Source organism: Microtus oregoni, unplaced genomic scaffold (assembly GCF_018167655.1).
Source record: "Microtus oregoni isolate MIOR12 unplaced genomic scaffold, Mior012 000002F_ref0000024, whole genome shotgun sequence".
NCBI classification, from domain to species: domain Eukaryota; kingdom Metazoa; phylum Chordata; class Mammalia; order Rodentia; family Cricetidae; genus Microtus; species Microtus oregoni.
In genome coordinates, this window is record NW_024543061.1 from 41,704,428 (window position 1) to 41,848,606 (window position 144,179).

At 42.4% G+C, this 144,179-nt stretch overlaps 1 protein-coding gene across 2 annotated transcripts; it reads right to left on the reverse strand.

The window, feature by feature from the left end:
• Positions 1–11,858: 11,858 nt before the first annotated feature.
• Shq1 (SHQ1, H/ACA ribonucleoprotein assembly factor) lies at positions 11,859–119,633 on the reverse strand. 2 transcript variants are annotated; one of them, XM_041637941.1, is made up of 11 exons: positions 119,421–119,633; positions 118,068–118,132; positions 112,738–112,860; positions 111,859–112,019; positions 102,857–102,969; positions 96,441–96,568; positions 84,960–85,114; positions 82,759–82,812; positions 80,950–81,073; positions 59,427–59,547; positions 11,859–13,262 (listed from the first exon to the last, which is right to left on the reverse strand). In XM_041637941.1, exons 1-11 carry the CDS (start codon positions 119,561–119,563, stop codon positions 12,755–12,757), a joined length of 1,695 nt encoding a protein of 564 aa, XP_041493875.1. In that variant the 5' UTR covers positions 119,564–119,633; the 3' UTR covers positions 11,859–12,754. The 2 variants fall into 2 exon arrangements, with proteins under 2 accessions (XP_041493875.1, XP_041493884.1); XM_041637950.1 differs by lacking the exons at positions 80,950–81,073; positions 82,759–82,812; positions 84,960–85,114.
• Between the last annotated feature and the right edge of the window lie 24,546 nt (positions 119,634–144,179).

Consider the following 144,179-nt stretch of genomic DNA (forward strand, 5'->3'; position numbering starts at 1 on the left):
GCCTCCCGAGTGCTGGGATTAAAGGCGTGCGCCACCACCGCCCGGCGCCAGTTTTTCTTCAAGGGATGCCTTTCATGAAGTCTCCCCGTTTCCCCCACATCATTACTTTTAAAATAGAAGTAACTGGACCATCTGTGAAGGCTCTGTGGGGAAAGGTGCTTGCTGCCTGAGGACCTGGGTTTGATCCCTCGGTTCAACATGCTGGAAAAAGGGAACGGACTCCTGTAAGCTACCCTTTTACTTCCAGATGCGCACATGTGTACACAGATGCATGCTTATGCATGTTAGCACTTGTCACGCTTGTGTGAGTGCGTGCGTGTGTGACACTAAGTAAATGCAATTATTTTAAAAAAATAATTTAAAGTAGGGCTGGAGAGATGGTTCAGCAGTTAAGAGCATCGATTGCCCTTCAGAGAAGATGGGGCTTGTTCCCAGCATCCACATGGCAGCTCACAACCATCTGTAACTCTAGTCCCAGGGGATCCAATGCCCGATTCTGGACTTCATGGGCAATGGATGCACATGATACAGACAGACATGCAGACAAAACACCTACACACATAAGTTTTTTGGGGTTTACATAGAAACAACCTCAACTGCTAATACAAACATCTAATAACAGGGTGAGCTTAGGTAAAGGATTCAGTTTTCTTATCTGTTGAATGGGATCAAGATACTCTGCCTCCTCATTGGTAGCAGGGCCTGGAGGTCTCTGAGCCCTTAGCACTTGCGTTCACAATATGGCTTGTCATCAGTATCAGTGCTTTTAGCATTTGACAGATCAGCTGCATATGAGGGGAAAATGGTCAGTTACATCTGGTAAATTCTGAGGAACAATGGCTCGGAGACACCAAGAATGAGACGGCACAAGAAGGCTCTTTCTAAAGGACATTTTAATTTGTTATTATTTTTGTGTGTGCATGTTCATATCTGCCCATCTTTCTTCACACCAGCATGCACACACACACACACACACACACACACACACACACAAAGACCACCCATTGAAGTTCGTTCTCTACTTCCACCATGTGGGGCCCAGGTCAGGGCTGGGGGCTGGAACTCAGGTCATCAGGCTTAGGGACAAGCTAAAGCACTTTGCTCAGCCCAAGACAGCAAGATTCGAAACTGCTTGCTGGGCCTTAATAATGAAGTATGCCTCAAGCCACAAGACATGCTTACATTACTTTTCCTCTTCTGTAGATCCTGGACTGATGGATCTTCTCTTTCTTTTTCTGTATGTAGTAACTGTTGTCTGGGTCCCCAAACAAATGTGATCTTCTGTGGGTTGTCCCAACCACCCACCTCTGCTTGCACCGCATTGTCCCACCTACTTTGAGTCATCTGGTTCCCTCATCTATCAGATTCATCACCTGAGGAAAACTAGCCCACAGCAGTCAGCTCGCTCCACGCTTTCAAAGCCTTTCCACTTCTGTTCACCTTCCTTCAGGAGAGCATCCACAGCTCCCACCATGAGACCTACCCCCACTCGGCGCTGCTCAAACAGACTCTGGTCCTCTGTAGCTCCCATTGTACATGTGCCCACCCGTGCAGGGCCAAACTCGAGCACCAGACCTAGAGGCCAGAGCATTTGCCCAGCATTGAAGAGACCCTGAGCGCCATGCCCAGTGTACCGGGAAGAAAAGATTACCTGCTAACAAACACTTAGCAAATTGTAAAGGGTCAGTGTGTAGGTGCTGTTACTGACATTTGACTCCAAGGACAGCCTATTTTTGATAGTCCAGCGTAGTGACAGAGCCATGGAAACAATATTTCAGAATAGAAGGTAATGTCTGCAGAGCCTCTACGTAGCCCAAAGGACGCTTTAATCCGCCTAGGGATGAGGCGTGGCCGGATGATTAGGGAACGACCTCTTTCCCAGCAGTCGCTCCCCAGGCCAGCGCTACCTTCTCCAGCTCTGCTCTGAGCTTCAGCCGGAGCTCCACCCGTCACTCAGGAGTGAAACAGCCCCTGCGGTCGACTGTAATTAAGCATCCGCTCAGCCGGGGAGATCTTGGCACCTGCACCTGCCACCGGGATTCTGGCTCCCGAGGCACCTGCGCTCCCCGTGACCACCCCGCCCGCCCGGCCTGTGCACACGCGCACTTCCCCTCCCCCCTCCAGGTGCCGCGGGAACAGATGGAGCAATCATTCTCGTCTTTCCGCCAGAAGGCCCCCGCTGCTCCGGGGACCGCGCGGTGGTTGTAAGACACATAATTAGACACGTCAGCGGACAATGCGGCGGATTAGCGGGGGAGGGCTGGCGACCCGAGCCTTCCCTCCACCGCGCGCGAGGCAGTCGCCAGCAAGGATCACCCTCCCTTCCCCCGCCCTTCCTGAAGCAAGGATGATTGACAAACTGAGTCCTTAGCGGCGATAGGTATCCTGAGAAGGGTCTGTGCTCAGTCCCGGACCGTTGACGAGGATCCGCAGCGACCATTGGACCCACGTGGGACTGGTCCAGGACACCCACGGGAAAGGAGTCTATCCTGTTCTCTGCAATCAGGTCAAACCCCCCTCCCTCCCCCCGGTTCTGCAAGAACCCGAAGGACCATCGCCTAGTGCTTCTGATAGAGCACGCAGCGAGGAGCTCCACATCCGGACTGGGAATGCAGGACGATCTCGAGCCAGGCATTAGACTTGCAAGCCGGCCCCTTTTCTGTGACAAGCAGGGTGTGCGAGGCCAGTGCTGGCACCTGGGAAGTTGCAATCTTACCACTTAGGGTATCTGATAACCCGGGGCTTTTAGTTTGGCCCTGTGGGTAGCAAAGCCCAAGGCCGATTAGAGGTAAGAGAGGAAGCTAGAGCGCCAGTGTGCGGGGAGAAAGGCCGGAGGGAGAAAAGTAGGGAATGCAAATCCGGTCAGGAACTGCCCAGCACTGCAGTACCGCCTGGAAAGAGCTTGGGGTGGGGGGTTGGCTGATGGGGCATTCAGAGTCCGCCTGCCTGGTAAAGAAGGCCCTCACTTAGGACACCCGACTCTAGCACCGCCCAGTGGCCAACTCAGAACACTCAGGAGGACAGGGAAGCCAAGGGGCGACAGTTGGAGACTGTTCATTCACAATTACACGGTCCTCTCTTTGCTCCCATGATGCCCCCTTTTCTGGAGTGGAAACCCTGGGATTCACAAATGACAGAAACGGGCTCTACCACCAGGCCCCACAGGGCTCTCTACCAGGTGGAACTGAGTGGCTCATTCCACGGCGATGGGGACCAGAAAGGGGTGGCTATCAGTCACTCTCCCACTACTACCCTGGTCCTCCACCTACCAAGTCCCTGACGCTGCCCCAAGGTGGCCATTGATATGACCGAGACAAAGCACACCATCTCAATGAACAACCATAAACGAATCAGTGTTTACTTGGGTTGATCTAGTCAGGGTTATCTGAGGAGTTTGCTGGAAACTGGGACAAATAACCTCTTCTGATCAGAAAAGAGGAAGCTTCCGGCTGCTGGTAGCCATCTTGACTGAGAGAGGCATTCAACTGGAATTAATGTCAACACTGAGGATGTTGGAGCAGAGACCACACAAACCAGCTCTGTCCCATGAGAGTAGCTTGTGCAAGTTGCTCCTGAGACCCATTCTCCAGCTGAACTTCTCGGACTGTACCCCAGTCATCTCTCCTGTTTGAAGTCACTGTGTTAGGGTTCCTGTTAGCGCATTACCCTCTCTGGTGTCCTCCCTAAGACCCACTGGTGCTGATGCCTGAAGCCACAGACAGTACTGATGCAGTACATGTTTCTCCTACCCATACATACCTATGATTAATTTATAAATTCGGTGCAATAAGAGGAACAACAATAAAAGACCGCTGTAACAGTACCTGTTCTGTGTATGGTGTTTTGTGGGGTCCTCTCTTATCCTGGTGGTTCATTGGCCACCAGTCCATGTGGACAAAGGGGCAGAGGTGGTGACAGAGCTTTGGATGTGTGAACACAGCAGAAATAGCCTTCCAGAGACAGCTCAACTTTATTCCAGAGTGAGGGGAGATGTAAAGGATGGGGACATTCCTATCATAAAGTTACTAGTGCAAGTCTTAGTTATCATATGGGAGCACGGTCCTGTCCGAAAGCTCCTAGCACAATGTTTAATTACCACATGGGCAGCGGGAGAAAGCTTTTGCGGGGAACTGTTGTCAAGGGTCACACTAGAAAGTCCCCCCGCCCCTGTGGGGGGAGGGAGTCCTCCATGTTGCCCAGCTCAGAGAGAACTGCCAAGCCATGGTAGACAGCAGGGCCTCCTAGTACTATTTCTCCTATTCAAGGGTCCTGATCCACTATTACAGGTCCTGATCCACTATCACAGGTCCTGATCCACTGTCACAGGTCCTGATCCACTGTCACAGGTCCTGATACACCACCACAGGTCCTGATACACTATTGCAGGTTCTGATACACTATCACAGGTCCTGATCCACTGTCACAGGTCCTGATACACCAACACAGGTCCTGATACACAATCACAGATCCTGATACACTACTGCAGGTCCTGATACACTATCACAGATCCTGATACACTACCACAGGTCCTGATACACTATCACAGGTCCTGATACACTATTACAGGTCCTGATACACTATCACAGGTCCTGATACACTATCACAGGTCCTGATACACTATTACAGGTACTGATACACTAGTCTGTACTAGTGTACAGTAGATATTTTGTAGATATACTACGAAGATATACTACAAAGTCTGAGCAACTTCGCCATAGTTTGTTTTCTTCTGAGTTGTTTTTCACATAAAGGAAGTGTGTTGCAGCTTCTCTGTAGTACATCTGCAATGCCATCATCATGATTCATGTTTTGAGGACATTACTAAGTAAAATAACTAAGCAAGGAAAGACAATGGCTGACGTGCTATAAGGAGCTGTAAAGTGACCAATAGCAGGCACCACACACAGCAGGACAAAGTAGATAGAATCACAGAAGATTCTATCATACAACTCAGAACAGCTTGCAATTTAAAACTCAAGGATTTTCTGTTTAATATCATCAGACCATGGTTGATCACAGGGAAACAAATCCAGGTGGTAACACTGGATAAAGGACTAGAAAAGCTTTTGATTAGATCATGGAGGCAGACATTCTGGGAACCCACAACAGGCTCTGGTCCACACTGATGTAGACAGATGGGTGGAAGAGGGGTGTGGGAGCCCCAGGCAGAAATGTGAGTGTTCTCCTTCGAGCAACACCACTTAAGACTCCCAGAGTCTGCCTCTTTCATGTCATGCCCATTTCCAAGACTCCCTAGTGCCTATGCCCTTTCCTTGGCATTCTGTCTTCAGTAGATAGCTCCTTCTAACTTCTCTCCTTCCTGAGTTGTTGGTAAAACTGACTCCAGATCCCTTTTGTGGCTTTTCTTGATGTCTCTCACCCTCTTCATCCACCAAGGTCCCAAGTCTTTCTATTTCTCAGTTCAAATCTTGAGAGCAGTTTTATCAACTCAGTTCCTGACCACTTCCATGCCCTAGTGAGTATGAGGAGACATACTTGTTTAAAGACACACTGCAAAACATATATTCTGTGATTGCTTCCACTGCAATGAGCGCAGTTATGGAGTTCGATTTTGGAAGGTTCTTCAGTGACAAAAGTAAGTAATCACAACTTAAGAGAAGAAAGAGTGCTGGGTTTGTCAGCAAACCTCTCTATCTCTCTCTCTCTCTCTCTCTCTCTCTCTCTCTCTCTCATACAATATTCTGTCTGCATGTATTCCTGCAGTACAGAAGAGGGCACCAGACCTCATCACAGATGGTTGTGAGCCACCATGTGGTTGCCAGGAATTGAACTCAGGACCTTTGGAAGAGCAGGCAATGCTCTTAACTGCTGAGCCATCTCTCCAGCCCTCAGCACACATCTTTAATCCTAGCACTTGGGAGGCAGAGGCAGGAGGATCTCACTGAATTTGAGGCTCTACCTACATATCAAGCTCCAAGATAGCACTACAAAGAAAGACCTTGCCTCAACAAAGCAAAACAAAATAAGAGAAAAATGAGAAAGAAAAAGAAATTTAATTTATATAGTACAGGAATCCAATGCTATTTCAACAGTGGGTGAAAGTGTGTAGACTTTTTTGCTTTTTATTAAGAATTTTTTAATACAATCTTTTCTCATTTTACATAGCTATCTATCCCCGTTTCTACTCCCTCCTCTCCTCCCACCCCCCATCTCCTCAGAAAGGGTAAGACTTCCCATGGGGAGTCAACAAAGTCTTACAGGTTACTTAGAGGCAAGACCAAGGCCCTCCCCACCCCATATCTAGGCCGAACAAGGTATCCCACAGTTCTGTTCTCTTTTCCTTTTTTTTTTTTTTTTTTTTTTTTTTTTTTTTTTTTTTTTTTTGAGACAGGGTTTTTTTGTAGCTTTGGTGCCTGTCCCGGAACCAGCTCTTGTAGACCAGGCTGGCCTCGAACTCACAGAGATCTGCCTGTCTCTGTCTCCCGAGTGCTGGGATTAAAGGCGTGCTTAATTGTGCACAAGTCTGAATCTGTAGCTCACTGTTCCAGTGGACAGCTTGGTAGGAACCTATTTTCTGTTTCCATCTCTCCAGCTTTCCCTGGACCCACAGCCCTGGTCCTGATGGAGCCCATCCACTCTGCTTAGAGAGGAGACTTCACAGGTTCCCTGCTAGCTGACCACCCACCTAGGGAATCATGGGTAGAGAATGCTGTGAAGTCAGGGTTCGGGAGACCATGGCAGAAAGAGGCAGAACATAGGTGCTGATTGGGCCAGAACACGAGGGCTCCTGACCCAGCTGGTCGGGGAAGACACATACTTGATCTTCCTGATTAGAGCGTTGGCAGCAACATACACTGAACACAGAACCAAGGCTTATGGAACAGAGATGAACAGATGGTTGTGATTCGAGGTAGGGACACCTGCAGAATTAGCAGTCGGCCAGGGTGTGAGGCCAGCGCTCACAGAAGCCACCCAGTCTTTCAACAGGTGTCACATGAAAGAATCGTATGGACAGGCACTGTGTAATTGCTGGGAAGGACCCAAAGTAGAGGTGCCTTCGGTTTCTGCGGCACTGAAGGAGCTGTACACAGCTCTATGCTGTGAGTCCCAGCTGAAAGTGGCAAGTACTGAGACAGAAACTGTTCTTCAGGGTCAAGGAGAGGAATTACTTCCAGCCTAGAGGAATGAGTAGCTAACATCCTGTGGGCAGTGGCATTTGAAGGAGTCTTGAAGCTGGGGTGAGCTGGAAACTTACAAACTTCCAGAAGCAAGAGGGGAAAGCACCTGGGAAGACAACGGAAGTGAGACACACAGCAGACATGCAAACACAGCAACCATAGGAGCATGATCCGGGCAGCAGGGAATGAGTTTCTGGAGGCCTTCTAGGCTAGGAGGTTCAGTACTTCAGATGCCTGCCCTGGTTGAAGGACCATAAAGATCACTCAGTGGTTCCTGCTGATACTGCCCCTGAATGAGCACACCAAGAGCAGCGGAGACCTGGCTTCAAAGACAACAGTGTGCCCGAGATCCCTTTAAAGCGTGTCTGGAGACAGCAAACCCAGTGCCTTTCACCCAGCACCAAGCTCCTAAAGAGGTGAATCCTTTCCTCTTTCCTCTTGGCATTTGCAAAGCTCCCAGGCATCAGATTCCACAGCCCCCTTCCTCCGGCTTTGTCTTTTATGACTGGAGAGCAGTTTTCCTTATCTCAGAAACAAATGGTTTCCCCAGGAGCTGAGAGCAACAATCATTTATGTCTGACTCCTGCCTCCCTGTTTGTTTTCCAGCCTTGAGACAGGAGTTGTGTCAATGGGAGACGGCTGTGCCCCAGTCACTTGAGGGACATGAATCAATTTCCTAGCTGCATTTATCACTCGCGGCTTTAAATCAAGTCTAATCAATGCTTCCTTCGCTTGCTAGGGGCTGAAAAACGATAGACCACACTCAGAAGCCAGGCTCAACGGTTCCGATCCCGAGTTTCCACCTGGGAGTTAGGCGTTAAACCTCAACCAAACGCTCAGAGCTGTGCTTGTGAAACTTAACTTGAATCTACCTGATATGCAGTGACATATTTTTCAATAAACTTTTCTGAAAATACTATGTATTTTTAAATTTTATCCCTATTCTTTTAGCAATATCTGTTCTTATTATCATACAGATTTCCAGTTACTTCTTGTAAAATACAAAGGAGTCTGTTTTAAAATAATTTAATAAACTTTTTTAAGCCCCTTCAGTATGCAGTAACAGAATCTGTTTCCCACAAAGAAAGTGTATTTTCCACTGGCAGGTGTGAAAACCGCCCAGCAGCTGCTACCCAACTCAGCATGTGGTAGGGAGCAGGCCTGTCTCATTGGTAAATTAATCTTGTGCTGGTGAAAGATGATACCATCCTGGTTACAGCACCAGAGCACCATGCCCACAGCAAGGCTTTGCATTACTCCTCAAGGATAATGGGACAGACAGAACACAGGGAAGCCAGGGATGATGCAAAGTCAGAGGACAAGGTATCACTGTGACTCACTGATGTAATTAATGTTTCCATCAAACCTGATGAACTGTGCAGACTTTGATCACTAGCCTGTTTCCTGAATGACGATCAGGGCTGGGTCATTTCCCACTGCTGACTCCCCTAACAACCTGTTGTTACATGGAGCCTTGTTTAGCTCAGGGAAGTCAAGCAAGAAGGATGAGCCCTCATGTTGGTTTAATACTTCAAGTTCATCAAGCGTTTTGAAGATAAAGTCTCACAGTCCTATAAGATAAGCAAAGAAAACACAGACAAGTTCTGCATGTTTTTGTCAAAGACACATTACTACATGAGGGTGATCGCTTAAGATTCCATCACCTAGCGGGGAGGCGGTGGCATAGGCCTGTAATTCCTGCACTTGGGAGGCTGTGGCAGGAAGACACTAAGTTCCAGGCCAGTCTAGGCTATATGGTTAAGACATTTCTGCAAAACCCAAAAAACAAATCCAAGAGATTCTCTTGCTTGATGACACCAGAGCCACCAGTTTCCTGTAAGAAGATTCTATCATGTTCACACACTGAAAGACCAAATAACTCAATGCTGTACTTCTGAAAACACATTATTAGGTGACCCGGGACTATAATTTCAGCCCTATTTTCAAGATGAAAGGAAAGTCTTGGTGCTTTGACATAACCCTCCAGGGCAAGGTTCTGGAACTCAATTCCAAGTCTCACCAAGTTCAGTGAGTCAAAGCTCACTGTGCTGTGATTAGGGAGTACTGTGGTGTCTTCTGGTTCTTTCCTCAGCCTGCCTTCCCTCTCAGCATCCATCATTCTGAGGAAACCCCTACGGTTACAGGAGGTCCCTAAAGTTGCCTGGCAAGTTGTTTAGCATAAAACCCCCAAACGCAACCCCTTTGAGGGGTGTTCTTGGCTGCAGGTGTGGGGCAAGAGTGTTCTTAATCGCCTTAAACAAAGGCCAGGTGGCATGCTCCGTGAGTTTTAAGCCCGGTGGACAAAGGAAATTCAGGAGCCTGAAGCCGTGGCGCTCACACATGACATCGCTAATACTCAGGAGAGTTCACAGCGCCCCTTGGCTTTAAGAAGGTCAGGAGGATCATGTTCGCATATCTTTAAGGAAAGCAGTTTTTCCAAGATATTCTCACGAAAGTCAATCCTATCCAGACTCTAAGGGACAGAAACTGATGAAGGGAACAAAATGTCTACGGCTTTAAACATTTAGACAAGAGAGGATTTGTTCAACTTGTAGTAAATAGATCCAAAGCCCTTTTGAAGCGGCCTCAGGTAACATGCTGCTGAGGAGAACTGCATTTGCCATGGTCACAGAAATTCTGAAGCTCTCCAGGGAGCCTGAGAAAAGGCTCCAACACACCCAGGCCAGGCCGTTACAGTGTTGAGGAGTTAACACGCATGTCAAACAGCACAGTCACCCCAACTAACATGTTAATACAACCGGAATTTAGATGAGAGATACAAATCCTTTCCCTCGTTCTAATTCAGTCTTGGAATAAAAAGTGCTGAGACGAATGAACGAACGCGGATCGGGTTTCATTTCATTTTCACCCAAAGCCAATCAGTTTCCTTCACTTGTTCACTCGCTCACCGTGTGTCTCCGGAGCACTGAGAAGACAGTAGTGGTGTCGAGGAGTGACAAGACCTGACCCAGCCCCACTTCCCCAGCAAATGGCCTGCAAGCTGGGAAACGCATACAACTGCGACCGTTTCCACTCCAGATGGAGTAACAGGGAATAGCATAAGAGAAAAATGGGAGGATGCATGAAGCCATGATTTCCCACCATCAGGAGATGAAAGACAGGAAACAGACCAGGTGAGCTCTAAAACCGCCTCACTGTGCAGAAGGGACAATCCAGGCAGAGCACAGAGAAGTGTGGAGCACAGGAGACAGACAGCTTTCCAACCAAGGCAGCTGCTGTCGCCTATGGGGGGGGGGGAGGTCAAAGAGCAGGACAGCATGGCGATTCCAGTCTGAAAGGTCTCCAGTCTTATGTTTTGAATAATTCCTTCCCGTTACCCCCCAAAGTGGCAGTACCTTGACATCTGTGGAGCTACTGCAGTGGGTCTGGCTGAGGAAGCAGGTCGCCAGAGCTAGGTCTTTGCTTTTGGTGTTGGTCTGTTTCTTCTGCTTGCCACCACGTGCACAAGCCACCCTCAAAATTTCCCACCTTCACAGACGGAACCATTCCCACCCCATGTCTCTCCCGTCAAAAAGGATGGAAATCTTTTTGAAATTATGAGCTGAAATGAATCTTTCTTTCCTAAGTTGGTTCAGCCAGGTATCTGGTCATAGCTATGCAAAAAGTAAGGGGGCAGGGTGGAGAGATAGGCAAACAGACACACAGACACTGAAAGGCTACTCTCAGGAATATAAACACTGGGCTCTGCCCTAGAAGGAACAAATACAGAAGCCAGATCCAAACCAGTACAAGTCACTTAGCTAAATCCCTAAAGAAAGATAAAAAATATTTGTAGGAATGCAAACCCATTCAGCCGGCAAGATAAAATCCAGAGTTTGCCAGTTGATCAAAGACAGTAAGGCATGTGAAAAAGCAGGAACACATGATTCATGAGAACTTGTATGCAAACCTTTATAAAGAACTCTCAAACTAAAAAGTAAGAAAGTACCCTTCAAATTTGGCAAAAGATTTGGACACTTATGGAGGATATGTAACACATAAGTTTGTGAAAAGAGGCTCAACTCAATAAACCTTTTATTTTTGTTTTTGTTTCTTCGAGACAAGAGTTCTCTGTGTATACCTGGCTGTCCTGGAACTCACTCTGTAGACCGGGCTGGCCTCAAAGTAAGAGATCTGCCTGCCTCTGCCTCCCGAGTGCTAGGATTAAAGATGCGCGGCACCACCACAAGGCTCAACACAGTAAATCTTGAATCAGTAAACAGCGATCACAATCGGGCTTTGACTCCACACCTGTTGGAATGGTAAACACTAAGAGGGCTGGCAAGATGGCTCAGGGTAAGGGTGCTTGGCACCAAGTCTGATGATCCAGGTTCCATCTTTGGAATCCATAAGGTGGAAGGCAAAAACTGACTCCTGAAAGTTGTCCTCTGAGCTCCAATTTCAAACACACACATGCACATATGCATAGTAACTAAACACACACACATACACACACACAGTAACTAAACACATGCACACATACATGCACAGTAACTAAATAAGCAAAAGTAAAAATAATGAAAATTCCCAGTAGCATTGAGCATGGAGAAAATAAGAACACTTACCTACTACTGGTGTAAACTGGTCCTTCCAAGCTATGAGAGAAAACAATTCCACAATCTGGTAAAATATTAAACATGTCCTTACCACACACTCAGCGATGCCATACCGATATTTACCTAGGATAAAGGAAACATGTATGCACACAGAGACTTGTACCCAAATGCTCACATGGCTTTATTCAGAGTCCAAACACTGGCAGCAACTCACAAGTTGAACAGCGGGTGAATGGACAAATCCATCCCAAGAAACGGTCTCCGCACTGAGAAGACGACACATGAGACTCGGCATACAACGGCACACACATCGATCTCAGCAATTATGTGAGAGGAGCCCGAGCAAGGAGCACACTGCATGCTCTGCTTTCTGTGCGGTGCAGGCAGTGCAAGCTACCGGGCTATGACACAGCAGATCAGTGGGCGCTCCGGGATGTCGCTCAGGGGACACAGGTGGGTGGCATCTGGCTGGGAGAAAGGATGTCAAATGGTCCAAAGACAGCTGGAGCTGAGGGGGAAATTCACCACCCTGGTCGCAGTGAGCATTTCACCGGTGTGCTCACGTTAGTATCTCGCCCAGTGCACAGCTGAAATGTGAGTGCTGCCTGTCAGCTGTGCCGCTACGGCTAGAGCAGCACTTCTCAACCTATGGGTCTCGACCCCTTTGGGGCTGAAGAGCAGGTAGAATGCATATCAGGTATTTATTCTGCGATTCAGAACAGTAGCAAAATTACAGTAATGAAGTAGCAACAGAAAAGTTTCATGGCTGGGGTCACCACAACGCACAGGACTACATGAGGGTCGCAGCAGTAGGGAGGTTGGGAATCACTGTCTAGACCTTTTCCTAGTAGAACTTTGGTCTTCATTTTAAAATATTACTTGCACCTTGGAAAGAATCCTTTAGGTTTTATTTTTTAAGTTGTAAGGTATAAAAATTAAAGGTATAACTGTTAGCTCACTAAAAAGCACTATCCTCTATAGACAAGGGAAAAAGTACACAGTGGAAATGAGAAAGTCCATGCCTACATGAGAGCAGCCACTAACGAGCCAACCATTGAGTCAATCACGAGGCTCTTGTCCCCTCCCCTCTCCATCCTGCATACAGCTGTGGCTCCCAGCATCATCACCAGGTGTGGAAACCTGAAGCACGGTCCTCAGATCTTCTCCAACTTCCTCTATCAGAGGAGCCCGGGCAGAGACCAGTGTCTGCCCTTGACTGATGTCACACCCCTGGCTGGCCCCGTGTCTGCAAAGCTCTCTATCCTGAATGAGCAGGGTGCTGTCTGCTTCCAGAGAAGTGAGCAGTGAGGCCTGAGGTCCAACAAGCTCCTCTTGCTCTGAAGCTGAGTCTTCCGTGTCAGACGATGTGGTGCTATCCGAGTCACTGGGCTCAGGACTGGAGCCTGCAGCCGGCTGCCCGGGGCCGCACGGAGCTGCCTTTCCAGCAGCTTCTTCCTCCTGCACAAGAAGTGCGGCAGCTTCCAGTTCTTGCAGCTCCAGTCCCAGCTGGGCCTTGCTGAGGGAGACTGCTTTCAAGGCGTCCGCAAGGGCAGTCAACTTTTTGGACCTTGAAAATTAGAGTAAGAAGAAAAATTAGGTGTGCTTATGAATCAGACTAATGACAACAGGAAATAAAACATCACGAAGCTGGTGCCCTCACACGGCACTAGGGCAAACCCCAAACATAAGTCCCAGGTATGTGTGAGAGGAAGAGAAGGCGGACAAGCAGTGGAGGCAGGCAGATTTTCTATGACTTCAGAATGCAGATAGCCTTCTCCCACCCAAGGACAGAAGCTATGGGAACTAAGGGAAACCCCCAAATCCAACAAAACTAGGTCAAAGGGCTAGTGCTAAGGTGGGAAAATATGTCCAACTTGCATCACAGACGAGGGCCTAATCCAGAGGAAGTTTTGGAAAGCATACATAATTCTAAGACATAACAATCCAACAGAAAACGGGACAAATGACACAAGCATGATGAAGCCTTAGTGTTGCTTCGTGTTAAATCAACGAGGAAAGCAATACCCGCTAATTAAAAATGTTCAAACTTCGGGGCTGGTGAGATGGTTCAGTGAGTAAAGACACCCATCGGCAAGCCAGATGACCTGAGTACCATCCTCCAGATACACAGGGTGTAAGAAGTGACTCCTGCAAGATGTCCTGTGCTACACAGGCTCAAACAACAAACAAACAAACAAATGTAGCCTCGTTTCAGAAGAGCTGAAGTGAACAGAGAGCACTCCCGTGGAGGAGCTGCATGTTTCCCAGCCCCTCCCTCAGAACTGTCAGCGTGCCCATGAGCTTCCACACTGACAGACACGGTGGAGCAGATCCCGAGGATGGGCAGAGTGAGGGCGGCAGCATCACTGACAGAGGAAAGTCCAGCGCTTCAGTGGGCATCTCCAGAGAGCTAGGCAAGGGGAAAGGCCTGCCAAGGTAGAGAGGAGTCAAGACAAGCCAGTGGAGTAAGCTAATGACTCGGCAAAGGGCCAGCCTGCAGCTGGACTTTCACCACTACACAGTACACACAAAGCACAGCTGGGAACGCGTCAAGTAATCCAAATGACACCTGTCCCTATGATCACCTATGGAAACCTTTATTTTTCCAGAAAAAGTATCTTACTTTAAAATCATGTGTCCATTTGACCCATCACTAAGATGGCTTTTCTTTTTTCTTTCTTTCTTTTTTTTTTTTAAGGGGGAAGAATTTCCTGGGGATTAAACCCACAGCCTTATACATGCTAGATAAACTCTAACAATGAGCTACAACTGTGATCCTTGTTTCTTGATAAATGGTCCTGTTATACAACTCAAGGTGGTTTCACACTTATTTAGCCTCAAGTTCACTACCCTCCTGTCTCTAGCTCCTGAGTGGTGGGTTAGAAGTGTACCCTACCATGCTCAGCTTTTAGCTCCTATAGTCCCACATTCACTAGCTCAGGCTGGCTAGTATCCTGTTAGCACTGGGTTCTAACAGACACTCTGCAGTCTATACAAGTGTCATTCTGGATTCCACCCCTCCTTCCCCGGTGCAGAGATAAAAAGTAATTATAACTTCAAAATAGCATGGGCTACTTTGATATAAGAGTTGGAGGAATAAAAATGGGGATCACTACAGATAAAAGAAAAAATGGGGACATTATTTGTGGAGAAAAAACAAGTCATGTCAGGGCAGCCATTTTGTTCTTTCAAGCACAGGCAAAATTAATATTGGTTTTACTTTGCCATTCCTTGTAAATTCTAGAATCTATCTCTGTAATGGTACCACCATTTCAAAAATTAGGCTGTCTAAGGGAGCTGGTGACTCTTTTTGTCGCATTCAAAGCAGAACTGGCTAGTCCACGTCAAAAAAGCTTTGTCAATGACATTAAATAGCCAGCTTCTTACAAGTGCCAGCCATTCTGATATTCTTAGTGAACACACACTAGGTCCTGGTGCAGTTACATGTCTTTTTTTTTAAAAATATTTATTTATTTATTATGTATACAATATTCTGTGTGTGTCGGCAGGCCAGAAGAGGGCACTAAATCTCATTACAGATGGTTGTGAGCCACCATGTGGTTGCTGGGAATTGAACTCATGACCTTTGGAAGAGCAGGCAATGCTCTTAACCACTGAGCCATCTCTCCAGCCCCAGTTACATGTCTTTTATGTGTAAATGAGGAGCATGTCACATGCTAAGAATGCGTTTGTTAGTGAAGAGAATCAGTACTTAAGAGACTTGCCAAGGCGATCATAAAATCACACTCCAAACTAGATTTCTTAAACGTTGCTACAATTGTAATCTATCACAAAACTGTTAAAATAGTTTATTCTTTGTACAGTGACATAGTATCCCATTTGGAGGATCTTTTAAAATTATAGGTTGTTGACAAGTTCTGGCAAATTAACTAGAGGGAAAGTGTAAAAGGAGCCGCTATAAGCACACTCCTAGGACACAGCTAAACTGGCATCAGTCCTCTAATGACTTTGTATTCGGTGACTGCGTTCTTTGGGGTGGCGGTGTTAAAAAGAACCCACAGCCCATTAAATAGCCAAAGTTCAAAAAGAGCCCACAATACAACAGGGGGGCGAGATCACATAAATGAAACCGTACATCCTGTTTCTCGTTGTAGAGCTGTGTCTTGAGTGATCAATCAACTTTTCACCACTTCCTGCGATGGCAGGTCTATTGTAAATCTCATAGCAAACAACTAGGTTTCATTTCCTCTGCCCAAACCTAGGTCTGCCGGGCAGGATGCTCTGAGACTGGACTTCAGTGAGCCAATTTGAGATCGTTCATACTGGATGACAGTCTACTGGCTAATTCTGTTAGCACATCTCACCTTTTATAGGATTCTGTCCCTCGGTCCCCTACAACGTCTCAGGTTCAATCTGGAGCTAAGCAACACTTTTTCAAGGGCACTAATTCTGCCATGTCAGATTCCAGCCCACTGTAAATTTAGAAACATTTCTAAACTTCAGGGCCCTTTGCTTCAAACACACATTCACACACTCACACACACACACACACTTTAATTTTAAAAATTGCATTTATTTACTTAGTGCTTGGTTTGTTCAGAGTAACTTCCTGTTCAGTTTCCCACTGGATTTTAAGGCACTCTGGGGCATGATAATGAGAAACATCTAGTCCGTGGGTTAGTAGTTCCCTGAACTCCCCACTCTGGAGCTGCCCAGAACCCATAGGCTAGTGGTTCTTTCTTAGTTCTGCAGGCTGTGGGTGCGGAGTGAAGGTGGCCCCACTGATATCCTTAGCTTCTGGCGTGGCTGGAAGTGCTGGGACTCTGTGGCTTGTAGATGTACCATTCCAAGCTCAGCCCCCTCCATCCCTGCTGCTCTTTGTTAACTGCTCACATACAGAAACCTGAAGGCTGAGCAGCTGCAAGGAGGGACTTCCTGTTAACAGACACACTCACTGAGAGTTCAGTCCTATAGAATGGTCCTCACTCATCCTACACTTATAGTTGAAGCCAGGGCTCCTTTGCTGCATGCTTGAATGCCCCCGTGACTTCCATGGCACGACCCTACAGTTGCCAGGGAACTGTAACAGGGAACAGGCTCTTCCCTGTTACTTGCTCTCTTACAAATGCTTACCAGCTAGTTGTTGTGGCAGTAATCCAAATTATTTAATGTGAGAAAGAAAGTAAAAAAATGTAATGTGTGGCTGAGGAGACGGCTCAGTGGGTAAAGCACTCGCTGCATAAACACAAGCCCCTGAATCTGGCTTCCTAGCACCCATGTAAAAGCTGGGTGTGTCAGTAAGCACCTTTGATCCCACAGAAGGAGGCAGAAACAGTCAAAGCCTGGGGCTCTGCTGGTCAGCACATTTATCTAGAGAAAACAGAGAGCTCCAGGTTCAGTGAAAGACGCTTCCTCAAGAAGGAAAGTGGAGAACAAGTGAGGAGGGCTCCTGAGCTCTGCCTCTGGCCCACATACCCATGCCAGGTGAGCACATACGTGTACACACATTTCGGTGTCTTAGGGACATGTTAACTTGGCTGACGTCATGAGTTAGGAAAACAATCATGAGAACTGAGTGAGCCGTAAGCCGGGATCAAACCTTTCTCTATAGATTCGGCAGGGGCCGCTTCTCCAAGGTCCCGGCAGAAAAGAGTTTTCATCTTGGAATGTCACAAAGTATAGGGAAATCTTAAAAATCAGCAACAGACAGATCTACACACTGCACACAGAGTTATAAGTATATAGCCATGTAACAATGGTAAAAATGCATTAAGTACTTTAGCAAGTGTTCTCAGGACAATCTTACACTCACTGTCTTTTTATTCCTTTAAGGCTCTAGTATTTAAGAACGATGATGAATGCACAAACGTTCATCGTCTATGTATTTTTGGTCAGTGGATTCAAATGGGGAAGAGAATAAATCATCTAAGCGACATGGCCAGATCACGAGGGCAAGCAGCTCTAACAAGGAGGGACCACACCAAGGCGCTGTGGGAAGGGACAAGGCTCCTTTCTGCATAGGTTACAGAAGGGCTGTCACTTCCTGGGTCCCGTCCTGGGGGCAGGCTCTGCTCAGAGGGATTATATCTCACCAGCCCATTCAGTCCCTACAGCTGCCCCAGGGAGTAAAGCTTCTCCAGGCTGCCAGTGAGGAATTTGAGCCCCATCCAGTGCGGACGGAAGGAGAGAGGAAAGGGCACTGGGGGTGGAGGGGTGGAGGGGCACAGAGGAAAGCAGACCGATTTCTGGTACCAAGTGGGAAACCCGCTGACGATTTGTGAGTGGAACCAAACAGCTGTGCAAGTTCAACAAATGAAACCCACCTATCTTTGTAAGCTACAGAGGGTCTCATGTCTAAGAGGAGACAGGGCTCTCCAGCCCCCTTCCTCTCCGCAACTACCCCATGGCCCCATGAAGCACAGCATGTGGATATGCCAGCCTTGAAGAACTCTGAAAACACCTCAAATTTCACCTAACAGAAGGGGCTTAAAGTCATTAGTGATGGCTGTCTGAATCAGTTCCTCTATCAGTGGCCACTGACAAGACGGAGTCTGACAGTACTGCATGCTGAACCCTCACCTGGAAGTGGAATAGGATCTTATGTAGACACAGGTTTGGCAGATGTCATCAAGCGACAAGGAGCCGAGGTCACACTGCATTATGACGAAGGCTCTAATTCACTGACTTCACACTGAAGGGTTCAGTGAATGGTTCCGTTCACGGCATTTTATAACCAACTGGCAAGGTAGAGGAAAGTGTGCCCACCTCTCCCCAGGATCCTCCACTCACAAGCCTAGTGCCAAGTACGCTCCTAGCCATGTTCCCATGGAGGGGTTAGTGCGGCCACGCCGTTTTGTAAGCTGGTTTTTAAGATGCCCCCAAAAGATCTGTAGGGCCTGACGATCAGTCAGAATGCTCTCCTCATCATGTTGACTAAAGGAAGTCACAAAACAGTAGTTTCATTATTTCAGTCACAGAAAGTTCAAAACCAGGCAAACCAGGCTAGTGAGAAGCAGCAATGCAGACACAGGGCGGGTGGTGCTAGGACAGCGCAGGGCAGCCTGCTGAGTGTTTCTGAGTCACGTCTTAGGGCCAGGATAGTGGCTATATAATGCTTTATCCTATTAAAACACTCATTATGTATACTGAGAGTCTGCACAGACCTCAATAAAAATTAACTTAAGATACTCCTTCCCCCAATCCACTCCTTTAGTGGTATATTATTTGTGTTTTAAGAAATAAATCTTGTCTGAAGACCAGAGGCAAAGCTAAAGCCACTAGAGGTCAGGTAATGGTGACACACACCTTTAATCCCAGGATTTGGGAGATAGAGGCAGGTAGATCTCTGAGTTCAAGGCCAGCCTGGACTACACAAGATCAATGCATTAACAAATCCAGGTGGTGGTGGCTCCTTTAATCCCAACACTAGAGGGAATATAAAATGGGAGGAGAGAGGCTCTGGCTGCTCAGTTTACTTGCGGTCGCCCAGCCTTGGTAGAGGGAAGACTTCTCTAGTACCTTGGCTGTTTTGCTTTTTCGGATTGAATCCCAATTTCTGTCTCTGGGTCTTTATTACTGTACTACAGAAAAAAAAGCTTACTTTCTTAAAACTGATAGTGTATGCAATATAGTAGCTTGTGTATGTGTATGCACATGTGTGCCCATATGTATGTGCAGATATCAGAAAACACTGGTTGTCATTCCTCAGCTCCCATGCATCTTGTTATACTTAAAAGTTGCTTTTTTTTTTTTAAGATCTATGAGTGTTTTGCCTGTCTATATGTCTATGTACCACATGAATATCTGGTATTCACAGAGGCCAGAAAAGGATGTCAGAAAAGGGAGTTTGAATTGTTGTGAGGCACCATGTGGGTGCTGGGAACTGAATCCAGGTTTTCTGCAAGAGCAACTGTCTCTTAGCTGCTGAGCCATTTTTCTGGGCCCTTGTGTTTTCTTTTTTGACACATAGCATCTCATTGGCCTGGAGCTTATCAAGCAGTATAGGCTAGTTAGCTAACAAGTCCTGGAAACTGCTCCCTCCCACCTCTGCTTCCTCAGTACTGAAATTATGAGCACATGCCACTGACTCAGTTTTGTTTAAAAGGGTCCTGGGGACCTAACTCAGGTCCTCATGCTCATGAGACAAGCATTTTACAGGGCTATCTCCCCAGCCCAGACAGCCCCCAAGGGTATAAGAGATAAACTATTTCACAAAGCACCTCCCAATCAAAGGCCACTCTATCAAATGCCCAGGTCTTTGTGTCACTGCTATAAGAAGCAGGAGAAGATGAAAGCTGTCTAGTAGACTCAGCTGCCAGACTGCTCACTTCCATCCAGCACAGCTATGTGTTTTCCATGCAAGAGCCTGGTCTATATCACACTTGTCTCTGTGAAACAGTACTTGCTCTAGCCATTCAAGTTAGAGGTTTTTTCCAAATAAATTCTGAAATTCAAGGGATTACTTTGTCTAACAATATCTACCAGTATCAATATCTATATACCTAGGTAGACATATAGACTCAAACATGTATTTTTATGTATTTCTAATGAAGCACTTATTCAGACTGTTCTTAAGTATTTTTTTTTTAATTTTTATTTTATGTGTATGAGTCTCTTGCCACTTGTGAGCCTGATGTCCACAGAGGCCAGAGGCTCTTAGCTACGGAGTCACCTCTCCGGCCCGGTTTTGGAAGCTCCCTTTCCCAGTTTCCTTGTACCCTGTGCGATGGCCCTCAGGAGTCACATCCTCAGAGCATGGCACTGATTTTGCTCACACCAGCCATGCACTATAATCGCTGATGCCTGTATCTCTTCTGAACTACTACTTCCTCATGGAAAAGCTTCTACAGTAAGTCCCTACGTTAGGCTAAAGGTTATCTATAACTTAGGTGAAAACAGACCTAGTTGATTTTCTGGATAGAAACTGAGCACAAAAGAGAATGAGGGAAACCATTATCTCAGCCACCAAGAGACCTGGAGTAAAGAGTTCCGCACGTACACGTGCAAAGTATTGGTAGCGGTCTGTGAGGAGCATCAAAGCTGACTCTTTGAGAATCGATGCTATTGTTAAATGTGCACAGTCCTAGACCCTGTCAACAGAACATGTAAATTGTCTACAACAGTTCTGAGGCTGGGAGCTGTCCCGTACTTTATTACAGTGATCATGAGACCGTCGAAGATTAAGACCCCACTAGTTGGCTGGACACTTCATCAAAACTCCAAGTTCACTTACTCTTCAAGACTCAAAGGACTCTTTTTTCTTTCTGGTTTTTGGAGACAGGGTTTCTCTGTGTTGCTTTGGAGCCCATTCTGGAACTCGCTCTGTAGACCAGAGATCCGCCTGCCTCTGTCCCTTGAGTGCTGGGATTAAAGACATGTACCACCACTGCCCAGTGAGAAAGGACTCTCCTGTTATTAAAACTGGAGAGTTGCCAACACACTGCTGTCAGACCCAAACTGGTATCTACGCAATCACTGACTGCTAAAAATAAGAACGAGAGAATGGCTGATATATCACCTCACTAAGCCAGGGGTGCAAAGTACAACTTAAAACCTCACAGTCGAGACGCTTACGGAAGGCAGTGCATGCTCCTTAGGACCTGGACGCTAAAGCTCATCACGGTTTGACTCAAATGATGGTGCTGAGATGCCTGCACAAGTGCTATTCCCTTCTTATGCCTTGTCTGAGAGGCCAGGTGGGTCTTCCCTTGGCGCCATCTCATGTTACAGAGAAAGCCAGGCCCACATGGAGCAGTTTGCAAAAAAGTAGGGAATGCGATCGGTTGGCAGGGAGCACAGAGCTTGGCTTTGATCACAGCTGCAGGCCCCACCTGCTTCAAAAGGCAGCAACCACACAGCTCTCCCACTCCCTTGCTCAAAACCACAAGAAATCAGCTGCGATAAGCTGACAGGGAAAACATTACACAGACTGCTGACCCTGCTGCAGGCAGGGAAGAGCTGCCTCTGCTTGGCTTTGATTTTCCTAAGCCTGAGCCTGAGGGAGAGACAATAGGACTTTCTTCTTGTCTAGTGCTCCCGATGGCAAGGTACATTCAGATGGAGCCTGGAGGAATACCAAGTGCAGAAGAAGGGGAAATAAATAAAACAAAACAAGAACACAGGCTAAATGCAGAGGCAAGCTGTCGTTAGCAGCCAGGAAGAAAGATCATAGCACTACTCAAAGGCAACTAGGTTTTACAGGCTTTTGCTAAAATACACAGGGCTGGAAGCCCTGGCAGTGATCTTTGTCATGTTGCTGTCCTGCTGTGTGAGGCAACTACGTATTATAAGTCTCGTTTGTGCATTTTTTTGTTCCTATTGTTTAATGTTCATTCAAAGAATCAAACAGAGCAACAGAGCCTCTCCATGTCTGGCCAGGGAGCTGGACACTGAGCAATCACAAGCAGCAGTTTTTCCTTTGGCACACAGACATTCAGGTTGCACCGTGTGTGCACTGCCTCTTTGAGGCTAATGGCCAGCCACACTATGTCTTTACAACACAGCTCAAAATGAACCACCAGGCTGGCTGGTGCAACCTTGGTCTGGTTCCTCTAAACCCTTTAGAGTCCTGCTGTGGCTTCCAAAGCCCATTCCACTCTAATGTGGTCACTGCTGTCAACCAGGTGCCACAGGATCAACCAAGTGCCCTGGATTTGCTAGGCCCTGGCAATGCACAAGTGCCAGTAGCTTGCCCAGTCTCAGGAAACTGTATCCAGTATCAGAGCTCCCACCCTCCAGGCCAAGGCTACAGACTGTGGCCCACAGAAACCAGACAGATGGAGTCTCATGGGCAGGTGGGGTCTGGACAGAATGGAAAGCACTTGTACCTCATAATAGAGACAGCTGGCCCCAGCTCCAGCCAACTGTTACCACATGAGCATGGGCCAGCAACTGCCAGAACTCCATGATTCAAGAGCAGCTATAAACCCAGACTTTTACATAAACTCTTCCAATTTTTAAGTGTTAAAATCAATTTAAAGTTTCTAGAAACATAGGGAGAGAAACCAAATGTGACCCAAGGCAACTAGCCTGCAACCTTTACAATTACTTAGCTTCATCTTCTCAATTCCCTGCCATTTTCTGGGTGCCACAGCATGATTGCCCTAACTTTCATGACACGCTATACGTGCTGTCCCTGCCTAGCTCATCTCCCCTTTCCTTGCTGTGCAAGGTCACACCCAACTATCTTCAGTTCTCTCTTCAAGACCCCTCTCCACTAAACCCAGTGTGCTAGGCTGAGTGCCTGTCCCTGTTGTAGGCAGTGAGCTGGGGTCACCCACAAGTTCTCTAGCTCTGCTTTCTGTATATCTTGTCTCCCCAACTAGAACACATGTTCTGTAACAAACACTGCTTCAGATACTCTACCAACAGAATGCAGAGATTGTCTGGGGTTCTGTGCTCTGGAACACTACAGAGGGACTGGCTGACTACAGCTAGACAGTAAAGACCTCAGGCCTTGACATCAAACAGGCCTGGTTTGCTTGATCTCTCTGAGCCTCAATTTCTATACTTTTAACCTAGGGCTATAATAAAATGGGACATAGCCCAAATGCTTATGCAGCCCATGAGAGGAAGAAAGGATGTATACAAAGCCCAGAGCCCAATGCCTGGCATGCAGCAAGCACTTGATAAATGCTAGTTGTTACCATTACGGACTGCTCCCACTGCTAAGCCAGCATGGCAGCAGTACAGCTTGGTTGTTAGCATGCATTTATTGACCACTTATACGGTATGCCTCACTCCCTATTTTAGAGATGGCTGAAGAGCGGAGGTCAAGTGGCTGGTCTATGGAGACGGCAGAGGTCTGAGGACTGACAAGCTGGCTCAGAGCTCACACTGTCCATGATGTTCATGGCCTTGCTACCATATTCACAGTGGCAGGGGTAACTTTGTGACCTCTGTCTTCCCAGACTAAGAGCTGGACCGGCTTAGCTGTTCATGGATTATACATCAAGAGCCTAAGGGCTACTCTAGACCTGACTAGCTTAGAAGTCTCAGGACAGAGGAGTCTGCTTCTCTGTCAGCCTGACTTGGGCTCTTGGTTTCTTGGATAAACTAAGAATGATAAGAAAAGGGAAACATACTTAGAAACTACCGCAATGTTACAGCTATCATGTGGACCCCAAACTGTACTCACTTAAAAGTGGCTTCTAGACATAAAGTAAGAAAAACCAACCTACAGTTCACAACCCCAGACAATCTAGAAAACAAAGAAGACCCTGAGAGACATACATGGATCTACACAGGAAGGAGGAAAAGACAAGATCTCCTGAGTAAATTGGGAGCGTGGAAGTCACGGAAGAGGGTAGAAGTGGGGGGAGGAAGGAATGGGAGAGAAGAAAAATGTAGAGCTCAACTTAAAAAAAAAACCTGTGACAGACATTAACTGACAAAGATGTCTCTCTGGTCACACAAAACAACTGGAAAGGAACCACAGTGCTGGGTCTCCCCATTATCCGAGAAGATAGCAAAAAGGTGTGTCTTGTCTGGCTTTCAGAGAGGCAAAGAAAAGATGAGACCATAGTCCAGAAGTGGTGATCCCCAGGAGTTGCTGGAAGTCACAAAGGTGAGGCCACCTATTGGGCTAGCCTAAACCCAGGAACGCTGCATATGACAATCATCTATGGTCTCTTGATGGGGAAGACTGGAGCATGGACTCTGACCATAAAGCTGACTAGGCTCACGTGTGACTTGACAGAGACTGAACTTAGCTTAGCAGAAGGCAGTCTATTCCAATTTCAGTTTTCCTTTTTCTATATTCCACTGGCATCTTGGGTAAAACACAATGTTAATTCTAACTCCATCATATAAAAAACTCTCTCAATTCTTCAGTCTTCCAATGCCTGTATTTATGCCTAGCATACAGTAGTGCTCTACAAAAGATTACTAGTAGATCTGCAAAGTCACATTTATAATGGGACCTACCTGGACAATAGAGTCTACTTCCAAAAAGACTATATGGAATGGCATGCTAACCCAGATCCAACAAGGGAAACTTAACAGGGACAGAATGCTGGCGTACAAAAGAGTTCCACAATAGCCCGAAATGGAGTATAACAAAGGTTTATTTATATGGGGATAAACTTACAGAAAAAGTAGTGATCCACAGTCCTCTGTGTGCGCTGGGTACTAGAACCAAATCCAGCAGCCAAGAGGCCTGCACACACTTTTTGTCTGCATTTATAGTACATGAGGACACTCCCAAAGTGGGCTGGTATAAAGGCTATTGCTAAAGGAGTTACTACAGCAAACAGAGGCAAAGCCCCCAACAGCTGGACCAGCAGATGAATTGTGTTTAAGAGCAGCATCTTACCCAGACAGGAGGATTTTAGGAGTTTGGCTAAACTGCAAAGTAAAAACAAACAGAATGTTAAGGTTCCCAACATAAACAGATGAACTCCTGGTGTCTGCTGAGAAAGTGATGCTCACCACAAAATGAGAGCAACTGCCCCTCTAGAGAGAGGCCAAGCCTGGAATGTCACACTCACTCTGGAGAATACTTTTAAGAAGCCTGACTGAAAAGGGCCATGGGGTTCTGACAAAGTAGAGCTTGCTAGAGTAAGGTCAGGTTGGGCAAAAGGTTGGAAATGTGGGACCTGGAAGAGTGATCTAACGGCCGAGGAAAACGGTTTCAATACGGTGTGAGACTGGCTGCATCACAAAGGACCATCACTAGGGAAAGTAGTGCCAGCATTAGCTTCAAGTCTTACAGCAGGGAGATGATTTTGCTGGGGTGTCAGAGAAAGTTAAGACAAAATGCGGCCTTTCTGGTAGAGAGAATAGAAGATGCAAGGGTGATGGATAGCAAAAGCTGTGGCCAATTTGTGAGATGCTGACTATATCTCCACAGTAGGAAAAAGGGTGTCTACCAGAACCAAGGAACAAAGCTTAGAGTCTAAGCTTTGATATTACAACATGATGTCATCATCTACAAAGTTCATGAAATCAAGATACATAAACGCAATTTTTAAAAGTAGCTTCTGAATTTTGTGTTGAGACATGTTTATAGAGACCCTTGACCACACGCTACTGTAGGCAGTGGGATAGACACATCTGGCTTAGATAATGAGGCAGTGGACATGGAAGAACAACTCACTTAAGCTTTTACACTATGGAGAAGAGGAATTACAGATACCCCCCCCCCCAACCAAGACAATTATGGTAAAAATGTCATTTCAAATGGCCAGGTTGGCATTATTATGGAAAAGACATACGGGACAAACCATTGCAGGAAGGAAAACAGAGAGGGCACTTCAGCAGGAAGCAAGACATACAGACCTGTGTTAAGGGAGAGGTATGGGGACCTAAAGAAGGGATTTACATGAAAGAGAGGAGAGGAAGAATTCAAAGGACTTAGTGATTGATTCAATATGGAGCTGGGAATCAAAGACAGGAACACAAGACTGAGAGGAGCCAAACACCATAACCTATGTAATGAGGACCAAAGCCCAGAACATCTAGAGTCCCAGGTTATAAATGGACTTGTTTGAAGTATAATTTTCACATACACAAAAAGTAAGATTTTGAAACGATATTTGAATTTACTAAAAATCAGTTGTCTAAAGTTTACTGAAACAATGTTTACAAAAAATAAAATCATTAAGAACAAAAAGAAAACAAATCAGGTAAACAGTAATTAAAAGAAATGGAATGGGACATGATGCACATGTTTGTAATCCCAGCAGCAGGGAGGCTAAGGCAGGAGGAGCATCACAAGTTCAAAGCCAGCTTGGGCTAGATAGCATGTCTCAGCCTCACATAAAAGAAGAAAAAGAAAGTTGAGTCAGCCATACTACTAGCAGATGAAACAAACATTAAGACAAAAGCTATTAGTGACAGATCAGCACATAATGAACATTTAGCTCAGAGAGATGTAACAATTATAAACTATTATCACCAATAACATGTCTCTCTCCATAAGGTAAGAGCTGACAAGACTACCAGCACAGCAGCAGACTCCACACACCTCCTCCAACCCGACAGGTCAAACAGCCAAATCAGTAAAGATAAAAGAAATCAAATCATCCACTGACAAGCTGCTCATTTGTGTGTTAGACATACAGAACACAGCAGCTAGCAAACAGAAAATAGACACTGTTTTGAATAAAGCTGAAAATTCACAAAAACTGACTATATGCTAGATATAAAATTAACCTCAACCAATTTCCAAAAAATAACGCAATTCTTTGACAGGAACAGAACTGTTCAAAGTCAACAGCAAACATGGCATTCTAAAAATCAGTATTTCTGGAAAGGGAAACCCACACAAAGTAAAACCAGAAAATATTTAGAATTGAATAATGATGAGAATTCAGTGACTTCAAAACCTATGCAGTAACTATAAAGCAGACAGCTGGAAGGAAACATACAGTCTTAAATAAAACAGGGCCCCCTAGTAATGGCTTAGTAAGTGTTGGTATTAGAAGCCAAGGAGGAACACAAAGCAGAATAAACCCCCAGGAAGACACAGATAAAAGCCAAAAACAATTACATAGAAGAGAAACAAAAACAGACAGGATTAGCAGAAAAAGCACTGATAAACAACACAATACACCCTCCTTCTAAAAGCTTATCTTATAAACAAGAACAAAATGAGAGCAAGTACAGGTATTTCAGACATGCGGAGAAGACATATATAGAGGGGAAAACAACTTTATGCCAGAAAAGTTGAAAATCAGACAAATTTCTAGAGAAAGAGAATCTATCAAAGCTGAATTCAAGATGATAATGTGACTTCCGAGTAAGACAGAAGAGGAGAAACTGCCTCTCTGAGAGCAAGAAGTCACAAATGAGAGGAAACTAATTATCATGAAGACAGAAACAGAAGAAAGGCTCAGGATGCCAAGAAGGAAGTGAAAGGATGCTGGGAAAGGCAGAGAGGCGAGCCCAATGGAACCCTGGGAGTAGCCAGAGCCTGAAAACTCAGATGCTGCTTCCAGAGGTAAGACATGAAAGCTGGACAATTCTGGCCTCAAGATGAAGCCACAGCTCCCCCAAGTCTCAAGTCTAGTTGTAGGATGTCCTAGTTAGGGTTTCTATTGCTGTGATGAAACACCACAAAGTCAAGTTGGGAGGAAAGAGTTTATTTGGCTTTCATTTCCACATGGCAGTCCATCACGGAAGAAAAGTCGGGTCAGGCACTCACAACAGTGCAGAAATCTAGAGGCAGGAGCTGATGCAGAGGCCAGGAAGGGGTGCTGCTTACTAACTTGCTTCTCATGGTTTGTTTCTATAGATCCCCCATTCAATCACTAAGAAAATGCCCTATCTGGATCTTATGGAGGTATTGTCTCAACTGAGACGCCCTCTTTTCAGATAACTAGATTGTGTCAAGTTGACATACAAGCAGGCTTCCCAATGCTGACTGCCTATCTTGATGGACAAGCTGTCAGAGGCTTGGTGGACACTGGTGCGGATGCCACCATATTAACAGAAAGGGAGGCACTCTGTTTCCCCCATTGGAAATTTAGACCTGGAATAGGAAGTCAACAAGATTCAAAACTGATCACCCATCCAGTCCACTGGATAGACCTTGATGGCAAAAAGGGAGCCATTCTCCCTATTATGTCTACGGTACCAAGAAACCTCTGCGGCTGAGACATCCTTCAGGATATAAGTGCTGTCCTAACTACTGATGATAGAGTTTTCTTTGATAACCTTCAGGCCCATGAAAAGACAGGTTTGGCAAATCATAATCCTACACATAAATCGCAACCCCAATTCTAAGGGTTACTGTCCCTCAGAAATCCACCACAATCGAGCCTCCTAGCCTCATTCCACTGACAAGGCTCTCAAATGAGGGCTTTAGGTGGAATAGTGGCCTATAATTTAACCAATGTTGTCAATCCTAAAGAAATTGGTTGTATAACAGCTAAAGATGGGGCACACAGAACCAACTACAAGTAAACATAATACCCCATATCTGTTATTCCAAAGAGACCGGGACATTACCGCCTCCTGCAGGATCTCCATGCAGTTAATGATCACATGGAAAAAAATGGGGTCCATGCAACCAGGCCTCCCACACCCTAGTGCTATTCCCTCATCTTATTATATTTTAGTTTTAGATATGGAGGATTGTTTTTTTTCAAATTCCCCTAGTACCACAGGATAGAGATTGCTTTACCTTTACAGTATGGGGGCCTAATATGAATAAGCGAGCCAAAAGATATCAATGGACTGTATTATCCCAGGGAATGAAAAATAACCCCATAATATGTCAGTTATATGTTTCTCAGGCTTTGGTGAATATTCCTAAGGACATCCTCTTAACTCATTATATGGTTGATCTCCTTCTGGCACATCTGCAAAAGACTGTTAAAAAAGTGTTAAAAGACAAAGACCTCACATCATTACATCTGATGTGGTGCCAGATAAGGTTCAAATGGTACCCCTCCTTTGACTTTTTAGGATTTTCCATTGCTAAGCAGGTTTGCTCCCTTTCCTTTAAATTGGAAATGAAGGACTTGTACTCATTCTCAGAATTACAACAATTATGTGGCCCATTCTGCACATTCCCAATCAAGAGAGAAGACACCTTTTCATTGTTGGAGGGCCCCACCTGCCCATCCATCAAAGTTAGGCTTACTCAGGAGGCTAGAGATCAACTACAGAAGGTCGTGGCCATCCTAGCTACCTCCAGCCTGCAGTGCCATGACCCTCAGAAGCCCTTGTTGGCAATGATCCTCTGGACACCCAGGGGTTTTTGGGAGTGTTATGGCAATTTGGGCCCCTATTATGGATACATAAAACAAATTCTGATCTGTACAAAATCACCTCTAAGTTTGATCAGTCCATCCAACTTGACCTTAAGGCATGGATGCTGGCATGAAGCACATATGGACAAGAGCCATATAAACTTGTATTTCCCTTTTCTTTAAAGACTACCCAGTCCCTGTGGGCAGACTCTATCTCATTCCAGGAAATGGTTGCAGGATTCATAGGAACTACTGACAATCACTTACCAAAAGAACAAGATCTTCGCAACTCCCTACACTTCCAATAAAGATACAGTCCTCTGCAGCACCTTCCTCCACTCTCATCCCTCATGTCACCCTGGCCTTTTCACATTCCAATAAAAACTCAAAGAACTGAGCCCTGGTACTTGTCACATATTAGATCTCACTACCAAAACACCTATATCTCTTCAATTCTCAGAAAAGTTGTGGTCCCAATTCAATAAAAGTCAAAGCTGGCTTTGGAGTTGGAGTGTGGTTCTCTCCTCCTCTAGACCCAAGCATGTTACTAAAAGAAAAATTCAGAGTTTCTGTCTCGTATCAGAAAAGCCACTTAGTGTGGGACAGAAAAAAAAAAAATCTCCAAAACTCTAGGGACTATTACTGTCAAATCTCTGTTATCGCCCCAGAATTCTATTTCTCTGTTTTTGACTCTTTAGTACATTGAGCTAAGCAACTTACGTGTATACTGATAGACTGATAGGTAAATAGACAGATAATATATAGATAGATTATAGAAGATAGATTATAATAGATGTGACATATATGTTCAGTAGGATATTATTACATCTTAACATATTCATCTTTTTTTTAATTATTTGAAAGTATATGTGTTTCTATGTGTCTGCATGTATGGTTCTGCCTATTCCTCTTGTGACTTTCTGAGATCTTGGAAGATTTCCCATACCACTGGCATACCCTACCATCCATAGAGATAAGCCATTGTGGAGGGGACCAACAGAGCTCTTAAGGAGCTTTGGCCAAGGTTATCTCACCAGAGGCTAGGAGAAATCTTCATCTGGCCTTAACAGAGGTCCTTTTCCATACGAACTTTCTCAGTTTTGATGACAAGGGGTTCAGTCCAGGTATCTCTGTTAAGGAACACACCCCTGCCCCTGTTGAGTTGGAGAGATCATATCTCCCTCCAATGGCAGCCTCTAGTCCCCCTGCTAACCTGTGGGAGAGGGTATACTTGTGTTTTTCCTCAGACTGACTATATGGATCCCGGTAAGAGATGTATGCCCAGCCATGGATCAGCCTGCTTCCACCAAGGAAGGAATAATCCAGGATGGGTAATGTATATGCTCCCCTTTCTTGCTCTCATTGCCCCCTCTAACAAATTAATTTAAGGCAGAGGTTATGGCCTTTGACTCATTTATTTTGAAAAAATTTGAAATAATATGAAAAGGCTATTGGATCCCTCTTAGATGCTCACATATGCATTAATTGGTGGGGTGGTTTTGTTAACTCTTATTCTCCTTAAATGTCTCATGCAGCAGATCTGGTATCAGTAGACAGCAACTACGGTGACTCTTTAGTGGCTCTTAGGCATCCTCCTCACAGTCCTCCACAGGAGGTTATGCAGGCCTGGCTATTTGTAATTCAAAAAGCTACTTCCTGGTACCTCCACCCTGACAGCTCTCCAGGAATGAATGCTCTTTGAGGGTTGGTAGTCAATGAAGGACAAGAGCTTGTAGGTCAGGCCACCCTAAGACAGGCACAGTCCATTTGCTGAGCCGTCCTGAGGTGGGGTCAACAAGGCCTGAGCAAAGAACTCTGGCTCCTGCTAAGTGCCCTGTGATATATATATATATATATATATATATATATATATATATATATATATATAGTGACTATGTAGGAAGTTAGGGCCTATCAGACCAAAAGGAGCCAACCAGGAGTCTGCCTGGAGCTGTCAAGGGACCTGTCATGACTAGCCAATAAAGAGCTACCAAGTGGGGTTTCCTGAGTGCCTAGCAACAGGTACTGCCAGAGGTCCTGATCATGCCCAGCCAATGAGAGACAAACATGAGATGTCAACTGTCAACAGATCAGAACACCTCGGTGGTGGAAGTGTATTATATGTCTGCCCCCGCCCCCACCGTGGCTAAATAAATGAGCCTGCTGTAAGCCTTCTACCTGACTCCCGGCATCTGTGTTTGTTGACCGTTGTGCCTTTACACCCCCTCCACAAGGAAAACGTTATATTAGAACCAGCAACAACTAAAGACAGAGAACCTATTCAATAATTATAGCAGAAAATTCCACAAATCTAGAAATAGACATTCAAACAAAAGGCATCAAGAACCCCATATACATGTGACCAGAGAGAACCCCTTCCACAATATAGCCAGTATGTCAAGAAATACAAAGCAAAAACCAACATTCAAAGTTGTAAGGGGAAAATGCCAACTCACCAACAAAGACAGGAACAGTATCTTTCTGGTTAGCAACTCTTGAAGCCAGGACAGCATAGAATAATATATTTCAAGGCCTGAAAGTAAGTAACTGCCAGCCAAGAGTGTTATACCCAGCAAAACTATTGTTTTTAATTAAAGGAGAAATAAGAACATTTCAAGGCAAGCACAACCTAATGCAGTTCATGACCACCAAGGTAGCACTGAAAAAATACTTACAGAAATAGTATATACAGAGGAGGAAGAAAGATAGTCTCAATTACAAGACCAAAGGGAATAATAAATTTCATGAAAGGATGCCTGAACAAAGGAAAGGTAAATAGGAATATATTATGTCCAATAAACACCTGATATTAAAAGAGCAGGAAGTAAAGGACAAACAATAATCCAATCAGAAAAACAACCAACAAATTATAGGAATCATTAAGATCTTTCAATAATAGCCTTAACTGTAAATGACCTCAACTCACTAATAAAGAGACAGAGACTTCCTGAGTAGGTTAAAAAACTAGGCACACCTTTCTTTTGCCTCCTAGAAACAATCTCACTGGTACAGACATACACAAACTGACTGTCGAAGAATGGAAAACAACCCATCAAGCAAATGGAAATAATTTGCAAGGCCAGCATGGCTATTCTGGTATCTGACAGAATAGACTTTGGACCAAAATTATTCAGAAGACATAAAGAAGGCCACTACATATTAATAAGCGGAGCTGTTTATCAATAAAGTATTATGATTGTTAATACACATGTACCAAATGTTTGGGCTCCCAATTTTATGAAATAAACAGTAATGGACACAAAAGGTCAGATGGGTCCTAACAGAATAGTAGTGAGTGATTAAATACCCCATTCTAATCTCTGGATTGGTCATCCAATTGAAAAAAATCAATAAAGAAACCTCAGAGTTAAACTGCACCATAGGTCAAAGGGGCTTAACAGATATCCACAAAACATTCCATCTGAAAGAAGCACAATCCCCATTCTTCTCAGTAACCTATGGCTTTCTAAGAACTGATCACACGCCTGACCACAAATCAAGTCTTAAGAAATACAAAAGAATCAACAACCTTTTATGTTATCAGATCACAGTGCAGGAAAACTACAAACCAATGAGCAAGAAAACCTTCAAGACGACACAACTACACGGAGACTGAACAACACAGAACTGAATGACCAGTGGGTCACTGAAGAAACCAGGGAGGACATTAAAAAGTTCTAGAATCAAATGAAAATGAAAGCACAGCTTTCCAGAGTGTATGTTTAAAAAAAAAAAATCAAAAAGCATTTTAATGACTCACCTCTCCTCAAGGTCATAGAAAAAAAGATCAACTTAAATCCCAAAACAGCAGATAACAAGAAACAACAAAGATTGGGTGGGCCAGAAATGAACAAAATGAAAAGTAAGCAGATATACAGAATCAAACACAGAGTTGGTTCTTTGGAAAAAACCAAAAACAAGATTGATAGCATCTAGCCAAACAAAAAGAAAGAAAAAACTCAATAAAACTGGAGATGAAAGGCTCTTCTTTACTGGATTCCAATGAAATACAGAAACTCATTAGGAAGTATCTTGAAAATTTATAGTTAAAATAAAAAACTGGGAAGCAGATTCATAATAACCAACAAGACTGAAGCAATAATAAAAAGCCTCCTACAATGAAAATTCCAGGACCAGGTGGATTCATTGGTGATGTCTACAAAACCTTTGAAAAACGAGTAATACCGTGTTTCCTAATCTGTTCCATATAATAGAAACGGAAAGAACACTATTAAAACTAGTCTATAAAGCCAAGATTACTCTGACACAAAACTAGACAAAGACACAACCAAAACAGAATAGACCAAAATCCCTGATGAACACAGATGTAAATATTCTAAGTAAAACGCAGTGAAATTGAATTCAAGAACACTTTCAGAAGATCATACACCATGACCAGTTGGTTTCATTCCCAGGATGCAAGGTTGGTTTGCATATGCAATTCAGTACATAAACAGATTTAAGGAAAGAAACTACATGATCATCTCAATCAACACAAAAAGACTTTAGACAATATTCAACATCCCTTATGATATAAAATCCCTGAACAAACTAGAAGTAGATGGAAAGTAGATCAACAAAATAAAGGCTATATATAACACAACACTAAGTGGGGAAAAACCAAGAGCATCTTCTCTGAGTCTTGAGTGAAATAGGATCCTACACTTTCCACTTGTACTCACTATAGTGTTTAGAGTCTTAGCAGCTGCAGTAACACAAGAGAAAGAAACAAATAGCACACAATAGGGAAGGAAGGAGTTAGTGTATCTGTTTGAAGATATAAGAGCATACCATTAAAAGATCCTATAGACTTGACCAAAACTGTTAGACTGTATAAATACTTTTAGCAAAGTAGCAGGATACAAATTTGACAAATAAATTAGTAGCTCTTCTATATGCCAAGAAATAAACTGAGGAGAGAGAATGAAAATCTTATTCACAATAGCTTGAAAAGAGAAAACAAAATAAAGGTTTGTGAAAAAGCCTCATGGAAACCTACAACTATAGAAGCTTCCTAAAATGTATGTATACATTTATACACATAATTATGCATATGTAAATGAGTTTAAATGGAATTATCCTATGATGGGGTGGGCACAATGGTTCTCTTATGACACCATAGGCTATGAAGTAAAAAAAAAAAAAACAGTGCTAAGAATGGTGTGCTCGCTGGTTTTTGAATATTTGACACAATTCTACATATTTGGAAAGAGAAACCTCAATTGAGTAAATGCCTCCATCTAGACTGTCTATATGGCAATAGTCTGTAGGGTATTTTCCTTGATTAGTAATTGATGTAGTGTCCAGTGATGTGTGATGTCCTTCTGTATATGTGTTGCTCTTACTTGTTAATGAATAAAGCTTCTTTGGTCTCTGTCAGGGCAGAATATAGCCAGGCTAGAAGAGATATGGAGAGAGAGTAGGTGGAGTCAGGAAGATGCCATGTAGCTGCTGAATGAGGAACACGCCCTGAACCTTTCCAGTAAGACACAGCCTCATGGCAATATAAAGATTAATAGAAAGGGGTTAATCTAAGATTAAAGAACTAGCTAGAAATATGCATGAGTCATCGGCCAAACAGTACTGTAACTAACGTAGTTTCTGTGGGATTATTTGGGTCTGGGTAGCCGGGAAATGAACGCGCAGCCTCCATTTATAGTCCAGCCCATGAGGAGAGGGTGCACTTCTCCCTCTGGACTGGTGGTCTTGAGTTACATAAGACAGAAGCAAGCCAGTAAGCAGCATTACTCCATGACCTCTGCTTCAAATCCTGCTTCCAGGTTCCTGCCTGAGTTTCTGCTTTACTCCCCTCACTAATGGAGAGTAACCTGAGACTTGTAAGATGAACTAAATCCTTTCCTTTTGGCCATGGTGTTTTTATCACATCAGTAGACTCCTCCCAACATTACTTGCTACTGTCACAGCTCTTAATTACGTACATAACTTGATAGTAAGTCACAGAACATAAAGAAATCAAGCTGGTGCCAACCTGGAAGTTTCATTCCCACTGGCTAGCTTTCATAGTGTTGCTACCAGGGAAGAAAAGTAGACATCAGTCTTACCCAACTGTGAAACCTATATTCAGTAATAATTGGCTTGGCAAGATATACACACTGGCATAATAGTGGCATGGATGCTATGGGAATAACCCGTCTCTCTGGATGGATTTAAGGCTACTTCCGCAAGACGGAACTCATACCTTAAACCATTACTAGGGCCAAGAACCTATGGCTAGGTAGGTCATAGTCCCTAAGGGAAAATTACTATTACTATTCTGCTAAATGGGCATATTATTCAACCAAGTTCTAAACACTGTTGTGGAATATTAGTTGAAGATGTGTTACATTTGTTTAATGATGCAAAGGTGTGCTGCATTCTTTTATGTTGCATTTGTTTAACTCTGTGAAGTTGTGTTTCTTTGTCTATCTAAAACACGTGATTGGTCCAATAAAGAGCTGAATGGCCAATAGCTACGCAGAAGAGAGAAATAGGTGGGGCTGGGGGCAAAGAGAAGAATAAATAGGAGGAAAAATCTGGGAAGAGAGATTGAGGAGCAAGAAAAGGAGAGGACACAAGACTATCCAGCTACACAGAAAGCCATGGAGTAAGAAGTAAAGAAAGGTATACAGAATAAAGATAGATAAAAGCCCAGAGGCAAAAGTCAGATGAGATAATTTACAGAGGTAGTAGATGACTATGGTAAAACAAGCATTTTTCTGGACACAACAAGGCAATTGCACTTATGAACTCACAGCAGCTCTGACAGCATGTATAAGACCTGGGCAAGATAAAGCTATACAAAATCCCATCACAGGGGACAAGGTAGACATGGGTAAAGATATAGTCATTAAGTTGTACCCCTAGCTGACCAGTTTTTCGTTGCTGGGGAAGGATAATTAATTTTCTTTAAAAATGTGACTTTGAGAGGCTACCATGTTTCAGTAGAGAGCCCTACACCCATATACACATTCGCAGCACTAAGTGAATTCAGTGGGTTAAAAGCAAACAAACAAACAATATACAAAACTGGAAAGGAATATGGGGCAGGGATGGGGAAGGAAACAGAGAGGAGGAAAAAGAGGGAGTATTTGATAAAAACACATTATATACACATATGACATTCCCAAATGATAACAGAATAGAAAAAAACCCACAGAGGTAAAATAATAATAATAATAATGATAAAAACCTTAAAACACTGAAAAAGACACCGAAGACACCAGAAAATGGAAAAACTTCTCACAATCATAGATTACACACATACAGAAAAATAAAAAACCCACATAGTTATAGCCACTGAACTTTTGACAAGGGTGCCAAAAACACATACTGGAGAAAAGAGACAGTCTCTTTAACAAATGGTACTGGAGAAATGGAAATGGTCCCAACCTCTCACTCTGCACAATCGGTTAAAATTTAACTGAAGACCCAAATGTGAGACCTGGAGCTCTGTAGTTGAAAAAGAAACATAGAAAAGCACTTCAGGGGAAGGGCTAGCATAGGAAAAACACCTCAAGAATTGACAAACAGGACTTCATAAAGCTAAGATGCTTCTGTTCAACAAGGGGAAGAGTCACCAGAGTTAAGAGAGAGCTTACAGAATGGGAGAAAATGTCTGACATTTTAAAAACATCAGACAGGGGATTAATATTCAAGGTATATAAAGAACTGCAAAAGGGGATAGCAAAAATCCAAAATCCAAACCCAAATCATCCAACCAATAGAAGGACCAGTGAAGTAAATAAACAGTTCCCCAAGAAGAAATACAAATGGCCAGTAAATACTAGAAAATGTACTCAATATTTTTGGCCATGAGGAAAAATACAAATTAAAACTGCTTTGAGATTTCATCTCACCCCCACCAGAATAAGTATAACCAAGAAAACAAGCCAAGCAGTGGTGGCGCACACCTTTAATCCCAGCACTCGGGAGGCAGAGGCAGAGAACTCTGTGAGTTCGAGGCCAGCCTGGTCTACAGAGTGAGTTCCAGGATAGCCAAGGATATACAGAGAAACCCAATCTTGAAAAACAAAACAACAACACACACACAAAAAAACCCCAAAAAGATAACAAATGATAGTAAATGTGTAGAAGTAGAAGATGTGAGGAAAGAACTCTCATTTACTACTAGCAGGAATGTTAATGTTTGCAGTCACTATGGAAATTAGTATGGAAGCTCCTCACAAAGCTGAAACTAGAACTTCCCTATGACCTATACACCACTCAGGCACATACCAGAAGGGCTCTAAGTCAATACACCACAGACACTTGCACATTCATGTGTATTGCTACACTATTCACAATAGGAAATGTAACTAATCTAGATGTCTATGAACAGATGAATGGATAAACAAAGTATGGTAACACATATACAATGCAATTTTATGCGGCCATAAGTAAAATGGACATTTGCAGGAACTGGATGAATGCAACTAGAAATCACAATAAACAAAATAAGCCAGACTCCAACTTAAAATTACATGAGCATATATATACACACAGATGTTTGTCACAAAATCAGAAAAAGGAGCAGAGAGGGGGAGGAAGAGCTGTTCCTTATAGAGCATACCTACAGAAAATTAAGTCCATATCATATTTAAATAATAAACCATACATAAGACAGGAATGCAAGGCCTAATTGAAGTTAGGCGTTTAACAAATGCCACTCGCTACACTAATAGATTAAAGAAAACTTAGAGATCACTGAAAAAATGAGGGAAAAGATACAGTAAGACTGAACAAGCACTTAGAATCAAAACTCTGCAGACTAAGATAAAGGCCATCTATGAAAGCATGCTGTGAAAGAGAAAAAGATTACCACCAATCTACTTAGCACTGCAGACCACCACAGCAATAAGATGAAAAGGACTCAAAAGAAGGATAGAAGGTGTGGAAAACATCTGACTGCACTTAAGCACGGTACCACTGTCTACAAGAAAACCAGGGAGCAAGTGCATGCTTAAAGCATACTGGAAGGCAAGGAGTGGGATGCATTTCCCTGCACTTCAAACGGGCAGCTTGAAAGTAACTGTTTTTTTTTTAAATCCTATTTATAACAGCAACCCAAAAATGAAGCAATAAATAAAAAAATATGCATAACCTTTTTTATAAAAAATTACAAAATTTAATTGAAAGACAGTAAGGAAAACTTAGGAGCCATACCATGTTAGTGTAGAGGCTAATAGTTTTAGTATTCCTAAACTGATTAATAGATTCAAAGCAATTCCACCACAATGTTTTAGTTTTTCATGGAACTTGGACACGATGATTCAAAGATACAAAGCTATGGTAATTGAGAAAGTATGCTATCGGAACATGATAGACAATAATCTGTGGAACTGAATGGACAACCCAGAAATAGATCCACACATACACATAAACTTGATTTATGACAGAGGACAGCGATAGGCTAGGCTATTTAATAAAGGAAGCTGGGTTAAGGTAATCCATATGGGAAAACAATGAAATGGGATCCCTATCTCGTAACACATAAAAATCAATTCCAGATTAACTAAAAACCTATAATTTTAATCACAAATAAAAAGTTAGAAGATGCTGTAGGAGTGTCTTTATGACATTCAAATCATAAAAAAAGAGAAACAAAAAGCAGAGCCAAAAAGGAACATACTGATAAACTGTACACTAAAATAAAAATCTGTTTATAAAGACTCAATGAGACTGAAAGATACTGCAAACGGGGAAAGACACACACAACATATTTAACTAATAAAGGGCTAGCAACTAGCACACTGGAGGAATCCTGCAAATCAAAAAACCTTCTTGGGAAATTTGGGAATTATGAGACATGGGTATTTCACAGGACAAGCAACACCAATGGCTAAAGAATATAATAAATATCCAAGAAAATACAAACAAAAATAAAAGAAATAGCTTCGCACTCCTTTAGACTGTCAAATCTTATCTAGAGCCAGGCCATCTTGAAAGTGTATAATCTCATTTGTCAGATCGTAAGACCTTAAGTTTAATGTAAGTATTAGCATGAAATTAGAACCAGGGGAATTCTACACAGCTAGAATGGGGTCTAAGTTACCACAACCGGTTTGGATAACAATTTGATTTACCCAGGAAGTCTACCCAACAATTACTCCCCAGATTCCAGCAATTCCATCATCACCCAGACACTGTGTGCTGGGGTTGTAGACCAGTGGTAGAGACTTGCATAAGGCCCTGGGTTCTCTACCCAGCATCAGTAACAATGCAAAAATCCATCGGAAGCAGGCGGCGATAATCAGAGAGCACTTTCCAAAAACAGACCCAACAGCTCTAGAAACAGTGAGAACTTAACAGCTCTTGACAATGGCTCGATGTACAACAGGAAAACAAAGAAGCGACCACAGCCCCATGGGGCATCACGAATAAATCTAACACCAATACTAAGGGGAGGAGTGAGGTAATACAAGAGTGCATACAAGAGGATCCTATGTATGCAAGGTTTAAAACAAGTACAACCACACAGCAAACTTGGGGCTAAAACATAAATGGTAAAACCACAAAGAAAAGAAAAATAGTGATCAACACAGGGTGGAGAACCTGTGATTAGATGAGGGCTGGCCTCACAGAAAGCCTCGGAGAAACTGGCACTATTCTGTCTCTTCGGGCTGGAGATAGACATCTTTGCCAAGTTTGATACTGTTCTTTAAAACTTCATGCACACACTATATCACTACATTTTTTTATTTTATTTCCTTTTTATTTATTTTTTGAGACAGGGTTTTTCTGTAGCTTTGGAGACTGACCTGGAACTAGCTCTTGTAGACCAGGCTGGCTTCCAACTTACAGAGACCTGCCCGTGTCTGCCTCCCAAGTGCTGGGATTAAAGGCATTCGCCACCACCACCTGGTTTAAGGAACCATTTTAAGAGAACAACCATACTCTACAAATGCATACACAAAAAGGCACACAGAAGCCAAAACCCTAAACAAACGGGTCTACTTAACAGTTACTTTATTTGCTATTACATTTATTTATTTGGTTTGGGGGGGTGCTGTGATGAGGTCAGAAGACAATTTTTGAGAGTCAGTTTTCTCCTCCCGGTCATGCAGATTCCAGGGATTGAACTCAAGTCCTTGGTTTGACAGCAAGTATGTTTACCTGCTGAGCAGTACCAGCCTTAAGAGTTATTTTAAACAAAAAAGGAAGCAAAAAAGAAAAGTAGCCACTCCCTGGGATTATCAATTCTAAGAGGCTAAGTTCCATAATCAGCCGACTTTCTTTGATAAAAATCAATATCCCAAACCTTAGTCTCAAATAAGAAAAATGTCATCCCTGGTTAAGCTGCACAAACCACAACCCCAGCATTGTCTTCTGGTCTTCCTCTCTTGTTCCCAAATCCATGTCAGTTCCTAAATCCTCCCCCAACCCAGCACATAGGGTACACTCATCCCTGAGGATATTGCCAATAGCCCTCCCACCTGCCTTCCATGACAAACCCTTTTATGTACCATAAATCCTTCACCCTGGAAGGCAGTGCTCAGTCAGTCCATGGCTTCATCTTGACCTCCACTCACATGTTCCTTTCCCTCTTGTTTTTCTGCCACCATGAGCATCTTTCAATTTTCTTTTCTTTTTTTTCCATTCAAAAATTTACACTCCCCCCCCCCCATTCTCTTCCTGATCTCTCACTCACTCTCCTCCCTCCCCTTCCCTTCTTAAGAGAGGGCAGGAAACCCTGCCTGTGGGAAGTCCAAGGCCCTCTCCCCCCTATATCCAGGCCTAGGAAGCTTTGCATCCAAATAGACTAGGGTCCCAAAGTTCAGTAGAAACAAGTCCCAGTGCCTTTATCAATGGCATCTCAGTCAGCCCCCATTGTCAGCCACATTCAGAAAGTCCAGTTTGATCACATGCTCATTCAGACCTGGTCCAGATGGATTTGGTGAGCTCCCATTAGAACAGGAACACCGTCTCAGTGGATGGACCAACCCCTCGCATTCCTGACTTCCTTGCTCATCTTCTAACAAGGTGAACCCAAAGAAAAACAAATATAGATCCTCCTGGAAATTGGAAGCAAACGTCGGGCAAAAGTTGGGAGCATGGGGGTGGAGGGTAGGGGTGAGGGTGGGAATGGAGGAAGGAGAGAAGGGGAGATAGAAGGGAGAAAGGAAAAGACTAGGGAGAGCATGGGGGGGAGTGGGAGGGTAGAGATGGAGGAAGGGCGGATATAGGAGCAGGGAAGAAGATATCTTAATTAAGGGAGCCATTTTAGGGCTGGCAAGAGACTTGGCTCTAGAGGTGATCCCAGGTGTCCACGGGGATGTCCCCAGCTAGGTCCTTGGGCAGCAGAGGAGAGGGTGCCTGAACTGGCCTTGCCCCACTATCACACTGATGATTATCTCAAATATCACCATAAAATCTTTGTCCAGGGACGGATGGAGATAGAGACAGAGACCCTCATCAGAGCAACGGACTGCGTTCCCAAGGTCCAGTTGAAGAGCAAAAGGAGGGAGAAGATGAGCAAGGAAGTCAATTTTCTTTTAACATGTATAGAATTATCTTCTGTCACAGGGCCTTTGCACATGGTGTGTCTACTGTAGTTTTCAAAAGTCCACTACCTCTGTCTCATGAAGTCCTTCGTGAATTTATTGAAATCACACATTCTAAGGAGTGCTTTCCTCAGACACACACTCTTCCTCCTATGCCCTTCACCAGACTAAGTCTATGTCCCACGCTCTAGAAACAGTGTGAATTCTTTTTCTTTTCCCCCCAGTACTTTCCATGTTCATTTACTTTCTGCGCACATGACTCTGATTAACACCTCTTTCCCGATGATACTGTAAGCTCCAGGAGCACAGGGGCCAATGCTGCATTCTACCACAGTCTCAGGACCTTAGCACAGAACCTTACCCATGGTAGCAACTCTTAGTTCTTTGCTGAATGAACAGGTGGATGAACACATACTCACACCCAACACAATAGCAATTTCAAAAGCACCATTATCACTAGCGGACATAACAGGACACTAAAAGATGTGAAGCTAAGTCAGAATTTGGTAAAACTTCTGAGCCATGCTCAAGGGTACTGGCAGGAGACTTGTGGAAACATGTTACACTGACCTGTACACACCACAGCATACTCTGGGGCTCTTCTTAAAAGACTCGACAAAGCTACTCTAGAACCACCTGCAGCAAGGCTTACCCTCCTGACAGGCGGCTGACAAGAGTCTCGGCCTTCCCAGGCAGAACTGACGGAACCTACTTGGGAGCACGACAGCAGGGGAGCATCTACAACGGGAAGGCGTGAAGGTGTGCATGGCAACATGAAGGTGTGCGGGTGGTGTGCTCAGATGGCTGCCTTAAAACCTGTGCTCTGGGACACTGGGCCCCAGGAATCCCCTGGAGAGCCTCTGCCAGCAGTTTAATTCACATTGCTTTAGCTTACACAGCATAATCGAAGTCCTTTTAAACTGCCGTGGCTATTAAGACAAGTGGCAGGACATATGCTGACAACTGGAATTTTACACAACACGTTCAAAGGGAAGTCAATTTCTTCCAGTAAGAACTAAATGCCATTTTCCTGAAGCATTAGGATATACTAAGGACAAAAATAAAAACTAAATTGGTTGGCACACTTTGGAGTGGCACATGGGTACATAAAACTACATGGGAGTAGCAGCTGCACTCCTCACTCAGAGAATATGTCTTTGGGTTCTGGAAAGAAAGAAAAAAGACACGGTGTGTGCCCCAGGTCTGCGGAGCAGAATGGGGTTATAAAGATCAAAACTAGAAGAGGCATCACTTGCCCGTGTCTCTGTCATGTAAGGCACACCACATAATCATAAGCCTGTGACAGAGAGACTTCATTCAGAACAGGACGCAGGGCAGGTAACGCTACACATTATTACAGCTGGCAACATAGACACAAAGTGCACAACTAAGCATGGCAAATACTGTGGTCCTCTTTTCTGCTATTTAATTTTGCTTAAATCATAAAACTAACAATGAGAGAAACTTTGAATCTGCACACCAAAGGACCGGCAGCTTAAATGTTTTATTTGAGCTAAGAAAACCCAAACAAGTACTGACAAACTATCTAATTGTTGTATTTGCTATACTTCCTTCGGAAGTTAAGAGGTTTCTCTTTTTGTTCTTTTTTTAAAACATAATTTCTTTATTGCTCCTTTGGAAATTTCATATCACACACCCTAATTCTGTTCATTTCCCAGTCTCCCCCATTCTATCCTCACCCCTGCAATGCCCCTCCAAATCAAACCAAACCAAACCAAACCAAAGCAAGCAAGCAAACAAACCAACAAAAACAAGAACAAAACAAACAAAAAAATCCCTTTGATTCTCTTCTTTTCCCACCTCCCCAACACCTCTTCATTTGTCCTAGTGGCATTGGGAGCAGTGTGTCACACCGTGTACCCTTTTGTCCCATCAGCTTTACTAGCAAATGTTCATGCAATGATGCACTGATCTGTTGAAAGTACACATGAGCTCCAGCACCTCCTAGATTTGTTCGTCTGGGCTTAAGTACAAACCACCACACTTTCTGCCTTCATTTCTATGCTATTCTGTATTGTTGAAACGCTCATTTAAATTCTTAAAATGTTATTTAAGAAAATATAAGGGTATGGAGATATATATTATATTTGCAGATATATAGGTATTTAATCCATAAATATATTTCATGCGTAGATTCTGTACCAAAATCTACATATGAAATAGAAGTTTCACATGAAACTAGAGACACTTTTTACTATCATTAACATGCTTCCTTGTAAGATTTTTTTTTCTGTGAATGTTCTCTAACATGCTCAGTGTGTTTGTCGTGTAGAGCTTTATGTATGCTGCTGTCTCCACGTATTTTCCAGTTATGACTTCTCATGACTGTATAATATCATTGCTCTCTAAGCACGAACTGCCAACTAACTCTCTTTGACAGTTGATATTTTGATGCAGAAACCATGACTTTCATACTCTACCCAGCATGAGGTGTGCCCGCCATAGCAGGTGCTCAGTACTGTTTGGGTTCAATTATAATCTAAATTCACTTATACAATGAAGGTCTAAGAACTGAACATTCACAAGTGAAGTATTTCAGATAAACGGGGTGAGTTTGATCCAGTAAACTGTTATTTACAGGATTAACAACAATGATTACACATAATGCCCTTCAGTTACAAGCAAATCACCTCGTCTTCTTTTGAGGCACATAATTTGAAGAGGATAAAGATGTGGAGAACATTCTAGAATTGAAGGAGGAGCACTCCTTTCCTCTGCAAGTGACTTCTACTCTGTCTCTGGACAAGGTAACAGCACATGGCTGAAAGCCGGAGGGGTGAATTATTGAGTGTGACTCCTCTAGGAGGCTACCTGACAGTCCCAACCCCACACTCAGAGCTGACAATACTGGAAAGAGCAGGTAATGCGACCTATCTACTCCCAGGCCATTTTCACTTTTGCACACCAGGCACTCCTGCAAAGTTATTCTTTTTTATTTTTCTTTCTTTTTTTTGATGTCTGTGTAGAGCATTTACCTAAAACATCTGTCTGTCTGTCTGTCTGTCTGTATCTATCCATCTATCTATCTATCTATCTATGCAAATGTCCTTGTGTCTAGTTTTGGAGGACTTACAAGACACAGGTTTGTGTTTTTTACAGAAAGGGCAAAACTGCTTATGTTCGCTGAAGCATTTTACTGAATTAGAGATTGTCAATGCACTGAGCATTTACCCAGCATTATTAACAAGGAGCAGGAACTTTCCTTCATGTTAGAGTACCAAGTTCAGCAAACCCCTTATCTGCTAGGAGACCCCCTCACAGTGCAAAGTTCACTAGGCCCATGAACAATGAAATCACAAAATCACATCTCATAGGATCATACATCCTGAGTTTAAGCCCATGTCTTACCTCCCACAGGCTGTCCATTTCAAATTACATCCCTCTTTCCCTTCAGAATGCTACTTGGCTTTTGCTCTTTTTATAATTTATTTTGTGTGCGCATATATATGTACAAGCATGAGAAGGCCAGGGGTCCATGCCAGGTGTCTTCCTCAATCGTTTTCCACCTGTTTGTCTTTTGAACAGCACCTGTCACTGAACTTAGACCATACTTTTCTCTTGTGCGATAAAACACCATGACCAAGGCGACTTTAGAGAAAGAAGGGTTTGGGAGGGCTTACAGCTCCAGTGAGATAGAAGTCCCTCACCAGCATGCCCAGGAGCATGGCATCGGCAGGCAGGCATGGAGCTGGAGCAGCCACTGAGAACTCACATCCCCAGTCCACAAACAGGAACACACCAGAGAAGGTAGTGGGCTTTTGAAACCTTAAGCCCGACCCGAGTGACACACCTTCGACAAGGCCACATTTCCTAATCCTTCCCAAACCGCTATCAAATAGGAACCAAGTATCCAAATACTAGAGACGTACAGGGGCATTTCATTCATACAGTGTTTCCTGGGCAAACCGGCTGGCTAGTGGGCCTCGGGGTTACAGACATACACCATCACACATAGCTTTTTCACACGAGTTCTGGTGCCAAACTCAGGTCCTTGTGCTGCCTCAGCAAGATTTTTACCAGCTGAGCTTTCTCCCTAGTCTCAGTTTTTCGTCTTTAATGTTTTAAATTAACACATCAGAATAAAATTCAGTTGTCTATTTCAAATTCTGTTTCTCTCAAAATGTCACTAGGATGCTGCTCTTTAATTCCTGAATATATAAGAATCCCCAAACAGGGCAGCAAGACCAGCCTGACAAGCTGGGTTTGATCCCCTAGAGAACTGACGTCACTAGCTGTCCTCTCACCTCCATGTGTGCCTCACCATCCCTACAACATGAATAAACACAATGTGTAAAACAAAAGTAAAGCCAAGCTGTGGTACCCTGGAAATCCATTCTGCCCACATATAAGTAACATCTGCTGGGAGGCTCTGGCTGCAGTACCCCTGATCCCATGACTGTAACCTAACTAAAACAAAGAATTCCCAACCCCAACTCTTAATTTTCTAGGAAAGGCCACCTCTTGCCCTGGCCACATTTCAGGATCTCAGAAAAATGGAATAATGGCTATGGTTCTCCTTAGAAATAAGGAGAAGTGTTCCAAGAAGCAATAGCCTTTTCTGACAAAGGACACTTGAGCCAAAGACAAATGGTGTAGCACCCACCACACAGGCTTTCTGCCATATACACAGTGTTAGTGGAGCGTAATCTCATTCCTAATAAGCATAGGTGGGAAGATCTATTACAGTTCTCCTACATCCTACACAGCGATGTTTTATGAGTCCCCTATGGTAAGCACCTCACCTAAGAAGTCAGAATAGTAGAAAACTGAGAGAATAAACACGTGAATCAATGCAGCACATTAAAACACCTTTCACAGAAGCAGAAGGCAAGACAAACACAAAACAGAGAATGTAGCCTGATTCATAAGGATACAAAGTCATTGTTTAAAGTTTAACAAATGCATAAGCTCCTATGTAAAATGGACAAAACCTAACAGTCATTTTTTTCTTTAAACTTTCTAATAGGCAAACTAAATGAAAATATCTATATATGAACTAGAAATGTTCATATCTGGAGCTGGGGATGCCATCCAGTGGTACGGTATTTGACAGCGTTTGTAAGGTCCTGAGCTGATCCCCAGAACTGTAAGGAAAAGGAGAACAAAGGCAGAGGAGGGCAGAAAGGGGAGAACTTAATACATTAAAATACAATTGTTGCCTGAGTATGCTGGTGCATACCTGTAATTTCAGCTCTAAGGATTCTAAAAAAGTGCATGAGTTCAAGGCTAGCCTAGGCTACACAGTGAGACCCACTCAACCAAAATGGTCAAATTCTTTAAATATTTTGCTGTAATGTATAATCTTTAAGTAAAAATTATCTCTAAAAGAAGTCTTTAAATTGAAAACAAAAGGATCAGCAATAAGATTATTCAAAATAATAAGATTATTCAAAATAAACATTACATAAACAATTTAAAATCTGGAGATTGGCCTTGAAAGGTCCTTTTCCAATACCCCAGGCCAGTGACATGCTTGGGAGCTCTTGTTCTCATTTTCCCAGCTTCTATTTATTCAAGAAGTAGTCTGAGCAGGAAATAGGACAAGTCAAACGACCACAATCAATCTCATCACCTTCACAACATGCTGTGAATGTAATTAATCCTCTATTTATTTAGGGGACTTCACACCCCTTACAATAAGGCAGCAACTCCCTGCTGGCTTCGGTTAAGATAATTATGTTATAACAAGGATTGGGTTTCAATCATAATAGGCAGAAGAAAAGGAAATTGTACTTGAAGTTGTCAGTTTTTTAAATGCTTTTTTGTGACTCCATTCAGAGACCGCTCTTGACAAAGCTCTCCTTAAACAGAGAGCTTTCTGAGCATGATAACCGCGCGCGTGCCACATTAATCAATGTAAGCCTCTTCCCTGAGTAAGACATTAAGACATTCAAGCACAGGAGAAACTCCACAAGGTACAGAATGTGGTTCACAAAACCCACCAGATGTATCACCACCCACACTCAGTTGGTCCAGAGTTTTAAGACGTAAATATTCAAAGAACAAGAAGGCATAGGGAAACACCATTTGCTCCCCCGCAAATCACGGCTCTAAGAGCCCGGGGAGGCCAAAGCCACCCAGCAGTGAGCAGCACGAGAAGAATGAGAGACAAACAGAACCCAGTCAAACCTACAAGACAGGCTGGGTGCAGATGCCACTCCTTAGACACAGGCAAGGCACCCATGCCCAAGCACTGCTGAAAGCTGCTATCTTTCTGCAAGATTATCCATGCTTTCTCCCCTAATCTCCACCACCGTAAGAAAACTGGAAGGCACACAGCCTTGCCTAGTTTATTTTCAATCCACTTCAGATTATGTAGAAGGATGTCACTAGTTTGTTTCAGATGCCCAGAACCGAAATAACCACACAGAAACTGTATTAATTAAATCACTGCTTGTCCCATTAGCTCTAGCTTCTTATTGGCTAATTCTTACATATTAATTTAACCCATTTCTATTAATCTGTGTATGGCCATGTGGCTGTGGCTTACCGGCTAAAGTTTTGACACCTGTCTCTGGCAGGGCTACATGGTTTCTCTCTGACTCCACCCTTCTTTCTCCCAGCATTCAGTTCCATCTTCCCTGCCTACCTAAGCTCTGCCCCGCTATAAGTCCAAAGCAGTTTCTTCATTCACTAATGGCAATCACAGCATACAGAGGGAATCCCACATCAAGATTAGACAACAACAAAAGGTAGACATTAAGTTAAAACTAAAAACAAAATCTTCAGTTGATACTAATGTGTCGATGCTGACTCACTGACTGACACCTCAGCCTTTAAAGTGTTATGTGAATAACGGGAAGTAATGGCGTACTTGGAAACTCCGTACTATCTTCGCAATTTTCTTTAAGTCTAAAACTATACTAAAATAAAACATCCACCTAGGAGCTGAGATGGCTCTGGTGGTAAAGTGTCTGCTGCACAAGCACGAGGACTCGAGTTAAGATCACCAACACCCATGCTAAAGGTCAGACAGCATCTGGAACCCCTGCTCTGGGGATTTGGTGGGAGTATACGGAGACGGTCAGATCCCCAGCTAGCTTAGCTCAACTGTGAGCAGCAGGTTCAGTGTGAGACCTTGTCTCAAAAAAATAAAGTGGTAAGCGGATATGATGGTATATGCATTTAGCCCCAGCATTTTAGAGGCAGAGGCAGGTGAGTTTGAGGCTAGCTTAGTCTACATAGCAAGTTCCAGACAGCTAGGGTTATACAAAGAAACCTCATGTCAGAAAAATAAAAAATAAAATGAAATAAGGTAGAGAATGACTTAGGAATACACCAGACCCTGACCTCAGGCCTATGCATATATACCCATGTGTAAAAACATGTGCAAGTAAACATGTACGTGCGTGCGCGCACACACACACACACACACACACGCACGCACGCACGCAGGCACGCACGCTCGTTCACTTGCGCGATTATCTGAAGTAGGATAAAATTACAAATGAAGAAAGAAGGACATAAATAACAAAACCCCTCTCATAAACTCTTGAACATCCTGACTCGCAATTTCGAGTCTTCGTGTATTCGTGAATACACGGTTCTTCAAAGGGTTACAGCAGCCCTGAATCGTAGGGATAGCTGTAATCCTAGGATTTCTTGGCACTTTGCTTGGTAAAAACGTCTAAGGAAGAGCGGTAGTCCCCAGTGCTCACCACTGAACTACTGGTGATAAGGTAAAAGCCTATTAAGAAGATCCCTTCTCTGTGACACCTCACCAGACAGACACAAGGGAGAAGATATTGGCACTGTAGTAATCCTTCCATGGAGATAAATCCCACTTCCATCCAGGATGAACTTGCGGGCTTAATTAAAAATAAACAGTAAAACTAAAAAGCAACCTGACACGGCAGACAAGCATCTCACCGGAAATGACTTCAGTTCAAGCAGGTTTAATGTGAGTGAATTATACACAATTGCTTTTGGAAATTTCTACATGTTTGTCATTAGAAGACAATGCAGCACTCAATGTTTAACCATGTACCAGAGAAGTAACTTCCCACACCAGGCAAACCACCCAGAGTATCTGCCTGTCACTTTGCAGGTTTTAATTTAGCCAGATACCCTCAGTGTTGTAGGCTCATTATAAATATCAGTGACATGGAGATACTGTCTCTCCGCAGCTACAGCTCAGCCCTTATGACGCTTGCTTGTGTCTGGTACACTCTGAGCCCTGGGTAGTATAACTCATTCCACAAGCACCTCTTCAACCTGCTATGACCAAGGTTACTGGACAGAAGAGAGAATGGCCAGTGGGGTCAGCTCCATTCTTCCTCTCCCGGAATTACAAACCAATGGTTCTACACCATCTGCACTAAAGGAAGGATGTGTGAACTCGGGGCTGCGGAATGGCTTTCTGGTTCCCCTGAGAGCTTCTAGAACAGCAAGGGTGTATATGGAAAGCAGCAGCCTCAAGGGACATGGCTAAAGCAGGCTGCTGAATTTCTGCATGGCTTGAGTCCCCTAGGTTCAGCCACTTTTAGCACCTGGGCTCAGAGGACAATCAACCATCTACTAAGAAACTAGTTTCTATTGTCAAAGCCTAAGTGAGCTTCTCCCCCATCATCTGACTCAAGTCAAGATAACAAACAACTTCAGAACACATTAGAGGGCTGAGAGTTTCTCATATGGCCCCATAACTAAAGGCAAGGGTGGTAGTTAAGATTCTCATGCATCAATAAAGGTATACTGCAAGAATAAACTGGTCCAAATATAAGCAGCTTCAGTCCATTGTTGCTCTTCCACTAACCACAGCAACAAGCAGGCAATGTGTGCAGCATGTTGCTGCCATGTTTTCCTTATCTCCCATCACAGTGGTTTTCTCAGCCAGGAAAGATTGCTATTACAGTCACATGAGTACCACAGTCCCAGGCAAGTAGACAACATTCTCACATCACTGTTTAATTCATATCCCTTCTCTGTCCAAGTTCTCAAGACGTCTTGCCCAGCTGTGATCCACATGTTATTGGTGTGTTTTCTGGATGTCCCTGAGAGACCAAGACAGCATTTTCAAGACTGCCCTCCTCATCTCTCTCAACCTAACCTCTTCAGTATTATTAAATCTTGTCAAAGGTGCCTTCAGTGGTCAGGTTTAGTGATATTTTGTTTGTAATCTAACAAATTAAGCTTGCCTGAACATCAGAGCGCAGAGCTAAGCCATTAGTTAGCCATAGAGGCGAGGCAGATGGATCTCTGTGAGTCAAGGTCACTAGCTACAAGAAATTGATCCAGTCTAAAAGAGAAACAGAGCCAGGCAGTGGCGGCTCACACCTTTAATCCCAGTACTTGGGAGCCACAAGCCTTTAATCCCAGAAGTAGGAGAGGTAGAGACAGGAGCAATATGGGAGAGGAATATAAGGTGGGAGGACAGCAGCTCAGATGCAGTCTGGAGATGCATTCTGAGGATGTGTAGAGACAGGATCGCCCCTTCGATCTGAGAATTCAGTAGAGATAAAGGGTCTCCCTAAATGACTGGCTACTCCGCTTCTCTGACCTCTCAGCTTTCACTCCCTAATATCTGACTCGGGGTTTTTATTATTAACACCAATTAGAATTCGTGCTGCAGTTAGGTTCACTGACCAAGTTCGAACCTGGGTCTCAGCTCCACTCCTCCCCTCTCTCTGACCCTGTCCAAGTAGTACCCCACCTGCCTTACCACCTCTTGACTCTGAGCACTGACTTGCTTTCCTGCTCATGGTCACCTCTCAAGTTCCAGTCACCATTAGCCTGGATCCCCAAGCAAGTCTTTCAACTTTGAGCCCAACCCCACTCCAGTAGGTTCAACAATGTGCTCTGACGATGTCACTCATACAGGTGCCCTTAGCTTCAGGCTCTTTGGTCACTCCCCACTTCCAGGATGAAGTGGTCACAGCTTCCACGAGGCCTCCAGCCTCGTCTCCCTCCATCCTATGCCCATACTGTGATCTAGCCACAGTTTGTGAGAGCTTAGGTAGACCATGTGCCTTCTCAATTGTCTGACGCTCTGCGTTCTTCCTCACCTCCACCTAGTGTTCTAGGTGGTGAAGCTCCGACCCAGGATGGACGCAGGCTAGAATCTTCCTGGTAAGCGCACCTAGCGGCGCTACACAGATGATTAGAAATGGGCTAAATTAATATGTGAGAATTACCCTAGAAGAGGCTAGATAGAAATGGGCCAAGCAGTGTTTAAAAGAATACAGTGTCCGTGTAATTATTTCGGGGCATAAGCTAGCAGGTGGCCGGGGTGCTGGGGACGCAGCCCCGCAGCTCCCTATAGGGAGCTCCTGTTGTAATAGGAGCGGCGGGGTTGCGTCCCCAGCACCCCGGCCGCCTGGCTTGCTTATGCCCTGAAATAACAATACACAAATTGTATTCTTTTAAACACTGCTTGACCCATTATATCTAGCCTCTTCTCGGCTAACTCTCGCACCTGGACTAGCCCATTTCTAATGTTTGTAGCACCCCAAGGTGCGCTTACCGGGAAGATTCTAGCCACACACCCCAGGCTGGCCTCAAACTCCCACCCTTCTAACTCAGGCCCCCAAGTGCTAGCTAGCATCTGAGGTCTGTGCTACTATTTTTAACTTTCTTTTTTCTGGTGCTAAAAATTGAACACACAGGAGACAGGAGCTCTACTTTACATCCCCAGCCCTTTGACTAGCTGTCATCAATCCTTATGATCTTAACTGAATATTTTTGTGTTTTTAATCCATTTTCTGTTGCTATTACAGATACCTCAGACTGAGTAATTTAAAATTTATTTTGGTTCCCAGTTTAAGAAGTCTGAAATCACAGCACTTCAGCTGCTTATCTTCTACTGAGAATCATACATTGGATGATGGAATATCAGAAGAAAATGGACCTGGGCAGAGGAGAGGGAAAAAATGAAGGAGTCGAGCCATTTTATAACAACCTGCTCAACAGAGAACCAATCCATTACTGTGAGAATCGATACTGCCGCACAGAAGGGGTTAATCACTCTTCGGCTAATCAGTTCTGAAGGCCCCAAAGCTTCTCAACACTGTTAGACAACATGTCTTACTTGTTCACTTTCCCAACACCTGTCTTAGCATCTGTCCTATCTTAGGGTTCAACAAGGTTGAAGGTGACAATATTCTATAACATATTTAGTACTAATGCTGCACCTCCGCATGAGTCAACCCCACCCCTCCTGCTGCAGATATGCCAGGAATGAATGTGGCAAAGAAGCCTCCTCCTCTGCAGCAACCAGAAGCACACCTCACCCCGCTAAGCACACAGGCCTGGAAGAAGAATAGGACAGAGCGGTGAGGTCTTAGGTGTTCAGCTACTGTGAGACAGCACAGAAATGGTTTAAGTTCACATACAATCACCAAGGCTGAGGTAGAAGGCTTCTCATCCTCAAGATAAGTCTTTAAGAAAAATTTTCCTTCCATAGACTTCTGGCTTCATTATCTTTAGGGTCATAAGACTGCTTTTGAGGAAAAATTATGCTAAAAAGGATGGGAATTTAAATGTTCCAAGAGTATTAATTAGCAAACTATCAGCTCACTGTAAACAGGCCCAGCATTTCAAGCACACATTTTAAAAAAATAATTTATTTAATTTCATTTTATGAAAATTGGCTTAATGGTTTCAGATACCCAGGAACTGGAGGTACGGACAGTACCATCTGGTTCTGTACCATGTGAGCTACCATGTGAGTGCTGAGAATTGAACCTGTGTCCTCTGGAAGAGCAGCCAGTACTCTTAATTGCAGAACCATCTCTCCAACCTCAAGCACACATCTTAAATTCTTTTTCTGCACAATTACCTACCCTGAAAACAAATACTATGCTAGATGGAGTTGGAGAGTTAGCTGAGAGACAGAGGGAATGCTTTGCATGTGCAGAAATGATCCCCAGTAACACACACACACACACACACACACACACACACACACAAAACTGCACTGGATTAGAGAGGAAACGATTCAATGCTTCAGTTACATGCTCAGATATTTATACTGAAGACTGTCAGGATTTTATTTAGATTTAAAAATAACAAAAACGTTATATGCAGAAGAACAGAAATAAAGCCTTATTTGTCCCCTTGTCACTTCAAAATGTACTATAAATTAAAGCCACATAATTTTAGCCAAATGTGTGGAGAGTGTCTGCATTCCCTGCATCAGGGAAGCTGAAGAAAAGGATCCTGGGCTACATAAGATCCTGTTTCAAACAAGCAAAACCCAAACAAAACAAAACAAAACAAAACCCATTCAGTTAACTGCAGTTCTCTTCTGTGGGTACAGATACCCTTTTGACAGTGTGGAGTTTCTTATTTATTTAAAAACAAAACTTGATAGAAACTACATTATAAAGGGAAAAGATGTACTGAATACTATTAAGTGTAAAACAGGCTACAAATGGATATGTGCAAAGTATTTCCACTAGGTTAAGAATGAATGGGGATCCAGGTGGTGGTGACGCATGCCTTCAGTCCAAGCACTGAGGAAGCAGAGGCAGGTGGATCTCCAAGTTCTAGGCCAGCCTGGTTTAAAGTGAGTTCCACGACAGCCAGGACTACATAGAGAAACCCTATCTTGAAAAGCCGATAGACAGACAGAGAGACAGACAGACAAGAAACAGATGAAGTACTAAAATACGTATACTGACTGCATAGCAGGAAGAAGCAACTTTCTTAGGTCACCTGGCCAACGAGACATAGAGCCAGAACATTACACTTTACTCTTACCCATCCTCTATTACCTAAAGGGTGGAAAGTGCTAAATTCTCAGAAGACAGAACTACAACAGCTATTAATCATGGAAGGCCACCATCAAAGAGTCAGACGCAGAAAGAAATCCAATATTGAACATAACTGAAAATTTCAACAAAGATAAGCCACAACTGATGGACAGTGCTTTAAAAATTATACCTTATTTATTTATTTATTTATGCATTCATTCATTCATTTATTATTTTGTGTGTGCACATACATGCATTTACAAAAATGCTATGATGCCTGTGCAGAGGTCAGAGGCCAACTTATAGGAGTTGGTTTTCTCTTTCACTATGGTCCTGGTGACCAAACTCAGGTTGTTGGATTTGACAAGTGCCTTTACCTTCTGAGCCATCTGCTGAACCTCAATTCACAGCTTTTAAAAGTGTTACATTATTATTATTATTATTTGGTTTATGGGTGTTGTGTGCATGTATGTGTACTACATATGTGCAAACGCCTATGGAGGCCAGAAGAGGGCACCACACTCCTCTGGACCTGAGGTTATTATAGACAGTTGTGATCCTCTGTGGGGGTGCTGGGAAGTGAATCCCAGTCCTCTGAAAGAGCAGCCAATGCTCTTAACTGCTGGGCCATCTTACCAATTCCAGAGTTACATTTTTTTAACAATGAAAAACTTCTCCTTTAACTAACAGGGCCCATTCAATTCAACTAAAATTTGCTGTGCACACTAGACACTGTAGATCCAGATGAATGTTCTCTCATAGGGCCCTTGAAGCTTTAGTGGAGATGAGGGCTTAGATTATTCCACTATAGGGAAGGCATAAGATGTGCCTAGCGATTTCTCAACCAAGTGCTATGGGAGCATTTATGAACAAAACAAATGGTTCATCAAATCCCTTTCCTCCAGGAAGGTTCCCAAAGGGAGCAGTTTTTCTTTGGGCTCCCTTCTACAGCCATGAGTAAAGAAAACTGGTTGTAACATGTAGCTTATCTGGGAAAGTATCTGGACCCACAGGACAGGATATTGTCACAGACCTATCTATCTGTTACCATGACTGCAAGTCAAACCTCAGCAACCCTCATGCTGCCACTCAGGGCATGTTTGATGCAGCAAGCACCACACTGGAAGGTTCAGTGCCATGGACACTGAAGGAAACAAGGAATGCCTGTTTTCCCCATAGACTCGTAACTCCTAATAAGAATCCAAGGTTCCATGTTCCACAAGAAGCAGACAGCATCGAAGCAAAACACCTTCATGAGGAAAACCTCACATTGTTGCCATAGCTGCACTGATTCAATACAGGAAGGACAGCACTTCAATAAATTTTTGCCAAAGTAAATGTCTGACTGGAAAAATGGGATGCTGTTTTTGTGTAGGTCAGAATTTCATACTTGTCTGGCACTTCCAATAAAATGTTATACAGCTTTTATTATTATAATAAAAAATATCAAATAGAGAATAAAGAAAATACAAACTATTGTGAAATATAAAAACATGGTGGTTTCACTATAGAAAATTAAACTGCAAAAGATGAAGAAAAATAGTTAAGAGGCTGCCATATTTAGAGGTGAGAAGGTTGTAAGGCATCAGAAAGCCCATCTAAGCTGTGCTTGTAAAACCAAGGATGAAATTAGAAGGTTTAACAAAAATCAGATGTGTGAAGAAATCTGTTATTTCAAAGGAGGAAGAAAATAGCTGGGCTATCGTTTATCACAGTAAAACACAGCCTATTTAGGAGAAAGAAAAGTGAGGCTCAAATTGATGAAGTCAAACAAGAAAGGTAGTTTATAAAATTCTTGAGTCTCTGCAAGCTCTCTCCTTTCCTACTCCCGACTACAGTATTCTTTTACAAACAAAAACAAACAAATCACTACTACCAGAACAATTCATTACTGAGAACCTAAGAATTCTGCAGTTTACCATGACTTAAAACAAGTTAAAAAAAAAAAAACTTTAAGAATGTCTGGTGAGCCCATAGCAACTTGCACACTTACATCTGTCTATAAAATACAATGCAGTCTTCTCAGTATTTAATAAGCAATGTCACAAGATAGGAGAAGAGAACTCATGAAAATGGGATCCTGGCACAAACCTCAACACTCATTACATGTTTATAAAAACCCCTGCTCTCAGAAAACAAAACAACCAACACTGAGAGACGGTTTCAATCTAATTATATTATGAAAACAAAAGTAACAACAGGAAATCACAGCAGGGCATCTGATCAGCTCAATTAGCAGGAGAACCAGATAAAGTGATGGCCTGCCATTATGACCTCAGGGGTTAAAGATCCAATTTTCCATCTGGCAAAATCTAGATTTCTAACACAGATGCTGATTCCACATGCTGAATGGTATCAGGTGTTGTCTGGAGCAACCCTGAGCATCCTCCAGCCACTTTCACGCTGCACTCTAATGTAATTGCTTCCTTGTGAACAGAAATAAGAAATAAATTCCGTATCACGATCATTCCAAGAGGTATTAAAAGGCATTACAGCAGTAAGAGAAGCCTTGCTTCTCTCCCTTCTTGGTCAGCACTGACACAACACTGTGCCATCATGCTCTACAGCACCCAGAAACTGTTCCAATCAAGAGCTCTGTAAATCTCAACAAACAGCCCCTTGCTACTGAAGTGGATCACTGGCTGTGCCTGATGAGAAGTAGATCTATGTACTCAAGTCCTTCCTCACATACAAATGCACTGTCTTTTTAAGTTAACAGTCAGCTGACTTTGCTTCCTTGATTGAAGCAATGCTAAACGGTTTTACAAATCAAGAAAATGTCACTCAGCAAGTGCTGGGGCCTATTTGCGAGTGTTCAGACTCTTCAATACCTATGCTGCAAGACTAAAGTTTTTCTTACACTTGGAAACATGAACTTGGTAAGTCAGGGGTCAGTGGACAAAAGCACAGCTCTTATTTGCATTACACTTAAATCTTGTGACTTTTACACATGCAAATGTCAGTGCACATGCATGTACACACAGTCCCACCGCAGGTATAGGTCTAAGTATCTGGTCTTGAGACTTCCATTCAGAACAGAGGTTAGCAATTCTGTGTGCACACTGTTAGGGTTTGACTCCAGAAGGCCCCACAGTCTCATCTGCCTTAGCACTTGTTAAGGTTAAAGGACCACCTGGAGACTATGGAGCCTTTAGAACTACATAGCTCTGGGACCCAAGCTATTAGGAATGGTCCTTTGAGAGCTACAGCCTGGCCCCACTTTCTCCTCATCTGATAAGACACGAAGAAGCCATGCTGTAAGTTCACACCACATCGACCCTAGTCACCATGCCTTCCCTGCCATGTACCCTCTAAACCAGTGATTCTCAACCTTCGTAATGCTGTAACTGTTTAATGCATGACAAGATCTGGGATGTCTTTCTGTATGTGCGTTGCTTTTATTGGTTAATAAATAAAGCTGCTTTGGCCTATGGCAAGGCAGAATATAGCCACACTGGAAGAGATACAGAGAGAGAGTAGGCGGAGTCAAAGAGATGTCATCTGCCAAAGAAGGATACATCAGAACCTTACTGGTAGGCCACAGCCTCATGGCGACACACAGATTAATAGAAATGGGTTAATTTAAGATGTAAGAGTTAGTTAATAAGAAGTCTGAGCTAATAAGCCAAAGAGTACTGTAATTAATATAGTTTCTATGTGATTATTCGGGTCTGCATGACCAGGAACAAAAGAACAGTCTCCGCTTACAATGTCACCCCAACCATAAAATTATTTCCATTTCTATTAATCTGTGTATCGCCATGAGGCTGTGGCCTACCAGTAAGGTTCTGATGTATCCTTCTTTGGCAGATGACATCTCTTTGACTCCGCCTACTCTCTCTCTGTATCTCTTCCAGTGTGGCTACATTCTGCCTTGCCATAGGCCAAAGCAGCTTTATTTATTAACCAATAAAAGCAATGCATATACAGAAAGACATCCCAGATCTTGTCATGCATTAAACAGTTACAGCATTACGAAGGTTGAGAATCACTGGTTTAGAGGGTACATGGCAGGGAAGGCATGGTGACTAGGGTTGATGTGGTGTGAACTTACAGCATGGCTACTTCATCACTGTAATGAACTGTAATGTAAATATTTGTCTTCCAGTGGTCTTAGGCAACCCCTGTGAAAAGGTTATTGACATAGGTCATGCCCACAGGATGAGAACTATTGCTCTAAACTGTGAACAGAAAGAATTATCCCTCCCTTTAGTTGTTTCTGCCAGATATTCTACTATAGCAACACACATGCCATAAATCATATATACATATACACACACACACACACACACACACACACACACATATCAAACCAATCTCTTTTATCCACCTATACCTATCTCTCTAAACAATTCACCAAGCTGCCTATCTTAACAAAGCCTAGACATCCCTCCCTGTGTGTATGTGTGTGTGTGTGTGTGTATGTGTGTGTGAGAGAGAGAGAGAGAGAGAGAGAGAGAGAATTTTTATATTTTCTCCCTTTCTCTGAGAAAGTCTTTCTACGTAGCCCAGGTGAGTCCCACATGCCCCTGCTTAGAATCCAGCTGTTTCTAAAGTGTTAGGTAGCTATATGGGTTTCTTTCACATTAAGATTTACTCTCCAGCCGGGCGATGGTGGCGCACGCCTTTAATCCCAGCACTCGGGAGGCAGAGGCAGGTGGATCTCTTGTGAGTTCGAGACCAGCCTGGTCTACAAGAGCTAGTTCCAGGACAGGCTCCAAAGCCACAGAGAAACCCTGTCTCAAAAAACCAAAAAAAAAAAAAAAAAAGATTTACTCTCCAGGTATTTCTTCTTCTTCCTCCCAGGTAAGTGGTGTTTTACAAACGCAAGTTCATACAAATTGCCCAGGGACACAAAACTTACTTGGCCTTCTGAATCCATACACAGTAGTCTGAGATGTAGAGATCATTCAAAATATAGGCTGGGTCATTTTCCTGAAAGATTTTGTGAACATCCAGAAGACATTTTAAAACTGCACTCTTACCTGAAAAAAATTTAAAACATCCAGTCAACCTTAAGGAGGAAAAAAAAAAATCTGATTTCTTAACTAAGAAATTAAGATCTTGGAGGGAAATGCATTTAAAACAGCTCAGAGTTTTAATAGTTTCTTAAGAATATTTTAACTTATGAACTACCTCTCTAGCCCCTTAGCTTTTATTTTTGAAACAGTCTTACTATGCTACCCAGGCTGTCCTTGCACTTGTGATCCACCTGCCTCTGCTGAGCAGCTGGGGTTACAGGCCTGCACTGCCTCCTGGCTCAAAAGCACATTTTGAAAAAAAGAGAACTTGTATTTAAAATGGTGGTGCCCAATACATAGAAGAGATGCGTACGTTAGCAGGTTCACTTTCAACAACCTGAAGTGTGTGCACAGCGCAGAAGTGTTCACTCAGTTTCTTTCCCTGCCGCTTCTTTAACCCACACAAAATCTCCATCCTTTTCACTTGGCAATACCTTATTCCTGCCCTCTTTCCGGCCACCAGAGTCCACATCCTTTCACACATCCATCATCTCATGTGTAGAATCAAGAATTCTTCCCCATCTTTGGTTCTAGACTCTCCAATGGGTCACACATTTTGTGATATGTTGTCCACCCCACCCCCTCGCGCGTGTTTTCAAGACTCTTCATGGCATCCTCTAACTTATTCCTCTTTTCTACTTGACATAACTTGTCTAGCAAGTCTTGGGTCCTTTCAGCAAACCTCAGTCCATATCCCTTTACTAAACCCTGCAATGGCAATGGCAAGGAAGCCAGGTGATGATCCTCCCTAAACCTCCCCTGCTCACTTCATAGGAGAACCCCAGCTGCCAGGATGTAAGAGCCATGGAGACTATTCCAACCTCAGTGGTGCCACAGACCACCCACTGTGCCATGCTACCTATACACTCTTGGGTCACTCAGTCATAACACATTTTATTAGTCAAGAGTTAAGTCCTTGGAAACACAGGTCAGGCCTTTCCAGGGTTAACTAGGCAGTGTCCTAATATGCAGACAATGAAAGTTCCATTGCTAGCCTACAAAATGAGAGAGCCGTGTAATGCTTAGCAAGCTCAGAACTACAAGACCCCAAGTTCATCTAGTTAAGTCAAAGAAAGACTTCATTGTGACTAAGATGGACACCTCCACTGCCTGCCTAAATACGAAGTAGATAATGTGGATGGGAGAATTTCAAGAAAAGAGGAGGAAATAAAAACAGAGCACATACCTGTGGTGAGACCAGTGTCACCCCAAAAATCCCAAAGGTGAACTGAACCTGGAAGAATGGTTGGAACAGTTCCAATGCCAACGGGATAAAAAGTGTCCCACTAGGCACACATGAACTGGTTCCCTTCTGATTTTTCTATTTCGGTGAAGAGCATGCAGAAGGAAGGTGTTAAGATTGTGATACCGGCAGTCCTAGCTTGTTTCTATTGCTGTGATAATGACCATGGGGGCATGGAGGCGGGAGGTTAACTTGGCTTAAACTTCTTTTTTTTTTTTAATATTTATTTATTTATTTATTTATTATGTATACAATATTCTGTCTGTGTGTATGTCTGCAGGCCAGAAGAGGACACCAGACCTCATTACAGATGGTTGTGAGCCACCATGTGGTTGCTGGGAATTGAACTCAGGACCTCTGGAAGAGCAGGCAGTGCTCTTAACCACTGAGCCGTCTCTCCAGCCCCTTGGCTTAAACTTCTACATCACAGTCCATCATCAAAGGGAGCCAAGGCAGGGGCTCAAGGCAGGAACCTGAGACAGACGCTGAAGCAGAAACATAAACAACACTGTAACTTACTGTCATGCTCAGCCTGCTTTTTCATATAACCCAGGACCACCTGCCCAGGGGTGGCACCACCCACAGAGGGCTGGGGCTCACCCCACCCATCATTGATCAAGAAAACATTTTTGTCCTAATGCTAATCTGATGGAGGCAATTCCGCAATTGCCCGTTCCTCCTCCCAGATGACTCTCACATGTGTCAAATTGACAAAAAAAGCTAATCAGCACCCTGACTGACTGACTATAAAGAGTTTCAAGTAGCAATCACAGGTCTGTGCCAGAAAACCATTCACGTGTAACTTGACTCTACATCTTTACAGGGTGACAGTCCCAGAACATTCCTTCCCAAGATCTCGTACCTTCCTAATATAACCAGATGAACAGAAAATACAGGGTTTAAGGTGGTAGGGAAGGTACTAGTCCATTCACTGAATCAACAGATGAGCCCATTGTGTGCCTAGCACTGGTCTACATGGAGGAGCACAGTTATTCATTATTTATACCTCTTCTTTTTCAAAATGTCCACCAGACACATGCAATTTGTTCAGCAAAAACCTGGACACACTCTGCTACAGAGCTCTCAAACACTGACAGAGGAATGCTACACATTGTGACTCATATGCACTTAAGCAACTGACAAGCAATCTTCAGATGACGTTTTCAAGCAATCATATGCAAGGGAGTTTGGGGAAATGGGAGTCAGAAGCTCTCTTCAAAAAGCTGTGTATTAACAAGCCTCACCAAAACTAGTTTTACAGAATTTTATGTCATAGCATGGAAAAGAGAGCCAGGCTGGTTGCAGCTGACAATCTAAGAGAAGCACATTAAAGTAACCCTCCCTCCAACCCGCTATTGTCATCTGAGCCCCTTTGGTTTCTCAAGCTAGCAGCCAGCTTCCCCACAGCAAGCACGGCATCACAGCTAGGGGTTTACATACAGGGGGGTAGCTGGGGTTTTTAACATCTCGTTTGTACCAAATTCTCTTTCTGTCCTGTCCTCGGCTACTTATTCAGCAGCTATCCACAAAAGAAAAGACTAGTCCTTTTCTAGGCTGTCACATGGCTGGTGACCAGAAGCTTACAGGGACGCAAAGTCCCTGCCTCCTGTGGGGCTTTTACCCAGTTATGGTCTTGTCACACATGCCATGAGCATAAAAACCTGCTCAGGCCTAAAGCTAAGACAATTATTTTGGCTCAAAAGCACTGCAGGAAAGTGACCATTTTTCAAGCGGTTCACTGCCTGCTCCAGAGTATAAAAAACAAAGGTACCTTTTGCACAGTAACCACGGTAACTATTTTCACTGTAGGAAGGAGCTAGCATTTGTCCCCAGGATATCAAATGGCCCTAAACTCAGAGATTCCCTAGGACTGATTGGCTGGATAAGCCAACCCTAACCATGCAAGAATGTTGTCCCTGAATCTAGGGCCTTTTACTCACCCATGAAGGCACTAGAAACTAGTGTCCTGGGATTGTAAGTGACAAAAGTCATGAATGTTCTACTTCACTGGAATGATTGTCTAATGATGGCACACAGAAACATAATGACAACATGAAGAAAATATGGAGGGCAATAATAAGTAGGTGGCCGGTAAACACGATTTAAAATGTTCTCTGACTTTTCCTCCTATTAGCAGACCAGGCTGGGCAATAATCTCTCAGCGACAAACCAGCTTGTGGCTGAAGATATTTAAGAAATTGGTCCCATCCCTAGAAGAATCAGAGTAGGAGATGCTTTTGCTGGTTAGGTGCCAGAATAGGAAGAATAATGCAAGCTGCTATCTACACCTAAGACGATCTCAGTTTCTTTCCAATGGGCATATGCAGCTTTCGGAATACCCATGCACATGCAGGTCAACCTGCACTGTAATGCAAGCTGCTATCTACACCTAAGACGATCTCAGTTTCTTTCCAATGGGCATATGCAGCTTTCGGAATACCCATGCACATGCAGGTCAACCTGCACTGTTATCAACCTCGGGTGGTGTTCTCCAGGAGTCACCTTCCTTGGTTTTTGAAACAGTGTCTCTCTGCTCAGTGAGTAGTCAGTGCAGGCCAGTGACTGGAGGGCCAGGGAAGAACATTAAATAGCCTGCTCTGTCACTCTATTTTATTCCCTACAGACAGGGTCTCTCACTGACCCTGGCAGCTAAGCCCAGACTTTTTATAAGTGTGCCAGGCATTTAAACACAGGTCCTCATACTTGCTCAGCAAGGGTCCATTCTGGCAAAGCTGCCTTCTTGATGTTTTAAGCTACACAAAACAAGAAGTCAAGAAAGGAAAAGAAGACTTTAAAGTCTTGACAGAAAGGCTGCCTCATTGATATTTATAAAATGTATCAGAGTAAAAGCCAACAGTATTTATCATCTTTAAACACAATTTAGCAGATACCTGGGTAAATTTCTTAGAGTCTGGTGAGACAATATTATCAAAAGAGATATCTTAGCAATTATTTTAACATTAATTTTCATAGCTCATTTGAGCCTAAAAAGGGAGAAGATAGAAAGAAACACTGTGTCAAATCAGTCAAAATTAAGAGAAACAAAATGGGGTAATTTGCTTCATGATGAAGCCCTGTTAAGATGCAGAATAAAGTCCCTAATAACAAAATGCTTCTCAGTCTGGGTAAGTCTTTCACACCCTCAAATTCCACGTAAGGGTTCTGCATTGTAAGAAGCACATACCTAAAATGAGCTAGTCTCGTAGGCAGAGTAAGGCCAGTTTTAAAAAAAACAAGCAAACCATCCTTTGCTATTACAGTTACACTACACACAGTATCCACACATTAACAGGAATTAACAGGAAGCAAGAGTACGCTTTATAGGTGGTCCTGCCTGAAACAGATTCAATCCAGTGTCTAATTTTCCATCCAAGTATCAATTCAGGCATTCTTTTTTTCTGGCAAGAGAGTTCCAGCTCTCCCCCAGGCCTACTTCAGGTACCCCACAATGCCTGGCACACCTCTCCAGTTAGAGCCAACATGTACATCACATACTAACCCTACTAAGTTAGGCACTTCCTTTATTTGTTTCACAAATAAGTGAATGATTTGGCCCAATCCCAGCTAGGATTTGAAATTAAGCATGTCTGACTCTCAACCACTATGACATAAACAGTATCTGAATTCATCACCTTGCACGGAGAACTCCTAGGCAGGAAAGGATGTGACTTTTCATTCTTTAAACTGGAACAATGTCCAGAAAACCCTATGTTCCTGTTCAATAACGGATACAGACTGGAGTAGACAGAAGCTAACATTTACACCCTTGCTCAGCCTGCTGGGTTAACATGTACAAGGGTAGGCAACACCTCTGGGGTCTGTGAACTTAGTAATTCTAGCACAGGAGGACACAAAACACCTGTTCATGACAATCATGGACACTCCCTCCAGGAGGAAAGGAGAAGGCCTTTAGGTCTCATAAAGCTCCTGAGTTATGACATTCACAAGACTTGTAAAGTTATAAAAGACAATAAGTAGTTGCTAGGGAGAGAGAACCCAAGGACCAGTTAATCAGCCTGCAAATTGTTCCTGGAGCTGTAAGGATGCAGCTTTGTGAGTCATCACTTAGGCTGAGGTGGGCTTCTTGGAGATGGAGCTGCTTTTTGAGTGACCATGTTCTTGTGAGAAAACCCTCACTTAAACTCCTGCAAGTAACAGAAGTGTCCCTTTGGTCCACCGTCAGTGCTCTATCTAAGGGTCAATACAAGTCTGTTCATGTCTCCCCAGGAAGACTCATAAAATGCAACTGACACCCAAGCAGAACCAAAGAACTGATGATGAATATGGGAGAGGTGGCTGCTCATTCCCTGCAACAGGTACTGAGATATGCAGCTGAGGATGATCTGCGTGAGGACGGGCGCTCCTCTGTCAGCAATCCACACAGAACCACTTTTCCCCATGGATATGGGATGATGTGCCTCCTTGCTATCTGGTGGCACATTCTACATTAGACACATGATAGAACACGCAACCAGAGTCAAGCCATCTAAGAGGAGAGCATCCCTGAGAATAATTTTCAGGTGGCCATCTTCTTTTACTTGAGATGGGTAGCATGTTTCCTTGACTAATGGGGTCCATCCTGTGAAATGGTAATGTCCCAAACGGATGATAAAAGAACTCGCCTGTATACGGGTGGAATTGTGAGAAAAAGGCATGCAGATGCAACCCACTGGCAAAACAGTAGGAAAATAAAAAAAAGTGAGATGGAAGGGTTGGCTTGTCATTTCTCATAGCTGGAAGGTTGTAATGAAAAGACAGCATAAGTTAGAGCTGTGCTAAAGAGCCCTTCTCTGGTTCCAAAATCTTAGAACTCATGGAAGAATCAGTGAGGCGGGACAGAGCAAAGCAGAAGTGCTGGAAAACACTTCTCAAGTCCTACCTTTAGTACAAAGGAAGGAAAACCCCATGATTCAACATGACTGATAATCAGAGAACACTCTGCATTTGAACTGATTAAATTGAGAAAAACTCTTGAGGAATGAAGAACCCCTTGTCAATCTGGCTTTGTGAGGTTGTGAAAAAGGGGGGCAAATGGGACCAGTAGGAGTGCCATGAAGACAGAGAAACTAAGTGTGGTAGTTTGAATGAGAAAGGACTCATAGATTTGAATACTAGGTCCCCAGCTAGTAGAAGTATTTGAGAAGGCTTAAGAGGTGTGGCCTTGTTGGAGGGGGTGTGTCACTGTGGGAGTGGTAAGGGTGAGTTTGGAGGCTTCAAAGACCCACATGATTCCCAGTTAGCACTCTGCTTCCTGTTCATGGATCAGGTTGTAAGCTTTCAGGTACTGCTTCAGTACCATGCCTGCTTGCCACCATGTTTCCTGTCATAATGGTTACAGAAGTTAACTCCCCGCAACTGTGAACCCCAAATGAAATGCTTTCTTTTGTAAGATGTCTTGGTCATGGTGTTTTATTATAGTAATAGAAAAATTACCAAGACACTAAGTAATATTCATCTTTCCCTGAGACAGAGGCTGCATAACCTGAAGCAACGCAAACCTGAAGCAACGCAAATAATAGCCTAAGGCCTTGCACAGGCATCATTAGAAAGCCTTGGTTTCACCAGCTGAGGTCTCCATGAATTTCATTAAGACAACAAAAGGCAAGTACAACAAAGTAAGTTCGGTAAAATGAACAGTATTTGATGACCAGTTCACCTGACAGGACTCTTCACAGTAGAGTTAAGAAGAAGCTGAGAGGCTGGAGACATGGCTCAGGGGTTAGGAGCACATACTGTTCTTGCAGACGACACAAGTTAGATTCCCAGCACCTACACTAAGGGCTCATGATCACCTGTAACTCCTGCCTCAGGGGGAGCCAAAGCCTCTGCCCTCTATGAGAACCTGTACTCATATGCATGTATCTACACACAGACACACAGATTTAAAAATATAGCAAAAGAAAGAAAAATAGAGTGAGGGAGGAAAGAAGAAAAGGGAGTGGGGAGAAGGGAAAAGGCCAACTCAGCAAGGACTTCATTCTAGTGGTGCTGCTGAGCCCTAAGGTGGGACACAACCTTTACAATATAGGAGAAGCTCCGCAGACCTGGATGACTTCGAACAGCATGGAAGCCAGGTGTGTAAAGAGCAAAAGCAATCGAGAGGGGAGGAAAAGGTCAAAGCAGACAGGAGTCTGTGCAGGTTGCTAGGTGGTAAATGTGCCAAGATTTGTGGAGCAGAGCTCCTATGGAGAAAATGACCAGAAAGGCAAAGGCTGTGCTATCAAGCTTCTGAAGCCTTTAAAGCCTGAGCACAGCTCAGGGAAATGTAACAGCAACACAGGTGAAAAAGAAGTTTATCTTGGGGTCGGCAGTTCAACATCTAGAATACCTGTGTGCACTTCTGCCCTGCCAAGAAAGTTTATTGGCAGTGGTGATGGTTTACTCAACCTAGTGCCTTTTTTCATAGCCAGGAGAGACTGACGAACACGCAAGTACCACAGTGATAGCCCAGAGCCTGTCAGAACCCAGAAGTTGACTCCAGTGCCGACCTCAGGTTAGAGCAAATCCCTGCTCCCTCTTGGCTGAGCGAGGCTGAGCAGGACAAGCTGGCCCCACTGAGACCACTGGAGCAGAGAGATGCACGGCAGGCACAGCAGCAGTGGCAGCAGCACCCCATACATGTAGTCTTCCCATACGTGCCACTGTACTCAACACTGATCTTGTATACATGCACACGAAATAATTGCTAGAACATAGACATTTGTGAATGAATTTAGGCCAGAGGTCAATGATGGACATTATCCTCAATCACTTTTCAACCCACTGAAATTAAGAGTTCACTGATCAGCTAGAGTTGCTAGCCAGAATGTCCTGGTTCTACTACCCAGCACTGAGACTAAAGTATACAATGCTATGCCCAGATTGTTCCATTATGCTAGGGATCTGAACTCAGGTCCCTATGCCAGCATAGTAAGTATTTAACTGAGCCCTCAACATTGTTCTTTGATGAAACAATTGATGTACATAAGATCATTTTGTATTATACAATACCTTAATAAGACTTCTTTTTTTTTATTGAAAGAAAAAAAAAATTCCCGCCTCCTCCCAGCCTCCCATTTCCCCCCCCTCCTCCCACCATTCTCCCCCTCCCCCCACTCCTCTCCCCCTCCCTCTCCAGTCCGAAGAGCAGTCAGGGTTCCCTGCCCTGTGGAAAGTCCAAGGTCCTCCCCCCTCCATCCAGGTCTAGGAAGGTGAACATCCACACTGGCTAGGCTCCCACAAAGCCAGAACATGAAGTAGGATCAAAACCCAGTGCCATTGTCTTTGGCTTCAATGGTCATTGAGTCTATAATCTGTGATCCTAAAGAAGCTAAATAAGAAGGTGAACCCAAAGAAAAACATATAGTTGTTATCCTGGGTATGGGAAGTAGACAAGATTGCCGGGCAAAAAATTGGGAACTTGGGGGTGGGGTGGGACGGGGGTAAGGGGAGATGGGGAGAGAAAAGTAAGAAAACTTCTTTTTTAAAAAAATATCTTCCAAGATAAACTGGCACTTGCTTAGATAAGGTAGGCCTTCAAATATCCTTACCAACCTCTGTTGAAAGTTTTGCTTATCTCCCCACCCCAAAAAAGACTCAACTATATAATACTATACTATCCCTTGAGTGTCGTATAGATTTGAGCAACATCTGGAATAACAATAAAAATAAGAGTTAAAGAGTCTGAAGAAAGGCACCATGCAGCCATAACAGTGGATGACAATCCTGGTGCCAGAGATGGCTACCACTCTATCTCTATAAGGTAGCCAAGGAGGTTCCTGAGGCCCCACAACTACCATAACTGTTGGCTGCATGCTACAACCAGATAATAAGCCCTCAATGCTTTAAAAAAAAAAAATGGCTAAAAAAAAAAAAAAAAAAAGGCATGGAAGCTGAACACTGTGTACATAATAAATAAATCTTTAAAAAAAATGGCAGTAGGAGATGTGTTGTAGAATATTATTTTTAGGTGTGTTACTTTTGTTTATGTCTGGGATATTTATTTAATGATGCAAAGATGTGTTTGATTAAATAAAATTCACCTGCGGTCTGGAGGCTGCGTCAGCGACTAGCTGACAGGAAATAGTAGAGAGGAGCCAGGTGGAGAAGGGTTTATAACGGGGTGAGAAAAAGCACGAGGATTTCTCAGGAGATGCCAGGAGGCGAGCTAGGTGAGCTGCTTGCTATTCAGCCTCTCTGGAAACAGGACTCTACCTCAACCTTTGAATCATGAGTTCTTTAGCGGGACAGAGATTTAGAAAAGTTCTCTTAGTAGTTTTGGAAGAGTCAGTGCCTGAGGGAACAGAATTTCTACCTGTGGCTCTTGCAGCCCTAGCTGCTGCTGGTAGCTTTGGAGTTGCAGTTGCTGACTAGGACAGCCATAGTTTAAAAGGCAGACAATTAAAATGAGGACGAAGGACAACGTGGAGAAGTTAGGCTGGAAATGAGCTGGAAGCTCTGACCTTGCTGGGTGGCTTTCTTTTTTTCCCCCTTTTTAATTATTTTATTTTTAAATTTTTTATTACTTTATAAATAATAGGAGTCAAAATTTCCACTTCCTCTCCTCTTCCCACTCCCCTCCCCCTCCAGTCATAAGACCCTGCCCTGTCGGAAGTCCAAGGCCCTCTCCGCTCCATCCAGGCTTAGGAAGGTATGCATCCAAATAGAATAGGATCCCAAAAAGCCAGTACACGCAGTAGAGACAAATCCCAGTGCCATTATTGTTGGCTTCTCAGTCTGCCTCAATTGATAGCCACATTCAGAGGGTCCAGTTTGATCCCATGCTCATTCAGTCCCAGTTCAGCTGGATTTGGTGAGCTCCCATTAGCTCAGGCACACTGACTCAGTAGGTGGACCAACCCCTCGTGGTCCTGACTTCCTTGCTCATAATTCTCCCTCCTTCTGCTCTTCAACTGGACCTTGGGAGCTCAGTCCAGTGCTCCGATGTGGGTCTCTGTCTCTATCTCCATCTGTCATCAGATGAAGGTTCTATGGTGATATTCAAGATAGTCATCAGTCTGACTACGGGACAAGGCCAGTTCAGGCACCCTCTCCTCCATTGCCCAGGGTCCTAGCTGGGGACATCCCTGTGGACACCTGGGAACCCCTCTAGAGTCAAGCCTCTTGCCAACCCCACAATGCCTCCACAGATATGGGAGCAGGGCTGGCTGGTTTTCATAGCGCTAGAAGATGCAATGCAGGCTGCACGGGCAGAACTGTCACCAACAGTCCTGTTTGGTTAAGGACACTGCATGATATGCTACCCACATACGTGGTAAGATGTGTCCACTGAACAATAGTGGTATGACTGTTATAGGTGCCATTAACTGCTTGCTGATTGGATTTAACGCACACTGCCTGGCATTGTAAACCACATCAAAAGCCTATGGCTGGACTCCAGTGGGGAAGCAACTGCTATTGTTTATTACTAAACAGTCTCTATTCACCCATGCTCAAGAAAGTAGCCCCTCCCCATGATCCTCTAAGTGACTCCAATAATGTCACTGATCCACTAAACTAGACTTGGGTAGAACTGTTTCTTTGGTCTGTTGTCAGTGTCTCCCTGGAAAAAGTCACCCAATAACATACAACTTGTTTTCAACTTCTCTTATTACATCTATTACCTGAAACTCAGCTGTACCAATTTTCTTTCCTCTCTGCACCATTAAAAAACCAAGGCTGCTTTTAGCCTTTTCTGTTCTTACAACCCTTAATCAGAGCCTGTCAAAGTGTCAGGTCTTTCAATCTCTAAGCACATAGTCAGATGTCATCAAAATCACTTGATGGTTGCATAACTGATTCTCACTCATTTAGACAGTTAAGAACAAGACACTCAAATTCCAAGTAGAACTCCTTAAAAAAAATCCCATTTACGTACTAAGTAAAAAATGGACAAGTTAAGAAGTCAAAGACAAACAGCTTATTGAGACAAACTTAAAACATATACTAAAAACTTCAAAAATATTTTAGCACAATTATGATTCAACAACTTCATCCGAAGAATATGCCACATATTCCCATGTCCAACTAAAACTTAGCTGTTTGAATTGATACTGCTTAATAACAAAAGTTCTGACACGCCCTTGGGAACTGTTAGCTCGATTTGGGAAAGCGGCTCTCAGAAGCTAGAGAGGACATGTGAGCGCACAGGAGGAACAGCTCGCAGCTCTTCAAGCGGCGCCTGGAACAAGACCCACTCAGCCCATCACATATGCATCTTTTGATGGTGGAGAATATCGTGCCAAGGTGATTTTTTTAAAAAAATGTTGGCAATCAGTATTCTTCCTTTCTACTTCTTTTAAAGTCCTGCAGAGTGTCAAGACTACACACAACACAGTGACAGCAGGTGACAGATGGACCATGTATCTGCCCATTTCACCCAGGCCTCATCACTGTTTTCATACACCCTGCCTTATTTGCTTCCTGCTTGGCCAACTAGACATCTCAGTTTGCTTCTCCTAGTCAGGAGGATCCTATGCTACTGCAAACCAAATAGATCAGCTGCATCTTGCCTACATGGTGGGATAGCAAGGAAAGTGATATATGTTAGCACCCTGCTGTTAGGGATAGGAGGCAGCCCATGACCTCAGCCTCCAATCCTTCAAGATAAACTTGAGGCAAAGGTGGTAAATCTATTCTGTAAAGAGCTACAAATTTGATATTTTAGCTTTGTAGGCTGTGTAATCTCTGCTGCATCTACTTGACTATGCCATTAAATTATAAAAGCAGCCAAAGAAAATACGTAAGTGATTGGGCATCATTGTGTTCCAATAAAACTTTATTTATGAACACTAAAATATGAAGTGAATATAATTTTCATGTCACAAAACATAATTTTGTTTTTCTTATGGGACAGAGTCTTCCACATGCAGGAATTTGCAGTCTTCCTGTACAGTCTCCCAGGTGCCAAGATGAAGGGTGTGTGCCACCGTACCTGACTCAAAGTACCACTTTTCTTTTGTTATTTTTAGTCACTTACAATGTAAAAGGAGAACCAGGCATAGTGACACATATCTAAAATGTTGGAACTAAGGAGGGTAGAAGTAGGACAATCAGTAGTACAAGGGTAGTTATCTACATCAAGAGTTTAAGGTCAGCCTGGGTTACAGAATACAAGGCCATATCTTAATAGCCCTCCTACATAAATAAATGAGACGAAAAAAATTAAAATACTTAACTCAAGGACCAAACAGGATAGATTCGATCTTTTAGGAACACTTAAGGTATTTTCTTAAGGGACCTTCTCTTTTTCCTTTTATACACACTTTTTATCATATACATACATGCAAAGGCCAGAGGTGCTTGATTACTTTCCACCTCATACACTAAGGCAAGTTCTTTTACTTGAACCCAGAGCATCCAATTCAGCTAGGCGAACTAGCTAGTTTACTCTGGCTATCCTAGTCTCACTTCTCAGGAGCTAGTGTTACAAACAGGCCAACATGCCCACTTGGCATTTATGCTGGTACTAGAAATCCAAACTCTGGTCTTCAAACTTGTGGAGTAAGTAGTTTCTCAACTGAGCCATTTATCATCTGCCACCAAGCCCCCTTATCTTACAAATGCATACATATGTCCTGTCTTTTGTTCCTTCATTCTTGTCAGACAACAAACTCTTCAAAGGCTAAGGCCATGCTGTGCATACCTTTCTACTCTTCATTGATTCTGTGTACTGCCCCGCACAGAAAGAAGACCAGACTCATGTCTGCTCAACACCTGCATGCCTGTCGCTGGCTAGTATTTAAAGGTGAGCTCCTTATTTAAAGAAACTCTTAAGTTACATAAATGGAATTCTTGTATGCCCTCTGGGGGGGCATATAAAATGACTCATTTGATTTCATCTAGGTTCCAATATTAGCCTTCAATAGGACCTCAAGTCAAATAAAAGTTTTCCTCTCTCCCCACCCTAACTTCATTTTAAATAAATACGACTTCATCTTCTTACAAAAGACAGAATGAAAGCTATTCCCATTTTTAAAAAGCTTTGGCTAACTTTATAGATAGTCAAAGGGAACTAATTATGAAGTTTTTAAAAATCACACATTTGAAAAAACTGTAACTAACTTCTTCATTTTCTATATTACTCAGCTAAGAAACGGAAGAACTTAGCAAAGCATATTAACTAAACAGTTCAAGAACTATAACGTGGATGTGAAGTATTTAAGAAATCAGCTGATTTAGAGCCATTACCCCCAGTAAGCAACATACATAACCAAGCTTCAAGGAACAGAACATTAAATCTTAAACTATTAGCAATTCACAGTAACTAGAAGGCAATTATAACATGCAAACCATGTGGGAAATGCTGCCCTCTGTACTGTATTTTAAGCGAACAAAGAACTTTTCTTATAATTTTAACTTCCAAATTACCATGAAAACAATCTACACACTTATAACAGCTAACAATACTTAGTGGGTGCCAGGAATATTAGAGGCAGGGATTCTGTGGAAACAAGTGGACAAGGTTTTCTTCCCTTTGACGGCCATTGCACATCAACATCCTTCTAGATGGGCTACGTAGAAACCTACGAATGCTCTGAGGCTGGCTAACATGAACTGGAAGATAGAAGCACTGCAGAGACAGAAACAAACTGGCACTCTAATGAAAAGATAGGATTTCAAGCCTCTATGCTTGAGGCAGGAGAAAGAAGAGTAGCTCAGGTCAGCTCAATCACAGTGTCTATACTTTCCACCCTTCTGGCTCAGTACCGCAATTTGGGAGTAGACTCCCGCTCTAAAGCTTGCTCCTGTAAGATTTTAATTAGGGTTTAGATGACTAGTATCTAGATGATGGGAAGGCAGTATACCACCATATAACCTTCATGAGGACTTGTCCAACCTCAAGTGAATCATCCCGACTCTCTTTGTTAAACTGAATGTTTCTTTTAAGGAGGGTACTTTGTGCCGTGTGCCTGCCAGTGCACAGCACTTGCTTCAGTGCTGAGTGACACAGACACTAAGGCCTGTGTCCCCTCTCACTTTAGTTTTTATTCATAATCATAAACTTATCTCTTCAATCAAGCTAGACGCGAAGGGGAATAAGGAAAATATGTAACTCAAATGTTTCAGTTATGGTTTCTATTGTGAAAAATCACCATGACTAAAAGCAACTTGGAGAGTAAAGGGTTTATTTCCTTTCACAACTTGTAGTCCACCAAGAAGAAAAGTCAGGATAGAAACTCAAGGTAGGAACCTAGAGGTAGGAACTGAAGCAGAGACCAAGCCTGCTCCTCCTGGTTTGCTCAGTTTGCATTCTTACACACCTCACAACCACCTGCACTGGAAAGGCAGGACCCACAATGGGCTGGACCATTCTACATCAATCAAAACAATACACAGAGACTTGCTTACATGCAATCTGATGGCATTTTCTCAACTGAGGTTCCCCTTCCCAGATAACTCTAACTTGTATGAAACTGACAAAAACTAAAACCAAACAAATAAAATCCAAAACCCAAAACTAAGCAGGACAGCAAAGAAGCACGGGGAGAGCACAAAGGTTCCAGGGTACTGTGAGCAGGAGATGGGATGTGCTCTCCTGAGCTGCACAAGGAATGGTCTAGTGGTTAAGATGCATACAAATCAAATTAATTACAACAGTCCCCAGCTGGCAATGGGGATCTTCTTGCTGGCTTCCAAGATGCCTTCTTTCACCTTCCTAAAGACCACATGAATCACCCAACCACTCAGTCTCAGCAGCGCACATGAAACAATGGGAAACATTTGTGCTTGTTCAGCATTTGTCACTGACAAGTTACCAGGACCTTATACTTTGGGATAAAGTTCTCATTGTAAACTTTCTTGCCTCGGATGAACTTGCCACCAGTGCCATTATGGCATGTAAAGTCACCACCCTGGCACATGACTCCTGGAACTTCCTATGAAAGAAGGAACCTTTCTAACAAACCTATTTCCTCCAGTGCTCAGACCATGAAACTTTTCTGCTGCCTTCAGAACTTTCTCTGCAAGTAAGTGAAAGAGATAGAGTCCGTGGATTCATCATCATCAAAGTAGTGTTGGCTATAGCTAAAAGCAAGCCACTACTGAGGGTCAGCAACATCTGAAAAGCTACTAATTCTTCTTTCTATTGCTCTTAATTTTTAATTGGGTCCTTTGTCCAGAAGAGTTTTTCCAAGTAGGTACTCATTTAAACTGTCTGTTGAATAAATCAATTAATAGATAAACTCATCAACCAATTAACAGATACTTGATAGTGTGCTAGGAAATGGTCGGACTGAGACATGGAAGTCAAATATAGCAGCAACTCCCTTCTATTGGAGGTGACATGCCCTAAATCAGTTTCCCTGGTTTTAGATTTTCACTCTCTACACTTCTGAGCTTCTTCTTATACACACGATTCAAAACACTAAACCAAACAACCTTGGGAGCAGACTAGGTCTATGGTTCAACCATAGCACACTTTCAGGCTTTAGGTTCAACCCTCAGTAATGAAAAGTGAAATTTCTAAACACCCTTTGGAGTATGTAATGTTTATCATTCCCCTATCCACACTACTGCATTTTCAGGACCCAGCTCAGCAGGTCCTTGACATAGCAGGCACTCAACAAACCCTCACTGAGTAGACTGCAGAACAGTTGCACAGCATGTATCTGAGCAATAAAAATTAAAAGGTCTAAAAAGTGTTCATATTAGTCTATCTAAATAAACTCATCTGGTAATATCTAATTTGGGGATGTATCTTCGTATTTTCTAATACTTTTGAAACGGGGAGCTGGCTGAGTGGATAAAGCACAGGTGTGAGAACTGGAGGCCACCTGCAATCCCAACAACTAGAAGCAAAGACAAGGGATCCCTAGAACAAGCAAGCATCCTAGACTATCCGGAATCAGTGAGCCATGGGTACTACAGAGACACAATGACTCAGTAAAGTCATTGGCTTTAGGAATGACAACCAACACCAACATCAGGCCTCTACAAACATACATATGTGACAAGCACATGTGTCCACGCACATGAAAATATACACCTACATGCAGAACACACAGACATAAACAAGCATGTACATGTACACACACATGAAAATATACACCTGCGTGTAGAACACACAGACATAAACAAGCATGTACATGTATACACACACTATTTCCTAAACTGACTCTAAATAAATAAAACTTAAATATTAAGAAGAAATTCACAGGCTGAGCAGATGGTTCAGCAGTTAAGAGCACTGACTGCTCTTCCAGAGGACCTGGGTTCAATTCCCAGGACCCACATGACAGCTCACAATTGTCTGTAATTCCAACATCTGACACCCTCTCACAGACATGCACACAGGCAAAACACTAATACACATAAAATAAATTTTAAAAAAGAAGAAATTCATTTGTAAAGTTTCATCAGAATTCTAAGTTCATATAATACACTTGCCACAGATGCCTCAATTTATAATCACCTACATCTCTTAAAAATGAAAATCATGTCAGCCCAAAGGCCTGTACTTGGTGCCCTGGCAACTGCTTTCTTCTGATCATGTTACTGTATCTACAGAAGAGGACTGTGAAGCAGTAATTTCTGAGAAGTCTGTTATTACTGAGCTCTGTTAGTAACCTCTATGTAAGGGCTGCTACTCATCTCATGTGAAACTGGCCTTCAATCCATGAAAAAAGTTTCTTGGGCTGCATACTGTCTAGCATTCATCAGACTTCAAGTATTTACAGAAGCATAGGTTTCTGTAGCCTTAGAAATGAGACAGACAGATTTTTCTTACCTCTTTTCTGGGTACTAGGAACAGAACCTAGAACACTGAACACTGCACAGAGAAGGCAAGCCTCCTTACTGAGCTACACCCCAGCCACACCCAGCTCCTCTAAACTCTAATTTTCTATGTGTTAATAACCAAAATTTCTCATACAGCTGCCCAAACTAAATGACTAAACTGAACTAGAAAACATAATAAAGTGGTTAAGAGTACAGACTTAGAAAAAACAAACAACTTTTTATTTAAAAAAAAAAAATCCTAACACACAAAACGGCCATATCATGAACCCCATACACTCACTGCCCCAGCAGCAAATGTGTTTCAGGAGCACCCTGAAACCTAGCCCCTCACTGCAACAACACTGGCCTTCTCACGATCAGTGCAGGTTATTATGAGGCTAACGCCAGACTCCATTAATAATGAATCCAATAGTCAAGAGGGCCCAGACTTTGAGTTAGACAGACATGGAGTCAGTTCAGGCTGTGTCATCTACTCTGGCTGGCCATTCCCTTAATTTTTTAGAGACTGCTTTTCCTCTGCAAACATGTGGCAGTAATTCCTGCTTTACTAGATGGCACTAGCCGTGAACTGAGATAAGAAGGCATCAGAAGAAGGGAGCCTGGAGCTAACACATAGAAAATAGCAACTTCATGTCAGCTAGGGTGTGATTACCATTTCCACTCAGGCTCACACAGGACAAAATGGGCCAAAGCCTACTTGAAAAGAGCCCACAGGGAGTTCAACCTCCTTTCCCTGAAAACAGGAACAGACCAAGAACTCGCACCTGCCCCCATCAGAAAGCAGGGAAGAGCAACTGTGGTAGCTGTGCAGCAAGGGCTATTCTATTGGAAGCAACCGGTACTTCCCATGGCAGCAATGTCAATATGGTAACTTAGCCATTAGAGATGTGATTTGCCCATTAAACAAAGGGAGAGGCCCCTTCCTCGATAGCTGTCCTACTCTCTACTGGCTACACAATCTGAGGAAGGCACAAGCCAGACAAGTCAAGGTTTCCTCTTTACAAGTACGAAGTTAAAACTTCAAGTCCTGAAATTAGACTCATCTTGTAACTAGGACTAGCGAGAAATCATGTATAGAATCTTAAGTGTCAGAAAAACCTATAGGATTATAGAAACCATGTATGCTTTCCATCCACAGCAATGGGGACACAGAATGAGCTCAAAGGTGGAACTTGCTTGCTGCCCTCCAACCGCAGAGTGAGAAAAACCTTATAGTGTTTAGAGGCAGAGACACAAATCCAAATATTCAAGATGTATACAATGTATGATCAAGTAATGGATGATACGGCTTGTAGCTTCCAGTAGAATAACTCTAAGGTAGACCGGAAACTAGTTTTTTTTTTTTTCAACTGTTTTCATTTCCAAATGACTGAAAACTACTAAAGGATGGCTCTAGGATGGGTTCTATTCGTGCTTAAAAAAGAGAAAAATCATAATCCCAGCACTTGGGAGGCAGAGGCAGGCGGATCTCTGTGAGTTCGAGACCAGCCTGGTCTACAAGAGCTAGTTCCAGGACAGGCTCCAAAACCACAGAGAAACCCTGTCTCGAAAAAGAAAAAAAAGAAAAAGAAAAAGAAAAATCAGCCAGCAGGAGGCAGTGACATTTGCCCAGGAGTCAGGAACAGAGGATACAAGGGGGAGGTTTTGTTTTGGTTTTCGGTTTTTCGAGACAGGGTTTCTCTGCGTAGCTTTGCAGCCTGTCCTAGAACTCACTCGGTAGACCAAGCTGGCCTCAAACTCGTAGAGATCCACCTGCCTCTGCCTCCCAAGTACTGGGATTAAAGGTGTGTGCCACCACCACCTGGCTACAAGGGAGAGTTTTGTGCTGCAGAAGGAACGAAGAGGGAGAACAGCCAACCATATGGGTAAAGCACTAAAACAGTGCTGACCAGGGCAAGGTCAGTTCCCATCCTGTGGAAGTTTGGATTTAATATACAACAAAAGAGACAGATAAGCAGGGCCTTCTGTAAGATGGTAAGAGGTAAGGATGCAGGAAACTTAAAGATGCTCAAGGCCCAGCAAAGCATCCTGGTAAAGGATGCTGTAAAGTCAGATAAAGCAAGTTCATGGCTCTTTGAAAACTCTCACCTTAGTTATCACGAGCGATTCTCTGTGGCTTCTGAAGCGTTCCCACGTTAGTTCTGGAAACTCATCCATCTGAGATCAGTATTTCTTTGTGGGAAAGAGTCATTCATTACTTTCAACTATGCAAGCACTACCTGACCTTTACAATAAAAGTGTGACTGCTAGGGCTGTGTTCTGAATTTTAAGTAGATACAAATTCATTCTTGGAAAACACCAAATGCCAAGCTGGTGCTATTTCCACTTAACTTATGAAGTGTCCAAAAAAAAAAAAAAAATGAGACTCCTCAGTGATAATAATGGCATTCCTGTGCCATCCATCTGAACATGCACAGGTCACAACCTCATTCAGAGCTTGTCACACTCACATCCAATGGCACAGGCTCAGGACAACCCAGAGCTCTGCTTCCGCACTAAGCACAACTTAAGCCAGTTTCAGAACCCAGCACTGTGGCTTAGTCGGCTCACATTCATTTCAAAGGGGGTTCTAGTGTGTTATTTCAAGTCTGCTGCCAACAAAATATAGCTGATAGGACTATTTTTTTTGTGAGTGATAATGATGAAAAGTTAAGTCTCAATTTCAGCTCTAACCTACTAAAACTGTTTGAATAATTGATTAGACTGTAAGTCAAGGCAATCAAATTTATTTTGGGTTATGCAATCACAGAACTGATTACTTTTCAAATAAAACTCCAGAGTGCCAGATTACTTCCCAGAATAAGAAGAAAGAAGCAATAGTATACATGAATGAGAGCGAGAGTGGATGTGTATGAGAACATGCACAGTTTTGCTGGCTTCCTCCTGGAAGCCATAACACAAGAGCCTCCAAGCTTAAATCTATGAACAATGCTCAGAAAATCTTGCAAGACAACAAAAAGCAAGTAATTGTGATGTATAGCTCCAGCTTGACAATTAGTCATTTAGAGTAGATTGATTTCTCAAGGTAATTTTAGAGATTCAAGAAGTACATTGGATGGAAAGCAACAGAAAAATAACATACCAAAAAAGGCAGTTTGTTAAAGGAGATAGATTTCTCAATGATACTCACTCATGTATCCTAAACAACAATCCTTCAAAGTAAAACACTACTAGTCTAAATCTATCCGTGAATGAAAAGGCATCTTTCAGTTAACTATGATTCGATTCATTTTCACAATTATAACCTACTTCAGGCGTGCCTCCCCCAGAGGGAACACTGAGGACAACAAAGCTAGGTGTCCCTTGGGACAAAACAACGAAGATGGGATTTTCCCTAGCAATCCAATGAAGTCACCTGAACATGGGGGATGATGAGCTTCCCTTCTCATGGACAGGAGGAAGGACTTCCCTTCTTATGTGAGCCTGAAAACTAAACCCCAGTAACACCTTTAAAAGGGCAAAGGAAAGACAAGCCCCCGCACAGTGGCCGGACAAAAAAGAAAGACCAAGAAGTGCGGAAAGTGACTTTAAATGAATGTACCAGAACTAATCTACACAAACAGATGATGCTCCCTTCAAAATCATTACCTTGGAAATTAATCCTTTCTAATGCTGTTGGTATGGGCGCTTTGGAATCTGTTTTGAAGCCTGGAATTTTCCATATTCTTACAGCCAGAAATTACTTGACTTTTTACGCTAAATTTAGCATCAGTCCAGAGTCTTCTGAGTATTGATGCTTTTCCTTTAAATTCCTCCCTTCTTTCTCAAGTAGAGGTGACAAGTGCCTGCCTAAACAATCACTCTACTTCTTGGTCAGAGCAGCTGTGGCTCTGGACTGGAGCTGCTGGTTTATTTATCAGTCTCTGACAATGCTGTAAAGCTCAATGAGGAGAGAATTTATCACATGTCATTACTGGACCCTCAGTCCCACCCCAGTGCCTAGAAAGTTACAGGAATCCAAGAAACACTGAAAACACAATCTATCTTCAGGGTGGCATGATCTATTCATTCCCCCTTCTCAGAAAAGGTAAGCATGGCCGGGCAGTGGTGGTGCACACCTTTAATCCCAACACTTGGGAGGCAGAGGCATACACACCTTTAATCCCAACAATCCCCAACAATCGGAAGGCAGAGGCAAGTGGATCTCTGTGAGTTCAAGGCCAGCCTGGATAGTTCCAGGACAGGTTCCAAAGTTACAGAGAAACCGTGTCTTGGAAATTAAAAAAAAAAAAAAAAAGTAAGCATGGCTGTGTATCTCTGTAGAGTAACATTATCTTTTATATCCTGGGGAGTGGATTTGATTACTTTTGTTACTTATGTATGTACAGAAAAGAGTAAAAGTCATGAGTACATCTCCACATACTAAAACTTTACTTCTCATGCCCAGATATGCAAGCCTACCGTACCTAGCTGCAGTATCTTTATGGTGTCTCTGTAGGCTTTCATCACCAGCTTGAAATGACGATAAAGTGGATAGCACAAAACTCTCCTTCCAAAAGACACCAGGATTTCAGGAACGTCTGTCCAAGTCTATGAAGAGTCATATCAGTAAGTAATTTCCATAACATACATACACAACAAAAATCACACAGTCAAAAAGGAACAATCCCAATTAAACTCTGAACCCCTGATCACTGGCACAAGTGAGATTCTTCTTGTACACCTCACTTGGTCACAGACTCACTCTTCCTCAGGCTGCATCAACAGATCACACGTGTGGATTAAAGCCCATACGTGCAGCAGGGGCATTTTAGAGTCTTAATTGGGACAGGCATCCAGACATGGATTTGGACTTGATGGTAAAGTGGGGACAGGGACAGGCTTCCTGACTTTATAAGTAGCTACCAGCTGAGGTGGCTGGCAATGCTGCCGGTCTACTCTTACTACTGGAACATAACAGTCTCATACTCAGTGATGCGACTCTTACCTCCTCACAGAAGGAAGTAATATATGAAGCAACCTCCACTGTACAACTTAAAGTATGCATTATCTGAACTGATGGTACGACTTTGATGTTAGACAAATTGTTCCAAACTCAGAAATGTAAAAGATAACTATTTTTTAATAAATGTTATGAAAACTGTAGAAAAATTTTTAGAAAATAGAAACAAAACCAACTATCGTCACACTAAAAGAGGATAGCAGGCCGGTGGGAAGGCTCCACGGGTAGAGGTGCTTTGTACCTGGTAAACCTGAGTTCAATCCATGGAACCCACATAAAGGTGGATGGTAAGAACTGATTCCACAAAATTGTTCCCTGACTTTCACATACATGCTATGATAAGTGCCCTGCAAAATAGTAATAGTGACAAATAAAATCTTAATTATTTTAAAGATTTCTTTCTTTATTTATTATGTGTACAGGGTTTTGCCTGGATGTATGCTTGTACACCAGAAGAGGGCACCAGATCTCATTGCAGATGGTTGTGAGCCACCATGCGGTTGCTGGAAATTGAACTCAGGATCTCTGGAAGAGTAAGTAGTCAGTGCTCTTAACCTGAGCCATCTCTCCAGCCCCCAATTTTAATGTTTTTAAAAAGAGGTTAGCAGCTCTAACCATAAAATAATAGGATGCAGAACAATTTGTTTTAAACTATATGATCTAAGTTTCTTTACATGTAAATTCAGCAACACTCACCTTACTGAGTGTTGTTCAATAAGGTTACTGAAGAACAAGATAAATAGGAGATATAAAACACGGCACGTGACTCTGGTAGTCCATTATCACCTGGGTTTGTTACCTATGTTGAACTCTGCGTCCCATTTTACTAACATACCTGCAGTTCTGTCCACATTTTCTCAACAACCCACAGTATCCTCAGTGTTCCGCCACAATTTCTAAAATGCTTCCTGATTGACTATTCCAACAAGTTTATTCTTATTTTATTTCATTTACTTATTTATTTTCGGTTTTTCTAGACAGGATTTCTCTGTAGCTTTGGAGCCTGTACTGGAACTAGTTCTTGTAGACCAGGCTGGCCTCGAACTCACAGAGATCCGCCTGCCTCTGCCTCCCGAGTGCTGGGATTAAAGGCATGCGCCATCACTGTCCGGTAACAAGTTTATTTTTTTAAAAGTATAATAAAGCTCCCAATGTAAAAATATTAAAAAAAATTTTAAACAACAAAAAATTGCTTGAACTAACCAAAATGAACAACAGAAAAAATAATTTTATAAACAACGAAAGTGTAAACAATTTCAAGTAGAACTCATACCTCAAACCAGCAGAGAGTTGGGCTCAGCTTTCTGATAGTCCACGCAGACTCGACCTTTGTGTTGAAGAAAGCAGTGTCACCATCAAAAGTCATTTGAAAATGAAACAAATATATTCACTGGAACTAGTACAAAAATGATATATTTATGAGTGTATTGATGCAGAGACTAATAGAAGATGTCTCTGTTCACCGTGCTTGGAATTTTGTGGAATTAATCACTTCACTAATGAGAGCATCAGAATGTACAAACAAATAAGCAGGGGCATACAAACAGAACTGAAGCAAAATGTTTGCTGTTTCTTTCTCCACTAAATCATTCGCTGTTGAACTGCTGCTGGGCACCTGAAAACCCCATAGAAACTGCCTTTCAGAAAATGCATGCGAGATTAACAGTAGTCTAAAGCCTTGCAAAGTTGCAAGACTTCATGATTTTAAACATGCAAATAAAAGAAAAATTGGCAAATTTTATCAAGTATAACACTTTCTCTCATCGAGATTTAGTATGTGGGGCTAGAGAAAGGGCTCGGTAGTCCAGAGTACTAGCTGTTCTTGTACAGGACCTGGGTTCATTTCGAAGCTCCCACATGGTGGCGCACAACCACTCATAACTCCAGTTCGAGGGTATCTAATGCCCCTTTCTGACCTCCACAGGCACAAACATGGTGCAACATACATATGTGCAGGCAAAACCTCAAAAACACAAAATTTAAAATCTTTCAAAAAATTTAAAGGACTCGATAATATAAAATGATGAATCTTTATTTTTTTGACTAAGTAAACATTTTATCAACTTAGAACGTCCTTAAAAAATGACTTGAGGGGCTGGAGAGATGGCTCAGTGGTTAAGAGCACTGGCTGCTCTTCGAGAGGACCTGGGTTCAATTCCCAGAACCCATATGGCAGCTCACAACAGTTTGTAATTCTAGTTCCAGGGGACCCAAGGCCCATGGCAAAACAGTAATACACAGAAAATGAAAATAAATTAATTTTAAAAAGACTTGAAAATAAAGTATTTTCAGATAATTACATTCTTGATACCCCAAGATTATTCACTTAGATCACATGCAGACTGCAAAAGTCACTTCAGAAATTTTCAGAATCATGACAACAAAGAAATGTCATCTCAAACTACTATTGACAGTAGGATGCTGTGTGAGGTAAATTAAATCACAGTGTAGATGAGTGCGAGCACACACACACATGCACAGTGAAAGAAAACCAGACAAATCATCTTGTAACTGTTGTTATTACTAACTATTGGAATTATGGGAAATCCAATGATATAAATTATCTGCATAATCAAAAAGAAAAAGGAAAGCATATGATAAGGCTAAAATTCTGAGCACAAGTAATTACAAATAGTGAGGCCACACTACCTAGAAAGACTTTGGTTTTCCAGCATTTATCTCTTCATTAATTCAAAGACTGGATGCACTGGTGATTGAACATGCTGTCTTTAAAATAATGACACGGGGCTGGAAAGATGGCTCAGTGGTTATGAGCACCGACTGCTCTTCCAGAGACTCGAGTTCAATTCCCAGAACCCTACATGGCAGCTCATAAGTGTGTGTAAATCCAGTCCCTGGGTGATCTGACACCTTCACATCATTGCACATAAAATAAAGTTAAAAAATAAATAAATAAATAAAATAATGACACGACCCATGGTTTCTTTAGTATACAATAAGAAGATGAACAAAAAGTCAAAGCGGGGTCTCCATTTACAGCTCAGGCTGGCTTTGATCTTTCAAACCTCTTGCCTCGGCCTGAGACGATTCTATTAAATAACAAAAAGAAATGTGATTCAAGATTTGAAAAAATGGGACTGACATACAAATCTTTTAAAGTACACACTGTATACTAAGATTCTTTTCTGCAAAAGTGCAAAAGGCTTTACTCTGCATGAGATAGATGAAGCTTGGAGAAAAACACAAGTGTGGTAGTTGGCTCTTTTGCTACTCTCTAGTGTCAAATGACACGGCCTTCCTTTCTACCCTTGGCTTACTTCCTTACACTTCTCTGCTCTGCTATCTATCTAGTAGATCTACTGCCAAGAGAGAAGAGACAAGACCATAGTTACTTCTGCTGGGACAGCCCCTAAGTAATCTATCACAACAGGCTCTGCTCTCAACAGGTAGCGAAGCCCTAGCTCCCCTGAGCTAACACAGTGGTCTACCACAATGACAAACACACAGACTTACATTGTGATCTCCTTCAGTGACACGTACTTCATAGCAATAGGCCAGAAGGATGTCAACTAAACTGTAGTACACTTGACGGTGAGCTGTCTTGTCCAGCAGGTAAGACTTATTTACAAATTTTCGTAGCTGATATTTTTCCTCATCTGAAAAAGACACTAAAAGAAAACACAGCTTTGAAAATTAAATGTGCCATTCAGGTTCATAAAACACCCAGTGCAGAAGATTTGCCAAAACTGGAACTCCGAATATAGAAAGCAAAATCAAAGTTATTTATCCATAACTCTACATATAAGGCAATTTCTTAAAGGAGGCTTTTCAAGCTTTATTAAGAGTCATGCATCTGTTCAAACCTTCCAGACCTTTCCTCCTACATTTCAATAGTAGTTTCTGACTTCACAAATATTTTTCCTAAGTTTTATTCTCATTATTTTAAATTGTGTGTGTGTGTGTGTGTGTGTGTGTGTGTGTGTGTGTGTGTATGCAGGAGGCTAGAGATATCATGCCCTCAGGAACAGTCATTAAAGACAATTATGAGCTTCCTGACACAGATACTGACCAATCTAGTGGGGTCTTTTTGTCATTTGAGGATCCATCTTCCAGAATGACTCTAGATTGTGTCAAGCTGACATAAAACTACCAGGACACCTTCCTGGAAATACTTCTCACCCTGCCTGGTAATAAACTTAGCAGCACTTTTTCCACTTCTTTCCAGTTTAATGGATTTAAGTGACTGTGGTATGGAGAATTCCGAGATGACCCACAAAGAGCGGCATCACTCCCTTTGTGGACAAGATCTTGTCACTTGGTTCTGTCCATCAGAATGTGACAAAGATGACGGGACAGTCATTGCCATGTTCACATTCCATTACTGTTGGAGTAGAGCCAGGATATTCCTGGGGTGAGATGGCCTGTGAAAAGGCTATGTGGCAGGTACTTCTGGAACCTCCACAATCTGAAGGTTGCCCCATTTAAAAGCTGGCAAGAAAACGGGGCCAAAGCTTTGCAGATTGAAGGAAGAAAATTCTGTCAACAATAATATGAGCCTAGAGAAAAGAATGCAACAACCAATACCTACTTTTAAAAAGAGATGGGCATAATTGGCTAATAAGTATGTCTATAGACTGAGACTGCTTGTTCGTTTCTGGCCACCCAGACCCGAAAAAAATTACACAAAAACTGTACTAATTAAAACACTGCTTGGCCTATTAGCTTACGCATATTTCTAGCTAGCTCTTACATCTTAAATTAACCCATCTCTATTAATCCATGCATCACTACGAGGTCGTGGCCTACGGGCAAAGTTCCAATAGGCTCTAGCGAGCATCTTTATCTTTTGGCAGCTACTCTTCCCTCCTTTATCTGCTTAGAATTCCTGCCTTGCCCTATTCTGTGCTACAACAGGCCAAAGTAGCTTTATTCATTAACCAATGGTATTCACAGCATACAGAGGGGAATCCCACATCCTATGTCCAACCTTTTAACCTTACGAAAAGATGCTACCATGTCATGATAACCACGTCCAAAGAACCACACAATCTAGTCACAAAAAAAGAGCATTAAAAGGTTTCATAATATTTTATGCAAGTTTATGATTTCATGTTGGGCTGTACTCATAACTCTCATCCCACAGGCAAGTCATATCTGAGCTACCACAGTCTTGCAAGGCCCCAAGCAGAGGACGAATCAGAGCCAGACCTGAACTCTAATATATGGAGACAGCGAGAACACAGTATAGAGATAAGCTGTTCTACAGCAAGAAACTTAACTGTGATTCACTTACTAATGGTCGGGTACTTCAGTTAGTGCCACTCTGCTAAACAGATGGCATTATTTCCTAGTTGTGTTGGCAAACTGGGTTTGCTCTGTGAATTGCCCATCAAACTTTGTTCTGTCCAATTTTTCCTATTGAACAGCTTGGCCTGTCAAATTTTTTATAAACTTTTTGTGAATTATAAATAAATCCTTGGGTCAGCAAGATAGCTCATTGGGTAAAAACACATGCCAATAATGGCCAAGGACAACCCAAATTTGTTCCCAAGAACTCAATAAAGGGGGAAGGAAAAAAAATCAACCCCACAAAGTTGTTCTCTAACCTCCATACATGAGCCATGGAATATATAGACCCACAAACATCACACACACACACACACACAAGCAATAAATTAAATATATTAAATATAAATCCCAACCAAATTCCAAATCTGCTGATTTTGGGATACCTTTTGCCTCAGAAACTGTTTTCAATATAATTCCAAACAGGGAAGGAAGGAAGGAAGGAAGGAAGGAAGGAAGGAAGGAAGGAAGGAAGATAGATTCTGGATTTAGAGCCTTGGTTAAAGTTTTTTCCAACTCCTAAATCATACATGAACTCTCTTAAGGTTGTCTCACTTGGGGCTGGAGAGATAGCTCAGTGGTTTAAAGCACTAGCTACTCTTCCAGAGGACCCAGGTTTCAGTCCCAGCACCCGCATGACAGTTCAAAACAATCTTTAACTCCCATTCCAGGGGATCTGACGCTCTCTTCTGACCTCTTGCAGGCACCAGGAATATGTGTAGTACATGGATATACATGCAGACAAAGCATTACTACACATTTTAAAAACCGTAAAAAAAATAATAATAACAACAGCAATATCTAATGGAATAATAAAATCTATCTGGAAGCTAGCTTTTCATGTTTCAAGACTTCACTTTATTCCAAATAAACAGTGAATCCCACTATACTGAACCACCAACTTTGTCAGACAGAATTGCTGCTTTTGTTACTTCAAAGTACTTTTGGTTTTTGACAGCTGTTGACAATACAGTATTTTCCCCAATTTCCATTATTAAATATTTCATGATAAAAGAGAAAAAATGTTTCACTTTTTCTATCAGTCACTTTTACTAAATATTGACTACATATTCTAAAATAACACACTGAAATGCTTAAATGTTAATGATACAACAAAATGCTTTATTTTCATGAAGACAAGCAAATATGAGACTTCAGTTTCTTAGTTTCCTTTGATGCCTACAATTTAGGCAATCTACCATATATCTCTTAATATCAAGTCTTTTAAAAAAATCTCTGTGTGCATGTGTCTATTTTATGGTATGTGGAAATATATGTTTGTATGTGTGTGCCTGCATGTGGAGGCCAGATGGTTGGCATCAGGCATTTTCCTCCATACTTTCCTTTTGGTGAGCCTGGAGCTCACCAATTCTGCTAGTCTAGCTAGTCAGCTTGCTCTGGGGATCCCGTCTCTATTTCTAGGATTGTAAATAGACTACCACACTCACCCAGCATTTTATGTTGGTGCTGGGATCCAAATTCAGTAGCTTCCATGAGCATGGCAAGCACAATCCCATCATAAAATCATTCTACAGTTACACAATGGTCATGCAACATATTTTCTATTCTCTCTCACACTAACACTATTAGTCCTCAATACTATACAGAGTCAAAAGCATGATCAGAAAGAATAACCACCAAAAACACAAACTGTTCATTCAGTTCTAGTTCTTGTAAGCAAAACTGGCTTTATTAGTTACTTTTTTGTTGCTATCACAAACTATCACAACCAGAAGTAGCTGACAGAAGGAAGAGTTTATTCGGCTTATGGTTCTAGAGGGTAAGAGTCAATCATGGCACGGAGGTGGAGGTATGGCAGCAAGTGGGGGAAGCACAGCAATAGAACAGGACAACGAGAGCTCATATTTCAACCACAAGCACCAAGCAAAGAGAGACAACTAAAAGTGGAATAAGGTTATAAAATTTAAAAGCCTACCCCTAGGTAGTTTCAGGACAGGCTCCAAAGCTACAGAGAAACCTGGTCTTGAAAAACCAAACCAAACCAAAACGAAACAAAAGCATTTAATGAGCTTATGGTTTCAGAGGGTTAGAATCAAAGATGGTGAAGAAAAGACATGGCAACAGAAGCAGCTGAGAGCTCACAACTTGATCTGTAAGGAAGAGGCAGAAAGAGCTACCTGGGAATGATGTGAATCTTTTGAAACTCCAAAGTCCACTCCTAATGACACACCTCCTCCCTTGTACCTTCTAACCCTTCCCAAACAATTGTAGCAACTGGGGACCAAGTATCCAAACACATGAGCCTATGCGGGTTACTCTCATTCCAACCACCAGAGCCTAGTTCCACGCCTGGTACGACACTCTCCATGGTAGAGAGTCAAGGCTGGCACCTCTTAACATCCTGGGGTCTCTGTCACAACCCAGGCATCAATTTCACAGATTCACACAATGTCCTTTCACAGCAGGAACTCCCCTGACACATGCTGCCTGGTCTCAATGCTTCTCTAAAATCACATGAAGAATCCATGTGATTCTTACTCTTCCACCCTTCAAGCTGCCAAAGTTAGCATGGCACGGATGGCACTGCCAAGTATGGCTATCCCCAAATAAAAGTGCACCTGATCTCACATCTTTCAAATTAGTATTTTTTAAACCATTTCCTATCATTCACTTTTAAATCCCACTAGCAGAAGAGCCCTGCTTCCACTTCTCATGCTTCATATAAAAGTTAGGTCAGAGAGTTAAAGGGATATAGTTCAGAGGTTAAGAGCATTGGTTGCTCTTCCAGAGGTCCTGAGTTCAATTCCCAGCATCCATATGGTGGCTCATATCTACCTATGAGGTCTGGCGCCCTCTTCTAGTGTGCAGTTATATATGCAGGCAAAACACTGTATACATAATAAATTTAAAAAAATCTTTAAAACAAAGGAAGAAAATTACAAAAAAATTATGTCAGAATAACTTGCAACATATAAGACTGGTTAAACTGCTGTGACCAAGAGCTGCCAGTAGCGGACGAACAATAGCTGAGGGAAAACATAAGCTTCCCCCCCTCCACTACCCTGGGAAGGGACCAGGGCCTGGTGGGCATTGGATTGCCTGGTTTATGACTTCTTTCTACACACATTCAAGATGGCTGCTCTAGGCTTGTATCATTTCCTAAATGATGAGAAAGCAGAAAGTAGGAGGAGGATGGCAAGCACCTTCTTTCTAAAGAAGGGACCCAGAAAGTACACAGAGCACTACCCATCATGCCCCTCCAGTCAGTACTCAAGCACGTGGTCACATCCAGCCGCAAGTAAAGAAAGGAAACCCAGCTCCTAGCAGAGTGAGATGTGCTCGGCTGTGACTCAAGGAGGTCTCTTAGAAAAGAAGAGTCATGAAAAGCCACTACCTTATCCAGAGATCAACAATTATTAAGCTGCCTTTTAATTTTCTTTAATCATTCTCCTGATAGACAGAGGTGCCTCAGCTCAACAAGACTGTCCCCCTATTCACAATTTGACAAAAGTCATATAAAATGATATAAGCCCTTGCATTAGTTTGGATAAGTGTCCCCAAAGCCCACAAGGTAAATAAAGGTTCTGTTATCTAACCTATGGTGGGAATTGATATAGTAGAATCTTTAAGGCAGAGCCAAATGAGACGACAAAGATCACAGGGAGCAAGCCTAAGAAGGATAGTAAGAATCCAGCCTTTTCCAATCTCTCACCATGAGCTTCAGCTATAATTTTCTGATCTATCACGGGCCCAAAAGCACAAGGCCAAACCATCATGTCCTCTTTTGTAGTTAGCGCTATTATTTTGTTATAGTAACAGAGACATGATTACCATAGCCCTTTTCATATATAATTTTCCAAACTCACCTTCTTGTATGAGCTTAAGTTTAACATGACTTTTTTACTTGTTTAAAAATTTTCCAGCCAAAAAGAAAAATACATCTAAACACACTGAAATTGCTAGAAACTATACTTCTTTTACTTGTTAAAATGTACTTAGTGCACAAAAATAGATTCTAAAATATATTCAATTATTTTTTTTCAACCATGTTAGCAAATCTATGCAAAAATGAAGGAAGAAATGCACTTATACAGGCATGGCTTCCACAATGACAAATGATTTTAATAACTCATTTAATTTGTTGGCCATCATAGTTAAAGAATATGTATTTCAAAAAGAATAAAACATAGGTATGTGTCAGGTAAAACATTCTTTAGAGAAAAATGTTTACAAATAGTTAAGACAGATAACTGAATGTTGTTTGCCTCACTGAAGGGCTCATCTAAAGATGCCTTTATTTAAATGGAAGTACTCAGTTCATGTTGAAAGATTCAGCTTAAAGAAGCTACATGAAGAAACAAACTCAATACACGAAGAAAGTACACTTGACAAAGTCTTTAAGACCCTTGTACTTAGCAAGATTTCAGACAGGATTCCCTTAAGCACAGTTTTTCCGACAGTCATTAATTTAGCTAATAGGAAAGTGCCAGGTGTTCACAGTAATATTATCTCACTAGAGAAAAGCCTTTATACCCTGGCTGACTAATAAAGACCTCAGCTTCCACATAACTCTTGAATCACAGAGAAAGCATGCCCAGAACTGTCTTTAAACACGCCAACTCTTCTACAGGGCCGTGTCTCCATTCTTAAGTAACGATAGCCATACTTGTTTGACAATATGAAAAGGTTAACCTCAGCATGTACAAAGTTACACTCCAAATGGAAGACTATCCACACATTCTCTATCACTTTCAAGGACTGTACAGCATAGGAAAAGCCTACTTAACTGTGCTCTTGAATTTAAAGATGCTAGTTGCCACTAGCCTTTGTATTAGCCTTTTCTTAAAATATCAACTTTTTCTGAGGATTTCTAGATTCCATTTTGGCCTTCTTAGTTCAAACATATTTTATATTTGAGCCAACCGAAAGAATCAGATATACAACTAATGAGGATATCATTATAGAAATCAATTGGATTTTCCTCAATCAATCAGTATGAGTTTCCTAAACCCCAATTTATCAAGATGGTAAATCACATTCCAAAGGGGAACTTGGAGTAGTCAGCACCAATCAGGTCTAACCCAGCAGCAGTACAGGAAATCCCAACACCTGAGTGGTCACCATCTCAAGCAACACCTATCAAGCAAGCATTTGTATGACTTAGCTGCAGAGTTGACAACATTTCAGATATTAATACTCTTAAAAATAATCTTTAGTAAAGTCAGCTCAATAGTGTTGGAGGAGATGCTGGTGCCCAAACATCACAACAAATTGCCCACGGCTACTTTCTGACAGACATTAGCAACCTACCTTGTTGGTATGTTTGAGACCTATGAAGGAGTCCCATGAAGATGGAAAGATGTTGTTGAGGTATTTGCTCTTTCTCCCAAACTCTTTCTGATTCTGTTACTTTAAACCTTCTCTTCCTCTTTAAATCCCCCTCCCAAACAACCCTGTCTTGTCTGGATCAGCGATTCAGTCATCCATAATCTGGCTCCTCTGAGTAACACATATCTGTCTATTACATTGTACGTGTACTGGAAACAGATCAAGAACCTGCGCTGCACTCGAGCCCTCAGCTAAATGGGCAGCCCTGCCGTTCCACCACTTTCAAAACTGACACTACCAGTTATCTCCACAAACACTCCAGGGCTCACTGGTGCCAAACAGGACGGCCCTGCAAGGAAGTTCATGGGCTGTAAATGGTATGTGGTGTCATAACAAGCAATCATGTGCCAAGACTCCTGGGCTGACGTTAACCACTGAAAGACAACTTGGGAAATGCGGTGAGTCCATCCTCGTGAAACCGGAGCTCCCAGGGAGCACAGCACTTAAAGCTGCCATTCAGGAGTCTTTGGGGGAGGAAAACCTGGATGTTTACAAAGCTGAAGATGTTAGTTAGTCAGACTCCCTTCTGTAACTCTGGGCTCCAATAAATATGACCAGTGTCACCACCCGAGCAAAGACAGCACCTAAGTTTCCCACCTACAGCATATCAAGAACTCAAAACAAAGGTCACGATAGTACGATGAAGGACGACTCCAAGGTACATCCCTATCATCTGCAATGTCCCATCTGAATGACAGCATCTCACTGCGGGGCACAAAGCAGGAAGGCAAGGCAGCAGAGAAGGGCAGAGACAATCGGGAGGAGACGAGAGACAGCAGCAATATGTATCTTGGTAAACGGAACTATAAAGCTAGTTCTTTGCTTTATTTCTTTTCTCCCATATTTTACCCTAGTTCGACACGCCAGTTCATTCCTCCAGTTCTGGGTGTCTCAAATATTTGAATAAGAATAAAATGAAAGAAAAAAATCTCATTAACAAGGAATTTTCCATTAAAGATTTGTAGAATGTACAAAAATGGCAATTTGACAGAGAAGTCATTCAATTCCTAGCTCTCCTGCCACTCAGTTCACTCTCTAACAATAATCTCTAAGACTCACAATGCAGGGAGGCTTTCATACACACAGCCTCATTCAATCCTGACGGCAGCTCTGAAGGAGGCAGATTTCCACAGCAACCCAAGGCTGCAGTCACTCAGCTGGCAGTGAGGGGGGAGTTAAATGCAAGCCTCATATTCAGCTGTGTCCTGCCTATACTTAACCTTATACCTGTCATAATGGAGGAGGCCCTTTCTGTTCAATACAGCTCAAGTTCCTCCACCTTAGATCACATAGCCTAGCTGTTTTGAAAGGTGACTTTTAGAATGAATCACCGTAATGGCTGAGCAGACTGCCTGAACCACCAATCTGGCTACAAGTCAGATAAAGGGTCGGGAGTCAGCGGTTAAAAGGACAGAGCACTGGCTCAATCTGTTAAAATTACAGAGGACCTCACCCGAAGCACTGCTGACATGGAGAACTGGCCTCAGAACACACTGCCATTATTAAAGGAGAGCAAGCTAGAACTGAAATCAAAGAGCATGCCTTCTGATTTTTAGGGCAACTAGCTCCCTCTGGTGGAGAGAAATCTCAACTACACCATCACAAGCTTCCTCTCAAACCACAGCACTGCCAAAACCGGGAGGGCAGCTGACCTTTAGGAGCAAACGTCTTGAGACCTACTTAGCTCATCCTTAATGACCCAGATCGAGTCAACAATGCTACATCTGCAGGTCTCTTAGCTGGGGAAGGGGTCTGCAGGAGTCATAAGCACAGACCAAACACAACCACAGAGCACACTGAGGACAATGGCACACACACCTATACTCAGAACCAACAGTCAGTTTCTAAATACAAGCACAGAGCACACTGAGGACAATGGCACACACACCTATACTCAGAACCAACAGTCAGTTTCTAAACACAACCACAGAGCACACTGAGGACAATGGCACACACACCTATACTCAGAACCAACAGTCAGTTTCTAAACACAACCACAGAGCACACTGAGGACAATGGCACACACACCTATACTTTAGAACCAATAGTCAGTTTCTAAATACAAGCACAGAGCACACTGAGGACAATGGCACACACACCTATACTTTAGAACCAATAGTCTCTAAATACAAGCACAGAGCACACTGAGGACAATGGCACACACACCTATACTTAGAACCAATAGTCTAGTTTCTAAATTTACAATGGCAGGTTTTCCGCTCTGGTAGAAACTATCCAAACTCTAACAAAGCTTAACCACAAAAACACTTAATAAACTGGTCTTACTGCCTATTACATAATAATCACTCTATCACATGCTGAACAAAGGAGTGAACAGCAGCTGACTGGGCTGCTTGAAGACAGCTTTTAGGGACTGATGCAGAAGAGCCCATAACTACTTCAGTTGGACTGAGGTAAAAAATAGCTCCTGTACGATCAGTGAGAGCAGTAAACCAAATGACTGTCAGCAATACAGCCCAAAGGCTCCCCCTCCCGGGACACGCAGCACTGGACAGCAGCCGGCGGCTTAGGCGAATGATCTGGGTATGCCCATGTGGAAGGCGCTCAGCAACAATGATGGCAAGGCCACAGGCACAGCACCTTTTGTGTACACCATAGTAAACCAAATATTTAGCTGTGATGTCTGTACTTTAAAAACACCCCAGGCTAAGAATACAGCTTGGGGTGGGGTGGGGTCGGGGTACAATTTGGGGGTAAAAGTGTGTGTTTAACATATATATATATATATATATATATATATATATATATATATAAGGCCGTGGGTTTGACAGTCAACACAAAAATAAACTCAAGTGAAATACACTCAAAACTGTAAACAGTAATAGTTTTTAGGAGAAGAAACCTGGAGAAGGAAAGTGTAGCTGGATTTTTTTTTTAAACTCTTTTGGGGCCACCACCCAGCTCCGAAATAAATACACCGAGATTTATTCTTAAACTATGAATGCACAGTCTTAGGTTGGCTTATTTCTAGCCTGTTTTTCTAACTTAAATTACCCTGTTTCTCTTTAACTACATTTTGCCTCTGAGCTTTTAACCTTTCCTTATTCTACATATCTTTCTTTCCTTCTTACTCTATGACTGGCTGGGTGGCTGGCCCCTGGCATCCTCCTCTCCTCCTTTTCTTACTCTTCCCTCTTTCCCTATTCTCAAGCCCAGATTTTTATTTCTCGTCCTATTTATTCTTTCTGCTTGGCAGCCCCGCCTATCCTTTCTCCTGCATTGCTATTGGCTGTTCAGTTCTTTATTAGACAATCAGGTGTTTTAGGCAGGCAAAGTAACACAGCTTTACAGAGTTAAACAAATGTAACATAAAAGAATACAACACATCTTTGCACCATCAAACAAGTATTCCATAGCATAAACAAATGTAAAGCCCCTTAAACCAATATTCCACAACAGGGAAGTTTACATTCCATTTACTGTTCTCCAGAATATTTATTCTTGCCTATGCACTCCGTTCATTAAATGCTGAAATTTAGTTTTAGTATATAAAGAAAAGCCAAATCACCTATCAGATAACATAGGACTCTTGCTCTGATCTAACTGAAACCATTATGACCCTACTGTACAGACTTAGAACAAGCAGCTTGTGCTGGACCAATGATGAGAACATACGCACCCAAGAAAGGACTCTGGTAATGCTTATCTTCACATGGGACAGTCACCTCTTGTGAAATCCCCCCTCAACATTCTCCAGTACAAACTGTTTCACCATGCTCTGGAAACTGTGATGGAAAGACAGCTATTCTGGCTTCCTCATCCCACTACCTGAGAATAAACAGAGGAGGCCACATCCAATTCATGTAAGAGCAAAGGCATAGCCTGCGTCTCCCCTACTCATACTCATGTGTCCTCAGCACAGGGGCACGGTCGTATCTCTCAAGCACATTCTTCAACTATGAATGTATGTCAATATCCTTATTTCTAAAAATCAATCAATTCAAAAACTTAAAAAGATACCACTGAGTCTAAGGTAAAATCTACTTCATAAGAATTTTCCAACAAACAATAACTGAATGATTTAGTGTGGAATTTTAAAGCACAGGACTAACACCTGGAACCTGTGCATGCAGCACAGGCTATGGTACCTTACAGTTTAAATACCAGCAGAGAAAAGCAAACAAATGAGGCACAATTAGCAACCAAAAATCCCATTTTCACAATGAAAAGCAATTAAAATCATATGCCATACAACATGAAAGGCAGTGGCTTGGCACAGCAATGAGAGTTTTAAAAATCACAAATGTTCACAATGAAACACTCATTTGAGTTTCTTACCTAATGCAGCATCATCTCCTTGTTCTTGGCTCTTTCCCAAAGAGGCCATCATTTTTGCATGTGCATCATTCCACCAAGGATTGTACTTCAAAATCTGTTCGACTGCCTCATCTTCAAAGAAGTCAGCTCTGCTCAAAAATGAATGGGCTTATTACATCAGATTTCACTGGTTTCCTTTCTTTTTTTATAATCTTAATTTATCACATTTGCACAGAAATAGAGATTACATCAACTCAATACACAACCTGAGAGAAGACTGAGAGTTGCGCTGACTTTTTCTATGGTCACCAATGCCATAAAGGAAAAGGCAACTAAACTGAAGGAACAGTAGTCGTTTCTGATGTCTTCCACAAAAGGCACGAGGAGGAGCCTCCTACCCTGACTGCGCTGCAGTCTGGAACCAATGCTGGGTTCATGAGCAGCCCAGATCTGAGAGATGCTATGATAAAGGAAAGACCTTTCAGACCCAGCCGCAGAAACACAAACAGATGAACAGGTAATTCAGGACGCGTATATTTCCACAGGCAACTAATGACTGCTGAGAAGGGGAAATTAGTCTTTTCCGGGGATGAGCCCCCACGTGGTTATCTAATATAAACGACCAGCCCTAAAATCACACACATAGAGGCAACATTAAAAAGACTCACAGGCTTGGGGCATGAGAGAGAGAAAGAGAATAATAATGAAAGAAAAAGAGGTCATAAATTTGAGAGAGTATGGAGAAAGGTATCAGAGCCATTAAGAGGGAAAGGACAAGGGAAATGTTGGAGGAAGAAAGGGGGAAAATGGTACATTATATTTTAATTTAAAATTTAAAAATTATCAAGAAGAAAAAGGAAAGACTTTGTGCCATATTCTAAGATCCACGTTAGGCACTAGGTTCCTCTCTCTGTTCACAAGATACAAACTGCCCTGGCCCTTGTACAATTTATAGTCCCACCGGAGACACAAGTATAGCAGAATGCCGTAACACAGCAGCAAAAAAAATCCTATAGCAAAACAAAACTGACACATTTAAGGGCCTTGGGGGAAATACTATTTCAATCAACAGTTGAAAGACAATTAAGAATTCACATTAAGGGGGCTGGCGAGATGGCTCAGGGGTTAAAAGCACTGGCTGCTCTTCTAGAGAACCCGGGTTCAATTCCCAGCATCCACATGGCAGTTCACAACTGTCTGTAATTCCTGTTCCAGGGGATCCACTGCCCTCACACAGACATACATACAGGCAAAACACCAATGTACATAAAATACAAATGAATAAAATATTTTTTTAAAAAAGATTTCATATTAAGAGAGTTAGGAGAGGAACTGGAGAGACAGCTCAGCAGTTAACAGCAGGCACTGCCTTTGCAGAGGATCTGATTTGGGTTCCCAGACTCCTCACAAGGCAGCTCACAACCACCTGTCACTCTGGCTCCAAGGATTCACCTCCCTCTTCGGGCCTCTATAGGCACTGCATCCTGTGCACAACCCCACACTCAGATCACACATGGATGCATAATTTAAACTAGAAAATAAAATCTAAAAAAATAAGAGTAGCCTGAGCTCAAAAAACAGAAATACCTAGAAAACAAGGATCACATTGAAGAAGAATTGCCAAGATAAGTTGAAAATAAGATACTGATAACAATAACCTTCAGGCATGTCTGACCCATGGCCTACAGACTGCAAACACCTCAGAGTAGCTATCAATTAGATCTAACATAATAATGTAAATTTACTTTATATATACACATATACATGTAGATATGTATACACATACACACACATATATATATGTAATTCATTGCCTGCTTCTTGACTGTGAACTTTGTAGATGACAAGACACAAGATAAAAGTTTGGACACACATGAAAGCCATACTAGGAATACCCCTAAGGTCACTGAACACAGGGCATGCATCTTAGAGGGGCGATTCTAAAGAAGTAGAAGCTGTGCCAGAACAGGATGGTGGCAGAGGACAGGGAACAAAGCAGGTGCATCTGATATATAAGAAGAAGGTAGGGTCCTCAAAAAGCAGGGGATGAGGAACTTTGAGAACCAAAGCAATGGCCAGGACTATGGCTCAGCAATGCAGAGGACAACAGTGGTCTTCATGGAGACAGTGCCCCAGGAGGTTGAAAGATATGAGGAGAGGGTTAATAACTTCTACCTGAGACAGGTTAAGTTTGATGTATCCATCTAGGGCATATAAATATACAGCTGGACACACAAGTCTGATACTCAAAGAGAGAGGCTAAGTCATAAGCATTGTGACCAAGGAAGAGGAAAGAATCGCGCAGGAAGAACTAGCCCTGTGAGAGAGCGGGACTCAGAAACACTGAGGACACAAAGGAAAAGAGCTCACTTGAATGGGGACTCATGAGAGAAAAAGCAAACCACCTCTACCCCATCCTTCTGCCCCAGTAAGATCCTCCAAGATGATAAACTGGCTATTTTGAATAAAAATTCTCAGATACCATTCCAAGAGTCCAGACTGTGATGGGTTATTCTGTTTTCCATTCTTACACTGTACTGGAGATTGACTCTCATGTTCCATGCATGCTGGGAGGTGCTCTACCACTAGCTACAGCCCTGGCTTTGAACTCACATCATAGCTCAGGCAGGCCTTGAACTTGTGATCTCTACACCTTACACTTGCTTCTTCATAGTCCTCATTCCTGTTCTAGCCTCCAGTGTACCTAGGATCGTGGGCCTGCACCACCAGGCCCAGTCAATGGTTTATCTTTATTTACACTGTCTATGAATTAAGGGTTGCATGAACATGATTAGTGACTGACTAACCATCTACATTCCCCAATCAATTATTTTCACATTTGAAAATGTCACTGCACTCACCGAATGTCCTCCATACACACACAGCAACAGTAGACCAATGACTCGCCACGAGGACTCCACTACTTAATAAGAACCATGGGCATAAACACAGACATTCGGAACACAAAGTGGAAAAAAAAAAGTGTGCTACCCAGGAGAGCACTGAGGAGGCATCCTCACCCAGGTGAAGGAGAAAGGTCTATGAAAGTGATGTCTGAGCACAGCCTTGAAGGTCAGTTCACGAAATGAGGCAGGGAGAGAAAGCTAGCAAGGGGCCTGCATGAGTGAAAGAAGCCCATGAGAAACAGCAAGATGCAAACACCAGCTGTTGCCTCAGTATAAAGCAAGGGCAAGAAGGGGCAAAGGTGAACTGACAGAGCAGGGCGGTGGAAACGCAAGTATCAGCTGCTGCCCGGAGATGAAGCATGGACAAGGAGGGCAGGAGTGAACTGACGGAAGGAACAGGGTCCAGCTCACAGAGAACACTTGATATCACGCCAAGGAGAGAGAAGCGGCTGTCTGAAGCCAAAGAACACCAAGCACGGGAGGAGGCAGATTTCACTTGAGAGCATCAGCCTCACAGCTGACAGATCTGAAGAAGTCCAGACAGATGGCTGTCAGGCGTCAGAAGGCTACTAGAAGCCATGTGAGAGGACCGCAAGAAACGTGGAGTAGAGGAAATCACAGAAGATAAATGGCCACCCTTTCCAGCCTCCCAAATCGTAGCTGAAATCTACTTAATACATAAGAAAAAAAAACAGACCAATGCATCAACTCTTTACAAAAAGTCCTAATAATGAAAATCTACCACAATTAAAAAAGACATTCCAAAAAAGCTTGATCATTTTTGTTTTTTCATTATCTTACAGATGTTTAAAATGTTGATTAAATCCTTCTGTTCTCACCAAAGAAATAAGCAAAATTTTATGAATTGGTTATAATTTTAATATTCCCAAAAATCAAAAACAAATGTAGGAAGAAAAACAATATCCTAAGGAAAAGAAATACAAACATTTGGCAGGAAGAAAAACAATATCCTAAAGAAAAGAAATACAAACATTTGGCTGTACTCAAAGGTGAAAGATTACTACGGAATATTTGAAGATACTATCTACAGACTTTAGTATAAAAATAACACCTGAGCCAGCAAAAGGCTCACAGGTAAAGCGCTTACCACCAAAGACTAATGACCCAAGTTTGATACCCATGGTGGAAGAAGAGAGGACCAAACTCTGAAAATGTCCTCTGACTTCCACACTTGATGGCATAATACACACCTGCACTCAACACACACGAGAGATAAATAAATAAGTCTAAAATGATATCCAAAAGGAATAAATCACTTTAAAAAAAAGACGAAGACTCAGAAACAATGAGATTTACAGACCACCACGAACAGTACTTTCTCAGGCCGCAGAATACCCTAAAAGAATAACCAACCTGCAGGAGATCCTGATTTTACAACAGATTTCAAAATAGTTATAACCCAAACGGAGCTAGATTTCACTTTGAATCTTAGTCCTGAGTCAGTCTGGCTTACTCTGTCCTGCTTAGAATAAAATCACACTCGTTTTTTTGAAGTCCTTTCAGAATCTGATATCATCCCTCCACTGAGAGTCACTCCTTAAGAAATGGAAAGAATATTCCATGAAAACTATTCCCGCAAATGAGTTTCTGGGCCGAGTGAGATGGTTGAGTGGCTCGAGGCATTTGCCAAGCCTGACAACCCGAGTTCAATCCCCGGGAACCCACATGGTGGGAGATTGGAGTCCTGCAAGTTGTTCTATGATCTCCACATGTGTTAGGACACACATACGTACACCCCCCGCCGCCATGTAGTTTAAATTTTTTTAAAAAAGCTTCTGAATAAAGTAGCACAGGAAATGGAGGAAAACGGGGCCTGCTTAGACTATCATGCTGCCAAATATAAATTTCAATATCCTAATCTTCTCAGGCCACAAACATACTCTTCCAGGCAGTTCTTCTAATTAAGCTCCCTCGCACTTGAAATTTCAGCCTTGGAAAGCTCATTCTGTTTTCATACTGGCTGAGAAATTTGCTGACAATGAAATTTCTACTTTAAATATTCAGCATGATTCTAAATGGGTTTCTTCAAATTACTCTTCAGTGGCCCTTTAAAACCACCATTGAAGAGATAAAAGTAATTAGAAATGGCAGTCTAAATGGAGCCGCGTCTCTCAGCCGTCCTCCACAGTATAACACAGCCCGCTCTGGGCTTCCCTTAGGATGCTCAACAGTTCACCATTCATCACCACACGTCACTCATTCCATTTGCACATCACAAGACTCACTTCTGCTATTCCAATTAGTATCCCACTGGGTCACAGGAGAGAGAATGTTAATCACAAGAGCAATGGCAGTTAAAGTGGAATAGTGTACTTAAAAGGGAATACAGAGTGACAAATGGAGCCGCAAGTGGAGTTTTACCCAACCCACTTAGTAGTAGTGTGACCTTGGACAAGTCCCTTTGCCTCTCTTCTCCTTGTGAAAATGAAATGAAATAATCCTCAGGGAACTTGATAAGCTGAAAACATTGGACAAAAATATTGGGAAGCGGTGATAATAGTTATATGGGTAACAATTTTGAAATCACTGGCCCAGAGCCTGGAAAAAATAATAAGTGAGGGTTATGTCAACATATCAATTACACTCATTCTCCACACACCCTAGAAGAGTCAGGTAATCAGAGGCCCAGTGAAATGCAAAGAAGTGCTGCCACCTTGGTCAGTAAGAGACAGCACGTCTCTACTTTGATAAGTTCCTTATGCAAATATAGTTCTGGTTACGGCAAAGGTCACAACAGATGCAGGTGGAAAATACAGCAGAACTAAGACTGAGTTCTAATGATACTCTACCAAGAGTAACTATCTACTCACTATAGATAATGTTCTAGGAAGATCCCAGACTAGCAAGAAATATAGCACATGTAGACCTGGATTCTAATGGAAATCAAGACATATTCATTCACATATACAAATAACTATGACAAAAATTCTACCTGTAAGAAGTACAAGCAAACACTCTTATGAGTTTGATGTGTTGAAGTCTGGTAAGAAAACCACAAAAGAGTATTAAGAGTGCTTCCTTGCTAGTATAAACTAAGTAGCAAGTTTACAAAGGCCCCACAAGTACAGGTTAGGTGAAACGTGAATTAAGGTTAGTGCCTTCACTAATTCCAGGATCTAAAGCACGTATGTCTGGGACACTGAGGGGCTGGGGAGATGGCTCACTTAGTAGTAGAGAGCTTGCCATGCAAACACAAGGACCTGAGTTCAGATCCCGAGCACTTTCCAGCACTATAGCCCAGTGCAGGGAAGACAGATGGGTGTATTCTTGGAGCGAACTGGCCAGGCCTGATGGGCCAGCCTAGCTGAATGGGTGAGCTCTGGATTCAGTGAGACCCTGTCTCTGGAGATAAAGCAGAATGATTGAAGAAGTCACCCACTGTCAGGTTTGGCTTCCATGTGCACATGCACACATAACTATACAAGCACATACATATACTCACAGATTCTGAAAAAAAAAATTAAGGAAGAGTTAAATACCTATTTAACTGCCACGGAAGTTAATACTCACAGATAATGATCTGGGTCAAATTTGGCCAGCTCAGCAGCCAGGCGTTTCTGCCTTCGTTCAGTCACAGGAGTGAAATCTGGATCCTTAATATCAATAACCTCGCTCAGTTCATCCTAAAAACACCAGAACAAGAATGAGCACTATCTCCAATCTTTAGCATTTAAAAGTCAAATGAGGGGTTGGGGTGGGGAGATGGCTCAGTGGTTAAGAGCTCTTGCAGCTTTTCCAAAGGTCTCAAGTTCAATTCCTAGCACCCAGATCACAACTCTCTGTAACTCCAGCTCCAGGGAATCTGCTACCCTCACAATGACACACATGCAGGCAAAACATCAATGCACATAAAAATAAATAAGCCAGGCATGGAAGTGCATGCCTTAAATCTTAGCAATTGGAGAGGCAGAGGCGGGGGTATCTCTATGAGTTTAAAGCGTGGTCTACAAAGAGAGTTATAGGATAACTAGGGCTGTTACAGAGAAATCCTGTCTCACAATATATATTATATATAAAAGCAAACTGGGAGAAGGGAGGAGGAACATCAAAGCATGGAAGAATCTTCCTGATTACTATCCCTAGAGTATGAAACAGCTTGTAATATTTAAATTCAGATCTAACAAAGAGGTGTAGAGCATGCCTTTGCTCCCAGCACTTGGTAGGCAGAGTTGGGCAGATCTCTCTGAGTTCCAGGCCAGTCTATTCTACATAGCAAGTCCTAAGCCAGCCAGAGCTACACAATGAGATCCTGTTGCAAAACACAAAAAGTAAAATCAAACAAACAAATAAAAAGCCATAAATTTTTGAATCTATTTATAGCGATATTTTATTAACATTTAACATAAAGGATGATGGCACTTGCCACCAAGCCTGACCAACCCAATCCCTAGAACCTACAAAGTAGAAGGGGAGAAAACTCCAAGAAGTTGTCGTCATGACTCTACAGACATCCTGGGGCATACAACTTCCACCATGCTGTAGCAGGTGCATGTGTGTGTGCACACACACAAGCATATACACACATATTTAGTTAGTTGAAAATTTTAAACCAAAGCCCTGGTGGTGGCGCACGCCTTTAATCCAAGCACTTGGGAGGCAGAGGCAGATGGATCTCTGTGAGTTTGAGGCCAGCCTGGTTTACAAGAACTAGTTTCAGGACAGGCTCTAAAGCTACAGAGAAACCCTGTCTCAGAAAAAAAAAAATTAACCACGAAGCAGAATTGAATACACTCTTACAAACATGCAAGAACATTTAATTTTCCATTCATTTCCCCTTTTAGCCCCAGCAATCTGAAAGTTCCCGAAGACAGGAGGGTGTGAGCATCCAACATCTTCAGAGAGACTTGGCTTTCTTTCCAATGTCTAGCTCAAAGAAAGAAACCCTGTATTGTCTACTTTGTAAATATGCTTGCCATGCAGACCTGACCACCTGAGTTCAGTTCTTGGAAACCACATAGCAATAGATGGAGAAGATCAACTCCATGAAGCTGGCCTCTGACCTCCATTCCCACAGGCACAAATTAAAAAAAAAAAATTAAGGATTTTTATGAGTAATTCTGGTCTTTGACTTTCCACTTGAAAGTTTAAAAATCTAAGCCAAGATGTGCATATGTGAACATGCAGCGTGTTTCCCAAGCAGAATTCTACAAAACAGACACACGCAGGAATTGTAAAGTGAAGAAACCTCATACAATCCAAAATACTCCCCACACTGTGGCTTTCTTCCGTGTCTGCTCGCACATCTATCACCTCCAGGTAAGCACAGAACTGGAAGGAACATACAGGATGCAAGCCGAACGCAACCAAGCAGTAACCCGGGAGAGCTGTGCATGTGAACTGACCCAAAAGACTTGTAAATGGAAAGGACAGCAGTAAAGGGAATCACATACACAAAAGAAAACAGAGACAAGTCAGTAGTCCGAGGATATTGAGCAAGTCCCTTCACTTTTTTATGTCATCTAAAAAAAAAAAAAAGAAAGAAAGAAACGAAACAGTGATATGAGCGCACTTTAGAGTTGATGGTCAGAATGCAAGCTTACTAAAACTAGACTATGGGGAGATATCACAACCAGTCTCCCTACACAACCATAATTTCCAAACAAACCAACAACAAAAAAAGAGTTCTGGGGCCAGAGAAATGGCTCAGTGGGTAATCTGACTGAGTTCAATCCCCCGGACCCTCACGGTGGAAAGAGAGAACTGACCCAAAAGCAACTGTCCTCTGACCTCCTCCTGAAAACCATGCATGTAAAACAGGTACAGGCACACATATTCACACCAAATAAATAAATATCTATAAAGTCTAAAACTAAATAAACTCTCCCTTTCTTACCACAAAGCGTGTAGGTCTTAGCCGAAGTACATTCAAATATTAACGAAGGGATTTGATGAACTTTCTGGAAGCTACTGGATCAACTAGAATATCTTAATACTTTCAAATACAAACATCTGAGGCAACAACCAGACTAATGGCTGTCCACAAACATAAAATTTACATTCCAAAGTTCCTTTGCAGTTTACTTCTTGCAGACTTGGAATGCATTTTCCTACAGAAATCCTATTATAAACAGTAGTTAAGAGTCTCAGGGCAGCCCTCAAGTTTATGCAATTCATAATAAATAGAAACAGAACAGTCATGATGCAAAGAGCTCAACAAGCATGCAGCAAAGTTTCCATGGGAAAAACTCGCAGTCTCTGCAGCTGAATCCACCAGAACACAGCATTGGCTCTTCTTCCCTCCTGGAGGCTAGGGCACAGGTGGACAAAACCCTCGGGAGGGGAGGCAGTACAATCCACAGCATGGCATCATCCCTCCCTCAGTTCATCACATGGCCTCATCTCTTCCCTCTGTGATTAGAGGGGCCCACAAACAAATCCATGTCGATAGCATCTTTAATCACAGCTGCCAAGTTCTTCTGCCATGTAATGTAAAACCTTTACAGGACAAGTGATCACATGACATCGTTTTGCTCTTCTTGGGGAAGGGAATGGCATTTGGAGCCACATGCTACTATTAATATTAAACAATATAATACAGGCCTAAACGCACTCACTAATGTCAGATTCCCTGTTCTCTCTGTCTCCATTCCAAGGCTGTTCCCTGTTACTCACCGGCTTCTACTGAGAACACAAATCCTCCTTCCCCTTCAGTTTCCTTACTCGCTAGCAGTAATCAAAGTGAGTTGTGTGGGAAGGGGAGAGGGGAGAACAACTAATTATTGCACCTGGACAGACTTAAGGTCGTGAATGGGCTATAATCTGTGAGGACCGACAGAAAACTCTGTGTTTCAGAGGATAAACGGACTCTCAGAACCCAGATTCCTTGCTCTACATCACAAGCCCAGATTGCCTTTCAAACCGATGCCAGCCTTTCCCTCTGGCCCAAGTCCACTAGAGCTACACACAGAATTCTTTTCATTTATGGACATATACATCTGTCTCCACTCTGACCCTCTGCATCTACAGTGCCCTGTCATCGTAACTCCATGCATGGCCCATCCTCCAAGGGGCCTCCTCTGGGCATCCTCATCAAAATGGTCCCCAGGCTCATATACCACCATTTTCTTCCACCTACTACTATTGCCATTAGCCTATTTACTGTCTACCTGAAGACTGTCCATCTTCTCCATAGAATATTTCATGGGGAGGGGTCTAGTCTACCTTCTTTTTCACTGCACACTCAGTGTGAAGTGGCTAATTTATGTTAACTTAATACAAACTATAGTTTTAGGTTTTGATATTTCAAGACAAGGTTTCTCTGTGTAGCCTTGTCTATCCTGGAACTCACTCTGTAGACCACCCTGGTCTCGAACTCAGAGATCTGCCTGCTTCTGCCAAGATTAAAGGCATGCACCACCACTGCCCAGCTATCATAAACTATAGTTATCAGAGAAATGGAGTCTCAGTTGAGAAAATGTCTCCAGAAGATCAGGCTGTAGAAAAGCCGGTAGGACATTTTCTTATCGCTGATAATGGAAGGCCCAGCTCTTATGGGTGGTGCCATCTCTGGGTTCTATAAGCAGATTTAGAAGCCATGAGGAGCAAACCAGTAAGCAGCACTCCTCCTCTGCATCAGTTCCTGCCTCCAGGTTCCTACCCTATTTGAGTTTCTGTCTCAGTTTCCTTCAGTGGAAGTTGTAAGCCAAATAAACCCTTTCCTCCCCAACTTGCTTTTGGTGATGGTGTTTCATTACAGCGATCTTAACCCTAACTAGAACAGTGTGTTTGGCAGTCAGAAAGAAATCACTACTGAGTGCATAATGCAGGGCTGTGGACTGGTCTGGTTGCTGGAATAGAGATCCAATAATGAGTATACATATAAAGTCCCCAACTTCATGGGATGAACTGGAAAAAAAGCAACTCTTTCCAGCCCCAGCTCTGCTCCACGCTAGTCTACTGACTCAAGGTCACCACAGCAATGCGGCAGAGAGATCACACCATGTGACTATTCCCATCTGGGCCACCCCACCTGCACTGTTCTATGCACATACATACCATGGCCTTGATCAAACTGGACCCTAATAAGAAACTAAAGCGGCTGGGCACAAAGTTAGACTGGAATCTAAAGTAAGGCATGGTTGGAGGCACAGCTTGGAGGTAGAGCACTTGCTTAGAATGCATGCGGTCCTGGATTCAATCCTTAGCACTACAAAAGAAAAGTCTGTGGCATCAATCAACTCAAGGAAAGGAAGAAAAGAGAATGAACTTCAGCAGAAAGAAAAGAATTCCTTTTTCTCTCTTTTAGAATTGCTGTGGTCACTAGTCCCAAGTGATCTGAAGATGAATGCTGCCAGGAAAAGGTCACTGAGGATTTAAGCCAGGCTTGTGTACACTTAAATCACAGATCAAACAGGACCCAATCTGGAAAGAAAATGCACTGTGTATGCATCTGGCCAGTGTGTCTCCTGGAGACAAAGACCTCAGGTCCCTGAAGCAGCCAAAGGAAAGCAAGGGCCAGAAGGCCTGGCATCCTGCAACAAGGCCGTCTCAGGAGACGGCTGACTGGGATGGCGCCCAGAGACTCCAGGGCTGCGGCTTCTGGCAGCCACCAGCACCAACAGCTTGTTGTGCAGCCCTGACTCTGAGCAGCCAGGGCAGTTTTCCAAAGGCGCCCTGGTGGCTGGCAGAGATTTCAAGAAAGGCAAGACATTGGGTGTGTGTATGTACATGGGAAGCAGGGGTGGGGAGGGTGGGGAGAGAATTTGCTTCAACAGTAATATTTTCATTATCAGATAAAATAGAGAAGCTGTGAACCTGTTTAAAAGGAGACAGGATTATTCTTCCTGTAAAGAGTTAAATTATTCACTAAAGACATTTTCCTTTGTGTTACATTTTTTAATAAGAACACTGCTTTCATCATCAAAAAAGCCAAAACTTTTCATTTAAAAAAAAAATAAGGAAATACTGGCAAAATACAAGTAGTGAACAAATGTTTTGTGTGGGTCTTGATCCAAATGCAGAAATTACAGAAACTAAAATTGTAAGAAAACACAGTATTAGAAAAGTCATTTTTTAAATTATATTTTGAGACAAATGTTCTGAATCCTCTTATGGTGTGGTGACCTCTTCTAGGCACACTATAGCTTTTTCACGAAAAGAAAGAGGGCAGCACTGTGACCATCACAAACAGCAGCTGTAAACTCATCTGATAAAACGCATAAACTTTACTATGATTTTTGAAAGTCTGATTAATTCCTAATGTTATGAAGAACACCATATCCCTCAAATTTAATTCGTGCAGAAAGTCCCATTTTCTTTAAAGCTTTTTACTGGATCTGTCTCCTGGTAAAAAGTGCAGACACAGTAGTAAAGATGCCCTGAAAGCCAGCATTGTTTAGCTGGCGCAGACAGATCCACATAAATCCCTACTTGGTGGCTTCAGGTTTAGAACTCTGGACTGCAAAGATGTTCGAGAACAACAGTGTGGTAGAAGGCTGTGGTAGCACTCGCTATCCACGCACATTACTACTTCACAGTGATAATTCAGACCCACACACTAAGTGTGTAGCTTAAAATAGCTTTTAAAACGTACTAGGGGCTGGAGAGATGGCTCAGTTGGGAAAATCACTTGCCGTGTGTGGTGGTTTGAATGGCAAAAGTCCCCCACAGGCTCAGACATATCAACACTTGGTCAACAACTAGTATGGACAGGTTATGGGTCTTTAAAGATGTGAAACCTTGTAAGAAGAAACTTCGAGAGAGTGTATAGTCTCTTCCCACTTCTAGCTCCCTCTCTCTGCTTCCTGTGTGTAGAAAGGAACTGTGAATAGCATGCCTCCTGTTCCTGCCACCATGCCATGCCCTGCCTACCATCAGAGACCCTCCCTCTAGAACCGTAAGTTCAAATAAACTTTTTCTTTCCTAAGTTGCCTTTGGTCAAGATATTTTACCACAGCCAACAGAAACTGTGCTAGCCTGATAACCTGAGTTTGATTCCTAGAACCCACGGTATAGAAAAAAAAAAGGAATTCTGAAAACTATCCTCTGATCTCCACATACATGCTATAACAAACATACCTGCACTCACATGCATGAGTCATACACATATATACACAAACACAATAATAATAAATTTTAAAATTAAATAAAACATATTGAGAGAACCAGCTGGGTATGGTAACACTGAGACAGGAGGATTACCAAAAGTTGAAGGCCAGCCTGACTTACAAAGTGAGAACTTGTCTCAAAAAAAAAAAAAGAAAGAAAGAAAAAAATAGAAAGAGAGAAACTAGAACAAAACTATGTGGTTTCAGATAAGGTTTTGGTGACAAATTAAACATATGTGGAAACTGGAGGTTCTAAGAGTGTCTGGAATTTCAGTGCTCTGTGCACGGGGTGGCAAGCCACTACTGCTAGCAGGACACCGCGCACATTCTAAACCCTCCAGTCCACTCATTCAAGCGTCCTTCTCTTTCTAAAGTGAGTTTTAGGAAAACAATGTTCGTGCTATTAATGTTTGAAAAAGAGTTTAGCAATTTTAGATAGTTAATCTAAATTAAAAAAAAACCAGTATTTCTGATTGAGAAAGAAAAGATGTAAACATAAAGGGATGGACAGGGCATCCTAACTACACCAATACTTCCATTTCTAGTCTGAGTGGCAGGTATACAGGCATCTGACGCTTTAGTTTCACCATGCAGACAGACACAGAGTACTACCTACATACATGCCCTGAAATACCATTCTATTCCCAAGACTATATATAACTTTTATGTTTCATAGCACTACTTTTTACAATAAAATCTAGGTGCCATGTTATGTATCTGTGCTCCCAAGGCTTCAGTAGGGGAGGTAGGAGAATCAGAAATTTAAGGCCAAGCTTAGCAACTTAGTGAGTTCCAGGACAGCTTAGGATACCTAAGACCCCATATCAAAAAATAAAGAGTACTTCATGACAATGTTTGCTTAAAAGCAACCTAAATAACTTTAAAAATCTTTTCAATAAATATAAAAACTTTTAACCTAAAAGGGACTTGGCCTCATCTAAACTATGGTTCTGTTGTATTCCCTAAGCAAGAAGAATCCCTTCAAAGTGGTCACACTTTGTACATTTGGAAAGCTGAGGCAAGAAGAGTCTAGGTTCAAGACCAGCTACATAGTAAGATTGTCTCCAAACACCAAAGCAAGTAAGCAACAACCTCAAAGGAATCTTCCCTACCAACAATCTGGACAGGGGCACTTTTCACCTGAATGAAGATTCTGGACTGAGTCTGTACGGCATGTACTAGCCTTCATTTGTAGCTCTGAACAGGCCAGCCCCAAATAAAATGATCACAAATTAGCTGTTGGCCAAACAACTGAAGCCCATGTACTTTGGTTTCTGCCAGAGCTGCATGAAGCCTACTCCATTCTAAGTACCTCAGAGTTCACCATGAAAACAAGGGACCAGAGCAGCAGAGGGCACGGCACGAATGGCAGAAAAGTGCCCAAGCTTTTACACACACGTTTCTTTGGGTTATTTGCTACAGGGTAAATGCCAATTTTATTCTCTTGCAGGAATCTTGAGAGTAACTTCAATGTTTCAAGGGCAGGAGTCTTTATAATGCCCAACACTTTCCAGAATTTTCTCTTAAGTTTTCAGTATTTCATGATATTTTTAAATCATTCCCATTTTACCAAGACAGAACAAGTTACTTGTGGTCAGTGATCATCACAGTATCCCAAATCTAAATGGAGGCACAAGTACAACCAGAATATAGACTCCCAGGTTTTTCTTGACAGACTCAGATACACCTTATTTCCTGAACATCACTCATGGGAAAATCTAAGACTCAAAACATTGCAAAAACTGAAATTTCATAAGCAGCACTCAAATGAAAGTTTACATTTGATCTCCACCAAGAATAAGCAGAATACAATATCTACTGTGTACTAAGAACTTAAAAATCTTACTAAAACACAATCTAGAGGAGGAGCATGCTTGTAATAATCCCACGAAAGACTGAAGTAGAGGGATTACAAACTTAAAGAGAACCCAAACTATATCAACATCAATATCTCTATTTGTTTATCTACATCCATTTGTGTGTGTGTGTACATATATCCTCTGCGGATACCAGGTGAATTTGTGGTACACAAACATACATATATAGACACAAATGTATGTATATACATACATACACACACATATACATACATTCAGCCCCCAAATTTAAAATAAGAACAAAAAAAAACTAAACAAAAAGCTCCCAGGCTGGTCCTCATCAGGAACTCCTGTCTCCCGCACATGTGAAACAGACGCTGTATCACACCCTAGTACTTGCTCTCCATCCTTAGGTGTATCATGCTTCCTTAACGCTGTACAGAAGCACCAGGAGAGAGAGGTTGTTTGTGTTTGTTCTAGATTGTTCCCATCCTGAACCATAAGGATAGCAGCAGGCTGGACAAGGAAGAATGGACAGCTGTGTGACCCTGCTTGCTACAGGCACTAACTATGTCACCTTAAAAATGCCCTGGGTGAGCGGAAATGAAGTTGAAAACCCTGTGTGCCATTGTCTTCCAGGACAACATACCTGTAACCGCTGAACCACACCTGCTCGCAGGTTTCCAAATCCATAGTGACACTGTGATTGTAGAGCGCTTTCTGAGACCTCTTCATAGGGAGTCTGCTCGATTTCCCAGTCAAAGTCTGCATCCTCATCATCAGCTCCTTCCTCAGAAACTCCAGAAGAACCTAAATGCGTTCAACATTAATTTTTTCTTTAAAGTACTGAGGTGTCTAGGTACAATGAGAGCAGGAAGCCGCCACGGGGAAAAGGCCTTCCATTGTACACCAAAGGCACAGACAAGAATATCCACAGCCCCACTGCTCGTGATGGCCAAAAAGCAGAGCCACCATAAATGTGCACCAACAGGAGGAGATATAGAGAAACTCACAAAATGATGATGAAGATACATATATATATATATATATGCCTCTGCTGTAACACAGATATGCCTCATGAGAACGTAGAGTAAGAAGCCAGACAAAAAGGAACACACTCTAAGACTCACAATCAGGCAAAGGAGAAGGCCCTGGTGGTCTAGGAAAGAAGAGGGGACAGAGCCTGGGAAGAGCAGGGGTGGGAGTCCAGGATATTGGAAATAAACACTATAGTTTGTGACCTAGCAGGTGTTCGTATTATAAAATGTTTTCAACTATCTACTTCTAGCAAGATGTTTTAATTGGTAAAGAAAAAATGTGACTGGTCTATTGGTCCACTACTGGTTATGACTTCTAATTGTGATACCAGATAAGCTATTTTCACAGTGACTTTAATCTTTCCTTTTTATTTTCTTCTCTTGAACTTTTTTCCTCTAATTTTCGGGCCCCAAGTCTCTTCTCCAAGAAAAACAAAATATTACAAATATTCCTACTTATCTTCATCTCCTCCCAACTACAGCAAACATACCTATTTCTTCCACAAGTGGTTTGGCAGACCTCGATTTTCTTGGTGCCAGAAGAGCAGTTAACATGTTCAGCCCCTCAAAATGCTGACCAGGAGTTTCCTTGGGCAATCGAATGGTAAAAATTCCTTTAAGAGAAATTGTTTTATATTTAGATAGATTAAAATATTCAAAGACTTCAGTAAGTATATATAAGAGAAATGCAAGTAGGAATAATATATAATTATATGAGGAAAAAATTTTAACTATACATCTGAAGAGAATTACTATCCAGAACATATAAAGAACTCAAACACAAAATACTCAGGCTGGAAAAATTACCCAGTTTAGGTATTGTTTCTCCCACAACCATAAGGATCTAAGTTTGAATCTCTAGCACATACACAATAACCTGAGTACAACAGCAAATAGCTATAATCCCAGTGCTAGAGAAGTGGAAAAAGGAAGAACCCTGGGCTGCTGGCCAAGCTGAAGCAGCAAGTTCCAGTTTCAGGGAAAGACGTTGTCTCAAAAATGAAGTGGACTTTAAAGACACCTTAAGTCAACCTCTGATCTATATCCACATGCACATATACACATGTGATGTGAACTCCCCTCTGTGTGCTGTGATTGCCACTGATTAATAAAGAAACTGCTTTGGGCCAATAGCAGGGCAGAACAGAGCTAGGTGGGGAAAACTAAACTAACTGCTGGGAGAAAGAAGGCAGAGTCAGGAGACACCATGTAGCCACCAGAGGAGAAACACGAGCTGCCAGTTGGAACTCTGCCAGTAGGACAGGAGCCTCATGGTAAAATATAAAATAATAGAAATGGGTTAAATTAAGATGTAAGAGTTAGCCAATAAGAAGCTAGAGCTAATGGGCCAAGCAGTGATTTAATTAATACAGTTTCTGTGTGGTTATTTTGCGTCTGAGCAGCCGGGAACGAACAAGCGGCCTCCTACAACACACATGAACACATACACAGGTACTAGCCTGTAGCAGGCTTTCTTTTGGGCCACCAACCAGCTCCCAAATCAAAACATGGAGACTTAATAGTTATGAATGTTTGGCCTTATCTTATGCTTATCCCACTAGCTCTTATAACTTAAACTGACCTGTTTCTCTTCATCTATATTTTGCCCTAGGACTTTTTACCTTTCTTTCATTCTATTTGCCCTACTGTTTCTGCTTGTCGAGTGGCTCCCTGGCTGGGGGATACCTGGCCAGCAGGTCCTAGGCACCTCCCTTGTTCTCTCTTCTCTCCAGCCTAGACTCCTCCTCCTAGTTATTCTCTCTGCTCACCAGCCCTACTATCCCTCTACTGCCTAGCTATTAGCCATTCAGCTTTTTATTAGACCAATCAGGTGCCTTAGGCAGGCAAGGTGAAACAGCAACACATCTTTACATAATTAAACAAACGTAGCATAAACAAACATAACACAGCTTTACATAGTTAAAGTAGTATTCCACAACATACTGTAACAAATGTAACACATCTTTACATAATATTCCACAACACAAACCACACTTATAGACATAAACACACAAAGGAAAAAAACCAAGCAACCTAACCAAATGGCAAATAAACACATGGAAAAAAATGCTCATCTCAGCTCAGTCAGAATGGCTCTTACAAAGAAAACACAACAGCAAATGGTGGCAAAGATGCAGAGAAGTGATCCCTTATGCACCGCTGGTGAGAATATAAACTAATCTTAGCACCTCAGAATAAGAATGGCCCCCAGAATACTAAAACTAGAATCACCATACTATCCAGCTACCACTCCTAAGGTATATACCCTAAGGAGTCCAAGTCATCACACCACAGAGACACCTGCATATCTAAATTCCCTGCAGCACATTCACCACAACCAAGTGACAGATTCAGTCTACGTGCCCATCAACAGATAAAAAAAGAAAATGTATATCTCTACAACAGACTTTTACTCATTCATTTAAAAAAATGATGTCACGCCGGGCAGTGGTGGTGCACACCTTTAATCCCAGCACTCGGGAGGCAGAGGCAGACGGATCTCTGTGAGTTCGAGGCCAGCCTGGTCTAGAAAAGCTAGTTCCAGGACAGGAACCAAAAGCTACGGAGAAACCCTGTCTCGAAAATCCAAAAAAAAAAAAAAAAAATGACGTCACTTACAAAAAAACAAAGATCATATTAAGTGACATAAGCCAGACACAGAAGGACAAATATGCTTTGTCTCATTTGTGGACCAAAGTGTCTTTTTATAGATGCATAAACCAGACAGACAGACAGACGGATGATAATACACACATCTCTCTGTGGGTGTGGTTGGGTGCACTTGCGGGAATGTGTGTATGTGTGTTTGAGTATGGGTATGTCCTTGTGTATGAGACATGAAAGCAGAGGAAAACTAGGGGCAAGGACACTAGCAGGAGAAGAAAAGGGAGAGAAGGGAGAAAGGAACAAACTTGGGGTGATGAACATGGTTGAAATATACGATATACATGACAGAAACTGTTCTCATAAAGCTTAACACCCTTCTGCAATGAATATACACCAATAAACATAGCTGTTTAACAAAAATATTTAACAATTTAAACTTAAAAAAAATAATTCCTCAAGGGGTTCCAAAATTTGACCCTTATTATAGATTTAGTGACTATAAATCAAGATTTTAAAAAAGTCTTAAGAAGGGCTTTTCCAAAGCTGTCACTGCGATCAGAAATCAATGTGTCCAAACCACAGAATGTGCTGGTGTTACCTCGTACCATCTTAACCTAGTCAAAACATCAAAACAAAGAGTTCCTAAAATTCAGGGGCCTGAGGAGGCAACAGCACTAACCAACAGTTATTTATGAAATACATTTTTGGACTAGGAGGGAATTAGAATAGCTAATCCAAAAAACAGCAGTGGCTTTCAAACTACACTAAAGTAATTGCAATTTAATAATTTCTTTATTAACTCAAGAGATTTTTTTTTTCCTTGAGACAGCCTTGCTCTGTGGCCCTGGCTAGCCTCAAATTCACATGAAATTATGTTCCTACCTTAGGTTCCTGGGCACCAGGATTACAAGTGTGTGCCCCTATTTCCAGTCTACTGTTTTAAACATTTTACCTCGCCGGGCGGTGGTGGCGCACGCCTTTAATCCCAGCACTTGGGAGGCAGAGGCAGGCGGATCTCTGTGAGTTCGAGACCAGCCTGGTCTACAAGAGCTAGTTCCAGGACAGGCTCCAAAACCACAGAGAAACCCTGTCTCAAAAAACAAAAATAAATAAATAAATAAATAAACAAACATTTTACCTCTTTTAGCAATCCAATAAACCAAATGCAACTCAACCCAAAGGCCCACACATATACAACTCCTCAGCTCTAAGAACTTTACAGTTTTATTTTTTTAATATATACATGCGAGTACAAGTGCCAATGAAAGCCACAAGAGGGTGTCAGATTCCCTGGAGCTGAAATTACGGGTAACTGTAAGCCTCTGTGTACCACAAACCAGAAACTTAGATCCTCTGCAAAAAGCAGCATATGTATGCACTTAGTAGCTGAGCTATCTCTCCAGCAATAAAGTTTAATAATCTCATTGTTATATGTAACTTATTGGCAACTAAAGATAGATCCACAATCTAGGACGGCAGCTTCCTTATACCTCAATATCACAACAGTTATACTGCATTAAGGGTGGAAATTTGATCCTAGGTTTCTCAGTCTCATTTTCCCTCCTTGACCCTACTTCACTGGTCAATAGTTACTGAATAAATTATACAAGTGTATATAAATTACTCTTTTTGAACTAAAGAAATTATTATTATTGTAGGTGCACATGTGTGTGTGTTGGGGGAAGTTGGGTTATGATTTAGATGTGGCATTAGGAGCAGAGCTCTTCGGAGCCAGTTTTCTCCTTTACATTTTCATGGGTTCTGGAAACCAAACTCAGGCTGCCAGGTTTACTAGACAAGCACCTTTACCTACCGAGCTACTCTGCGGGCTCTACAAATGACTCTTACTCCAAATCCAGTGACAAAGGAAAAGACAATAGCTTGCAGAAGAGTAAAATAAACAGGTTCTGTGGCAAGCTAAAATGGAGACTTATCAATCACAAAAAGAAAATTCAATTCCTCATTAAATTTCTTCCATGGATAATTTCTCAACTGCCTGTAATTAAAATCCAAGTCTGAAAACTATAAAAGAAAAATTCCATCCAAAAGCTCATAAACCCTTCATATTTTAAAATCAATCATTTCATGTTGATGTTTACTTCTACACATGTCCCAAATGTAGAAACAATTCCTGAAAAATGGAACTAGAACATTTGATTCAAATTTAAAGATTCTTGAAAAATATTTTAAAAGACAGAAAACTGCTATAACTGCCCCAAATCCAGATAACAGGCACTAGACATTAAAGAAGAGTTATGAGGCATATGGCAATGTCTCGACATCTAAAAGTCCCCATGGCATCTTTAAGGATACTGCTGTGTGGCTATGTAGGAATCCACAAAACCCTGGCTGGGGCTGGGCCTACGGCTCAGTGAGTAAAGCACTTGCCATACAGGCTGGAGGCCCTGTGTTTGGTTCCCAGAACCCAGACAAAACATAAGGAGTAGCGGGGCATGTTTGTAATCCTGGAGCTGGGGAGCAGACAGGAGTATTCAGTGGCTCACTGCCCAGCCTGTCTAGCCCAATAAGCAACAAGCAAGTGAGAAACCCTGTCTAAAAAGAGTTCCTTCAGATGACATCAGAGGTTGTTCTTTGGCTTCTATTTGCACATCCGCACACATGAACCCCCCCCCCCATCCACAAGCGCCTCCCAATACGCCCATCTACACCTACTTATGCTGTTGTATAGTACTATGCTCCGAGTCAAACTGCCACCATCTTCAGTTCTGGAGGGCCTGCTCACAAACCGCCATCAAAGCTGAGCCTGTGGACTATTTTACCTTGCCTCACAGGAGGAGGGGGGGGGGGGGTCATGGGACCCTCACCTGATTATTCATCCACCACCCCAGCCCCCACCCCACAACCAGTGTATGAAACAATTCTGTCCCAACTACACGTGGTCTTGGAGGAGGGGCTAGAGCATAGGATAAAGGGAGGGAATTAGCTACTCGGCCTGAGGAAGCCATGTAGACTTCTACTGTGGCTACTTCAGGATCAGCTATCTATGTTCCTGCCCATAACCCCTAACCCACTACTCTGTAAACCTAGTGAACTCGATGGTTCCCCCAGGGAACTTCGGTGGAATCACATTTAGTTTATCAGTGAGACCTTAGGAGAGGTAGATGGCATCTCTTGGGGAAGGAATTTTGGCAACACCAGTATACACACACATTAAAAATAGAGAAAAACCTATCCAAAACCCCAAAGGCCATACCTTTATCCACATCATAGGACCCCTGCTCACTTCCATTTTCCACAATCCTTCCAGGAAGCGTTAATCTGAAGATTTAACACAAGGTAAGTGATCACCAAACACAGTATATATTTAGCCAACAAAATCTATCAACCACAACCAGGTGGGTGGTGCGGGCCTTTAATCCCAGCAGGCGGATCTCTGTGAATCTGAGGCCAGCCTGGTCTACAGATCTATTTCCAGGTCAGCTAGGGACAGAGAAATCCTGTTTCGAAAAACAAAATCTATCAACCATCTGAACAGCAATTTTCAGATATCTTTCACATTTTAAAAGCTCAATAACTTGGATTCCTTCAGCTAAGAAAGTAAAAATCAAAGATGACACATTTTTCCATTTGAATACTTTAGCCACCAAACAGACGGGGCGGGAGGAGAACTTCATAATAAATGGTAGTTGTTAAATGCAGTTATGTTTATTATACTTTATTTTAACTTAGTTTATAAATAAAACGACATCCAAGGTTTTATAGGTATAGGGAAAATAATTTCTACATGGTTCATTACTAGCCACAGTTCCATAGGTTGGGAGTGACCTACTCGATTTTCAAGTTGGCATGCTAATTAATATCTTAGTAGTTAGATAAGAGTCAAGAAACCAGCTTGACTGCAGCGGAGCGCTCAGTTGAAAAGCGGAGGGCAAGTTGAGAGACAGAAATCTCTAATAAATAAATAAATTTAAAAAAAAGAAAAGAAAAGCGGAGGGCAACGGATGAACAAGTTTAATAAGACTAACAGCGTTCACCGCACAAGGGGGCTCACAGTACTGCCTAAGTCAAAGTATGGCTATCAAAATTAAGGTGACGCACGTGCGAGCACTTAAGACGCTGCGTACCTACTACATCAAAGGGCGCCCCAGTGTAAGCTGCCACTACTGTTTTGGTTCAACACGGAGAAAAATCCAGACGGGCAAGTGCTATTACTCGCCTCTCGTGGCAGCCAGGCAGAAATCGGCTAAAGTGATGCGAAGGGAACCTGAGAACCGCAGGGAGCAGAGGCCGGTCCGCTAGGAGGCGGACACGGAAAGCGTGCCGGCGTGTGTCAAAGGCCGACCCTGCGGGGAAGTCACCGCGCTGGGGAAAAGCGTGGGCGTGCAGCGAGAGAACAGCACAAGACAGGAAGGACCGAGGGTGACAGGACAGACACTGGGTGGATGCCCCCGTGCCCGGTGGTGAGATGGGCAGGTGAGGAAGGAGGCGATTGCGCGGGAGACCCCGCTCCAGGGAAAAGCAGCCGAGGCAGCGGCGAGAGCCCCGTGAGTGTGTCCACGAGCGCGGGTTCTCGAGTAAACGCAGGGCGCAGGCGGCGGGAACTCGCCTCAGAAAGTAGGGCTTGGCGTAGAACTTGAAGTCCACCCCCTCGAAGTACACGTCGAACTCGGAGGCGCGCGCGTGCGGCACGCGGATGGCGACCGTGAGGAAGTCGCGGTCTTGGCTCAGCTCGAACGCGGGGGTCAGCATCGCCTCGCGCCTGGAGCCACCACAGGCCAGCTACGCACGCGCCAGGTTCCCCAGCGCCAGACCCACGCCGTCTGCCTCAGCGCTTCCGGCCAGAGGCGGAAGTGGGTGCGCGTGCGGCCGGAAGTCCCTCCCGCGCCGGTCTCCTTGGAGACGGGACGCTTTTTCTGGCGAGGCGGAGTTTTCAAATTGACTAGAAAGAGAAAGGATGCCCTGAAGCCAGGCCTATTAGACTTCGACTGACGGAATTTTTGGAAAAACAGGAAATCTAACCGAGAAATTTGCGGACTTACCAGAACACGAATTTACTGTAAACTCACTAAGGACCTATGGAGAGGCTTAGAAATTATTTTAATCACCTCAGTTATTCAAATCAACAATGTGTATTCCTGTGCAGGCATTTCCCAATTGCACGACCTTAGAACAGCTACAAAGTTTCTATATACTTAAGAAACCTCTACTATAAAAGGAGGATATTAGTCCAGCCTCCTCAGATGCTGCTACGGTAGCATGAAGTTATCCAAGATCAAGTTGCCAGCACTCAGCAAGTAGGAGCAGGTTCTGCAGTAGCCACAGCTACTTACATTGTCCGATTCTCCGAGGTTTCCTTAAATTTTCACCTGAAGTGACAAAAAACGGACCACTAGTCCCCTCCTTCTGCTCCCCTTCTTGATCCCTTCTTTGAATAGTTTGCTCGTTGACAGAGCAACAATCCTCTAACCCACACTACAAATTCCAAGGAGAAGTGGACTGAGAGGTTCAACAGGATCAGAATCCAGGTGCCTTATCGGTGTCCACTCTCAAGAATTGTGCTTCCTTTTGATTTATCCTGTGTCATTTTTCTCTGTTTTCTTACAAGTGTTATAATCTGTCTTTTGTCCTTTTTCTTTATTCATCTCAATTATTCTCTTTAGTTCCTCTATGATCCTTACTCTCTCAAATGCCTTTCCCACTAATCCCACTCTTCCCTCATGTATTCTCTTGGGCTTCCTTTGCTCTCGTTCCTCTTACTTCGAAGAACCAGCACAGCCCAAATCTAGTATTGCGCTGGCTGGTTCTGTGTAAACTTGACACAAGCTAAAGTCATTTGAGAGGAAGAAACCTTAATTAAGAAAATGCCTCCATAACATCAGGCTGTAGGCAAATATGTAGCGTATTTTCTTAGTGATTGATGGGCTGGGCCATTTCTGGGCTAGTGGTCCAGGTTCTATTAAAACGCAGGCTGAGAAAGCCATGAAGAGCAAGCCAGTAAGCAGTAACTCCTCCATGGCCTCTGCATTAACTCCTGCTTCCAGGTTCCTGCTCTGTTTGAGTTCCTGCCCTGATTTCCTTCCATGATGAACAGCGGTACAGATAAGCCAAATGAACCCTTTCCTCCTCAACTTGCTTTGGTCATGGTGTTTCATCACAGCAATAGTAACCCGAAGACATTTGTGAAAGTCAGTGGAACCTGGGCTCAGTGGCTTGCACCTGTAATATCACACACAGAAGGCAGAGGCAGGAGGATTGTGCAAGTTTTAGGCTAGTGCCATCTATATAATGAGTTCCCAGCCAGGCTAGGTGTCCTAGTTCCTTTCTTATTGTGATAAATAAATACCATGCCCAAAAGCTACTTGGGAAGGAAAGGACTTGTTTAGCTTCCACTTCAGGTCACAGGTCACCTTGACCCAGTGAGATCAAGGCAAGAGTTTGAGGAGGAATTGAAGGAGAGACCATGGAGGACCACCCTGCTTTCTTGCCTGTTCAGTTGGCTCTTTTCCCAGGACCACTTACCCAGGGGTAGCACCACCCAACTAGGCTGGACTCTCCAGTGTCAATCACTAACTAAGAAAATGCCCCCATAGATTTGCCTACAGGCCAGTATGACAGACATTTTCTTAATTGAGGTTCCTTCATTCCCAGATGACTCCAAGTTGTATCAATTTAATAATAACAAGCACTCTGGGCTACACAGTAAAACTGTGTCTCAAGACAACACTAATAAGAACAAAAACAGAGAATAAGTAGGAAGGGTTTAAAGTAATTTCCTGTGACAGTAAAGATCCCCAGATATCCACAAAAGCTTTCTTGACATCTGGCTTTTGATGATTCTTAGGAAACAATCTTGACATTTAATTGGGACTCAGAAAAAAAAAAGATGTTAGCAGGCCCCCACATTAACTGGATTCCTGGCTAAGTAGCAGAACTACAGTAGCCTTGTTTTGATTCCATCTTTTCCTTCCTGGAGCTCTGTGAAGAAGTCATTCAGAATCTATTCACTTGCACAGGGTCACACAATTTGTCAGAGGCTCAGTCGGAACCAAGGTTAGTCTCATTCCTAGGTCCATGCTCCAAACCACTAAAGAACTAAAAAAAACCTCTAATATCACCACTCACATCTTGGTTTCATACTGTAAGGCCAGGCCTGCCTGCTTGAGACCAGACGGATCCTTTAAAGTAATAGATAGTCAATTCTGACAATGAATTGATGCCAATCTGGAATTAGTAAAGCCCTTAAAAGATTCCCCTGAGGTGGCCTTTAGCCAATTACTCCAAACTCACTTCCCTGGAAAGAATCTTTATATCTACCATGGGACCTCATTCCTGTAGGTCACAAGCATTAATATTTTTAATTATTCATGCCTGGGAATTAAATGAAACAAGCTCTGCTATCCAGCCCTGCTAACTTAAAACACTTCACAATCCAAGTTTTTTTTTTATACTTTTCCTGGGTACTTGATTATATATTTAGTAGAGAGAGAGAGAGACAGAGAAAGACAGAGAGAGAGAGAAAGTGCTAAAACACAAATAAACAGACTATATGATTCAATAATTTTGTTCTGGAGTAGGAATTTATACTATACCTGCTGTAACTCAGAAAAAAATTATAATTATATAAGGAGTTTGTCATGTGGGGAAGGAGGAAGAGTTTGGTTCCTTTTTTTTTGTAAACAGTTTTGTTTCTTAATTTTAAATGTATAGATGTTTTACCTTAATGTGTATCTGTACCACTTGTGTGCCTGCTACCTGTGGAAGCCAGAGGAGGCAAGTCAGATTTCTTGGAACCAGAGTTGCAGACAGTTAGTCACCACGCGGGTGCCCGGAATTGAACCCAGGTCCTCTGGAAGAGCGGCGGGTGGTCTTAACTGCTGAGCTGTCTCTCCATCTCCCAGTTCACTTTATCTTTGAATTTATGATTAGTACTAAGCGATACAAATTATACATTCATTCTCCCTTTAAAAATGTAAAATTCAGCGGGGAAGTAGTAGCACACACCTTTAATCCCAGCACTTGGGAGGCAGAGACGAGAGGATCTCTGTGAGTTCAAGGCCAGCCTGTTCTACAAAGTGAATTCCAGGATAGCCAGAGCTGTTACACAGAGAAACTATGTCTCAAAAAACCAAAATAATAATAATGTTAATAATAAATGTAAAATTCTCTTTTAACCAAAGTACAACTGTGACTCTCTTTTCTAAAGGTAATTTTTCCACCTATCTTTGCAGTCTCTTATATTTTGGCAGACATTTCCATGTATGCCTTGAATTTGTATTTAGACCTACTTTATATTTTTTCCTTACTGAGGACAAGTATATAGCCTGTCATCTTTGTTTGCATTAAAATATTCCCTCTTCCAGTCTAAAGAATATGATTATGAGCCATGAGTTTCAAAATTAAGCATTAAATTTAAAAGACAAGTTTTTCCCAAATTTTTTATTTATTTTTCTTTTTATTGAAAATAGATTGTTTTCGCACATACTATATCCTGATTACTGCTCCTCCCCCCCCACACACACACACTCCTCCCAGTTCCTTCCCAACTCCCCTCTCATCTGAATCCACTCCCTTTCTGTCTCTCGGCAGAAAAGAAAAGGTTTCTAAGAGACAATAATAAACTATGAAAAAATAAAATATAATAAGATAGAGAAAAAACAATCACATTAGAGTTGGACAAGGCAAACAGAAGGAAAAGAGCCCAAGAGAAGACACAAGAATCAGAGACCCACTCAGAAGTCCCATAAAAACATTAAACTGGAAACCATAATACCGTCACAGAGGACCTGGTAGAGACCCATGCCGGCCCTGTACATGCTGCTGCTGCAGTCCCTGTGAGTTCAAATGAGCTTTGCTTGTGTTGATTTAGAGGGCCTTGTTCTCTTGGTGTCCTCCTTCCCTTCGAGTTCCTACAGTCTTTCTAACTCCTCTTCTACGGGGTTTCCTGAGTTCTGACAATATCCCATTTAGGGCTGAGTTTATAAAAGACAAGTTTTTATAAACAATTCGGATTGTCTTGTGTGGTCTCCAAATGGTGAAATACCCCTTGCGTCCAGAAGGTGGCGAGCACCTGTGCAAGTCAAACAATGGAGTTTAAAGCAATTAAGGCTGTTTATACCTCTAGTTCATTCTATGAGCAGTTCGGGGGAAGGAACTAATCTCTTATACAGACTTTCCAAGCTAAAGCACCGTTACTGTGTTTAATTTTATTTTCTACTTTTATCACTTTAAAAGTTTCATTACTTTCTTAAAAAGACAACTTCTCAAGCTGTAGTTCAGGCTTGACTTAAACTCATTATGTAACCTAGGCTTACTTCACACTCACAGCAATCCTCCTGCCTCAGTCTTGAGTTCTGATTATAAGGGTAAGCCACCACACCCAGCAGGCCCTGTTATTTTTTTCATAGAAACCTTTTAAACTTTTACTCTATTCAAAGAAGTACAGGAAGATTTTTACAACAGAAATGGTATGTACACTATATTTCTCCTTTTAATTATCAAAGAATTACAATATCTCCCTTTTATTATAATTTTGTTAGAAATATGTGTTACTATATCCTTATTAGTTTCTAACATTAATGTTGTTATTTTAGCAAGAGAATTGAACAGGGCAATGATTCATTTTGAGAAAAGACCAAACAAATAAACAAACAAAAGACCCTAATCCTAGAACCGTGAACACAGATTACAAAACTAGATTAAGAAGAAAATAGTTAAAATACCAACTAAATTATTCTTTTCCTTGGGGTCCCCTTTTTTGTTTGAGACTGGGCTCACCCTGTAACCTGAATTGTTCTCAGATTCACAGGACTCCCCCTGCTTCAGCCTCATGAAATACAACACCCAGACTTGATTAGGTAGCATGTGGGTAAAGATTCAGGTAGCCAACAGATAAATGTAGTCTGGTTAAGGACACTTTAGAACAGTAGCAAAGGATGCTGTGGAGGTTTGGATGAGAAGGGCCCCCACAAATTTATATATGTGAACGTTCAGTCGACAGTTGGTAGAACTGTTTAGGAAGGATTAGAAGGTGTAGCCTTGTTAGAGAAGGTGGATAACTGGGGTTGGGCTTTGAGGTTTCAAAAAACCCCTGTCAGGCGCAGCCCCCCTCTCTCCTTTCTCTTTACCTCTTGCTTGTGGATCAGATATAAGTTCTCAGCCTCTGCTCCAGCACCATGCCTTGCTTGCCCGCTTCTACCTCTACCATGATGATCATGGACCAACCCCCTGTTAGCAAGCCCTCAATGACATGCTTTTATTTATAAGTTGCCTTTGTCATGCTGTCTATTCACAGCAATAGAACAGTAACCAAGACAAATACAGACACACATGCCATGAGTGTGGCACAGGTAATGTCTCCAAAGGTTTTCAAAGCACCATGTAATTTAGGTATAGCTAGGTTCGTTCCTTGCCTCTATCCTTCAGCCCATTCCAGTCACAGTGGTAAGCCCTGAGCTCATCCAGGGATACCGAGATAGTAATGGATATTTCAGATGAGATTTACTTCAATTCTAATTTTACAAAAGGTAAATGAACCTCTGAAAAAGATCAACAATGGCTACAGCTGACACCAGTCTATTTGACCTTAGGGCTAAGCAATACACATATCAAGTGATCCCACTCTCCGGTGAAGGACAGGATCCTATAGGATGCTAGAAGGAGAGCTGCTTAATGTCATGTTTCTAACAGACATCTGTAGAAGGTGCCAGCAGGAGGCCCTGCCCAGATGCCCCTAATGCACTGGGAGCCAGTAGGTCTGACCCTAGCAGCCGATGTTGTAAATGACTTGTCCCAGGTCCCTTTCCTGAGGACTCACCCAAGCCCCAGAGTTGTTTTATTAACCTCAGTTTTGAGGCACTGTATTTGTTATTTTCCTCACTACTACAACAAAATACCTGATCTCCCCCCTACCAAAACAATAAAAAAAAGGACAGTCAAAGCAGTGATTCTCAACCTGTGGGTCCCAACCCCTTTAACAAACATCTATCTCCAAAAATATTTACATTACAACTTATAGCAGTAGCAAAATTGCAGTTCTGAAAAGCGATGAAAATAATTTTATGATTGGGGATCGCCACAATGGTCTCAGCATTAGGAAGGTTGAGAACCGCTGCATTAAAGAAAGAATGGTTTTATTTGGGCCTGCAGTTCAAGGGTCCTGTCCATCACAGCCGGAAAGCTGTAGCAGCATTTGGACTCTGTGTCCACAGTGAGGAAGTGGAGAGAGATGAACGGTGACACTCTGCTGACGTTCTCCTTCATGTGCAATCTGAGACTCTAGCTCATTGAATAGTGCCACCCTTTTGATGGGTCTTCCCACCTTAACTAAGATAGTGTCGAAATTACCTCACAGACATACCGAGAGGTATCATGACGATTCTCATCAGGTCAACAGTCAAGATTAGCCAGCATCGTCAATGTGTTGGCTTCAGTGAGAAATGTCCTCCATGGGCTCATGTAGTGAACACTTGGTCACCAGTTGCTGGTTCTTCTGGGGGAAGTTATGGAACATTTAGAGGTACTACCTTTCTTGAGGAAAATGTTGTTGAGGGTGAGCTTTGACAGCTTATAGACTCACCCTGCTTCCTGTCCCCTGCCTTCCTCTCTGTCTCCTTCCTGTATATGGGCGATATATAATCAGCTTCTGCGCCATTTTGAAGATGTCCCTTTGGAACCATAGACCAAAATAACCTTCTTTCCTTAAGTTGTTTTTGGTTGTGGTGTTTGCAGAGATCATCAATTGTTTTTGTTGATATAGCCAACTTCCTTTGGTTGGAGTTTTCCTTCTGGTACTTTGTGTAGGGCTGGGTTTTTGGCAAGTTATTGGTTAAATCTGGTTCTGTCATGGAATATCTTGTTTTGTCCTTCTATGGTGATTGAAAGCTTTGCTGGGTATAGTAGTCTGGGCTGGCATCCATGGTCTCTTGATATCTGCATAACGCTTGATTAGGACCTTCTGGATTTTATTGTCTCCATTGAGAAGTCAAGTGTAATTCTGATAGCTCTGCCTTTATATGTTACTTTGCCTTTTTCCCTTGCAGCTCTTAATATTTTTCTTTATTCTGTATGTTTAGTGTTTTGATTATTATGTGGTGAGGGGACTTTTTTTTGATCCAGTCTATTTGGTGTTCTGTAAGCGTCTTGTATCTTCATAGGCATATTTTTCTTTAGGTTGAGAAAGTTTTCTTCTATGATTTTGTTAAATATATTTTCTGTGCTTTTGAGTTGAACTTCTTCTCCTTCTTCTATACCTATTATTCTTAGGTTTGGGTTTTTCATGGTGTACCATATTTCCTAGATATTTTGTGTTAAGCTTTTGTTAGATTTTCTTTGACTGATGAGTCTGTTTCTCCTATTGTATCTTCAGTGCTTGAGATTCTCTCTTCCATCTCTTGTATTCTGCTGTTTATGCTTGCATTTGTGGTTCCTGATCGTTTTCTCATGATTTCTGTTTCTATAATTCCCTCAGCTTGTGTTTTCTTTATTGTCTCTATTTCAGTTTTCAAGTCTTGAATAGTTTCCTTCATATGTTTGATTGCTTGGTTTTCTTCAAGGGATTTTTAATGTCTTCCAATTTTTTTGTCTTTTCCTCCATTTCTTTGAGGGAATTTCTCATTTTCTCTTTAAAGGCCTCAGACATTGTTCTGAAGTTATTTTTTAGGTCATTTTCTTCTGCTTCATCTATATTTGGTTGACAGTTATTTACATAGTATTAGGTAATGTAGGAAACCCAGGCATGGTTTATTGTTTATTTATTTTAAGACAGGATTTCACAGTGTTGATCAGGCTGACCTCAAACCATTGGGCCTCCTATCTCTTCTTCCCTAGAATTCCTAGAAATGACTTGAAATCATATGAAAATATAGGTGTTATATACAGATACGATGCCATTTTATATAAGAGACATGAATAGCTAATATTTTGGTATTTGTTTATGGGAATGAGGAAGAATGTACCTGGAATCAATCCTATGACTCTTTTACTCAGCAGCATGCATGAACCACATAGATATATTAAATCAGAAGGACCAGACTGAAGAGAGTACTACATGTCAATTGAAGACATGTCAAAATAGTGATTTCCTTTGTAGGAAGGATTCTTGACTGGGGGAGTACACAAGCCTGTTGGGATGCTGATGTAGGTGAGATCGCCTGGGCATGTACAAGTGTGGACATTCTCAAAGCCTTGTGTTTCGTGCCCTTTACTGTATAAAATACCCTTGTGAATACAGAATATGAAGGCTGCCATTGCCTTGCCACTGCATACTGCACAGCCTTGCCCTTGGCCTCAGAAAACTGCCATGTCCAATGTCACCCTATTCCAGAGGTTAAATAGTACAAGGCCTGACCCCACACTTCAAATTAGACCATGCTAGAAAGCTAGGTCCTGAAAAAGAAAAACCACCTCATCTCTGGAGCCCCAATGTTGACAGAGGTTTCTGTCCTGCCCAGTACTGCAGCTGTCCAATCCCAAAGAAACACACAGAGGTCTACATTAATCATAATCTGATTGGCTTAGTATTTTTTATTAACTTTTTATTAACTCTTATAACTTATATTAGCCCATAATTCTTGTCTGTGTTAGCCACATGGCTTGGTACCTTTTTCAGCAAGGCAGTCACATCTTGGGTCCTCTGAGTCTGGGTGACAGCTGCAGACTGCAACTTTCCTCTTCCCATAATTCTCACTGCCACACCTCTACTTTCGGCCTGGTCACTGGTGCCTTGCCTAAACTTCTTGCCTGGCTACTGACCACCACACCCAACTACTCTCTTTTTTTCTTTTTAATTTAAGGACTTTATCCTTTTTTCTAAGCGAGGAAGGCCTTGGTTGTAATTGCATTATTCGGCCTCATTATCAGTTCCATAAGGATTTTTCCAGGAGCATCAGCCCCACCACCCAAACCATCTGCACCTAGCCATCCACCCAAACCTCCTTAGAGTCTCTTTGTAAGGGTCCTAGGTGAAGCACCATCTGGAGACTGGGAGGAGCATGTGCTTAGCATGCATGAGACCCTGCAATACAACCTCAGAAACAAAGGAAGAAAATATCATTACTGTCCAATAGGCCCATTGTTTTAAATGGAGTCAAATGCTGTGCCTCTTCAGAGTGGAATTTCCCAAATTAACTTTACAGCCTCCTCCTTGTCCTTCATTGTTTCATTTCATGGTGTTCCTTCACCGAGGGGGTCTTAAAGCCATGAGTTTGTGTTTATTGCTGAAGTGCATTGCCAGGGCTCACCATCTCTTCCTAAATCCATTTTGAGGAATGTAGCTAGGCTGAAAGAAAACCAATCTTGTGGAAAACAACAGCCACAAAACTCGGAGCTCTAAGGAGAAGAAAAATGAGCCCTCCTACAATCTGAGGCTATTTCTGTTGATTACATGGATTGCAAACTCATTTCAGGCACTTCTCTATAAAGTTAAAATAGTGTAATGGGCTGGGTTTATATTGTTTTCCCAGAAGAGTTCACATGAGTCACTTTTTTTTCCAAAATAAAGACAAATCCTTTCAGTAAGAGGCTCTGGTGGAGAAAATGCAGGTAGCAATTATGTTATTGCCAATTGCACATCATTCAAACACAGTTCTGGTGCCTTCTTCCCATCTTTGTTTGCTCTTTGCTCTTGTCTCCACTCTGATTTTCCCATATTATTCTGCAAATGCTCGTGTGTGTGTGTGTGTGTGTGTGTGTGTGTGTGTGTGTGCAGTTGCACGTGTGTGCACATGTGAGTGGGAGCCAAAAGACAACCTAGATGTCGTTCCTCAGGCACCATGTGCATTCTTTTAGACAAGGTCTCTCACTGGCCTGGAACTTCCCAAATAAGCTAGGCTGGCTGACTACCAAGCTCCAGGGATCCTACTGTCTCTACCTCCTCAGAGATAGGATTGCAGCTGCATGCCACCATACTGGACCTTTTTCTGTAGATTCTGGGGACTAGGGTCAGGTCTTTATGCTGCAAGGATCCGTACTGATCCACCTCCCAGCTCTCTCAATGCTTGTTTTCTAAGGTCATTTCTATATTAAATAGCTTTGTGGTTACAAATTTAAAAAATTAATTCATTGTTATTTAGGTTATATTATCTCTTTGAAAGACATCCTAAGAAAGAAAACAGTTGAAATGTATCTCTTTCTGGTGTCAACGTCTCCATCCAGTAGAACAGTGCCTAAACGGACATTGTAGAATCAATTGACTCCGCTCCCAGTTTATGGAGCAGTTATGTTTATGCTCCAGGAGACAACGCCTGGAATTTTCTTTTCTCTTTCTGTAGCAAGCACTGTAGCCAACCGAATAGCATTAGTAGTATAAATTAATAATACTGGCTGGTGTTTGTGGGTTTCTTACTGATGTGAGAGTGGTTTTTCTAGCAGTTTAGCAAGCAGTATCTTTGTTCCAACTCACGTACCAGCTCTAGGTGAAAAGAACACTCATGTCACCACCACTTCCTGCCACTCTAAGAAGATGAGGAAATTGGGAGGCAAAAGGTTGATAGACTCCTCCAAGTCACACCATGTCATACACCAGTGACATGACCAGGATAGGAACCCCCAAACTTACTTTATGCAATGGTTAATCTTCATTTGTCGACTTGACTAGATTTAGAATAACCTAGAATCTCATCTCTTTTATTCAGTTATGGATCTTGATCTGTGAAGTGAAATGATCCTCACTCATGTAGAGCTTCTCCTCCCAGTTAAATCTCTCTGGAAACACCCAGAGGTGTGTTTTCTAGATGATTCCAAATTCAGTCAAATTATCGATGAAGACTGATCATACACCACTTGGAACCAGAACTCTCAATAAATACACCCTTGAGATATTCTTCCATAATGCATCCAAGTTGGCTGCATGTAGCCAATTAGAACATAAGAGAAACAGTTCATGACTTCCGAACCCCAATCATAAAAGACTTATGTTTCCATTCTGACTTCTTCTACCATGTACCTGAAGGAGGGCAGCCACTGTGTAAGAAATTCAGCTACTCCAAAACAACCTAGTCCATGGAGTGGCTTTCTTGCCCTTCAGTTCCTCAGTCACTTTAGCCCAGAAGCCATTCACATAATTGAGGAAGCTACTTTGGATATTCAAGTCCTAGCAGATGCCACATGATTACAGGAGACTCTAGATGACAGAAACAAGTCTCTAAAATAAAATCCATCCCAGCTACCTCCAGTCATCTGAGTTGCCCCCAACCAAGGTCCTGGCTATATCACAGAGAAGCTACTGTGTTTGTTCTCATTCCCAACCTGCAAAATCGTGAGTATAACAAAACACCTCAAGGCAGTTTGGGAGAGTAAAAATCCAACACATAATGTGCAAAGTAATGGCAAAGCTAGTGGTTCTCAACCTGTGGATTGCGATGCCTTTTAGGGGTTGAATGACCCTTTCACAAGGGTCACCATTGGAAAACACAGATATTTACTTTATGATTCATAACAGTAGAAAAGTACAGTAATGAAGTAGCATGAAAATAATTTGATATTTGGGGGTCACCACAACATGAGGAACTGTATTAAAGGGTCACAACATTAGGAAGGTTGAGATCCACTGATCAGAGGAATCCACAGATGGAAAAATGCTTTAGGCATTAGAACAATTAGAGAAACCTTGTTTTTCTTAGGAAAGTCTGGGTTTGAACAAAGCGGGGGTGCGGAGTCGTAGATAGTGAGGTGGATCCACGTCAGCTTATCCAGGATGAAGAGCACAGGAACTGAGGTCACAGGATTGGAATCTGGCACAAATTGTTGACGATGGTGAATGCCAAGGAAAAGAAACCTGTAGTGGAACAGGACTACAACACCATTGAGCACAGCCCACTCACCTCTTACCAGGCAAGGAAAATGCAGGCTAAAGAATTTCCAAAGCTGGTTGGTGAAGCCATGAGTCCTCGAGGGTAATCCCACCAGCGTCTCCCCTCTGGGAGACACAACTGGATATGGAAACAAGACAGGTGGTTCTGTGTGTACATGGAGGTAGGCCTTCTGTCCTGGAATCAGAAATACTATGGATCATCTAGCTGACAATTCTGTCTACACAGACACAAGAGTGGTTTAAACCAAGTTCCCTGGATTTGGTATTGTAAATCTCTTGTCAGCTTTCCCTCTTCCACCCTCTTCATATTAAAAGTAGAGCCAAAAGGAAATGAAGAGGCAAAACCTTGAAGCCTTTTAGTCTCTGAACTTTCACCAAATTCTCCATTAAGTTTTAAAAAACAATTTTATTGTGGTATAGCTTACAATTTGTAGCATTTGCTCTAAGTGGACTGACTAGTCGGGGGTTTTTAGTTTCATGTTATGCAACTGTCGACATAATCCAGAACACTCTATCACCCCTTCCCCCAAAAAACCTCTCTCCCCACATGGATGTAACCTTTGCCCCCATCCCAAGACATAGTGTGATGATCTACTTTCTGAAAGGAAAGGTATTGGCCCAGGACCGCCAAGACCAAGTTCTCAAACCAAGGGACTTTATTTGCCCCGGAGAAATAGAAGTCGGGGAATAAGAGACTAAGACAGGAGATGGAGGACAAGGGAGAAGGAGGAGGGAACAAGGGAAAGGAGGCGGGGCATTTGGCCTGGAGGGACAAAGGGCTGCCTCTGGATGGACAGGAGACAGACATGGCCTATAAGCACATGGTGGTTTATAAAGGTAAAAAATGGGAAACCCCATTAGGATGGGGTGCTTAATTTTAATTGGGCATGTAATTAGTTAAGCCACAGGGGTCTTTTGATTGTTGGATTCCATTATTTTGATAGCTGGACCTTGGTAGCCAGCCTCAGGAGGAGAAAGTGGCCAAATACAGGAATGGGCCTTGGGGGCTAGCTTTAGGAATGGAATCTAAAGGTTTTTAGCAAGGCAGCGGGAATGGGGAGAAGGACAAGCCCGCCAGAGCTATGCTTGCCATGTCAGCCATGCTGAAGCTGGCCTGAGTTCTTTTACTTTCTTCCATTTTAAATTTGCCTTTTCTAGACATTTCCCAGCAAGTCAACCATACAACATGCAGCTTTCTGTTCTGGCCTCTTTTACATATCTCAGTGTTTGAGGTTCAAACACTGTCACAACATGCGCCAGTCCCGTTTATTCGTGAACAGTTCTCTACTGTCTGGATAGTCCAGATTGCATCTCTGTTCCCCAGTTGAAACACACTTGCCTCATTTTCAGCATTTGGCTCTTGGAAACAAGACAGTTCCCATTAAGTTTTTAAAGCACTAGGAATTGCTAAGAAAAGTCACAGGAACATTGTTTTCTTAGAGGATTGCTTATTAAAATAGAAAAATGTAAATATGAATCTTCGTCCGGGGACAGATGGAGATAGAGACAGAGACCCTCATCAGAGCAATGAACTCAGCTCCCAAGGTCCAGTTGAAGGGCAGAAGGAGGGAGAAGATGAGCAAGGAAGTCAGGACCACGAGGAGTTTGTCCACCAACGAGGCAGTGTGCCTGTTCTAATGGGAGCTCACCAAATCCAGCTGGACCGGGACTGAATGAGCATGTGATCAAATCGGACTCTCTGATTGTGGCTGACAATGAGGGTTGACTGAGAAGCCACTGATAAAGGCACTGGGACTTGTTTTTATGGCATGTTCTGGCTTTTTGGGACCCTAGTCTATATGAATGCACGGCTTCCTAGGCCTGGATGTAGGAGGGAGGGCCTTGGACTTCCCACAGGGCAGGGTTCCTTGCCCTCCCTCAGGCAGAGAGGGGGAGAGAGGAGGGTAAGTGGGGAAGCCAGAGGGGATTGGGAGGAGGGGAGAAAGTGTAAATTTTTAATGGAAAAATAAATAAATAAATAAAATACATTACTGAAATTAATGTACAAAAAAAGAAAAGAAAAAATAGGAAAATGTGGGAAACACAATGGAAATTAATTTTCCATCAAGAGATAAACACAACACAAACATTCTCCACTTCTTTTTCAAACCTCTATGCTTATGATAAAACCAAACCACGCATGCTATTTATTTTAAGTAATGCCATATGAAAAACCTGTGAATAATAGCAATGTTTCATAGATGTACTGTAGCTCACTGTCTCCCAAATCATAGACACTCAACTGTGTTGTTATAAACATCGACTATTTCTGTGTCACAAAAGCCATCTCCAAACTAAAGTTTGAAGTGATTTATTTCTTCTTTCAATTATTTTACGTGAGTTTTGTTACTATTCAACTTTAAAATCTTTTCCTTTCTTTTATGTGTGTGTTTTGCCCGTGCGTATGTTTGTGACTGTGTGCACACAGTGCCTGAGGAGGCCAGAAAAAAAAAGGTGTTTGATTCTCTGGAACTGGAGTTACATATGGTTGTGAGCCACCATATGGTTGCTGGAAATCAAGTCCAGGCCCTCTGGAAAAGCATCCAGGGCTCTTAATTTCTGAACCATCTCACCATGATGTGGGAGTGTCTTTATCTATCTGTTGCTTTCATTGGTTAATTAATAAAGAAACTGCTTGGCCTTTGATAGGACAGAAAATTAGGTAGGCGGAGTAGACAGAACAGAATGCTGGGAGAAAGAAGCCGAGTCAGGCAGTCGCCATGATTCTCCCACCTGACACAGACGCAGGTTAAGATCTTCCCTGGTAAGCCACCTCATGGGCTACACAGATTATTAGAAATGGGTTAGATCAATATGCAAGAGCTAGCCAATAAGAGGCTGGAACTAATGGGCCAGGCAGTGTTTAAAAGAATACAGTTTCTGTGTAATTATTTCGGGTATAAAGCTAGTCGTGCAGGTGGCCAGGTGCCAGGAACGTAGCCCACCGCTCCTATTACAACATCACCAGTCTCTTAATAGTCAATAATTTATTTGTGTGTATATGTGTGTATGTGTGTATATGTGTGCATGTGTGTATATGTGTGTATGTGCATTTGTGTGCACGTGTGTATGTGTGTGTGCACTTGTGATGGAGGAGGGTCATCTGTCTATATGTTACTTTCATTAGTTAATAAAGAAACTGCCTAGGCCCTTTGATAGGACAGAAAATTAGGTAGGCAGAGTAAACAGAACAGGATGCTGGGTAGAAGGCATTGGGGCAGACGCCATGATTCTTTGATCAGAGACGGATGTAAGCTAGAATCTTTGCTGGTAAGCCACCACCTCGTGGTGCTACACACATTAATAGAAATGGGTTAATCAGGATGTGAGAGTTAGCCAGTAAGTGTGGTGCTACACACTGTGTGCATGTGTGTACTTGTGTACATGTGTGTATATTTGTTTGTGCATTTGTGTGCGCATGTGTGTATGTGCATTTGTGTGCACGTGTGTGTATATGTGTGTATGTGCACTTGTGTGCACATGTGTGTGTATATGTGTGTATGTGCACTTGAGTGCACGTGTGTGTGTGTGTATATGCCCATGATTCTGCTATCACTCTCTAGCTAGATCTTGCAGACAGGCCATCTCCTTGAAACAAGAGCTTATGTTTTCTGGGCCTGGCTGGCAGCCCACAATCCTCAGCAATCCTTTTGTCTCTGCCTCCTCAGAGCTGGAGTTACAGGCAGGCACAGGACTCCTGGATTTGTTATGTGTGTTGGGATCTGAACTCTGGGCCTCATGCGCTTATATGACAAGCAGTGTTAACCCACCGAGTGATTTCTCTAGCTCTAATATTAAAATTTTTATTCTGTCACGCCCAAATTTTGGTTGGGTTGGGAAGTTCAAACCCAGGGCCTTGTACCTCCTAAGCAAGTACTCTATCGCTAAGCTACAACCTCAGGCCAAAACAGAATGTATTTTGTCATGCTCTATCGTCCAAGCTATTCTGACACACTGGCTTGGAAACCATTCTTTTTTCACAGCACGGATTAATGCTGAGCAAGACATTTTCTTGTTTTTTTTTTTTAAATGTTTTGTTTAACCCATTTACTGCTGTCTGCCAATACCACCCTGCTTCAGTGATGGTAGCTGAAGAGAGTGTCACTAGTATTCAGCAGCAGAGTCCTCCTCTGGCATTATCACTTCAGATAGTCTAGTCCCCAAAACACTCTAAGATGTTCAATTCAAGTTGTATATATGTTCTGGAAAATGTGGGCAGAGTTTGTGCATTGTGATAGTAAAGTCGCATCCTGAGTTAACCCACAAAACTTGGCAAAAACAACCCGCTGATGACCTATTTGTGATGCACACGATAAGTCTCCCCTCTTCCTTCTTTGACATTGCCTTCTAATCCCTTACCTGACCACCACATTCTAGTCAAATGAGCCTGCCAAACTTCTACATGGTCTGGTGAAAATGAGCTACGTCTTAAAACAATAGTGTGCCCTAATGGTATCATTAAAACTTATAGGAGATATTGCTTTAATACAGATCATAAAAGTTCCCCCAAAGATGCATATATGAAAAAGCTTCATCCTAAGCCTGTAGGGCTGCTGACAGTTACTGGGATTTTTAAATGGTGTGGACCTAGTGGGAGAAAATTTTGTCAGGGGGAGCATTTTCCCCAAATGACTGTAGGACTCTAGTCCCTTCCTCTTTGATTCTCAGCCACTATAAGATTCACACCACCAAGAGCTCCCAAACAAGAGAGTGACCAGCTGAGAGCCCCAAACCCTCTGCACAGCTGCGGATACACATTCCCACAGAGTTACTGACTTAAAGCAGTGTGGATATGTTCCCTTACACTGAGGTCAGAAGTCTGGACTAAAGCTATGGCATTATCATGGCTGAATTCTTCTAGGGACTCCAGGAAAGTGTCCCTGTCGTTGCCCTTTTCTTCCCTCCCTCCCTCCAGTCTCTTCCTTCTCCCTCCCTTCCTCTTTATCTTTCTTTCTTTTACTGTTTTTTGTTTGTTTGCTTGCCAGAGATAATGCCTTACCATGTATCCTTGGCTGTCCTCAAACTTGATATGTAGACCAAGCTTGCCTCAAACTCATAGAGATCCACCTGCCTCTAAGCGCTGGCATGAAAGTCATGCACCACCGAGCCTAGCTTTCTTTTACTCTTACTTCTTGACTTGAATCATTCGAAGATCTGAGAAGGGAAATAATGTTACCTGAGTAATTAGTAAGTTCAGTAAAACAACTTCCAAAACATGCAACAAATCACAGAAACAACTAGCTACCTGGGTAATCACCCAAACTCACGTTAGCAGCGTTGAAGCAACCAACTTTGGCTAAGGCCTAACATAACTGACATACCATTTTCAAAGGCAAGCAACTTTTTCAAAACTATCTTACCCTGTCTTGGCAGGATATGACAGTCCTGTTTTATCCATTGATTCATGCTCTGTATCTCTGTCAGTGGTTGAGGTATGGGCATTTCTTTGCCCAAAGGCCAGTTCTGCCAAAAAGAAAGGCTCCAGGTGGAGTGTCTTTGGTGCTCAACATTCTCTCGGGAATAGAGTGGTGTTGCCAGGAGCAATTGTGTCTCACTACCACAAAACTCTGAGTTAGATTAAAGGCCATTTTCTACAGCTCTTTGAAGAAGTTGAAGATTATCTATCTATACTGAGTATAATCTCTATATATCTAAAGAACCTGATTAGTCTAATTATAAATGACAAACTTAGATGACTATTAATCTATATAATTCTCAATATCTATCTAACTTAAAGACTAAGACAATAAACGACTGTGAAACAAATGAGGACAATGACCTCCAAATATAAACAATGTACAAATATACATTGCAGTAGGTAAATATATATCAATACACAAATATTATATAAGTATCTTAATCAGAGGTAGAAATGTACACTGCAATATGGTAAATATATACAATATATATATCAATACATAAAAATGTTTTAAACAGAGGTAGAAACATGCATGCATACAATAGTCAATAAAATTTAACTTTGTATCAATATACAAGAATCTATACAAATATATTTGTCTAAAAACAGTAACTCACAATTACAAATCTATTATCCCATCACCCCCCTTTTTTTTTCCAAAATGATCCCTGAGCTTATAAAATTCCTCCCCCAACCCTCAATCATATACTAATTATAATCAACCCCTAAATGATGTCCCTAAACCCAAGGGCAAACTTTACTGGGAAAGGGGACGTCGTCCTCTAGAATTACTTCCAGCTGTCATGGGGGCGACGTTCTTTCTGGGGGATCCTGTGAAAGTAAAATGATGGTTAAATTTCAAGAGCAATGTCTTTTAAAATTGCTAATAGTCTCTGAGTATTTTGTGCAGGTCTGGCCAAAATGTTGTATAAGATGTGCACCATTTCAGCTAACCAAGTTGGAACTGTCTTGTGCAGCTGGTACCCAAAGCAGGTCTTGTAGTAGCGCTATCAGTATCATGATGTCATATCAACCAGGTGGAGTTGTTGTTATGGGGCCCCATCTTATTCCTGGAAACTTCAAATGTCACTCCAGGAAAAACTCATTGTTCATTGTGAAAAACTTAAACATTAATCATATAGACATATATGTATATATTCATTGAAAGGCAAGATAGACATATTCAATAAAAAGTATGATAAATATGAAGAAAAGCAAAGATGTTTTCTAAACTCATATTTATTTCTGTCCCATATCATGGCCCTTGACATGAGACAGAAACTCCAGAAACTCTGGGTTTTTCTCTTACTAACAGGCTTGGAATTGGAGAGGGACTGAGTCAGAGTCCAACTTCAAAACCAACTTTATAAATTTAGAAATATGGTTTAATATCACTTACACAACCCATTCAGTTTTCTTGATATTTCCTATTGGGCAGGTATTTTTCCATCTGTCAGTATCCAAACATCCAGGGTCCCTTGAATTTTTCAAAAATGAGTGTTTTCCTGTGAAGATAGGAACAGAACCCTGCCCCCATTCTATATGTTTTTCTTACCACCTGTATGAATATCATCATTGTGGATGAGTTGTCATTTCTCCTTTCCAAGAGGTTTCTCCTCTTCAAATCGAAACTTTATTAATTTTGATGGTATCCACAATTTTCTTCTCCTGTGGAAACAAGAGCAAAACCTCTTCCCCAACGTAGCACATCTCCTGGCTTCCATTGAGAGGTCAGCACATCTTTGAAATAAATCGGTTGATTTAGTTCAGCAGACTTTTCCATTATCCAATGTCTTTCTGCTGCTGTCGTTCCTTTCTCATTAGCGTTAAGAAAATTCAAGGTTGGGGCTGGAGAGATGGCTCAGAGGTTAAGAGCACTGACTGCTCTTGCAGAGGTCCTGAGTTCAATTCCCAGCAACCACATGGTGGCTCACAGCCATCTATAATGAAATTTGGCGCCCTCTTCTGGCATGCAAGCATACATGGAAGGAATGTTGTATACATAATAAATAAATAAATCTTTAAAAAAAAAAAAAAGAAAAGAAAATTCAAGGTTAATAAAGCATTATGTAATCTATTTCTGGGGGTATTTTCAGTCCCTTTCTGTTTGTTCAGCATATCCTTTATAGTACGATTTGATCTTTCTATAACTGCCTGACCTGTAGGATTATTTGGTATACCTGTAATATGTTTTATATTATAATAATCAAAAAAGCATTTCATTTTCTTAGATACATATGATGGACCATTATCTGTCTTTATTTGCGCAGGTATACCCATGATGGCCATAACTTCCAATAAATGTGTGATTACTGAATCAGCCTTTTCTGAGCTCAGGACAGTAGCCCATTGAAAACCTGAATACGTGTCTATGGTATGGTGTACATATTTTAATTTACCAAATTCCATAAAGTGGAACACATCCATCTGCCAGATTTCATTTCTCTTAGTACCCTTTGGGTTACTCCCTGCAGGCAACGGTGTTTGATTATAGAAAGAACAAGTAGGACATCTCTTTATAATGTCCTTAGCTTGTTGCCAAGTAATGGAAAATTCTTTCTTTAGGCCTTTACTATTGACATGATGCTTCTTATGAAATTCTGAGGCCTGCAACACACTTCCAATCAATAATTGATCAATCTCAGCGTTGCCTTGGGCTAGAGGACCAGGCAGACCTGTATGGGACCGGATGTGTGTTAGGTACATCGGACAAAGCCTTTTCCTGATTATGTCTTGTACCTGGATAAACAATGAAGTCAACTCTGTGTCATCTGGTATAAATTCAGCGGTTTCAATATGCAAGATAACTCTTTCTGCATATTGTGAATCTGGAACTATATTAAGAGGTTCTTTAAAATCCCTTAGCACCATAAGAATGGCATATAATTCTGCCTTCTGGACAGAATTATAAGGGCTTTGTTCCACCTTACTCAATTCATCTGACTTGTAACCTGCTTTCCCTGATTTATTTGCATCAGTATAGAACGTACGGACTCCAGTTATTGGAGCATCACGTACAATTCTAGGAAGAATCCAAGAAGTTCTTTTTATGAGGTTAAGTCTACCACTTTTGGGATAGTTGCTATTAATTTCTCCCAAAAAATTAGCACAAGCTCTTTGCCACGGTTCATTATCTTCCCATAACTTTTTTATTTCTTCAGTAGTAAAAGGCACTATAATTTCTGCTGGGTCTATACCTGCTAGTTGACGAAGTCTCAGCTTACCTTTTATAATTAATTCAGAGACTTTTTCCACATAAGTTTTTAATTTTTTACTTGGTTTATTAGGTATAAATATCCACTCTAAAATAATATCTTCCCTCGGCATTAGAATCCCTGTAGGAGAAATTCTGGAAGGCAATACAACTAGGATGCAGCTAAGATTTGGGTTCACCCTATCCACATGTGCCTCCTGTAATTTTTCCTCAATCATTGTCAGTTCCTTTTCTGCTTCAGCTGTCAGTTTTCTTGGACTATTCAAATCTTTATCACCATCTAAGGTTTTGTTTAAATGAACTATTAGATCAGGTGTTATCCCAACAGCTGGTCGTAGACTGGAAATGTCTCCTAACAATCTTTGGAAGTCATTAAGAGTCTTTAACCGGTCTCTCCTAATTTGTGCCTTTTGCGATTTAATTTTCTCTAACCCCATTCTGTAACCTAGGTAATTAATAGAATTTCCTCTTTGAATCTTTTCAGGGGCAATTTGTTTTTTGTTTGTTTGTTTGTTTGTTTGTTTTTTGATTTTTCGAGACAGGGTTTCTCTGTAGCTTTTGGTTCCTGTCCTGGAACTAGCTCTTGTAGACCAGGCTGGCCTTGAACTCACAGAGATCCGCCTGCCTCTGCCTCCCAAGTGCTGGGATTAAAGGCGTGCGCCACCACCGCCCGGCTCAGGGGCAATTTGTAATCCCCACCTAGGCAAGACTTTCTTTACTTCTTCAAACATCCTTTCTAAAGTATCTTTATTTGAATCAGATAACAAGATGTCATCCATGTAATGATAAATTATGGACTTGGGGAATTGTTTACAAATTATTTCCATTGGCTTACTTACAAAATATTGGCACAATGTAGGACTATTGAGCATACCCTGTGGGAGGACAGTCCATTGATATCTCCTATTAGGCTGAGAATTATTATAAGTAGGCACTGTGAAGGCAAATTTTTCTCTATCCTTTTCTTGTAACGGTATAGTGAAAAAACAATCTTTCAAGTCAATAACTATAAGAGGCCATCCTTTTGGTAACAGAGAAGGCAAAGGAATTCCAGATTGTAGTGGGCCCATAGGTTGAATTACTTTGTTGACAGCCCTTAGATCTGTCACCATTCTCCATTTACCAGATTTCTTTTTTACAACAAACACAGGAGAGTTCCAAGGGCTGGTTGATTCTTCAATATGGTGAGCATCTAGTTGCTCTTGCACCAGCTGTTCCAATGCCTGTAGTTTATCTTCAGCAGGAGGCCACTGTTTGATCCATATTGGCTTCTCAGTTAGTCATTTTAAAGGTAGGGCTGTTGGTACCTCTAAAGGTTTGGTATTTGCTGTATGTTCTTGTACAGCCTGAATGGCTGGTGACCTTTTTCCATAATACCTCATCATATTCTTCTCAGAATTATGAGTTCCTGGAACTACAGGAACATTAATCTGGGTATTCCATTGCTGTAGCAGGTCACGTCCCCATAAATTTATGGCAATATTGGCTATATATGGCCTTAGTCTTCCTATTTGCCCTGTTAGCCCTATGCATTCAACCCATTTTGTGCTTTGTTTTACACGAGATAGGGTTCCAATTCCCAGGAACTGAACATCTACCTCTTGAAGAGGCCAATTCGGATGCCAAGATTCTGGGGTAATGATACTTACATCCGCACCTGTGTCTAATAAGCCTTCAATAAAAGTGCCATTTATACAGACTCTTAGCTTTGGTCTTTGATCATTAATAGAAGTCTGCCAAAATATACGTTTGATCTGTCCTACTGGGTTTTTGGACTCATCCTCCACATGTAATTCATCATTTAGACCAGTATTACTTTTTACAGCAGAAATTGGAGCTTTTAATTTTCTTGGTGAGGCACGTTCTCCACTGTGACTGGGAATGACTGAGCCACTGTTGGCTTGGGGGCCTGCGAGAGGCTCCCCAAGGAGTTTCCCGATGATAGCGGATTGCCCTGTCTGTCTGTTGTTGACCTACATTCGTTGGACCAATGCCAGCCTTTACCGCATCTCCTACATATACCTGAAGGCCGAGGTCTCCTATTTTTGTCATTCCCAGAAGAGATATTATTCCTAGAAATTCTTTGCCTGCAATCCCTTTGCAAATGTCCTAATTTACCACAATTAAAACACCTGGCAGTTTGATGTCTCCTCATTGCTTTGGAAATCGCTTCTCCTACCCAAGATTCATCATTATAGCTAAACGTCTCAACATTCATCATGTGCTGAATGCATTCATCCATAGGTGCTGATCTAGACTTTAAAGGCCCAATTATCTTTTTGCATTCTAAGTTTGCATTCTCAAAAGCTAGAGATTCAAGAAGTATTCATCTAGCTTCTGGGTCTGTTACCCCTATGTCCAGAGCCTTAATTAATCTTTGCAAAAAGTCAGTAAAGGGTTCTCTCTGTCCCTGCCTAATTCTGGTATATGATTCAACCCTTTTTGCTGGATCTTGTATCCTATTCCAAGCATTCAAAGCTGCTTGGTGACATAGACACAGTACTTCATCATCATAAAGAGCTTGGACCTGTGGATCAGCATATTCTCCTGCACCAAGAATTTGATCTTGGGAAACCTCAGCACCTTTTGCTCTTCCTTGCTGTTCCATATGTTTGGATTCTTCTCTGAAATAAATTCCAAACATCAAGGAAGGTCCATTATCTAAAACTGCAGACACTAACTGATGGAAATCATGGGGGGTAGCTCTAGCATTAGAAGCCCACGTCCTTATCATTTCCTTTACATATGCATTGTGCAAGCCAAAATTAACAACAGCTTGCTTAATTTCTTTCAGATCATTCATTGCTATTGGTGTCCATCTAGCTTCTCTGACTCCCTTTGAGCCTTTAGAAGTTGATGATTTGTCAGAATTAAGTATAGGGTATGTTGCTAGAACCCTGGGTAAGCCAGTTCTAATAGCTGGTGGAGGCATTGTATCCTGTCCTTGTGCCTCCTTACTCTGTTCACCAGCTGCAATAATTTCTCCAATCTTTTCAAATCTTTTTATCATTGTCTCTCTTAAATCCTGAATCTCCTGACCTGTATATATTTCCAGTGATTTCACTGAGGTATCAATTTTTTGGTCTCCATTCTGCACTTGTGATTCCAAAGCTTTAATTTTTTCCTTCAAAGATAACATGTCCTCCTTAAACTTTTCTTGTATATCATGTAGATTTCCTTCTTGGAGGTACATTCTGTCTGTTACCTTATCAAAACTTTGTGATAAAGTCTGAAGGTCAAATTCAACAGCCTGAACCCTTTCAGGTAACTTTCTAGTACCCTTGGATATGGAGTCAATTTTGTCTGTCATAGTATCCACTTGTTCAGATAACCTCTGATTTTCAATAATTTTAATCCTGTCAATTAGTTGTTCATTATTAGTTCGTAAAGATTCTATCAGTCTTAGGAGTGCCATATTCTTCTGTTCATTATTAGTTTGTAAAGATTCTATCATTCTTAGGAATGCCATATTCTTCTGTTCATTATTAGTTCATAAAGATTCTATCGTTCTTAGGAGTGCCATATTCTTCCTTAATGATAGAATATGGAAAAGAAAACTGAAACCTAGTAACAAGCAAATTAAGGTATCTCCATAATCATATAAACCTTGTATGACATAATCCATCGTGTTAGTAAATATAAATTTACTAATCCATTGTATTAGTGAAAACAAAGCAGTAAAATTTGCGTTAGAAACGAAAACTGCCATATTACCTATTATCCAGCAGGTGGCGCTGTTGCCGAGTCGCGATGAAACCGGGTTCCTGTTTCAGTGCCTTAGTAGATGTTAAAAACTGGAAAATCCACGTTTCTCAACAAAGTAAATGTAATTAAATCAACTCCAGAGACGGAACCAGAAACCCAGAATCCAGGGGTAGAGAAGAGCAACCTGGAAGCCGCTTATGCCTCCACGTGACAGAGTCAC

Excerpts from the sequence above, each read along its gene's own strand:
- Shq1 (XM_041637941.1), bottom strand. The coding sequence starts at position 119,563 with ATGCTGACCCCCGCGTTCGAGCTGAGCCAAGACCGCGACTTCCTCACG. Across the intron at positions 118,133-119,420 it reads GCCAAGCCCTACTTTCTGAG|ATTAACGCTTCCTGGAAGGA; the intron begins GCGAGTTCCCGC and ends TTAAATCTTCAG. Across the intron at positions 102,970-111,858 it reads GTGTGGTTCAGCGGTTACAG|GATGAACTGAGCGAGGTTAT; the intron begins GTATGTTGTCCT and ends TGGTGTTTTTAG.